Source organism: Mixophyes fleayi, chromosome 4, assembly GCF_038048845.1.
Source record: "Mixophyes fleayi isolate aMixFle1 chromosome 4, aMixFle1.hap1, whole genome shotgun sequence".
Classification (NCBI taxonomy): Eukaryota; Metazoa; Chordata; class Amphibia; order Anura; family Limnodynastidae; genus Mixophyes; species Mixophyes fleayi.
The window spans coordinates 41933391-42077569 of NC_134405.1; the positions used below are offsets into that span (position 1 = coordinate 41933391).

General features: G+C 42.3%; 2 protein-coding genes across 5 annotated transcripts; one reads left to right on the plus strand and one right to left on the minus strand.

Annotated features, from left to right (window-relative positions):
- Positions 1–2140: 2140 nt before the first annotated feature.
- Positions 2141–114082, plus strand: LOC142151294 (potassium channel subfamily T member 2-like). 4 transcript variants are annotated; one of them, XM_075206793.1, is made up of 29 exons: positions 2141–2908; positions 48175–48254; positions 52192–52294; positions 53019–53066; positions 53708–53756; positions 54841–54900; positions 57876–57950; positions 62128–62211; positions 66592–66686; positions 77804–77984; positions 80341–80505; positions 83303–83439; positions 85273–85336; positions 85669–85777; positions 89371–89479; positions 91844–91993; positions 93621–93856; positions 94374–94590; positions 94974–95079; positions 96154–96326; positions 96640–96711; positions 98440–98574; positions 101885–101996; positions 102110–102211; positions 103194–103277; positions 106641–106769; positions 107446–107755; positions 110714–110798; positions 112155–114082. In XM_075206793.1, the coding sequence occupies exons 1-29, from the start codon at positions 2823–2825 to the stop codon at positions 112264–112266; spliced, it is 3468 nt and encodes a 1155-aa protein (XP_075062894.1). In that variant the 5' UTR covers positions 2141–2822; the 3' UTR covers positions 112267–114082. The 4 variants fall into 4 exon arrangements, with proteins under 4 accessions (XP_075062894.1, XP_075062897.1, XP_075062898.1 ...); XM_075206794.1 differs by lacking the exon at positions 2141–2908 and adding an exon at positions 26349–26745; XM_075206796.1 differs by lacking the exon at positions 103194–103277.
- Positions 36058–43578, minus strand: LOC142149556 (uncharacterized). Its single transcript, XM_075204885.1, has 2 exons — positions 43309–43578; positions 36058–38669 (listed from the first exon to the last, which is right to left on the minus strand). The coding sequence occupies exon 2, from the start codon at positions 37432–37434 to the stop codon at positions 36058–36060; it is 1377 nt and encodes a 458-aa protein (XP_075060986.1). The 5' UTR covers positions 37435–38669; positions 43309–43578.
- Positions 114083–144179: the final 30097 nt, after the last annotated feature.

The following is a 144179-nucleotide window of genomic DNA, read 5'->3' on the forward strand; positions in this document are numbered from 1 at the left end:
TATCTGCTGCCACAGCATTTAGTGTAATAGTCTAATTAACTCATAGCAACCAGTTGTCTCCTAAAGTATCTATCCACTGAAATCCATGTCACTGAAGCACAGTGCCTAAACTGAAAGTGGGATATATTTATTCTGTGACCTATGTGTTGTATTGGTTTATGTTTGATTATTGTTGAACCAAGATTCCTAGCATGTTATTTATTGTGTGACATGTTGAATAACACTGCATGTTGATAGTATTGTGGTATTACTTTCCCTACACTACCGCTACTTATCTGCTGATGTGGTAAAGCCTTATGCCACAAGCAAAGAGATTAAACCCAAGAGTTTATGCAGTTTTAGCCCTGTGTTCCTTGTTTTATTCCAACAGACTTTCTCTAGCAAATTTACAAACCCAAATAATGACATTTCCATACAAAACATATCCCAATATAACACGACAAGTGCATTTCAAATTATACATTGGTGCCTGCACCTCTGATTGAAATACATTTCTACAATAAATTATTTCTACATGATCCAGCCACAAATAAGTTATTTATAAATAAGTTACTTATAAGTGATCCAGTCACAGTATTCTAGTCACTTTTTCAGCAGTGCAGTTTTTATTTTATTTAAAGTCCTGCATACTTAGTTTAAAACTTCATGTATTGTACAGAGCACCTTTTTGGGTCACTAATTTATATCTACAGCTCCATTCATGGAGTATTGCTTAGAAACACTGCACGCAATTACTGGAAGATGCTGTTTGTCACATTGCAGAAAGAGGGCGCTACAGAATTATAAGAAAACAGATCATATACGTAATTTTTGCTGCAGAATTCATGGAAATAATATTTATCATAGTTATCATGTTATACATATCTCATTGTTATCTCACTATTATGCCTGTCTTGAGAGGGCCAGGGAAAATTTGTATGCATGAAACGACTTTTTCATATAATTCACTCGATGTGAAACGTGATTTGCCAGCATCTACCTGTTGCTCACTTATCTAGTAAATTCCAGATCCTTTCCCTGTACCTCTCTCTTCTGCTTTTACTCACATTCATTTTGTGATACCCAGTAATCCACCTCTCTACCCCCATTTGTCAACCACCCCCTCCCCTGTGCTGAACTCTATGGTGTGACTTCTCAGTCACCCCATCCTCTCTCTCCCCCCTCCTTACTGTTCTCTGTCACCAGGTATCTCTATCTATCAGCAGTAACTTGTATTTAGAGTCTCTCTCTGTCTCAGCAGTCATTCAAATGTAGTATCTCTGTCTCCCTCTCTCCCTATTTCTCTTAGCAGTCACTTGTATTTATAGTCTGTCTCTGCAGTCACTTATATTTAGCTCTGTCTCAGCACTCACTTGTATTTAATCTTTCCCTCTCTGTAGTCACCTGTATTTAATCTCTCTCTCTCTCTCTCTCTCTCTCTCTCTCTCTCTCTCAGTAGTCACTTGTATTTGATCTTTCCCTCTCTGTAGTCACTTGTACTTAGGCTCTCTCAGCAATCACTTGTATGTAGTCTCTCTCTCTCCCTCTGTCTCTCTCTCAGCCCCTTTCTCTCTCTCCATCTGTCTCTCTCTCTCTCTCCCCCCCTCTCTCTCTCTCCCTCTCCCAGCAATCACTTGCACTTGTATTTAGTCTCTCTCTCTCTCTCTCTGCAGTCAGTTGTATTTAATCTTTCCCTCTCGGTAGTCAATTGTGTGTAGTCTCTCTCTTTCTCTCTCTCCTTCTCGCTCGTCACTCGTATTTAATCTTTCCCTTTCTGACAGTCACTTATATTAAGTCTCTCTCCTCAGTTATTGAGGTACAATCAGCTATTGTATAGCAGTAGTCTGTGCCCCTCTTAGCTACATGAACCTTGAAGCTCCCTCTTTTTCTCTCTTTAGAATACTAACCTGTCTGATCCTCACTTTCTTCTCTCTTCCTCCTCTTATACTCTCCCAGAATAACAATTTATATCTGTACTTTCACACTTCCCCTTCCCACTATAGCCCCCTCGCCCTACCTTTTTCTTCTACACCCCCCCCCATTCTCATTCTTTTCCACCCAACCCCCCCCTCCCTGTTGCTCTCTCTTCCCTCCCTCCCTCCCCTCTTCATAGTCTTTTCCACTCAACTGTCTGTGAATAAAAACATTTCACTCTCTGCTCCACCTCCTACCCCCGCTCTGATTGAGAATTTATAGCACAGAGCTGTGCATTATATAGATATAGAGATATCACCCATATTCATTGCAGGGATGAAGAATATATTCCTGCCCTCCTGCAAATCCTCTATAGCCATCTAATCTACCACCTGTTTCTGGATGTCCACAAACCTCCCATTATTCCGAATGCAGAAGAATTGTGCTCTTCCATTATAGACTCTATACTGTAAGGATTTAACACTTTGATGTTCAGAAGAGAATACATGTAACGAGTTTGAAAGTAGAGATGAGATGTAGATCTGATTTACACTTGAGATTTCATCCACATCCCTGGACGAGCTTCGTGTGAAAGGGGTTCTCCTAACCTGGGGCATTCAGGATGAATTGGTACCAAGCTAAAATTCAATTATCCCAGCCTCTCCGAAATCTCAAATCTCATGTGGTCTCCTAGAGAGAGTATTGTTATTCATCCTTCTCCATCACTTAACATTGTATTGGCAGTGATTGCCCAGGATGCTAGCAATGCGAGGAATAGAGGAACACAGAAAGAAGGTGATAGGTGTTATGCTAACTAAGAACACACCTTAAAAAAAAAATTGACATGCTCAGCTGAACGACATAGATCCCAGAACAGGTTTTGGCAACTGAAGTTCCCTTGAGGCGAGTGGCTCTGGGCAGGTGACACCATGGAATTGGAGAAAGACGTTCAGCCTCTACCTCCGCGCTACAGGTTCCGCGACCTTCTGATGGGTGACTGGCAGCTGGAAGACAGGTAATGCCAACGCACATGGGGGACAGGGGGGGGGGAGTCAGGAAATGAAAGAGTTAAAGTGACAACATGGGTGAAACGTGTTTCAAATAGATGGTCAAAAGTATTCATAAACCTAGGATCCCATTATAAGGATTATAAGTATAATGTAATAGAGAGGAGATGTATAATGCACAAATATTACTGGGATCTGCCCCAGAGGTGTCTGTACTGTGTATAATGTAATAGAGAGGAGCTGTATAATACACAGATATTACTGGGATCTCCCCCAGAGGTGTCTGTACTGTGTATAATGTAATAGAGAGGAGCTGTGTAATACGCAGATATTACTGGGATCTCCCCTAGAGGTGTCTGTACTGTGTATAATGTAATAGAGAGGAGCTGTATAATACACAGATATTACTGGGATCTCCCCCCAGAGGTGTCTGTACTGTGTATAATGTAATAGAGAGGAGCTGTATAATACACAGATATTACTGGGATCTCCCCCAGAGGTGTCTGTACTGTGTATAATGTAATAGAGAGGAGCTGAGTAATACACAGATATTAGTGGGATCTCCCCCCAGAGGTGTCTGTACTGTGTATAATGTAATAGAGAGGAGCTGTATAATACACAGATATTACTGGGATCTCCCCCAGAGGTGTCTGTACTGTGTATAATGTAATAGAGAGGAGCTGTATAATACACAGATATTACTGGGATCTCCCCCCAGAGGTGTCTGTACTGTGTATAATGTAATAGAGAGGAGCTGTGTAATACACAGATATTACTGGGATCTCCCCCCAGAGGTGTCTGTACTGTGTATAATGTAATAGAGAGGAGCTGAGTAATACACAGATATTACTGGGATCTCCCCCCAGAGGTGTCTGTACTGTGTATAATGTAATAGAGAGGAGCTGTATAATACACAGATATTAGTGGGATCTTCCCCCAGAGGTGTCTGTACTGTGTATAATGTAATAGAGAGGAGCTGTATAATACACAGATATTACTGGGATCTCCCCCAGAGGTGTCTGTACTGTGTATAATGTAATAGAGAGGAGCTGTATAATACACAGATATTACTGGGATCTCCCCCCAGAGGTGTCTGTACTGTGTATAATGTAATAGAGAGGAGCTGTGTAATACACAGATATTACTGGGATCTCCCCCCAGAGGTGTCTGTACTGTGTATAATGTAATAGAGAGGAGCTGAGTAATACACAGATATTACTGGGATCTCCCCCCAGAGGTGTCTGTACTGTGTATAATGTAATAGAGAGGAGATGTATAATACACAGATATTACTGGGATCTCCCCCAGAGGTGTCTGTACTGTGTATAATGTAATAGAGAGGAGCTGTATAATACACATATATTACTGGGATCTCCCCCAGAGGTGTCTGTACTGTGTATAATGTAATAGAGAGGAGATGTATAATACACAGATATTACTGGGATCTCCCCCCAGAGGTGTCTGTACTGTGTATAATGTAATAGAGAGGAGCTGTATAATACACAGATATTACTGGGATCTCCTCCAGAGGTGTCTGTACTGTGTATAATGTAATAGAGAGGATCTGAGTAATACACAGATATTACTGGGATCTCCCCCAGAGGTGTCTGTACTGTGTATAATGTAATAGAGAGGAGCTGTATAATACACAGATATTACTGGGATCTCCCCCCAGAGGTGTCTGTACTGTGTATAATGTAATAGAGAGGAGCTGTATAATACACAGATATTACTGGGATCTCCCCCCAGAGGTGTCTGTACTGTGTATAATGTAATAGAGAGGAGCTGTATAATACACAGATATTACTGGGATCTCCCCCAAAGGTGTCTGTACTGTGTATAATGTAATAGAGAGGAGCTGTATAATACACAGATATTACTGGGATCTCCTCCAGAGGTGTCTGTACTGTGTATAATGTAATAGAGAGGAGCTGTATAATACACAGATATTACTGGGATCTCCCCCAGAGGTGTCTGTACTGTGTATAATGTAATAGAGAGGATCTGAGTAATACACAGATATTACTGGGATCTCCCCCAGAGGTGTCTGTACTGTGTATAATGTAATAGAGAGGAGCTGTATAATACACAGATATTACTGGGATCTCCCCCCAGAGGTGTCTGTACTGTGTATAATGTAATAGAGAGGAGCTGTATAATACACAGATATTACTGGGATCTCCCCCCAGAGGTGTCTGTACTGTGTATAATGTAATAGAGAGGAGCTGTATAATACACAGATATTACTGGGATCTCCCCTCCAGAGGTGTCTGTACTGTGTATAATGTAATAGAGAGGAGCTGTATAATAGATATTACTGGGATCTCCTCTCCAGAGGTGTCTGTACTGTGTATAATGTAATAGAGAGGAGCTGTATAATACACAGATATTACTGGGATCTCCCCTAGAGGTGTCTGTACTGTGTATAATGTAATAGAGAGGAGATATATAATACACGGATATTACTGGGATTTCCCCTAGAGGTGTCTGTACTGTGTATAATGTAATAGAGAGGAGCTGTATAATACACAGATATTACTGGGATCTTCCCCCAGAGGTGTCTGTACTGTGTCTAATGTAATAGAGAGGAGCTGTATAATACACAGATATTACTGGGATCTCCCCCCAGAGGTGTCTGTACTGTGTATAATGTAATAGAGAGGAGCTGTATAATACAAACCATCCCATCCTACATCGAGAATATAATCCCTTATGATTACCATATCTATGTTAGTTGGAGAAGGAATCATATATTCCTTATAATATCCGGACACACAGTTCTGTCATCTACAAATATATCCGGAGATTGGGAAGAGATTAATAGAGGATGCTGCCCATTATCTGCCAGTGCTTAATCCATTGATCTTAAATCAAAGCCTTAGGAAACAAACCTGTTACAATAAAGCTCCTTAACACATTTAATTTAATGACTCCATTCAGCTACCACTGGGATACAATCATTCATGTTTGACCATGTTTCTATAATGAAGATGAGTTACCTCAGTTTACACAGTTCATTCTGTTCTGTGTGCTCTGCGCAGAGTCAGGTGTACAACTAGCAATACACCTTCCTGTTGTAGATTGTTGCTGTCAACTCAACTGAAACATTTTTTTTTTCTGGTGGAAAATGACAAGTTATATATACCTTCCACAAAACCAGGGTTCCCAGCCCTGATCCAAAAATATAACTTGTCGATCTGTCTTTGCAGTACTATGTACCACACTTTGACTGCCTTAAATACAGCCTGTCCTGTGAATATCTGGACTGTTGCAAGGTTTTAAATTATCTACTATATAAATGCCTAGTGGCGTGTGTGAAAAAAAAAAAATCAAGCTGCAGCGCCACCTGCTGGGCAGAGTTATACACTGACCTAGATATTTCTTGAAGGAGAAGTGACAGTTGGGAGTGGTTGGTGGTTGCCGGGGGTGACAGTGGGGAGTTTTTAACACCTTAAGTAGCTTGATGAAGGATGTGGCGAAGAAGATGAAGGATGAGGTGATGGAGAAAAATGATGAGGTGGTGACATGTGGACAAAACCACGTTAAAAAAGGGCGCTGCGTCGGGAAGTAACGCTCTTCCCCTGAGGAGGCCTGGGCTAGGCCCAAATGCATGACAAGAACCTTTTTAACACCTTAAGTAGCTTGATTTGACTAGCATGCATGAGTATCATACACGGGTTAACTTGTAAAATAAATATGGGCATATCTAGACGTTTTTATTCCACATATATAGGCAATAGTTTTTCACTTCCTGCGGTTTACTGAATTTCCCTGTACTGATCTGCATGTGCCCTCTGTTATAATAAATAATAGGAAGAAGCTTTAACCAATCACATACATCCCTTTGGTTATTATAAGAGCTGCCACAACCTGACCACTAGAGGGAGCGTCAGATAGCTGGAGCCACGTTAGTTCCATCTCAGAATGGAAGATTATTATAGGGTACCTGTAAGGCAGGGATCAGGGAACTTTTTTAGTTTTTACCCCCAAATATATTTTGATATGCCGACGTTACCACCTTGATTTGAAAGGAAGGAAATCATATATTATTAATTATTGGAATTCAAAATTTTATTGAATCTATTCAAAATTTCTTTGAAAGCTTCAACTTCAAATCTTCAGGTTTTGGAGAAATGATGTTGCTTCATTTTTGATACGAGAGCATCAATATTGGGGCATTTTCATGTCAGAGCAATTTGGATACAGGCTTCAGCGTCCAATCGATTTCTCTGCTTTGTTTTTATGTTCGTTAGAGGGTAAATGTATCAAGGTCCGATTTTTTTTCTGCGTTTCAAAATTGCGGGTGATAATCCGCGATTTTAGTCCCAAAGTTGCCAGATGTATTAAACTGCGATTTTTACTCTGACCTTAAAAATCGCTAATCATCTTTGGCGTTTTGCTGCAATGTCAAACACTCCCATCTTTAGCTAACTCTCCTTTGTTTCCTCCGTGTTTAGTAAACACATCATTGTTACACTGCCCTGCCTGTACAGCCTGAGGGCCGGCATCTGTCAAATGTGTAAACATAGATAAAAGTTTTAAGAAAAAAGAAAAAGCGTGTGGTCCCCCCGCCCGAGCACTATTAACCCTAGTGCTGCCAGCCTACTGCTGGTTACGTGAAAATCGGGGAACAAATTTGCGTGGAGTCCCCCCGATTTTCACTTAACCAGCATCAGGCCAGCCAGGGTGGGTGGCACTATAGCAGGGGGACTCGCGGTAGGGGTCCCCCTGCCATAAAGACAACCAACCCCAGGTTGTTCAGCGCCTGGCTGGATTCCCTAGGGAGTGGGGTCCGCCGAAACAAAATGACCGGGCCCCCCCTTTAGGGACACCCTGCCCAGTGCTGAAAGCACTAGGGCTCTTCCTACACCCCTGGGCGGTGGGTGTAGGATAATAACGGCGAAAGTGATGTAAAAAAATTAACGGACGCCGTTTTGTTTTGTGGAACTACAAGTCCCAGCCAGCCTGGGCTGCCATAAACAGTGTGGGCATGCTGATACTTGTATAACTACAAGTTCCAGCATACCCGTGGCAGCCGGGGCATGCTGGCACTTGGAGAACCACAAGTGCCAACATGCCCTGACACCCAGGGCTGGCTGAGACCTGTAGTACCACAAAAAACATGTTACAAAAACCACCACACACTTTTTTACAACCACACAATTTTAATAAAAATAATAAAACCCCAATAAAAACAATACACACCCTCATTAATACCACAGATATTTATAAAAAATAAGAAAACCCCAAAATACTCAACAAAATGAATTCTTCTTCTTTCGTCAGCAGCTTTTAATCCAAAAATGCTTGAAACCCAAGTCCAAAAGTATTTGTAATTCCAAAGTCCTGCTTGTAAATGTCTTCTGTGTGGATTTCCCATGGTGTCGTGGGAAATCCCTCATACTATAAATAGAACTTGCGCGAGAGCTAAGTTCATTGCGTATCGGAGCTTCTACAGTGTAAAAACTGTTTCGCAGCTTCATACATTTGAGACTTGTATAGCCAGAGTGGCAAACAGTCGGGAGTTAGATCCCTATCGATTTTGGAAATAGCGATTTTGACAGAAACATAACTCTGGCAGTTTTACATGAAATCTCAGCTTCATACATCTGTGAGTTTCAACTCTCCCGAGAAAATCGCTGGATTTGCAAAAATCGCACCTTGATACATTTACCCCCTGGAAGGTTTTCACACTTATAACATGGTTGCTAGTGTCAGGGGAGAGATTACTTCCTCCCCCCCTGTCAACGAGCTGCGAGGGAGACGAGAGCTCAACCTCCTCTCCATCCCTGGTGTCTGCAATTCTAGGGCAGGAGATTTATCTCGTGCCAGTTACTTACAGCAGCGCCAATACAATAAATATATACACCGATTCATTTAAATATATACTTTCACACTCCGGGTGCTGTGGCGCCAGATCTTACTCTCCCGGCGCTGCAGAGCACAGTTAAAACCAAGTTTTCATTTGTTAAATAAATTTAAACATTTTAAATAATCATTTTACACATTCTGCGCCTAGTGGCGGTATATTTAACACTTCTGGCGCCGGGTATTAATCCTCCCGGCGTCAGAGCCCATTTAAAGATGGCCGCCTCACTGGACACGGCCACAACTTGTATCTGGTTAGACTCCTCCTGGACATACATATCCCAGATATACCAGCAGTCATCGTGTTTCCTAATATTTTCTGTGGACTGTCGTAGTATTTTATTTTCAGTGCTAATCTGATTGTTTGTTTTATTTTTTAAGAATTCCATTAATAATAGCACATATTATAACATAAGGATGACCGGGCACGATCATAAAAATAAATGTGGATAACCTCCTACCTGATGGCAGACCTACCGCCTAAATTGCCCCCATAGGCCCATCCTTGCAACTCTCCCGGAATGTCCGGGAGGCTCCCGAAATTCGGGTCGGTCTCACGGATTCCTGGGAGAGCTGGCAAGTCTTCCGCATCCCGCTTCTGGCTTCCAAACATGACGCAATTTGCGGTGAATCACGCCATTTTGGCCCCGCCCCGCAACAGACTGACATTTCCGTCGCAGGGGGCGGGGCCAAAATGATGCGTTTGGCAGAGCCCTGCCCCCTCCGCACTCCAGTCATGTCCCTCTCTCGGAAATAACTTTGCCAAAGTAGGCATGTATGCATAGGCTTAGTGTCTGAAATATACGTGAGCTGAATCAGTGTCCTCTTTTTCCTAAGCTCTGAGTCTAGTCAATGCTGTAGAGGCTCTTAAGCCTGAACTTACTGTGCCCCACAGGCTTATAAGCCTGGGTTAGACGTGCGCACAGTAACAATGAGCAGGCCTGAAAATAAGCTTGAGGAGCCAAAGCATTGTGCCCCCTAACTGCCGCACAGGCCTAGTGCCCGAAAATATGCCCATGGGTCTTGTGCCTAAATGTGAATGAAATAGAGTCCAGGCCTGAGAGATGGTTGTCCAAAGGCCTTACCTGTCTCGGCAACTTTTGTTGGCAGCAGCGGGAACCGTGAAAGCTCAGTGCCTTCCCTCTGCTGCTCCTCCTATGGATGGTCTCCAGAAGCCTTCTTGATCCTGATGTTACCTGGTGGCCTGTCGCTGTCTTCTACCTTCAACTGCGGCTCTTCTGACTTTCTCCATCATCTTCTTGCTTGATCTGGGACCCGCTGCTTCTTCGCAACTCCTCCTGCTTGAGCTCGACGTCTTGTCTCCAGAGCTCCTCTTGGTTTTCTTGCCATCAGAAAGGGCATAAGACAAAGATGAAGCGAGCACCGATTGGCTCACTGCAGTGCCCAAATTCAAATGGCCGGAGGTGAGCCCTAATTGTCTGGGTGGTAAGAGTTGAAAGAGTTCTACTGTAGATTTAAGTTAGAGAGATGTGGGAGCTCTGAGAAAGAGAGTTTGGGAGAGGAGTGTTGAGACAAAACATCTGCAGTTCCACATTTTGAGATGCAGAGAGGAGATTCGAGTGTTACAGCCCAGCATGTGCCAACTTACGAGATAAGGAAAGTGCATCTGATTTAATTACCTAGTTTGATCTATGTGTGAGCCGGATGTTTGCGAATGTGGATGTTGTTGAAGCACTCAGAAGGCAGTAAGTGTGGAAAACAGCAATGTTCTTTTATTCTTCCGTAATGCAATGTATGAGTCTTAATTCTAGGGCAGAACAAGACTACCTTTACATTCAATGTACACAGATTATATACCTAAAAATCCACCCCTCCTAACAGACGTCACTAATCATATCACATACTTTGAAATAATACACTACAGTTTGTAAAGAAATCAATTATAAATGCTTTTGACAGCTATTTCATCAAACAGAAAACCTATATGCTTAGGTCAAGGGGCATATGTGACCTTTACATTCCTAAGACTCATGCCTACCTAAAACAGCTGGTATCTATTCGAACATCCTGTATATAATGAGGCCCTCTATTCATTCTAAGACAGATAGAAAGAATTTAACCCTTGCACAGAATGAAAGAAATACAGACAGTTCAACTATTCTATCTAAACACATATAATACATTAATAATATTTTATCCAACTTATATATTTGTACCATAATTTATTCTATTACAGATGTACAGTATGAGTAAACCTGTGTACCACTATTCATAAGGTTAACTGGCTAAGAGACATTAGTGTGAGAACATGAGAAAAACATAAATCAGTTAACCAAAACTCACAGAGCAGGAAGAGATTATACTACAGATGAGCAGTTCGGATTCGTTAAAATCCGACAGATCCGAATTTTGGGGTATCGAGACGAACAGAGCCATGACTCGGTTTCTCCCACCAAATTCAGATCTGAAAACAAGGCACAACATCATTACGGGGAAAATGTTGGATTTTGTGAGTTTTGGATGGAGATATTCTATATATAGCCCTTTCTCCTGTTCTCGGCTGTCACTTTAGAATTGATGTGGGTAGGACGCTTGCTGCAATTGTCTGCTGACAAAGTGGGTTGTACAGGGTTGGAGAAGGTGAAAGAGGCAATCAATGTGTACTGGACTAGCTGTGATTTTACTGCAGTTTATTTACAGATCACAGTCTGCTGGAATCATGTGCTGATAATGTGGGTGGGAGAGAGTGAAGAGTAGACAAACATAGTGCTATTTGACTCTGAGCAGTACACCCCCCAAAAAAAACAAAAAACTAATTATGTCTTGCTTTTAAAATCCAAGTGTTTCAATCTAAAGGCTATTGTGGGAGGGCCAGTATCACTTACATCTGTTCTGGCCAATAAACAAGGTGCTCTCTGACCCTGAGCAGCACACCCTAAAGAAACAAAGATGTTTTTTTAAAAAAAGGACAATAGCTAACTGTCCATACACCACCCACAGTGGCAAGAAAAAGCTCAGACCATTCCCACTTTTTGCTAGTAGTGGTCCTGCTGCTGTTAGAATGCCCATTGTAGAAGAAAGTGTCCAACATGTTTATGCATCTTCTGTAACTTTCCACCTTCTCACTCTGAGTGTAGGTTTGTCACTTCCAAAACAGCCCCATCAGTGCATGAAAAGAACGCTGAGGTCGAAGAATAAATTGGGCATCGCCGAATCCCAAGGAGGGTCTATGGTTGTCCATGAGCGCTATTTGTCAGTTTGACGTTTCAGATTCTGACACTAATTATAGAGCAGCCTCCTTCCAAAATTTTACAACCATTTGGAAATATGAGAATGAGTAGTAGTAATAATGATGCTTTAGACATAGAAATTGAGGATGCTGCTTTGGAAGTTGCTATTGTGCAACAGGATGAGGGGGAATAATTGTGGATATGACAATGATGAATGTGTTGTAATTGAACAAGATGATGAGGATGGTCCTGATTCATTAAGGATCTTAACTTAAGAAACTTCTTATTTAAGTCTCCTGGACAAAACCATGTTACAATGCAAGGGGTGCAAATTAGTATTCTGTTTTGCACATAAGTTAAATACTGACTGTTTTTTCATGTAGCACACAAATACTTGATAGCTTATTTGTACACTGAAATTAATGCTGATATTTGTGTGCTACGTGAAAAAAACAGTCAGTATTTAAACTTATGTGCAAAACAAAATACTAATTTGCACCCCTTGCATTGTAACTAGGGATGTGCACCGGCGACTTTTGGTGTCTCGTGTTTTGTGTTCTGGATACGGATTTTCGCGATGTTTTGGGTTCGGATTTGTTTCGCAAAACACCTGCCGAAAGGTTTTGGTTCGGATTTAAGGTTTTGGATTCGGATTTTTTTTGAAAAAAGCATAAAAAGTTCAAAAATCAAGTTTTTGGGCTTATTTTCACTCCTACGCTATTATTAACCTCAATAACATTCAATAACAAGCATTTCCACTAATTTACAGTGTATTCTGAACACCTCACAATATAGTTATTAGTCCAAAACGTTGCAACGAGGTATCTTTCTGGACTGCGTAGTGGAGTGGTCCCCACAATATAAATTAAAAACCCTGAACTTGTATGATTCGCACCAATAAATGTATCTGGACTGCGTAGAGGAGTGGGTCACCACAATATATATAATAAGAAAACCATCAACTGGTATGAATCGCACCGAATAATGTACCTGGACTGCGTAGAGGAGTGGGTCACCACAATATAAATTAAAAACCCTGAACTTGTATGATTCGCACCAATAAATGTATCTGGACTGCGTAGAGGAGTGGGTCACCACAATATATATAATAAGAAAACCATCAACTGGTATGAATCGCACCGAATAATGTACCTGGACTGCGTAGAGGAGTGGTCTGGTCACCACAATATAATTAATAAAAACCCCCCCACGGCTCTGAATTTCCCCCCAAAAAATTCTGGACTGTGTATTGCAGTACCAATGGGCTTATAGTGCAGGATTGGTTTGGCAATTTTTGTTGTAATTAAAAAAAAATTTAATTCGTTTTTTATATTTTTTTTTATTAACTTTTTTAAAATTTTTTAAACACTTGGGAATATTGGGGAAATAACTATGCCCTTAGAAGCACAGAGCACGGGACACAGGACCACTGGACTGAACAGGACACAGCACACAGGACCCAGCAGCACCACTGAACTCAAAATTGACAGAGCACAGCACACAGCACCACTGGACTGATACTGCAGAACACAGCACAGCACAGAACAGCACAGCACAGCACAGCACAGAACTAAACAGCACAGCACTGCACAGCACAGCACAGCACAGCACAGCACGAGATCTACCAGAACAGAGGACCACCTAACACACCCTCCCTCTACCCTGATCAATGCCCGAGTGAAGATGGCGGCGACTAGCGGGGAATTTATAGGTTCCGAGTATCGCGAGATCCGACAGCGGGATTATGACTCCGAGCCTCGGTTTCAATTTTTCATTTGGCGCCAATACCCGGATCTGTCTCGGATCCGACTCGGATCGGCAACGTTCGGGTGGGCTCGGATTTAGGAAATCCGAGTGCGCTCATCTCTAATTGTAACATGGTTTTGTCCAGGAGACTTAAATAAGAAGTTTCCTATGTTAAGATCCTTAATGAATCAGGCCCCATATCTTGAAATTGGACCACTACATTTTGGCAGCCAGTCTTAATCCTATGTTTAAGTCATATAGAATGTCTTTTTTTTCAACTGAAACAAGTGGTCAGGCTTAAAAGAAATGCCCAAATATTTTGACACCTCTACCATGTCTCAGTCTGATACATCTTGTATTAGTAGGAGGATTACTTTAATGATAAAATAAAAATTAGCATCTCAGACAATTCCTTTGATTTTTTGGAGAAAAAAACTGCTGCTATCCCTTTCCATGATACACATGCTCTATAACATTGAGAATAAAATGCTATGATTTTCTCAAACCATTTCACTTGATATATCTTCTTTTATGAAACAACCATCCTATCAGCCATTGCTCTGCCTGCATGCTTTAAAGGTGTCTTTTACTTTATTAAACCACCATTCTATCTGCCACTGCTGTGCCACTATGTTCCATAGGCATCATATGTTTTTGTTAAACTGCCATGTATTTGTGCCGCTGCTCTATCACTGAATAGTAGCCAGACAGATCGCGGCAACCTTTGGCCAATACTGGTGAAAATATTGACAGTTGTGAAGAGTTCATTAGAGAGTAGACAGTAAATGATTGTTAGTCGCATACAGCAACAACAGCTCAAAATTACATGACTTTAAGGGGCGTATCAATTGTTAGTGAGATCTCCGGAAAACGAGCGCTCGAAAAATATTAGCGTTAATACGGTAATTACTCGCTGAATTTCATCTCGCAGCTCCCTGAGCTGCGAGATGAAATTCAGTGAGTAAACTATCGAATTAGCGGTATTTACGCGCATATTACCGTATTAATGGTAATATTTTTCGAGCGCTTGTTTTTCCGGGGATCTCGCTAACAATTGAATACCCCCCTCACTCTTTTTGACCATTTTTTATGAAATCCAGATCCTAAACCAAACTGAAGGAGGGTTTTTTTTGTGTTTTTTTGCCAAACCCAAAACCAAACACAAAGCATGGGAGCCTGCGCACATCTCTAGATTATACCATTAAACTACAGGTGTATGTAAGTTCTTGTGGCAAGTGAGTCTAGTGGCACTGTTAACACTGAGGTAATCGTGGATGATAAAGGATGATTGTCCGCTGGAAGTGAGCGTCATTCATTGAATAATGTGGAAATCAGTGACCGGTCTTACCAATACCATGTAAAGTGTGGCAATCTACGCTGGAGAGATAAAGGGCCTGATTCAGTGTCAGAACTAGCATTGGTGCAGAGGGCCCCGTGCCCACGGGGAACAGTGCACTAGTTCCACCTCTGCCTGATTAAGGAACGTAAACACTGATAAATTCATTTTGGCTCAGTGTGTTCATATAGAGATTGTGTAAACTGATTTTGCAAGTAAATGCGTACTGTATGCACAATTAGAATATGACCTCGCACCAATTATCTCCATCAGCTTTTCATGCACCAGTTCAGTTATCTGTACTACACCAATCTAATTTATATAATACATGCGTGCGCGGAGACTCTTATCTGCAGACATTGACCCATGCACCCTGGGATGAGCGAGACTAAGCTACAGCCGGGCTTTTGCCCTAAAGGTATCACTAGACCAGTATCATGGAGGACACGCTACTGCCACATATCCATGCAAACAGGAGTTACACATGTTTAACTAGAACAGTATGAGCGGCTGAGGATCTGTAGACACTGCTTCCTAATCCCGGGAGGTCGGCAGAAACAGAGAGCTGTTACATACCCAGAGATCTGGGGGCTGTGCTGCATCCCCACTACACTAAATGAAGGTCTGCATTGTAATTTCACTTCCGATTTGCGGTCTGTATTGTACAGATGTCTATAGAGTGCTCTCTGTTATGTATTGAGTTCCCTTTAAAACTCTCTGTATTGCATAGTGATCGTTAAGTCTTCTGTATTGTATAAGTTTTAACTCGGATGCTCTCTGCCTTATATAGCGGCCACTAAGGTGTTCTCTGTATTGGATATTGGGCACTAGAATGCTATTCACATTGTATATTGGTCATTGGAATGCTCTCTGTATTGTACATCATTATTATGGTTGTTGATTTGTAATGTGCCACAGTGCTCCACAGCACCGCTCAGTGGAGAAAACAGAGTATATGGAAAACAGGGACATAGTTGAGGTATCAGGTGTGGCTCAATGCGGGGATTAGAACAGTACTGAGGGTGTCCCTGTGCGAGTAATAGCTGGGAGTAGGGCGCTCTCTAGTAAAGAGGGAAGATATGGTTTGGATCATTAATATGCTCTCTGCAGTGGATAGTGATCACTAGAATGCGCTCCGTTATATATAGACGTCACTACAATTTATACTGTAGAGACTTCTATAGAATGCTTTTTTCTTTGTATCTTCATTAACAGACTTCTTTTCATATTTTATATTGGTCACTAGAATGTTCTCTGTATTGCATATAGGTGCTTAGAGTCTCTTTATATTATATAAGTCTCATAAAATATGTATCACTAGAAGGTTCTCTATACTGCATATAGGTCATTCAAATCAGGGCCCGATTAAGATCATGGAGCCCTAGGCAAGTACACATACAAGATGGATTAGAGTAATCTGGGTCCCTCAGTGTCCATTGGGCCCTAGATGGGAGCCCAGCGTGCCTAATAGATGGTCCCACTCTAACTATAATGCTCTCTATATTGCATATGGATCTCTAGAATATGCTCTGTACTGAATACTGTCAGATGTGGCTGTATTGTGTTTCTATTACAGCACTTTTCTCATATTAAATTGAGTTCTATAACTACAGTATGCTCACATTACAAAAACCACTCCTTCATATATATTATTTCCACGTCTCCATGATCTTCATCATCCAAGGTTGACATCTCTGCCCTTCTAGAGCTCCATTTACCATACCCCACTGGCTTATGGTGTTGTGGACATTGTTAGGAGAGAAGTGAGTGCAGAGCTGATAATTAGAGATGGAAAGATGGTAAATATCAGTCCCTCTAACTTATCAAGAAAGTGGCACTCTACATAGCTCTTATATGTCAGCTTGGTCAGAATGACAGTGATACCCACAGAGTTCCATTACTGGAGAAGCCAGGTTAAGCAATGGGGGGGAGTAATGTAGATTTAGAGGGCAAGACTATCAATCCTTCCCTTTGGCTGGAAGCTGAGACAGATGTTTACCTCACGGATAGGCCACAGTGTCCTTCACAGGGGTGTGATGCCCAGACAACCACCCACACTGACGTTATGCAAGGCAGCATCTACACTTTATTTATTCATGTTAGCTAGTGGTCTCAGTAATGTCACTTCCATTCCACGTTGTAGCACTAGATGAGGTAGTACCCAACCTTTCAGTCACAGGTCCACTGCTTCCTTTCTGTATAAACACTGCTTCCCAATACACTGGTCCTTACTCCTGTGCAACAAACAGGGGCCCTTGGGAGACTAAAAAAGAACTATAGCGTACACAGATAACAGTAGACAAACTCACCCAATGATAGTCACCAGAATTACTGGAGATTGTGATGGCCAACTGGAGCTAGACCTGGAGAAGGAAGAATTACGAGGGGAAGGAATTATGTCTATGGGCACACTCAGCTCAGAAATAACATTTAAAAGTATTAATTTGCTGAAAGAACATCGGATGCTGGGAGAAAGATATAAGGAGATGTTGTAGATTTAGGTATAAAAAAAATGGATGAACAGTGCATTATATTGAACATTGAAGCACAGACAGAGCAATAAATCAACTACATTCCAGGTTGAAGTAAACGTCCCTGTCACAGGGGAGGTCGTGATGTCACAAGTTCCTAGTGAATTGATTGGTTGCATCCTGATTAATATGGTTCAGCCCACAAAATGTCTGCCTCCACTTTCTGTATACTACATGTAAACTTTAAGATTTTGACGACAAAGACCAGATACTGAACTGAGCCATGCTGAGTGATGGCGTACACCAGTGAACATGCTTTCCCCGGACCCTCTTCAGGTGTCAGTGAACACAGCCTCCTGGCCACCTGTCTGTATCCCTGTCATAATCTCTTATCAAAGTACACAATGGAAATCAATATTAACGGCTGCTGTCGGCGAGCTGATTAATACAGGACCAAGGAAAGCAGCCAAGAGGGTTTCCATGGAAATGTTGGAGTTTAGAATCCCAGAGAGGCCCCGACTTCGCCGTCGTTCTGTGTTATACTACCAGACTGAGTGACACAGCCTGGAAAATACTGAGGTATGTGCTGCTTGGAGCCTAATCAATCTGCAGCCGCCGACACCAGGGTCGCTTGAGACCACGGCATCTCATGAGGAGATGGCCCATTAGAGACTGTGGATGGTACAGCGCATAAAGTAATAAACCAGACTTTCTTATGCTTGTATTTGTTGCTAAGGAAGCGATCAGCATTGGATTAATTAATGTGCTTTTGAGCTAGTTAGACTCATCTGCTTAGAGCTGGGAAGTCAGTAGGGCTTATTTACTAGAACTGCATATAGGTGCAAATTTTGCATTGAACCACAGCAACTAATCAACTGTTCACTAGTGTATATGGTACACTCGTAAAAAAAACAAAAAAAAACACAAAATAAAGTCAGAACTGTAGGATAGAAATGTTTTTCTCTTATATTGGAAATTGAAAACACTTTTACAGTGTTGCAGTCACTGAAATCCAAGATCAAACATGAGCTAAATACAGCATTAAAGACCTCCTGTGGCATGGGATGAGATTGGATGGTACAGGAAAAAACCTCTCACAAATTGATTCCTTAGAGGCTCCGACAACACAATCACTCGGCAGGCTGGAAAGTATATCACCCTCGGAGTCCTCCACAAGCAGAACACTAAAGGGTATATTTACTAAACTGCGGGTTTGAAAAAGTGGAGATGTTGCCTATAGCAACCAATCAGATTCTAGCTGTTATTTTGTAGAATGCAATAAATAAAAGCTAGAATCTGATTGGCTGCTATAGGCAACATCTCCACTTTTTCAAACCCGCAGTTTAGTCAATATACCCCTAAGAGCTTGTTGACAGACTGTAGCAGAAACCACCTAGAGTAGGAGTAGAGATCAGGACAGAGCTGGGATTGATACTAGGCTCTCGTCTAGGGCCAAGTAGGCACTGAGGGGCCCAGATTACTCTAATCTATTTTTATTCATGATTTGTTTTTTTCAAAAACAGGAAAGGGGAGATTGGCCCCAAGACTGTATCTTGCATAGGGTCCCAAGAGGTCTTAATGAGGACCTGGAGCTATGAATAGCTACTAATATAGATCCTTCATGCTCAATGACATACCAGTGTGTCACCAATACATAAAATATACAAGTCAAGTGCAAGCAGTAATTTCATATCCTGATCAACACTAAATAATCACTATTGTTTCTACAAATTGTTAGAAAAGTGATCATTATTAATTGCATAAATATTCATAAAAGACATTGCTAGCACTTTAGTTAAATCATAATTAATAATAAAAGATCAACTATAATAAAAATACTGACATGTCAAATTACTATATAAATGAATATACTGTGATCTTCCTAAAAAGTATATACAGAAACGTGTAGGAAATGCTGTACTTAAGAGATTCACCACTCACATTTTGTATTTTTTCTGTCTTACCCGGCTTTATAGTGTAGCTCAGGGTTTCCCAAACCCAGTCCTCAGGGCTCCCCAACAGTGCAGGTTTTCTGGATCACATGTGACACAATTAGGACCACCTGTGGATCTGTTACAATGTGTCAGTCAGTAATGAATACACCTGTGCTCCAGCAAGGAGATATGGAAAACCTGCACTGTTGGGAAGCCCTGAGGACTGGATTTGGGAAACCCTGGTGTAGCTTATAGTAGTAGGAGACACTACGAATCTAATAACCAAGGTCCGGTATCACCACTGAACTCTCTACACTGCTGCACATCCTGAGAGTAAGCTGTAAATAGAGGCTCCAGCTTTACAGCACTTCTCTGAGACCTGTAGCTCATTATAATGTCAATTAGCCATACTTGCCAACTCTCCCGTAATGTCCGGGAGACTCCCGCATTTCGCGTGAGTCTCACGGACTCCCGCGAGAGTGTGGCAATCTCCCGGATCTGCCCACTTGCTAGTGAAGTGGGCAGAATTAGGTCCCAAACGCCGCGATTCCCGGTGAATTGCCAAAATGAAGCGATTTTCGGGGACCCGCCCCCTGCACGCCCACCTTCCCCCGCAGGCTCCCGGATCATATTTGCCATAAATTGGAAAGTATGCAATTAGCACATTATAAGCTATATAATAATGTGCCATAGTAGTAGAGCACATTATAATCTGTTTATAACAGATTATAACATGTAGGAGAGTGTAGGTAAACTGTATCTTTGGAACTCTTAAAAACTATGACATGTATGCTTGAATTATTTGAACCGGTTCAAAATTCAATAGAATTTGGCCAGTTTCAGCTCTTTAAACTTATTTGTGATACAAATGTGATTTTTGGGCCAATTTGCAACTAAAACCATTAAAAGGTTCACCGGTTTAGAATAGATGGCTACTTTGTGTAGTATTTTTAACTTTTACTTTAAATTCTAGCAGCAAACACGACTGTGATTTAGACGTTCGCATGGGAAACCATTAAAAATACTATACGATGTAGCCATTTAAACTTTAATAAGCTCAAACATGTTTGACCCAGCTCAAATTTAGCGCAAATCATCATCATCACCATTTATTTATATATCGTCACTAATTCTGCAGCGCTGTACAGAGAACTTACTCACATCAGTCCCTGCCCCATTTGGGCTTACAATCTAAATTCCATAACACACACACAGACACACACACACACACACACACACACACACACACATTTGTTAGCAGCCAATTAACCTACCAGTATGTTTATATCTAATCAAGATCAATCAGATGGGGATTGAGAATGGCGTAAAATCCGGTTAGCCAATGACTGATCCGCTGAGGCGGGCATTCATTGGATGACCGGACTGACTGCGCCTAATAGGATCTAGTCACCTGGCTCTGTCTAATAGGGCTATACATTGGGTGACATACAAATGTTTTAGTTTATCTAAAGCTGGGTAATTATCACAAATTTAGTGGCGTTTTGATGAACCACTTCTCTAAAATCTCTAAGTGTAAGCATAGAAACTTACAGCGATATATGGGAGCAGTGCACAGCTTGCAGTGGTAGCTGCACAACTCCAAAAATCACAATATTGGGACAAAATAACCCTGAACCTGCCCCACCCAAACTCTGCCCACAAATATGGAAATTTGTATAAAACCACACCCACTCTAGTTTAAGCCACCCCCTGGTTTGCAGCCCCCGAATCGGGATGTCCCACCAAAATCGGGAGAGTTGGAAGGAATGGTAGATATCAGTATCAGACCAAAGTTATGAGGAAAGTATATCTATGGTCGCTTACTAATTTTGACTACCATAGAAAAGGGTGAGAAATGAAAAATAAAATTTTCTACTGGTGAACCCCTTCAACATTTTGTTAAATATTAGGACTATTGTTAATATATCAGCTGCTAAAAACTGAATGCATGACTAGGTTTCATCTAACCCATGAGGAAAATAATAAAAATAAAAAAAGACAAGGCTGCGTGACATTGGACTATAAACAGCCATAGCATATCATATTACACAATACAATTAACATACATAATACATAACAGTGACGTTTATGAGACATGATGGTACTTGAGGCTGAACGCTAAAATAAATCAACTATGATTAGAGATGCTCAGGCTCGCTTCTTTGAGAACCGAACACGCCCAAATTTAGGGGATCCGAGTACCGAGCCAGCTCGGTACTGTCGCACGCCCTCGTCATTGAAAATGAGGCAAAACTTTATTGTAAAGTCGTCAGATCTCGGATATCGTGAGTTTTGAATTCCTTTTAAAGTTCCAACATCAGGGAAGGTAGGAGGAAGGGCGGACCCCCATTTATCTTTTCTGCCACTGCTGTGTGCCAACGTGTCCTAGATGTGCTAGGAACTGTCGTGTGTTTGTGTCATTGCTCTGTCGCTTACCATCCAGCCAGGTCGCTGCAGTCTTTGTTTGAAAGTGTATGAAAATAATAATGTGACCTGTGAAGTGGTCTAAATTGACTGTAAATGACTTGAAATTAGTGTTATTGAGGTTAATAATAATGTAAGACCAAAAAAGAGCAAAATTATGTGATTTTAGTATATTTTAGTTTTTTTTCTAAAAAAATCCAAAACCAAAACACACAAGGGTGGTTTTGCCAAAACCAAAACACAAAGCTAATCCAGATCCAAAACCAGTTCATGGGGGTCAGTGAGCATCTCTACTTATGATTAACAAATACAGTAAGCAGAATAGAAAACATAATAAGAAGAATATGCAGCCCAAGGGGAAACACTGGGATCCCAATGTACCACTATTAGGAGCTAAAAAAATTAGGCAATAGTTTTCACATTTAATACATAGACATATCTCCCCACCAGCCTCAATACTAAAGTAGTAGCATCCCCCAAACAGCCCCAATATCAAGTTAATACCACTGAAATTTCCCCCAAAGAGCCCTGACATTAATTTATTAGCTCCCACATTTAATAGAGATCCCACATCACTTCAATAGCTCCTACAATATATGAATATCATCGCCAGCCCACATTACATTAATATCCCACAAAAAACACTTATCTGCTCTCCAGTTGGGATGGTGGATCTATTGAAGGAGTCCTTCCCCCCACCAGCTCCCTTCAGTCTTGGAAGTGAGTAGAGGGAGAGAAAGGGTAGATGCATACTTCCAAATGGACCCCAAAAGGGGCAGGGCTTAACAGGAAAGTGGTGGTAATTTACACAAATATGCCCAATTGTGGGAAGAGTTTGGGCAGAATTGTTAGGGCTTATTCTTTCTTGTTTTCGGGATTCTAAATGTTAGGGGGTATGGGTAGAGGTGAGGAGAAAAGAGAGCGGAGGAGGACGAGAGAGGGAAAGGGATAAGAGGAAGTGAAAGAAGATCGAGAAGAAAGAGACAGATGAGGATCCACAGCACAGATAATAAGGTGGTTGGTCCAGGTAGGGACCAGCCACCAGAAGCACATTGATGTCAGTGAAAAAAACCAACCAGTAAACAAAATTACTCAGGCGCAACCCTATATTCCGCCACCTGGTGGCACTGTGATGATCTGAGTGAGGAGTGGCTCACAGCTGCTCTGGCTGTCATTGTTAATACTCACTGTAATGCTCAGAGCGGTCCTTAGTCACTTCTCACATCTGCCTGCAGCTCTGCGCCCTAGGCGATGTCAAATGCTGCACTGCCGTACTCATGGCCATCTCAGATTCACATTTACTATTACAGAATATGGTCAGGCCCTGGAGAAACGGTGAAGAGGTAGCTTAGCTCTTCTTTGTTTCTCCTGCAGTGTACTCGCTCCCCCCTCTTGTTATATTTTGGGTATTCCAATATGATAATTATTCCAGCCTTTAAGTTTCTCTTTTCTAAAAAAAAAAGAAAAAGAATGTGCAGAAAAGTTATGCGTATGTGCAAACGTTTCGCTGCGCACGCGCACTTAAAGTCAAGAAAGGAGAGGAGAATGTTTTGCCGAGACAGCCACATTTAGCTGGCGCTGTCATGGCAAGATAACTATTATAAATTGAAGCTAAATTTAATTTATATTGCTGTTATAAGTGGTGATAAAAAATCTGAGTTACCGCTGGAATCAGGAGAGGAGGGAGTACTTTAATACAAAGGCCCGATAAGATCTGTACATATACAGGCACATGGTTAAAACATATTATACTTCACTTCATACAGGGTAAACAGTATTGGGGTATCTGAATGAGGCAGGCTTAACCTTTATTTAAACGTGCCAGAACCCACCTCTCTGGGGATCTGGGGAACATAAAGGGGTAAATTATACCCTGGCAAAAATCCATCATTTGTGCAAAATTAGGCGCATTAATGGTGGGCAAAGTTAACCGATCAGTTTGTCACATCTGGGTCCAGGACTTGCTGGAATCTGGATACACTTGCTGGATCTTGGACATACAGGACTCTAGACCAGGGTCATTGGACCCTGCATCATCTCAGGTACTGAAATGTTCTCACCAGGAGTGGGTCCAGGTATTCTATTCTCTCCAGCTGTCCCCACTCCACTCATGCTGCTCTCCCTTTGCAGGGCTCCCCCATTTCTCATCCTCTCCCTGCAGCTTGGGTTGGGTTTCCTGTTCTCACCTATGTACCAAGGAGGAATGTAATGTAATTCAAGCAACCCGGAGACATCCAGCAGCGCCCCAGAAACCCGGCCTAGCTTCCTTCCCCTTCACACAAGTCTCCCAGTCCTGGTAAGGTAAGGGTTACATTAATATTGCGTTTAATTCAATAAAGAGCTCCCCAAGCCCCTTGTTTACATCATTAGAATGTAAAATCGTCTCTCTTTGTATGTGATCCATCATAATCCAATGGGAAATTAATCTGTCTTTGTAATGTAATGGGACATTCTTATTTGTATTCCAAGGGGACAAAAACAAGCAAAAGCCAATTCAGCTGGCTGCCTGCTATGAGCTCCCGCCGCAGAATGACAAATACTGGTGGCGGGTAATGGAATCTTTTGGCAAAAGAAAACTTGTCACGTACTATGATCCGTTTGTTTGAGCCAAATCTGTGGCTGATTTTACCTCACACATGACTGGTGTATCTGGTCATTCAGCCATGAGGATGACAAGGTTCCCTGTGCATTGTGGGACGATTTTCATAATGCATACTGCAGGATTTGGTTGGCCAAAGGTCAGCATGAGTGGTATCATCAGCCAACTCCTATCAGATTGTGCTAAGGCAGAGCGTTTATTGGTTGTCATTCGGGAGCCTCACATTCTTTTGATGACCAATTTTGCCCAAAACCACCAAGCCTGCCCACTGGATAGTAATCTTTCTGACAAGCTTATCTTGGCAGCTTGTGTTAACCTTTTTACCTACACACCCATCCCGAAGTGGGCTAAAAATAATACAGTTACTTTTAACAGAGCCCGATCTTGTTTAGATATTCTATAATTATTTGTTAGCGTTTCACCCTTATCTGTTTTATTATAATATTGTCCAGATTGTTTTTATATGCTATTTTTTTGGTTTGTTTTAGTTTTGACACACATCATATCTTTGTATTTTTTTAATATAATAAATATTATTATGTTTTTATTTATTTGACTGTGTGAGACTATCCCTTGATTAATCCTGCAGGACTCCAACATTTATAGATATTTGTAGCGCTACGTTTTTGAATTATCTTGGCAGCTTGTGTTAACCTTTTTACCTACATCACGAATTGGGCTAAAAATAATACAGTTACTTTTTAACAGAGCCCGATTTTGGAGCAGAGGTTTACATGGCCTCTCGATACCAGTGTCATAACTGTTTCCAACCAACAGATACAGAATCATATACCATTTAATCATTCAATGACTAAGCAGGGCATTTAACTGTGCATTTGGGTAATTTTCTGTACCCGTTGGTTGCCTACACACACTGAAGGTGGACATATTGTTGTCTTATAATTATTTTCAGATTCCATTTCACTAGGAGCTAGGGACATTAGTGAGGCATGAGGTACTTTGTGAAGCCTTAATGATGTCACTGATTGCTAGCCAATGAACAGGCTGCATTCTCATGATTACGGTTAAGCCCACATAATGACTTTCTACGCCATGTGTAGGCAACAGGTGCCCTTTAAAAGTTAACGGAAACAAGGCTTCCGCTCGGATGATTTTGCTACTGTTCAATACAGATAATAACTATGTATGTGTGTGTGTGTGTCGACCAGAATTGACTCTGCGTTGTGTGGTCTTTTGGCTTCTATTAAATTCTGTATTTGTTTAATATCGCAGAATCCACAAAAGAGACTTTATCTGAGTGTCAAGCATCTGTGCTCTATTTGCTTAAACATCTTATCTAAGATGAACGGCAAACTGTGTTTGGGGAAACAGCTTTGTATAGAAACATGTTGAATTTATTTATCATACATTTATTCTATTTGGACAGTGGAGATTACTGGAAAACACAGTTTTAAGCCAATACAAAAAAAATAAATGTAATATTTTGTTCCTCGGATCAAACCCATTAACCTGTTATTTGCATCATTCTGCTTATCAGCATGACTGATCTACTAAATATAACATTTTCTTTGGGTTACTTTGATTCCCATCAGAACAGCCATTTCTCACTGTCATTGTATATGCATGTACTTTTCAGGCTGGTTGACCTTTTTTTTTTTTTGCAAGGAGTTCAAATGTTATACAACTTGTTGACTATACAGATCGGCGCACAAAGCCTCCTAATGTCTCCTAACGTGATTTTCCATTGTCACTATATTTAATTTAGAAAAGTAGCAGGGCAGGCCTCCCGCGCACCAGCAGGCCCTTGTCACCATAGCAACCCTCTCCAGCCTAAGTGTCCCTGCTACGCTCTCAGTCATCCTAACGAGGTGGCATCGTTAGGAGGAAAAAAATAAATAAGGGGGATTTAAACCTATTACACGATGTGGGAGGGAATAAAACAGCAGCCAATTTGCTAACGAGCTGCTAATTTTTTTTTCTCTTTCTGTTTTTGGCCTACTTGTTTGGGATTTTTGTTTTTTGCTTTCGAAAGGCTTTTAAGATAGTACTCTTCTCTTATTTCTTAGATACAGTTTCAGACTGAAAGGCATTTATTAGAAAGCTTCAGCAACAATTGCTTGTCCAGCTGCACTGGACAAAACAAGCATTCGCGGCTGCTGCTGTAACTTAGACCAGAGTATGCTGCATGTGATGGTAGAGAAGTGTTTGAGATATAGGGTATAGCACTGACTCAATGGAGCGGTAGATAGGGTTTAAATGGCCGACCTAAAGTTTTTTGGCAGATACAATGGAGCAGGAGGCACAGTGGATTCTGGGTAAGTGACCTATAACTTTATCTTGTACTTTATGTATCCGCGTAGGTGTTGCTAAGTTCTTGAAAGACCAGAGTCCAAGGGGTATATTTACTAAACTGCGGGTTTGAGATAGTGGAGATGTTGCCTATAGCAACCAATCAGATTCTAGCTGTCATTTTGTAGAATGTACTAAATAAATGATAACTAGAATCTGATTGGTTGCTATAGGCAACATCTACACTTTCTCAAACCCACAGTTTAGTAAATATACCCCCAAGCCTCGTAAAGAAAGCTCACCACATTCATAGCCACTAGGAGAGGAACAAACATACACAAAGGGTTGTACTATGTACCCTCTTTCTACTATTCTCCATTCAGTGCTGATAGGTACAAATTGGGGAGACAAATTTGGGCTGCTGCCTCGTATATTCAAAAGGCCAGTAATACATTTAAATGAGATTTACTCAAACACATTATAATGAATAGTGATTGCAATAAAGACATAGACAATAAAATACAAACTTATCTGCCCTGTTTAAAGCTCCCTACATAAAGAACTGCTGGACCTACTGCAGGACAGGTTCCCTCCATATCTCTCATCACCAGTGATAACACTTGTCTCTTTCTAAGAAGCCCAGCTTTACTGCTCACTGATTGGTCAAATAACACCATGTAACCTGTACATGGGCTTCTGGGAGTTGTAGTTGTTCTTCCGATATAACATTATAAACAGAGACTACAGTTTGCAGACAGTCAGAACCACGGGCTGATGGATACAAAATCTGGCATGATGCGATCAGGTGACCGTGATGTTCTTCCTGGCTTTCAGGACCAAGGAGTGCAGGCAATTTCAAGTCCATCCAAAAAACGACTCAGATTTGTAAAATTAAAATTTGTCAGATTAACCTTAATCCAAACTGCTCAGAACTAATATATATTTAAATTATTTTAATAATAAGTACAGTCAAACCTTACGCCTCCCTATCACTATTTTGATTTACAGCAATGCCCAGTGCCTGATTGTGTAGAGAGCACATTATGTCACCCCAGGGCACCCACACATCAGAAGGTCCCAAAGAATTTTCCACACTGCCGCCCACTTCCTCCATCTGGTGTGGCAACGTGGCATGCAATGTATTTAGAGAGCCTTTAAAGCAGTGCTCTCACTCTTTTTCTGTAGACCTGTCCCCAAACACCTGTTAAAGGATAAAAAGTGCTGGAGCCCTTCAACTGTATGTACGTAGCACTTGGAGGGAATGTAAGTGTGGAGAGCAGAACATGTGGGAGACCGAGTGCGTCAGCGCAGCTCCAGTGAGATCACTCACTGTCACCAGCTGGCAGGTCATGGAGGTTGTCTCTGTCTTTTACCTCCAAATATTTGGAAAAGCAAAAACAGGACATATTAGGCCCTTGGCAGGATCCATCAAATTCAGTCCCCAATCATTGTGATGATTTGGTAGTATATCCAATAACTGATTGTTAATTTCTGTTGAATTCATGTATGACCATGTGAATATTTTATGTAACCTTGTAATGTAATCTCAATGGGTGCTTTGCAAGTGTCATTAATCTTTTGAAATAGCCAGATCAGGGAGGAGTTTGAAGCCCAAAGTTGTAAACCATCTAGCCTGAGCAGAAGGAGCAAAACTCAAGGCCCTGTGAACATTCCTATATCAGGACTTCACTAGCTCCCTTTGAAAAGCCCTGTGACAATTGGCAGATCAATCTGTCCTTTGACAGCTAAACTCCAGCTGTGGGGTGAGGGCTACGTGGAAAAAGGGTTTAAAATCTTCTGCTTTAGACATCAGAGTGTGCATTTTCATGAGGGGTCTATCAAGACTGAAATGTCCTATACTTCTCAATTGTGTTCCCTCACACATCAAGTCTACCTAGTAAGTAGTTCTCTGATTTTATTTCCTATTTTATTTTCTGAAACACTTTTGTGCAACATATTGTATGTCTTTGTTATTAATTTTTTTAACTAAGCCTTGGAAACATTTTTCAGATTAAATAAATTTAATCTAGTGTATTCTCCGTGCTTCTTTGTGAATTTACGAAGCCCGGGGAGGATCATGCTACATATGTATGTGATTTAAGTGTGAAACATTAATAAGTGGTTCTGGTGAACATAAGGACACCATAATAAAACCTTTGTGGTCGCAGATTAGTAGAATTCATTGCTAAGTGACTAAAGTGACGCCAGTCACGGCCAGCTGTTCTGATTGCTGTATCTGGGACAGGCTGGGCTGTTGTGACATCATCATAAACACCAGGACATACCTGCAAATTCACACCCTTTTTCAATAGGCCATGTCCCTGTCCGATCTCAGGAACCATGACAGTCCCACCACAATCAGGACTACTGAGTCGTGTTAGGTGGCTATGAAATACCGACAGCTATTATGGATTGTGAGAGGTTTTAAGGGGTTATCCACCTTGGATATCCCCTATTCCCAAACAGTCCATGCCTCCATGATAGCACCAAGGTGGGAGTCCCTCTACTGGGACCTTTACTATAAAAGACATCATTCATGTGTCTCCTTAATGATCTGCCTTGATGTGACTGCAAGAACATTCAGTGATTTCTATGTCGGAAGGTGTTCAAGTCGCATTCCTGCAGCCACTGGGAAAATTTATTCCGGAGCCTGCCCAACTCTGCTTTTCACACTAGTTGCAGTATAAACCATTAATCAGTTTAGAAAACCAGAAAATTTGAATATGCACAATGCTCCAGCTCTTTGCTTTGACCTAGACTCCACTCGTGTGAACAGCAGATGAGTGCAGAGGCAGGGATCAATGATCCCAACACCTGCACAATCTTTTCAGCAGTTTATTCACGTTGCATTCTATCTGGAACATGGTGAGAGCAAGTTCTGGCAATATACTCTTCTGAATGAGGCATTAGAATGCGTAGGTGATTCTTGCGTGACATCCGGCTGTTCCACAGTTTAAAATGCCTATAAAGTCTAAAACCTGAGCAATTACCATTTTTTGGATACAAGAAGGTTGCAAATGGCTAATAAGCCATGGCAACCAATCAGCAATTAGCTTTGATCGGTCTAGAGTACATTATATGATATAAGCACACATCTGATTGGTTGCTGTTTATTAGTAGTTAATGTCATTTGTTCTTTGTTCAACTCTGAGCACCTCATACACTCGACTTGTAATTTAGGTCATCTGCATTTTCTTCTCCCGTTTCTATGCAACATTTGTCTGTGTAATGATTGTTATGTTTGCCACTTCTCTTATATTTCTATGTTGTTCCTGCACGCTTCCTTGGACAGCCAGTTTTCTGTCATCCATTTGTAAACATTTTGTTTCCATTTCTCCATCTCTCAATATCATACTTTTTTATATATATATACTTACATTTTATTTTCACCCTCACTCTCCATCTCCCTGGTGCATGTAATCTCTCTCTTCTCCCTTGCTCTTTCTTTGGGCTGGTAAACTGTGTTTTCGTTTTCCTGTCAAGCATGAAATCACATCCTAACCTGCCGGAAAGAACAGATTGTAGAATTAATTTTCAGAAGGGAATTTTTATGAGCTCTGCACTCTGTCTGGCCTACACTCGAGCACATCGCATCTTTCTCAGGCTAATTAGCCAGGTATTCCGGCTTTACCCACCTTCCAGCTGGAGGTAATTGTGATGGGGGCACTCATGCGTGGAATAGCCGACTGCTGCTTTTGAGAGCTAAATGCTTCAAGTGGAACTAAACCCGAAAACTGACAATTATATGAAAGTCAATGGAAGTGACATGTTATTCGTTTACTGTCCGTACTGGTTCCAGAAATGGTCGATACACAGTTTGATTTGGTTCTGGGACAACAGATTTTCTCAACAAATGCGTTCGATATGCATGTTCTGACACCAATGTAAAAACCGGACTTTGGAATGAGGGTTGGAGCAGGGTAGACTTCACCCACATCTGCCTGGCAAATCATCAATATTGTATGATTTGTAATAGTAATGTCACTAGTGTGATAATGCACTGTATCAAAATGTCTGTATATTGTATCAGCTGATATATTTACTTACAATTGGAGAGTTCTGATGTAACTACTTTTGTGTTATCTTTAGTAAGACGTGTTCGATAAGTACAGATTCAAGTGTTAACGAAAACAGCCTCAAAAACACCTTCAAAGGGCTTTCCTGGCATTTGCAATCAAAGTTGAAAAAGCCAGAGACCTGCAGGCAGAGACCTGAGATCCTGTTCCCTGTCACCCTCCTTTGGAAACCCGTTTCATCTCTGACACCCTCCTCTCTCCTCTGGAAACTATTTGATCTATTGAAATCCTGATCCCTAACACCATCCCCTCTCCTCTGGCACCCTATACCATCATCATCATCATCATCACCATTTATTTATATAGCACCACTAATTCCGCAGCGCTGTACAGAGAACTCATTCACATCAGTCCCTGCCCCATTGGAGCTTACAGTCTAAATTCCCTAACATATATACACACACAGACAAACACAGACACAGACTAGGGTCAATTTGTTACCAGCCAATTAACCTACTAGTATGTTTTTGGAGTGTGGGAGGAAACCGGAGCACCCAGAGGAAACCCATGCAAACACAGGGAGAACATACAAACTCCACACAAATAAGGCCATGGTCGGGAATTGAACTCATGACCCCAGTGCTGTGAGGCAGAAGTGCTAACCACTGAGCCACCGTGCTGCCCAAAGCCAAAGATTTTGTCCCCTGACAACCTCGCCTCTCCCCATGCATGCTATCCTGTGATCCTATTCCTTGATACCTTCCTCTCTCCCAGGCCACCCTATCCAGGGGCAAGCTGGGCTAGGGGGCATCATAGTGGGCTACCTTGGGCTGGGTCACGGGGCCACCTGCATTTGTTTTTCCTTTAAAATATTCCTAATAGACTGCTGAGTCAAGTGTTGCTCCCTGGGCTAAAATCTGCCTGACCCTATCCCATTCCTTAGGTCATCTCTCCTGGCACCCTCCACTCTCCACTGCCAACCTATGCCAACCTCTGAGATCATGTCCCTAACACCCTCCCCTCCCCTCTCTCCTGTTTAAATTAAAAACAAGCCTTTGACTTTACACAGTCACAACATATCACTAGGGGAAAACAGTTGTAAAAAGGAAATCTGTATACCATTGTTACTGCATGTCTGTCATAAATACAATATAAATTATTTGTATTATTGGCAGTACTGCCTAATTATATTTCATAAAATGTAGAGAAAAACATTGACAGATCTGCAAGCAGGATTAAGGTTTAATTCACAAAAGGGTCCAGCTGAATGTGCCATCATTTATGTCAGCTAGTGACCTTTTCAGGGCAGCATGAATTAGATTTTAGGGGAAATTTTTACAGTTATCTGCACAGTCTTGAAGTTATTTGGATATCAAAACATCTATGCACGGCGGCTTAGTGGTTAGCACTTCTGCCTTACAGCGCTGGGGTCATGAGTTTAATTCCCGACCATGGCCTTATATGTGTGGAGTTGGTATGTTCTCCCTGTGTTTGCGTGGGTTTCCTCCGGGTGCTTTCTTCCCACACTCCAAAAACATACTGGTAGGTTAATTGGCTGCTAACAAATTGACCCTAGTCTGTGTGTATGTGTGTAAGGGAATTTAAACTGTAAGCCCCAATGGGGCAAGGACTGATGTGAGTGAGTTCTCTGTACAGCGCTGCGGAATCAGTGGCGCTATATAAATAAATGGTGATGATGATTTATGTTTGCACAGGAGACTATTCAGGAATATCATTATTGTACTGTTCTATGGAAATGTCTATTCCGCATTGTAATGGCAACGTCAGATGTTGTTTAAAGCAACAATATAATCAGGCAGTGTTTCAGTAGAGGAATTCGTTTTGTGTGATGGGAATATGTTTTTGCATTCCCATTCATGATGCTGTAACTGAGAATATTCTCGCTTTATAACATTGCTGTTTCTTGGTCAGTGGTTCTAAAATTCCCATTTGACTTGGCCCTTAAGTAAACCCAGTCACCGTAGGGCTTCAGCAAAACGGCGCCTGCGGAAGACTGTTAAAGATATTCATTGAATGTACTATATTGCAAACCAATGTTCTTTACTGTTACTGAAAAAAATTGTCTTTAAGAGGCTGTGAGTTTAATCTATCAGCTTGTGAGGTGGGGTATAACCCCAAGGGTGTATCAATCTATGAAATTCTATTCAACGCAATCCAATGTCATTAAATTCTATTCCAGTTAATTATTTTCTATGTCATCTGCTAGTTGATATTCTAGCTAATACTGTTCTACTACAGTGAACAGTAATTAGTTTGGTTTGGGTGTCCACTTGTGACTGTCAGAGAGGTTGGTCTGTATGGACAGATAATCCGAATATTGAGAGGGTCGTATAGTTAGTAACGTGACTGATAAGTTGCTCTTTTAAGAGTTTGGGTCTAATTGACTGATTGTCTGATCGATATCGTAACAAATTAATTTATTCAAGATTACACTGTAAATTGCATTCTCTGTATTTAAAACTGTTTAATATTCTACCACCGGATGCATTTAAATCTTAACTTCCCATTATCATTTCACTTTAATAAACACGCCACATAGTTTTTATTAATATGCTGTGCTGTGTTATCCCTGAGAGGTCTGCGTGGTTTCAAGGGGGTCTTCCAAGTTGTCCTACGGTAGGACGAGCTACCCCCATCCCCACAGAGGGCTGGGGGTAGCTCGTCCAGAAGACCTGGGTGGTGGCACTGTGCCATCAAGAAAGAGAGAGATTAAGGCACGCAGAGCACCCCTTAAACATCCCTATCAGGGCTAGGGACATTTACAATGAGAAATAGACTTTCACAAAAATATGTCAGTGAGCAGTAATAATCACCTTCTCATTGGTCATCTGTTTAAACATAGCTGTTTTGGCATTCAAGGCACTTCAAGACCATACAGTTAACCCTCTCCTAAAACATAACAAAATATCTGTAATTTTGAATCCAGTTTAACTTCATTCATAGGTGCAGTGTTCCCTCGGCGGTGGTCATGACATAAGCCATACACATTTATGTAAACACAATGACTGTGTCAAATAATGAAGACAGATTGGGGCTGACTGTTAGCATATACTCTGCTCTATGCTTTGCATTGGATAAATCAGCAGATGGCACCTGGTTTCTGCCAGCGAGGCCTAAAATAAAGCCCATTGTAATGTATTTCGGGCTTGCCTGGCAGCGGAGGGGTTAACCTGCACAATACTGTGTGCAGCTGTGTGACATTAGCTGCGAGGCTCCACTGCCTGTGCTCAGGTTGTTCTTGTGATAAGGGCTGTCTCTCCAGAACAGCGCTTGCTGCGCCATAACATCAGAGCAGCTGGCCTGTTATGTAATTGAGACTGGGAACAGGTAGATTCCCGCTGAGGCCAATGGCCAGCGGCCATAAGCAATGTGTTCTGGTGTCAGAGGTCACGCCTGAGGCCATTGTAAAAGTCCAGGTGATAGCACTAATTAGATGTGCTTCTTAGGACGTGCTGGCTGGCACAAGAGTTACCGTCTCTGTACAGTTTTACCTTCATACTCTTCAACATGTCACACACAGAGAAAACTGCAAAAATCAAGCAGGACATGTATCCCTTATTGTTAAACTGTCCAATATGTGTGTATATATATATATATATATATATATATATATATATATATATCATCATTACTATTTATTTATATAGCGCCACTGATTCCGCAGCGCTGTACAGAGACCTCATTCACATCAGTCCCTGCCCTATGTGTATATATATATATAAAGGGCTCACTGTGTATGTCACCATAATCCTCACAACACACCTTGACAATTCTAAACATTTGCATGCAAATAAACACACGGAGACTTGGATAAGTTATTAAAATATTGCGATAACTTTTATTATGAGTTTTAATTTTAACTAAACCTATGGTGGCAGAGAAAGGGCACTGCGAAACAGCTCTCAAGCTGGTAACACTATAACACAAATGGACTGGCACAAACCGCCGTACGTCCACAACCACATGGGAACAAATCCCGTCATCACTAGCGCTGAGTTGGCGTCAGAGTGACTGCCCCTTTAAACTCACGCTGCCCTCCCTCACCGAGCCGGACAGGGACCCTCTTCACCGAAGGACCAAAAAAGGAGTTACTGGTGCCACCTAGGGGACAGTGACCTACGACCAACTACCTGTGCGCCCACAAATCAGCCGCTGAACGCAGTGCCTTCCTACCCCGCTGCGCCCTACAGACGCCGCAGCCCGCCACCAACTAAACGAAACACACCGAAACTCCCCCGCAAATCCTATCTACAAAGAAACCCATACCCTCCTCCGTTAGATGAACGCCGTGCCGTCTAAACAATTGAGGTGACTCCACCCCCAAGCCCGGGTGATCTATAATTTTACCTCCCAGGGACCGTAAAGCATGAGAAAAGAAAAAAAAGAAAAACTGTGAAGGCAAAATTATGATTAGCGTAACAACATCAAACGTCAACACTGTCAATCCTGACATAAGATTTATAAGCCGTGGATTTCCTATGGCTTTTATGGTCTCGGTAGAGGAACCAGCCAAGGCAGCGGATGTGGCCGCCCCAATCCTAGACGAGTGCGTCCCGTACATGGAACTATCCAGATTAAGGGCCTGCAGGGTCCGTTTCAAAATAGCCGCAAATTGATATTTCGTCAGTGGCATACCGTTATAGTGACATAAAAACAAGCAGGCCTGAGGTCTCACACTCATCAACTGTGACACTAATTTAACCGGGCAGATATTACTATTTGACTGCTGATTTAACTGCACCCATGATCCCCTACCACTCTGATTGGTCTTAGATTTAATTATTTTACAGGCCACAACCCCCTTGCACAGGCTAACGTGTTCTGCCCTCAAGCCGGACTCCTGATGTCCCCTGGCCCTAGCTACCAGTTCAGACACGTGAAATGCTCCGAAAAACGCAATGGAGAACGCGGTGCTAAACAATAGTTTCTCGTATTCATCAGCTGTGACTGGATCCAGTTTCCCTATCAATACGTCCAGAATTTTGATGGTGATTGGTAAACGTGCATCAATGTGCGAAGGCCGTACCCTAGCCCACCCCTTTAGGGCCTTGCTGATCATAAAACCCTTGGTAACATCCGGGTAACCTTGCAGCCTAGCCATGAATGATATCCCCGCCAGGGTAGATGCCATGGAGGCTCTAGATTCCCCATTGGAGTACCTTTCCCACATAAAGGCTAACATAGCGTCACGCTGACCTGCCTCAGACTGATCTTTTTGCCTGCTGTACAGTGACCACCGCGTCCATGCTGACTGATATGTCCTCAGGGTGGAGGGGGCTACCTCTTGTTCCACTAGCACTCTTATACCGGTGCGATGATCTGCCAAACACAAGAGGGACACGGGATACCAACACTGTCCGCCTGGGGAGCCAGACTGCGGAACTTACTCCATTGAAAGCATGACAACGCATCGGCTAACCCATTCTGCACCCCAGGAACATGTCTAGCCCTAAACGAAATGTCATGCTGCAGACAGCGCAAAACGAAGTGACGCAGCAGGGATATGGCATGGTGTGCCGAGGCACTCTGTTTATTAATCGACTGGACCACTCCCAAATTGTTGCACCAAAATACTATGTGTTTCCCACGCAATGCGGGCGCCCACAGTTCGATTGCTACCACAATAGGGAACAACTCCAAGACCAACAAGTTCTTGGTAATCCCCAGCCTATGCCACTCCTCCGGCCAGCTGTCCGGGCACCAGTGCCCGTCTAGATAGGCCCCAAAGCCGCATGCTCCGGAAGCATCCGTGAAAAGGTTTATACTTGAGTTCGTTACTGTTGGTGTCGGCCAGATTTGACTGCCGTTGAATTCCCTGAGAAAGACAAGCCATATTTGCAAATCCTCCCTGATCACCTTTGATAGTCGCACGGCCGCATGCGGCCGGCTTCTACCCGCGGTGGCTCTCTGGAGTTTTCTGCAGAAGACCCTCCCCATGGCAATCAGCCGGCAAGCAAAGTTAAACCTCCCTAGTAGGGACTGAACTTGCCTTAATGTACTAGAACTGGATCCTAACACCTCCACAATGGACTCGTGCATCTTTGACACCTTATCAACTGGAAGCCTACATATACCTGCTGCCGTGTCGATCTCAATTCCAAGGAATGAGAGACACGTGGCCGGGCCCTCCGTCTTATCCGCGGCAATGGGAATGCCTAGCACCCTGAACAAAGCTTCAGTGGAGAACAGAATATCTCGACAACCCGTGGAATCAGGTGGCCCGATAACCAAAAAGTCATCTAGATAATGAGCGATCCACCGACACCCCGTTCCCGCCTGAATGCACCAATGCAAGAAGCCGCTAAACTTCTCGAATAGCGCACAGGATATCGAACAACCCATAGGAAGACAGCGATCGATATAGTATCCACCACGATGCCGAAAACCCATGTATTGAAACGACTCCGGGTGAAGGGGCAATAACCTGAAAGCATACTCAATGTAAATTTTCGCTAACAGGGAACCCCTACCACACTCCTGCACCAATGCAAGTGCCGATTCAAATGACTGATAACTAACCGAGCTCAGAGTGGCGTCTATCGCATCGTTGACGGATTGGCCAGCGGGGTATGACAAATACTGGATCAGTCTGAATTTCCCCGCTGCCTTCTTGGGCACAACCCCTACCGGGGACAAAATCAGGTTGGGAATGGGCGGAAGCCGGAATGGGCCAATCATACGGCCCAAAGAAACCTCCTTTCCTATCTTCTCGTCCAGCACCCTCGGGAGAGCGAGGGCGGACTTCAAATTAACTGGAGCAGCCGTTGAGATGCTGCCCTGAACTGGGAGTCTAAATCCTAAATGAAAACCATCATGGAGGAGGGAGGCGGTGTCCCTATCATCGAACCAAGCTAACCATTTGTCCAGTTCCGCCAAATTAATTGGCGATGGGCCCTTGACCCGGCATAATTGGGTTTGCTCCTCGTCTCCTGCCCCCACTTCCTCGGGCCCTGGCACATTCGGCGGCTGGATGCTGTCCTCCGCATGACGTGCAACAGTGTTTAAATCTACATGACGCTCCGCGCTGGCAGGAGCCTGCGTTGAAATCAAAACATCTTCCTTTAGTGGGGAGGGTCGTTTGCGCCCTCCCCGGCCCTTGAAACCTCCTGCCCATGCTACCCTCGGCCCCTTGGTGGCTCGGTCTCATGCGTTCCAACCATGTGTCGACATCCTTAGACCCCAGCAGGAGCTTCTCGCGCCCGCTCATGCGCTTACGGAAGAGCTCGTCGTAAACCCTCCAGATTAACGGACCGTCCTTCACTGCCATCCCGCTAATCAGGTGCATGTACCTCCACACCTCATCGTGCTCGCCGGGCCTAGTTTCTAGGTAAATGGTAGCAAAGATAGAGAAGGCATTCGACCATCTAGGGAACGACCGGAACCTGTCCTCGCCCATACCTGACTTTTTGCATGCCGCAGCCAGCGCCTTCTTGTCCTCCCCGTCAATGCGAACATGTCCACATACTTCCCGCGCTTAATTCTATCCCGAACACTAGGCCGGATACCATGGGTTATTTCCAGCGTTTCGACCTGCCCTAAATCACTCCAGGCAACCGTCTGTTCTACGCCCCCTGACTGAGGCGTCTGCTTGTTGCGCTTGCCTAGTAACTGTGTTTCCAATAACCTAATAAGTTTTCTAGGTCTATCATCAGAATCCGAAGAATCACTGCTAATAGAGAGCACCGGTAACCCCAACAGTTGTACTTTATGTGTGGTACCAGAAATTGACTCAACCTGGGGAGCAGGATTCCCGGCACCCGAAGACGCCTCTCCATCCTTAGCCGACCCGGCCTGACCACCCGCCGAGCTCGGAATAGACTCCTCAGGGATCCCTGTCGACCTCTGTTCTCTGTACTCGGACCCAGTAAGACCTCCACCAGCAGCACTCGACTCCTGATTCGTAACCACAGATTCTGAAACGCAAAAGGGAGCAGTAAGCTGAGACCTGGGCAAGTAGTCCAAGCGACGCTGCACCGATCCCATGAATGGGCCGCCATAATCATGGCTTGCTGATGCTTGTTCCCCCGGGCTATGGAAACCTCCTGATGCTGCGCGACGCTGGGAGGGGATATAATCAAAACACGCCCGGGAAGATTCCTCGGGAAAACCGCTTGTCCTGTACAGGTGGAGCGGCGGGGGGACAATTGAGACATATTACCCCCGCTGGAATGGTTGTAATCAAAAACTAAATTATCGCTGATGCAGGCATGTCTGTGGCTGAAGAGGGACCCAGAGCGCCAGCTGACACCTCCCCCCCCCCCCCCCCCCCGCTGCTGCCGACTGAGAGGGACTCAGCGGCATGGGATGGCGGCCTGGGTCTGCGCATGTGCTACCCAGATGCTGCCGCCGGCCGGGTCGAGCGACCCTGCCGCCCGCTGGACTGACCGGAGGTGCCGGTGGTGGCAAGGAGAGGAGCGTGAGCCCGCCTCACGGACTCACGCTGGGAGAGAGCAGAGGGCCCCGGGATGTCCGCAGTGAGCGGGGTAGGAGGGTTGGAGGAATCAAAATGGCGCCCGGAGCTCCGAGGGGAGGGAGACCTAAAACGAGCTGGCCGGGTGGTGGAGCGTCTAGGACGTGGCATAGTGTCTAACGGTAAGTGGACAGGGAAGGAACAATGGAAGAGACTGGCTGTGGGGAACGGAGTAGGGGGGAGACCAAAGGAGAGAAGGGGGAGAGGGAGAGAGGATGGAGGGAGGGGGAGAGGGAAAAGGAGGAGAAGGAGCTGAAAGGATGAGAGAAAAATAAAATAAATGAACAACAGCAGGCAGGGAAAGGAATAAGAAAAACACAAGAAAACAAAAGATAATACAGGAAATTAGGACAAAAAAAAAAAGAAAACAGGTGCTTATCCGCTCTCTCTGATGCCTTCTTTCCTGCAGGATCTCGTGCTGTGGAATGAGGCAGCCCAGGAAGTGCAGCCTCCTATATAAATCAAGGTCCCTCCCCCAGAATCTCCCATTGGTCGGGCCCAACCCAATGTTAACCCCGTCAGGTTAGTGTTCCGCTTATTACAAACCCTGTCACCCTTTAAGTGCGTTCGTCCTATGAAGCCTCACTTGTCATTAGGAGTGTGCATCGGGCACTTTTAGTGTTTTGTGTTCTGGGTTTTGGGTTCTGATTAGCTTGAGGTTTTGGGTTCTGATTTGTTTTGCCAAATCACCTGATGAAAGGTTTTGGTTCTGATTTAAGGTTTTGGGTTCTGATTTATTTTTAAAAAAGCATAAAAAGCGCTAAAATCCAGTTTTTTGTTTTTTTTTACACTCCTACGCTATTATTGACCTCAATAACATTCAATAACAATCATTTCCAGTCTATTCTGAACACCTCACACCTCACAATATTGTTTTTAGTCCAAAACGTTGCACCGAGGTAGCTTTCTGGACTGCGTAGTGGAGTGGTCCCGGTACCCAATTTGGTACCGGGGCCACAATACCTCCTCCAACTGGTCTCAATTCCACTGCACATATGGCTGCTCCTACATCCTCTGCAGCATATAGAGGGTGTAGTTCGAGCGCGTCACTACCTCTTGTTTTCGACGATGACAGGTCATTTTCATAAAATTTTGATTTGGCAGCAACAGTCAACGTATTTTAATATCTGATATGCATCTATCTGGACTGCGCAGTGGAGTGGCCCCGGTACCCAATTTGGTAGCGGGGCCACAATACCTCTTATTTTCTGGTACAGCAGCAACAGTGAACGTAGTTTGACTTTTAAATAGCAGTACCTAGTATTTTTGGTTCAGCAGCAACAGAGAACGTAGTTTGACTTTTAAATAGCAGTACCTAGTATTTTCTGGTACAGCAGCAACAGTGAACGTAGTTTGACTTTTAAATAGCAGTACCTATTATTTTTTGGTACAGCAGCAACAGAGAACGTAGTTTGACTTTTAAATAGCAGTACCTAGTATTTTTGGTACAGCAGCAACAGAGAACGTAGTTTGACTTTTAAATAGCAGTACCTAGTATTTTTGGTTACAGCTGCAACAGAGAACGTAGTTTGACTTTTAAATAGCGGTACCTAGTTTTTTTTGGTACAGCAGCAACAGTGAACGTAGTTTGACTTTGAAATAGCAGTACCTAGTATTTTTTGGTACAGCAGCAACAGAGAACGTAGTTTGACTTTTAAATAGCAGTACCTAGTATTTCTGGTTACAGCAGCAACAGAGAACGTAGTTTGACTTTTAAATAGCGGTACCTAGTATTTTTTGGTACAGCAGCAACAGTGAACGTAGTTTGAATTTTAATTAGCAGTACCTATTATTTTTTGGTACAGCAGCAACAGTGAACGTAGTTTGACTTTTAAATAGCAGTACCTAGTATTTTTTAACAAATTTTTTTATATTTTTTTTAAATTATTTTTGTATAATTTTTTTATAATTTTATTATATTTTTTTAAAATTATTTTTGTATAGGTTTTTTATAATTTTTTTTTTTATAACTTTTGAACAATTTTGAAATAACAATGCCCTTAGCAGAACAGAGCACAGGACACAGGCAGCACCACTGGACTCAGCAGGACAGAGCACAGGACACAGCACCACTGGACTCAGCAGGACAGAGCACTGGACAAAGCACAAAGAACCACTAAACTGATCAGGAGCTCCCTAACTACAACCTCCCTCACGAGTGATCACAGCCAGAATGAAGATGGCACCCGCAAGGTGCGTATTTATGACATCCGAGTCTCGCGAGATCCGACGCGAGACTTGGATGTCATAGCCTCGGTTTGGCTCCGTTTGGCGCCCGGAAGTTCCCGAACAGTGCTCGGATCCCGTCGGATCCACACTGTTCGGGTGGGCTTGGATTTGCGGAATCCGAGCCCGCTCATCCTTAATATATATATATATATATATATATATATATATATATATATATATATATATATATGTGTGTGTGTATATAATATACATACACGCACTATATTAGTGTGTGCACATTTTTTGTGTGATCTTAAATTTACAATGTAATTATCTTCTTTCTGTTTAAATTCTGTAAGAGAAAACAGCCAAAATGCTGCCCGGTTAATACCTAAGTTGAGCAGTGCTCTAGAGGTGTTTGGCGTGTGCACTCTTGCATGTTTTTTTTTTATTTCATTGTTTGCATAATATTTATATAGCACATTGCTTTGTTTTTAAAAACAGTACCCTCGTTTGCAGGATATTCCCTGATATTGTAGTTTTGTCAGCTGTGATGGTTTATATAAAGGATGCTCATTGTAATAAATGGATTTTAAACAAAGACACAAACAAATTCATGTGCTGCAGCTTCAACTATGTAGGAAACATGCAACGTGTAGAACCTAATTGCAGCGTAACCATGCAGCATGTGTAATTCATATGTGTCCTGGTTTACATGGCTCATCTGGTAACCCTACCCAACCCTGTTATCAAGTCCTAGTTTACACAATCTCCAACTTGATCGCATCCCCTAAGTACATATTGCTCCCAAACGTCCTACTTTTACTATTTAATTATTTACTATTGCAGTTACCTGTGCTGAATTAATTGAGTATGAGGGGTTTTTAGCAATTAATTAAAAGCAGGCAATTGCAAAAGTGAATTAAATGAGAGGAGCAGGGGATTTTGTGTTGGATAAATTAAGTCTGGTTCTGAATTAAGTGTATCCCATTTTAGCTACAGTTGGGTGACTCCAGCACCTATGTTTTAAACACAATGGGCTTGATTCATCAAGGGACGTAAACTGCAATTTTGTGCGTACAAACAGCAGAATCACTCTGCGCATGCACAGAACACAGCCACATTCAGTTCAACTTCCGATCGCAAAAGACACTTACTACAGCTTATCATTTGAGGAAGGGAACAGGGCAGGGACTGGGCGTTTGGCCATAGTCGTTGTATAGTAAGGGGCTGCCTATCTCGAACGCACACAGCAGTGTCTGATTCAAGATCTGAGCATTACACAGGTACGTGTTTTTCAACCGTATCTCTTGCTCCAGCTACAAGTCTAGTCTAAGTTGTGGTTACTAGTGATGACAGCTGAGTATGTATGCTAGGACATGAGTTTGCATTTGCAAGCAGGAATGTATTTTATGTAAGTAGACATTCATAACATCCTAATACATGTATTTCAAGGGGAAAAAAACCAAAGCAAAACCTGATTTATATATATAGATATTTCGTCATTAATGCCTATATTTTTAACAGGTGACATTAGTTGAATAGTTTTCTTTTTTTTATTCTGTTCGTTCTTCTGTGATTTTTTTATTCCACATATGTATTGGAAGGGTACATGAGGGTAGAAGGTAACTGTAGGTGGCATGTGAAAGGGTTTATTTTTTAGGAATTCGAAAAATGAGGTCCTAATTTACCTGATGGAAAAATGAAGATATATACTACAGTTAACAACTACACTATGTCATCTATTTTAAACTTGGGTTGTGGTTTCCAACAGACATATGCAGATTGTCTTTGTTTTGTGGTACCATGGACTTAATTAGAATGGACCTTTTTACAAATTTGCGCCATTTGATCATCTAGTATCTGGAACATCAGAGGACATTAACAAAGACAAATAAATGTGAGTTTCTTACCATACATGCAACAGAATCGAGAGGAGCTTGCAGAGGAATGAAGTTGAGTTGGTAAAGGCAAATCCCTCACCGGCGTCGGCATATGCCTTGGCATTCTGTCAGTAAGCCACTATAAAGTTTTTTGTTTTTTTGGAATTACCCAAATATTGAGAAAGGAATGTTCCAGGAGTAATCTCAGAGGCATCGACTTCCACAATGAATGATTGTTAAGTATCTGGATAACATAACGCTGTTGCAGAGATAAAAAAAGTTGTTAGCCTCTTTCTTGGGTTAAACAGTGATAGACTCAACTAAAGAAGAAACATTTCTGATAAAGCATCTACAATAATTGGCAGAACCAAGGAACCTCTGGATAGATATTCAGTAGTCAAGTTATGCCTAGAAATGTTCAAAACTATTCCGTGGGACATTTCCCTTGTTCCGCATTAGGGCTTGGAATTTCACAAGTTTCTCCAGACGAGTATGGACTTATTTGTTCCATGTGGAATTCCACCCACATTTTGTCCCACTCCAGGATTCCCCTATCATTTTTTAATCCACCCGGACGTGACCCTTATTGTACCCCAAACACACCAAAGAGCAGACTGAATTGACACATTGTCCTAACTCTATTTGTAGACGGTAAATTTCATGAAATTAAGAATTTATAAATACAATGTGAAGCAAAAGTAAAAATTCAAAGATTGCATCTCCGGAACTTCGTTTCTTTGGAAAATGGCCAATTCCACCTCCAAATTCAGTGTGTGTGAAATTCTGTTGCTGATCCCTAGTTCTACCCAATTTACCGATTCAAATTTAAATATGAAATTATAAATGTTAAAGATTCAAATGGAATCCCCAACAGTCTCAAAAATATTTCTTTGCAGGGAACAGGAAAACATTACTATATCATTCTGATACCACCATAAAAGTCTGTTTGGAATGAGTAGATCTTTATAGTGTCTATGCCTGGCGTTTTCATCCCATTGCCTGTCCAGAGTTAAGTTCTAAGCCAGTGATAGCTAACCTGTGGCACTCCAGGTGTTGTGAAACTACAAATCCCAGCATGCTCTGCCAGCTATCAGCTAGTTATCTACTGGCAAAGCATCCTGGGGCTTGTAGTTTCACAACACCTGGAGTGTCACAGGTTAGCCATCACTGTTCTAAGCTGCCCCAGATGTTTCAGCTTTATGTAAGGTCTTTGCTCTTCTCGACTGGTTAAATATATTAGAAATGAGAGAATTAGGTATTTGTTTATTTAGCCCTCTATAGTCTATAGAGGGATGAAGACCACCATCTTTTTTAATGTCAAAGAAAAATCTGTACCAGTGAGAGATGCAGAAGACTGAATAAATCCTCTCTTGTGATTGCTTTCACTATATTTTTTCATAGCGTTACATTTTTGCTCAGTGCATAAATTTGTCTAGCTGTATAGTTTCCTTGCAAGCGTTGTACAAAAAGCTTCTTCACAATTAGCATAGCATGATAATGACTCTTCAACAGTAACAATGCCTGTACAAATTGGCAGAATCACACCATTTTCAAAACTATACTGGCTCCATTGTTTGCTTCCACATGTTTGTGTAACCACAGCAGCCCTGGGGGTATATTTACTAAAACGTCAGTTTGGACAAAGTGGAGATGTTGCCTATAGCAACCAATCAGATTCTAGCTGTCATTTTGTAGAATGCACTAAATAAATGAAAGCTAGAATCTGATTGGTCGCTATAGGCAACATCCCCACTTTTTCAAACCCTCAGTTTAGTAAATATACCCCCTGGTGTGACATGACAACAAGTAGAATAGATTAAGAAAAAAATATAATATTATTTTTCAACATATAAACTTTCTACCGTCAAACAAATATTTATGAGCCATGAGTGAAATGAATTCATCTTCAAGGGTCTATTGTCTAGGCTAAGACATTAAACTGTGTATTAGCTGATACAAACAGCAGGCCTAAGGCCTCCGTAAGAGAAATGTCCAGGAAAATCCCTGGAGAACATCAATCTAAACAAGCCATAACACCAGCAGAAAATGAATCCCAATGTAACTCTACAGTAATATAAACTCTATCAAGATTAGGAGAAGATATCTTGTTGTCTAGATAAGTTATTCCTTATTCATCTAGACCCAGCTTCTTTGCACAAGCTAAGAGCGGATGTCCAAAGGTCCAAATTCCAGCCCTGAAGCCTTTGTTCAGTAGACAACCTTTCAGAACCAGTAAAAGGGGTCAGGCATGTGCAATTAAAGGTCACACCCTCTTCCACTCTAGGCTTGTAAAGAGGCATTGTATGTATCATTGTGTGCAAAGTACCCCAACTGTTACCGTTTATATTTTATTGCACCATACATGACTTTGTTATTGTCTACACTTTAATGTGGCCAGGTGGATTCTGGGTATTTTTCAAGAGTTTCCTTGTCACATGTCCTACAGAGGGGTTGAAATACCCCATCCCACCAGAAGACAGGAAGTCTTGATCAGCTGGCAGCCAGTTTCTGGCTATCTTCCGTGGGATTAAAGACCTGTCTCAAAGATCGAAAGTCCAGCTCAGCAGTGACATCCATATCTAGGTCATCATATATAATCGGCCAAAAGTATTAAGAAAGACATTGAGTGATAAAGCTGGATTCTAAGAACCCAGACTAAACGTCCATGCTGGTGGGTCTTCAGTCTGGAAATTACTATTCCCATCTGTTCTTCTGTGCTTGAAGACTGTAGCTAGCTTTAAGTACAGTTTATAACAGCAGGTGGGCAACAGGTGACCTACGGCCCGCTGAGTCTTCTTCTGCGACCTGATGAGCCTTCTCCTGCTGCCCTCCTGCTACTTCATGTTGCACCTCACTGGTTTACAACTATCTCTGAAAGTTTCAAAGTGCTTTTGTACTCCAGAAAATCTGTGAGGCAAGTGCAACTATGGCTTTGGGCTGGTAACAGGACGCCAGCCAAATGACTGGCACTCTCTTGGGCTGGTCAAGAGTTACTGTACTAGTTTTAGACAGGGTTCATAATCCGAGCCAGGCTAGATTATTAGTTTGGTTATCAGCATTTATATATATATAGCGCCAATCATATTATGCAGCACTGTGCAGAGAATATGTAATCATTAACATAAGTTCCTGCCCCATCGAAGCTTACAATCTAAATTCCCAGACAGCACACACAGATTAGGGTTCATTTTGTCTGAAGTAAGTTTCAATTATCCAGTGTATTTTTGGACTGTGGGTAGAAAAACGTGCAAACACGGGGGGAACATACAAACTCCACGCAGATAGGGCTCTGGTTGGAATGAAGCTCATGCCCCCGGCTTTATAAGGCAGCTGTACTGACCACTGTGCCACAGTCTGGTTCCATAATATATCGTTATTAGATCTAATGTCTAATAATGTTCCCAATCGGTCAGGAGTAACAGTCCAACTTCTCATGGTTTTCCCCTTTAGTAAACACATTGCCCATAGAATCCAAAGCACAGAGTGATGAGTGTGATAAAGAGTGAACATTCCGAAGCGCACGCTTATTAGAAATATCTACACATTACAATGCACAATATTACACTAAAGGGCCTATTTATCAATTTGCTGCAATAAGGATGATTTTTTTTATTTGGGTTTTCAGTTCCACTAGTTAAAAAAAAAGGTTAAAATTAGATTAAAAAATATTAACAAAAAGATAAATTTAAAAATCTTTAAACTTGCTTGATTGAAAGATTTTCATCTGTTATCAACATTTTGAGATGCCGGTAACAGGAAACTATTGTGGCAGTGCAAGTTCCACAGCAATACTGGCTAATTAGGCTTCACCGTGCAAAGGCAGCACTGGTGATCTTCAGGGCCGTAGCTAGGGCTGTGCGACAGGGGCGACCGCCCAGGGCGCAACGCTGAAGGGGGGCGCAATTTAGGATTATTTTAGGTTAATTTAGTTAAAATTGAGGGCTAGGGGGGCGACATTTGTCTTCTTCGCCCTGGGCACTAGAATTCTAAGTTACGGCTCTGGTGATCTTGCTCTTTGATAAAGCTATCCATAAATCCTGATATCCATATTAGACATCATTTATTTTTTTAAAAAATGTATCCACACCCATACATCCACTCAAGATACATGTCTAGCGACAGTATTGGCTTGGGGGGGGGGGGGGGGATAGAAATTGAAGGTGGAACCCTAGGGCGGTTTTGCTGCCCATCCCTGTTTTTTCCACTTTAGTGCCAATGAACTCCAACCTCTGCCATGTTTCTGTTACATCCCCACAACTCTTAGGTTGTAAGCTGGATTGGGCAGGGCGATCTTTAGCTTCTGTTTCATGTCATTGATTGTAATTTATTTGTGTTAATATGTTGGCGCTTTATAAGTAAATGCTGATCTTAAGGAAAATAATAATCTGTCTAAAAGGAATAAATGTATTATATCAGGCTGGCATACAATGGGCCTGATTCTTTAAGGAAAGTAAGACAAACAAATGAGTAAGTTTTCTCCTGGACAAACCATGTTACAATGCAAGGGGTGCAAATTAGTTTATTATTTTGCACATAAGTAAAATACTGGCTGCTTTTTCATGTAGCACACAAATACTTGATAGCTTTATATTTACACTGAAATTTAAAGTTGATCTAGCACATGCCCTACCCCAACTATAAATCTTCCATCACATTTTAAATTTACATCCCCCTCCAATGCAACATGGTTTTGACCAGGTGCAAAGTTAATCTTTTTTTTTTTTTTTTGCTTTACTTTCCTTAATGACTCAGGCCCAATATGAGTAGATAAGCATTAAGTGCTGGAGTCGGGTCTGCGAGTGCCGTCTGTTATGTCACATGTTGTAGGCTGTAATCTTGTACATTTCCTTGCACAATTTTCTTATCTCCTTGTTTATTTGTTTCATCTATTTTCAGGGTTCAAGTAGAATTTTATGTGAATGAAAACTCCTTCAAGGAACGCATGAAACTTTTTTTTATAAAAAATCAGAGGTCAAGTAAGTATCTACATTTTGAACTATTGCTCCTCCCACTACAGAGTGACATTATGGACGTAACTAGGCACAACATTAAGCTTTAACCCCTAGTCCTGTAGACGTAACTAGATGAATAAGAGACACACATTTAATTGGGTGGAAGTTGGCTAGTATATTAATTATAATAAGGATCAAGTTGAAACATAAGCAAATCTTTAATACGAGTCAATAACCTCATCCCACACCGGCCACTGGAGACCAGTGGGCATGTAAGAATCTCACCCCAAGGTCAGCAGCTGCTCACTGCTATCTTCCCAAGACACACATTAAACTTGAGCCCTTAGCTTACAAGGATGGTGCTGATGTAATTAGGAGAGGACAGATATGCATTAGCAAATAGAATTTTTAACAATAAATGTAGTATAATCACAAACCGGGAAGGAGGGTGGGAAACATAGTAACATAGGGCCTAATTCATGAAGGATCTTAACTTAAGAAACTTCTTATTTAAGTCTCATGGACAAAACCATGTTACAATGCAAGGGGTGCAAATTAGTATTCTGTTTTGCACATAAGTTAAATACTCATGTAGCACATAAATACTTGATAGCTTATTTTTACACTCAAATTTAAAGTTAATATTTGTGTGCTACATTAAAAAACAGTCAGTATTTAACTAATGTGCAAAACTAATACTAATACTAATTTGCACCCCTTGCATTGTAACATGGTTTTGTCCAGGAGACTTAAATAAGAAGTTTCTTAAGTTAATGAATCAGGCCCATAGTCACATAGCTGATGAAGTTGAAAAAAGACATCAGTCCATCAAGTTCAACCTATTTTGGATCTCTGGCGATCCCTCTCTTATATTTGAAATTTATCCAGATGAAACAACTGCCAATCTGTTTAAATCAGGTTAAACCTCTCCTGACCCAATGTTGCAGTCCTATTTCTCCCTGGATCCGCTACTATACTTCATTTTAATTAATGGTCATAACCCCGGATACCATTTTCCGCTCAAATTTTGTCTAACCCTTTCTTAAACATATCAATTGATTTTTTTGTAATCGGCCAATACATTAATTGAATCTGCCATCACAACCTTCCCTGGCAGTGAATTCCAAATCTTGACTGCTGTTACTGTAAAGACCCCCTTCCTTCATTGGTTGTGAATCTTCCTCTCCTCTAACCTTAGGGAATGACCGCACATCCTGTGTACAGTCCTTGGGGTATAAAGTTCCCATGAAAGTTCTCTGTAGTGACTTTTAATGTCTTTGTACATAGTAATCATATCCCCTCGTAGACGCCTCTTTTCTAAAGTAAACATGTGTAAACTGGCTAACCTTTCCTCAGAACTTAGTGACTCCATACCCTTATGATTTTTGTCACTCTTATCTGAACCATTTCTAGTTCCAAAATGTCTTTTTTATAGAGTGATGCCCAGAACTGTACTCATATTTAAGATGAGGTTTTACCAACGGTTTATATAGTGACAAAATGACATTGTCTTCCCTTGCATCTATGCCCCTTGTTATTCATGCCAATACTGTATTGGCCCTTGCAACTGCTGAGCACTAATGCTAAGTATACGTCTACGAGAACTTCCAAATCCATTTCCATTATAGGTTCCCCTACATTTGTCCCGTTTAATTTATAGATTGCGTGCTTGTTTTTGACCCCTAAATGCATAACCTTATAATTACATTTTTGTTAAACTTCATCTTCCATTTGGCCACCCAATTGTCCAGTTTATTCAAGTTCCTCTTTAGAGAAACTACGTCTTGCTCTGATTTTATTACTACACAAAGTTTGGTGTCATCTGCAAAAAATGGAAACTTTGCTCTCTAAACCATCACCAAGATCATTAATGAATATATTAAAAAGGAGTGGCCCCAGCACGGAACCTTGAGGTACTCCACTTAAAACTTTTAAAAAATTAGAAAATGTTCAATTTCTCACAACTCTGTTCCCTATTCTCCAACCAGTTTTTGACCCAAGTACAAATGTTGTTACCCAGTACCCTGATTTTGTAAACCAACCTCTTGTGTGGCACTGTATCAAATGCCCTTGCAAAATCTAAGAAGACCACATCTACTGTGCTCTGGTCTAAGTTCCCACTAACTTCCTCGTAGAAACTTATTAGATTAGTTTGACATGACATATCCTTCACAAATCCATACTGATTCCCACTAATAATCTTATTACGCACCAAGTAATCCTGAATACCATCTCTTAATATACTTTCCAGTAGTTTTCCCACTATTGATGTCAGGCTTACAGGTCTAGAATTCCCGGTTTGTGATCTCATTCCCTTTTTCAAACAGCGGCACCACATCTGCTATTCACCAATCCCTTGTTACTGGCCCTGATGAAATTGAATCTATGAAAATTAAGAAAAGCGCTTAAGCTACATCTGGACCTGGAGCTCTATTTATCTTAATTTTATTCAGTTGCCTTTGGACTTCTTTCATAGTCAGCCAAGTTTTAATTAATGGTACGGTTACATTTCCATTTGTATGTATTATTCCCACCATTTGTTCCTCTCTAGTAAATGCTGAAGAAAAGAAAGTATTAATACCCCTGTTTTTTCACATTTATCAATTCACCCATCTCACTTCTAGGGGTCCTGTATTGTCTTTTTTAATCCTTTTGCCATTTATATACTTAAAAAACCTTTTAGGGTTTATCTTACTTTCGTTTGCAACTTATTTTTCAATTTCTAATTTCTAGTTTACCCAATCTAGTAGGTAGATCAGCTTAGTAACTTGTAGTACTAGATATATCAGCTCAGTATCCTGTAGTAATAGATATATCAGCTCAGTAACCTGTAGTATTAGGTAGATCAGCTCGGTAACCTGGACTAAAATGTTAGATCAGCTCAGTAACCTGTACTAATAGGTAGGTTAGCTCAGTAACCTGTACTAATAGGTAGATCAGCTTAGTAAACTGTACTAATAGGTAGATCATCTCAGTAACTTGTACTAATAGGTAGATCAGCTCAGTAACCTGTACTAATAGGTAGATCAGCTCAGTAACCTGTACTAATAGATAGATCAGCTCAGTAACTAACCTGTACTAATAGGTAGATCAGCTTAGTAACCTGTACTAATAGGTAGATCAGCTCAGTAACTTGTACTAATAGATAGATCAGCTCAGTAACCTGTACTAATAGATAGATCAGCTCAGTAACCTGTACTAATAGGTAGATCAGCTCAGTAACCTGTACTAATAGATAGATCAGCTCAGTAACCTGTACTAATAGGTAGATCAGCTCACTAACCTGTACTAATAGATGGATTAGCTGAGTAACCTGTACTAATAGATGGATCAGCTGAGTAACCTGTACTAATAGATGGATCAGCTCAGTAACCTGTACTAATAGATGGATCAGCTCAGTAACCTGTACTAATAGATGGATCAGCTCAGTAACCTGTACTAATAGATAGATAAGCTCAGTAACCTGTACTAATAGATGGATCAGCTGAGTAACCTGTACTAATAGGTAGATCAGCTCACTAACCTGTACTAATAGATGGATCAGCTCAGTAACCTGTACTAATAGGTGGATCAGCTCAGTAACCTGTACTAATAGATGGATCAGCTGAGTAACTTGTACTAATAGGTGGATCAGCTCAGTAACTTGTACTAATAGGTAAAAACACCTGACTAATAATGTAAAATGTCAGCTGGCCAGAAGGACCCCCTCCCCGGATCAGCCAGAGGGGTCTATATGTACAATCCTTTCATCTCAGGTGACTGTCAGAATACAACCTCAAAGTCAGAGTATGGACCTCTTGAAAGGCGTACGTCTCTCTTCCTGGCCCCATAGGATTCTGGGCCAGTCACATGATTTGCTATGGCTAAGGGTTTTGCTCTTGGAAGACGACGTGAATTATCTTTCTGTTTTAAACTGTACAACTGTTTTTTTATTTGCTTGACTTGTTCTTGTGTATTTCAGGTTTGAGGGTCAGATTATTTACCTTCTCACTGAAGCTGCTGAGTTGTCTCCTGTACATTATACGAGTGTTACTAGATGATCCAAGAGAAGGCAAAGGAAACTGGTGAGTGTAATTTTCCCGCTACTACCCAAACACCAGTGTCTTGCTTTCTTTTTCACTTCCAAAGTGATATTTATCGTCTACACAAAGTGAAGGCAGCCATTTTGTTATCTGGACCAATATATTGTCAGGGACCAATTCTAACCCAGGAGGCGAGACAGCTTGGCAGCTTGTTAGGAACATTTTAAAGGAAAAAAAATCCAAGTAACCCAGTGACCCACCCCAATGTTGCCCCCTATGGGTGTACCACCAAAAAATACCTCCCTGCCCCTGTGGATGGTCCATTTAGCTGAAGAGGCCGCTTGTGCAAGGTCTGATTCATAGGCCAGTAAGTTGAAAGCTGCTGCCTTTTGTCAGGGGTGTAACCATGATTGCTACGGATGGCCCATTTCCTGCAGTGCAGGCCTCTGGCAACACCTGCCCAGACGTGGGCCCCCTGTCTGCAGAGCAGGGGGCCCAGGAGGCAGCAGCCTTGTGGGCACCTACCCACATTTTGCTATGGGGGCCAGCAATGGACTGTTCTGCCTTTGCCTCTGGTCTTTCACTATCCTATTATTGACATCTTCTTACAACCAACTGAGTCCTCCTACCCTTTACCTCTCACCCCCTGTAATGTGGTGAAATCAGTCCATAAACTCCTGCAGCTTTGACTTTCACCTATTTTTAAAACAATGCATTATCCCATATCTGTTCTCAATGTTCATCTGACCCATATTTCTTGTTACAGCTGGGAGTGCCCTAAACAGAACTACTCTTCACAACACAAGTTTGATTGGTAAGAATGCTGACACAGTGACACAAACACATGATTCCCAGTAGACCCAGTTTTTTGGCAGGACAGCCCCGATTTACAGAAAAGGTGTGACCTATGGTGATGGAGGCAGGGTTTCGCCAAAAAGCATAATAGGGAGTGTTTTCAAATATTTTCCAGGTTGCTCTATGATCCCACATTTAAATGGGGTGCACACACTCAGGTTGTGTAACATACTGCCTCGGCTGACTTTGAAGGACTGCTATCACCATTATGACATGTTTGATAATGATGTACTTTTTAACATTTTCAATGTTAATTTTATATAACTATAAACTTATAAAGAATTCCATCTAACTTGCAGAAAAAGTAGATTGTTCGTGTGTTGTTGGTAAATATTAAAAGATAGGGACATTTGGAAGGACAAATCTGGAAAATCAAACTGTCCCTGGAAATCAGGGACAGTTGTCAATTATGAAGAATAGGGAGAATCGTTCAGTGATTCGCGGGCATGACTTTGGTGATGCTATTTTTTTTTTTTAATTGTTCGGTGGTCTGCAGACAGGAGTACTTTAAAGCATGTTGTGTTTATCTCTCTCTGCACAGTGCCACATGTACACAAAGAGTAATGTATTTCATCTATTAGTCACTTACTTTTCTTCCAGGACACCTATAATTTGGGTGAACAGACCTCTTCCTTTGTGGGGACTACAGGTAAGCTCAGCCAAGGATGATGATGTCAACTTTGGCTTTCTCCATAACTATACTTGCTATAACATATGACCAACACATGACTATTTTCTTTTTCTCATCTACCATCATCATCATCATCTTCACCATTTATTTATATAGCGCCACTGATTCCGCAGCGCTGTACAGAGAACCCACTCACATCAGTCCCTGCCCCATTGGAGCTTACAGTCTAAATTCCCTAACATGCACGCACACAGACAGACAGAGAGACTAGGGTCAATTTTGATAGCAGCCAATTAAACTAGTATGTTTTTGGAGTGTGGGAGGAAACCGGAGCACCCAGAGGAAACCCACGCAAACACGGGGAGAACATACAAACTCCACACAGATAAGGCCATGGTCTGGAATTGAACTCATGACTCCAGCTCTGTGAGGCAGAAGTGCTAATCACTTAGCCACCGTGCTACCATTCATTTGTGCTCTCACAGTGTCCCATGTGCCCCTCTCTCATAAATCAGACTATGTTAATAATAATAATAATAATAATTATTATTATAATAATAATTTTATGTAGCATACATATTTTATACTTTGACGGGTAGCTCTATTCAAATGGTTTTGCCTATTTAAAATCATCATGCAGGTACTACAACTTAATTGCATAACTATGACATAAGATACTTGAAATAAGACTTACTTGCCTGAAATCTTGCGTTGAAAACCTCTGCAACACACTGTTGCTGCCACTTGACAGATGGTTTTGAAAGACTTTTCTTAGCAACACTTATAACCATCAAAACAAACTGTGGAATGCATTGATTATTTCCATGGTTACAGATGTTTATAAGGATGGTCACGTGCAACCTGTGAAATGGTGGCAAAAAGTATGTTTCTCAGATTTCAACAGGTGATTTCAAGCAGAAGATCTAAATAAGCTTTCCTTCCCTGGGCAGTACCATCTCTAATTACATATTTATATTTAGTCCTAATATAGTCTTTTCCACTCTTTCATCTTGTGGTGTTAGGTATTACACGGTCTAAGTAATTAAACAATGCTGTATAATATGTAAAAATGTAATCTATGGTTTCCACTCTTTTCTATCAGGTTCTAGTTGCATTAATTAGCTTTTTGGAAACAATGCTTCTTACCTACCTGGGGTACAAGGTAAGTTTTATTCCTCCAAATCATACAGCACTTTCTGAATGCTCTGACAAGGTAGCTCCATGCATTTTTAATCAATATTCCCATATTGTTTTACTGATAGTATGATAATTTGCAAATTATTAATATTTCTTCTGCCTTCTCTTGGGAAAATAAGCATATATTAAAGCGGTTTCTGGCCTGATAATAATCTTCTTCACTACAGTACAATATTGTTTCCAGCCACAACATCTGTTGTTAAACTGGAAAGTAGTTAACTTTTAGGGGAGCATCTCACCAGTGTTCCATGCTCACACATAGGGAGTTCAATTGTCCAGATATCCTATATTAATAAATGATTCTTTGTCACTGTTCTATGATCTGCAAAGTTCAGAGCGTTGAAATCTATTTATTACTATTTGCCAGCATATGGATTTGTTAAGCGATGCGTGTAGAACTTGACATGCAAGAGTAGTAATGCGTTTTATGGGGCAGGTAAGCTGATTACATGTAGTTTTTTTTAAAACATAAGATAGCGGAAAACATGGATAATAATGATTTGCAAAACATAGTATTATCAATTAGGGGATAAGATTATTTTTGATGTCCTGGGGCTTCGTGTAATTTCATTAAGACAATGTAGATAAAACTCTGTCTGTCATGTTCTCTTTCTAATGGAATGGCTCTCAGTACAGTTGTTTTTCACATTGAGCAACAGGTAATTTCCAGTTTTTAGTGTTCAATCTATTTTTATTACTAGTGATCTGCAATAAATAACATATCAGTGGAGCCTGGTAGCCAACGTGCCCATACTAGTTACTGCTGGTATTGTTTAGTACTTTCAAGTCTTTAATGGCTCCTTAAGTGACTCTAACCTGCTACAACAGCTTGTACACTCTTTGCATAAAGTGGACATGTCACAAGCTGGTATGATGCTATATTTTCCTTTACTACATAATACCTTGTGCACTCCTGAACCTCATTCTAATTGGCAGAAAGTGTATTATTCAGATCACTGTTTATGCTCTTTGCTCTCCTGGATTTAGTATTCAGGGTGCTGTTTATTCATTTTGCTCTCCTGGATATACAGTCATGATTTAAAGTTTTGAGAATGACACAAATATTGTTTTTCACAAAGTCTTCTTCCTCAGTTTTTATGATGGCAATTTAAATATACTCTAGCATGTCATGAAGATTGATCAGATGAATTGCAATTAATTTCAAAGTCCCTCTTTGCCATGACAATGAATTTTATCCCAAAAACAACATTTCCACTGCATTTCAGCCCTGTCACAAAAGGACCAGCTGACATCCGGTCAGTGATTATCTTGTTAACCCAGGTGAGAGTGTTAACGAAGACAAGGCTGGGGATCACCCTGTCATGCTGATTGAATTAGAATAACAGACTGAAAACTTTATAAGGAGGCTGGTGCTTGAAATCATTGTTCTTCCTCTGTTAATCATGGTTATCTGCAAGGAAACACATGCAGTCATCATTGCTTTGCACAAAAAGGGTTCCACAGGCAAGGATATTGCTACTAGTAAGATTGCACCTAAATCAATCATTTCTCCGATCATCAAGAACTTTAAAGAGAGACGTTCAATAGTTGTGAAGAAGGCTTCAGGGTGGCCAAGAATGGCCAGCAAGTGCCAAGACCGTCTCCTAAAGTTGATTCAGCTGCGGGATTGGGACACCACCAATGCAGAGCTTGCTCAGGAATGTCAGCAGGTAGGTGTGAGTGCATCTGCACATACAGTTAGATGAAGATTTTTGGTGGATGGCCTGGTATCAAGAAGGCCAACAAAGAAGCCACTTCTCTCCAGAAAAAACAACAGGGACAGAGTGATATTCTGCAAAAGGTACAGGGATTGAACTGCTGAGGACTGGGGTAAAATCATTTTCTCTGATGAATCCCTTTTCAAATTGTTTGGGACATATGGAAAATGCTTGTCCGGATAAGGTGAGCGCTACCATCAGTCCCGTGTCATGCCAACACTAAAGCATCCTAGGATCATTCATGTGTAGGGTTGCTTCTCAGCCAAGGGAGTGAGATCACTCACAATTTTGCCTAAGAACACAGCCATGAATAAAGAATAGAAACAAAACATCCTCCAAGAGCAACTTCTCCCAACCATCCAAGAACAGTTTGGTGATGAACAATGCCTTTTCCAGCATGATGGAGCACCTTGCCATAAGGCAAAAGTGATAACTAAGTGGCTTGGGGATCAAAACATCGAAATTTTGGGTCCATGGCCAGGAAACTCCCCAGACCTTAATCCCATTGAGAACTTGTGGTCAATCCTCAAGAGGAGAGTGGACAAACAAATACCCACAAATTCTGACAAACTCCAAGCATTGATTAGGCAAGAATGAGCGGCCATCAGTCAGTATGTGGCCCAGAAGTTGATTAACAGCATGCCAGGGCGAGTTGCAGAGGTCTTCAAAAAGAAGGGTAAACACCGCAAATATTGACTCTTTGTATAAACTTAATGTATTTGTCAATAAAAGCCTTTTGACACTTATGAAATGCTTCTAATTTTATCTCAGTATACCATAGCAACATCTGACAAAAAGGTCTAAAAACACTGAAGCAGCAAACTTTGTGAAATCCAATATTTGTGTCATTATGTAGCATTCAGAGTGCTGTTTATGCTCTATGCTCCCCTGGGTATAGCATTTAGAGTTCTGTTTATGCTCTATGCTCTCCTGAGCTTCAGCAGTACATTGTGTTATCTGAGTACATTTGGTTTGTCTTCATTGCTTTTACAGCCTGTAGGGGGCAACTATGAAAACTGGTAACACATAGCAACCAAACAGATTCTAATCATTTTTAAAGTTTGATTCACAAAATCAAAGAAAATGCTAACTTAGTTTATAGTATCTCTTTCCTTTGTGCCAGTTTTCACACATGTCCCCCAAATGATTAACCCTTGCAAACAGACTGCAAATTAATCACATACAGCTTTATGAATTAATCAGTTGCTGATATTTATTTTAGGGGAACATTTGGGAGCAGCTCCTCAGATTCCCTTTCATTCTGGAAATGTTCAACACTCTGCCGTTCTTTGTCACTGTGAGTATGTATCACCCCCTCCTCTCACCCGTTCATTGCCCTTTCCATTCCCTCCTTTCATCTCTCCTACTCTATGAGGTCTATGTACAGAACTAGTGACCCATACAGCAACCATGACAGGAGCTCCTACATACCTCTTATTAATCTGCTGATGAGGACCCTCTGTGCACTTTCCCTGGAAATCATTCATGCAAAAAACAAAAAGGTTGTTGTGTAGGAATGTGTGCACTTTTTATTTATAGAGCTTCTAATACTCAGTGCATCTTCTCTGAGGGATAAGACTTTGACATACTTTATAACCATCACTTGGCTCTCTTGATGTTGGTAAACTACAACTCCCAGAATGCTTTGGCACTCTGAATTTAACAGCAGCGTGGCAACTGTCCTAACTAATTATCCTCAAACTTCCTTCTTTTTTCCTATGTTTTCTCTCTTCTCTTCATTATCACACATTATATTCCCCCTTACTTATTATTAGAGATGCTCAGGCTCGGTTTTCTGAAAAGTGAGCCCACCCAAACTTAGGGGATCTGAGTAGACTCGTGAGCTGGCTCGTTACTTTCGCGCGTCCTCGGTTCTGAATTGAGGCAAAACGTCATCGTTGCGTTGTCGGATCTCGCGGGTTTTGGATTTCAGATGTACCTCCTTCCCCAGGAGATCCAGCGCTATTGCTCACACAGAAACAGGGATAGCAGTGTTCTTGTCACTCTCCAGTGCCACTGCTCACACAGAAACAGGAGGGGTAGCAGTGTTCTTGTCACTCTCCTGTCTCCAGTGCCATTGCTTAGTGCCACTGCTCACACAGAAACAGGGATAGCAGTGTTCTTGTCACTCTCCTGTCTCCAGTGCCATTGCTTAGTGCCACTGCTCACACAGAAACAGGGATAGCAGTGTTCTTGTCACTCTCCTGTCTCCAGTGACATTGCTTAGTGACATTGCTCACACAGAAACAGGGATAGCAGTGTTCTTGTCACTCTCCTGTCTCCAGTGACATTGCTTAGTGCCATTGCTCACACAGAAACAGGGGTAACAGTGTTCTTGTCTCTCTCCAGTCTCCAGTGCCATTGCTCAGTGCCATTGCTCATACAGAAACAGGAGGGGTAGCAGTGTTCTTGTCACTTGCCAAAAATTGACTAGAAATTATTGGAAATTAATGTTATTGTTGTTAATAATAATGTAGGGATAAAAAAGAGCCAAATTATGGGATTTTAGCAAACAAAAATAGGGATTTTAGAAAAAAATCGGGATCCAAAACCAAAAACCAAAACACGTGAGGGCGGTTTTGCCAAAACCAAAACACGAAGTTAATCCAAAACCAGAACCAAAACACAGGGGTCATTGAACATCTCTACTTATTATTACTATCAGGCCTTCCTTTGTAGAGCTGTGAGACAGACAAGATAATTGCTCTGGGCTCCAAACTACAAAGCCTCTGCTGACAAAGGATAACACAGATCTCTTATTTAAAAAATGGCAATATATATATATATATATATATATATATATATATATATATATATATATATATATATATATATATATACCAGAGGGAAGGTCAAGTGGAGGGCAGTATTGCATCAAAAATCGCATCATTTCGGCCCTGCCACCTACGACAAAAATGTGTGATTCACTGCAAAACATCATTGAGGCCCCCATCCCACACACTTCACTAAGTAGTGGGCTGGATCTGGGAGAGAGGCCTGCTCTCCTGGGATCCTGGAGAACTATCCAGAATACGGGAGTCTCCTGGACATTCTGGCTAGAGTAGTCAACATGCTCCAGCGACAATTGAAGGAAAGCTGGGACAGTGCAAGGGATGTATCTGATTAGATCTTATAATACGCCTTAGAGTCTCTTCCCCTCTTTAAAACATAAAAGTTGGAAAGTAAAGGGTTAATTATACAGTAGTGGCACCCATTGTACTGATTCTTATTCCTTTTCTGTTTGTCTTTTTCCATTTCCCCTTCTCTGCCTGTTCTTGGCCTCTCTTCCCCCTCTTTCTTTATTCTTAAACAGCAGCTGTCAGATAATGTATTCACCCCCATTCTCTTGCTGCCCACTGTGGGTGTATGGAGTGACGCCGAGATTGGGCACAGCTGCCACTTACGTCCCACAAATGTCACTTTTCAGTCACGCTGATGAGTACATGACCTGCCCTCTCACAGTGCTCTACTTCAGCCAGGTGCTATGTAATAGGACAAACGCTGCGATTAGGGCTTGGTAGGTGAATTAACATGAAACATGCTAAGGAAATGGGAGCACTATGCTAAGCTTCCTATTGCCGATACGTCTAACCCTTATCTGCTCTAATGTGGCTCCTTAGCTATATCTATATAATACATCATCTTTAGAAGAAAATAGTTGATAGTTATTTTGTGTGGATAACATTTGCACAAAAATTCCCAATTGACTTTTAAAGTGAGAAAAACTCTGATTAAAAAGGTGGTACATGTACTGCCGCAATCCTTCTGCTATCACCATCTCAATTCAATTAAAACATGTTTTATTATTTAAATAAACATAGTAACATAGTTGATGAGGGTGAAAAAAGACACCAGTCCATCAAGTTCAAACTATTATGGATCTCCAGCGATCCTGCACTTATATTTGAAATTGATTCAGATTAAGCAACCACCAATCTGTTTCAATTGTGAAAATCCCCCCAGACCCAATACTGCAGTCCTATTTCTCCCTGGATCCACTACTATCCTTCATTTTAATTAGCGGTCGTATTCCTGGATACACTTTTCCGCTAAAAATTTGTCTAACCCTTTCTTAAACATATCTATTAAATCTGCCATCACAACCTTCCCTGGCAATGAATTCCATATCTTGACTGCCCTTACTGTAAAGAACCCCTTCCTTTGCTGGTTGTGAAATTTCCTCTCCTCTAACCTTAGGGGATGACCGCGTGTCCTGTGTATAGTCCTTGGGGTAAAAAGTTCCCATGAAAGTTCTCTGTATTGACCCTGTACATAGTAATCATATCTCCCCTTAGACGCCTCTTTTCTAAAGTAAACATGCCTAAACTGGCTAAACTTTCCTCATAACTTAATGACTCCATACCCTTTATCAATTTTGTTGCCCTTCTCTGAACCCTTTCTAGTTCCAAAATATCTTTCTTTATAGAGTGGTGCCATTGTTTTAAAAAAATGTTTTCTAGATTTAAACATTTTTTTTCCTGCAACAACTGGAACTGAAAGCCCAATGTCCAGGCTTTCAGTTGCGGATGCTTGAGCCAGCTAGATAGGTCACTATGCGCATATCCCTAGAGAATGGCTCAGCTAAGCCGTATAATTTAAGATAATGTCAGCATTGGGAGAGCACTATTAGCATAATGTGCCTACGACAAAGAATGTTTGTGTACTTGTGATCTCACTAGCACTGATCCACCAGAATAAATGGTTCTGCTATAGAGCACTGCAGAAAGGAAGACAGTAAGTAGACTGATGAGTTAAACCACAGAGGAATAGTGATGGTCACACATGGACGGACCCTGCCTCTTGGCTCCAACACTGAACTATGGGGTCAATGACCAAACTGGACGGTATCTGACTGTTTCTTGACCACTATTACCAACATGCCCAATAATAATCTAATAGATTTCTACTGGATTATTATCGACCATCTGGGTAATTTTAGGACCACACACACTGCAATATTGGGGCAATTGCTCAATATCACTAACAATACTGCAGAGTGTGTACTGTAACCAGATAAATAAATGTCCCCAGGAAGAAAACAATCAGGGACACCAAATATGAAAAATAATTTGAAACATGTTGTTAATGATAGGCTGTGGGTCACTAATGGTTAGGTTCACTTTGAGGACACCGAGTCAGATATGCTTTTAATGCTGAAAGTGAGTCATATCCTGTAAGTGGTTGTGGTCTGTTTCCAGTACGTATGACCAGACAGGCAGATGCAGAGGGTGGATTAAGTGTCTCTTTCCTCTAATAAACTCATACATCTCAAATCTGGAAATGGTTTATGAGCCCTCAGGTTGAGTGACTTGTGTTCCTCTAGTGCACATGCTTACAATTTAGAGACAGAGTAGGTGCTCTTAAAGGCACTCTGCAGCAGTACCCAATTCCATTTATACTTCCTCTCCCGCTAATCCTTTATCATTTCCTAACTTTCTTCTTCCTGTCTGTCATCTCTCCGATTTCTATTTCAGGTATTCTGGCCTCCCTTGAGAAATCTTTACATCCCTGTCTTCCTTAATTGCTGGCTGGCGAAGCATGCACTGGAGAATATGATTGTAAGTTTTCTCCTGATTAAATCGTTAATCTAACCTTTTGTCTACAGTTAAAAGGTCCTCCAGGCTTTCCAACCATTAGACACTAGGCACTGAGTATGCATAACCGCCAATGGTCCCTAATTCCCAGTGGCAGTTCCAGGTGTCCTGCATTATGGTTGCGGCACCCGACAGTCCAAATCTGCAGTCCAACAAGGAGGTTCCATCTACTTTGTAAGTTATACAGGCAGAGATGGCTTGAGGATTAACTGCATCGAGGACTGGGAATCAGTAACATGTTGGGACAGATAGAACTAAGGTCCTGTAGTAGACATTGCTTTAATTGACTTGATCTCTTCAATATACATCACCATGCACTTCATAAACATGTTGGGGCTAAATAAAAAAAAAAAAAAAGGTAACTTTGCACCTTGCCAAATCCATTTTGCATTAGAGGGGGAGGTAAATTTAAAATGCGATGGTATATTTATAGTTGGAGTAGGGCATGTCCTACATGAACTTTAAATTTCAGGGTAAAAATAAAGCTATCAAGTATTTGTGCGCTACATTAAAAAACAGCCAGTATTTATCTTATGTGCAAAATAATAAACTGATTTGCACCCCTTGTATTGTAACATGGTTTGTCCAGGAGAAAACTTATTCCTTTTTTTGCCTTACTTTCCTTAATGAATCAGGCCCATCATCTCCAACATTTTTTTATAACTGAAAGAAAAACTTAATTTTGTTTGCTTTGTTCTGTTCCTTTTTTGTTTTATTTCTTTGGACACTATCTAAAAAGACACTCAACATTCTACACACAATTAGGTTTTATTTTTAACTTGACATTCTGCAAATAAAATCCAATATATCTGCTTTTATTATTACTAGTGAGATATGCCATGCTGCATTCTCGGCTGGTAAAATTACATTGTGACCCCAGAAGGTTATTTACTAATATTGCGATCTGCGTCATCAGGACCCACCTCCACTGCATGAGGACACGATTCCCGTTATTGCGCAGCCATGGGTGGGGCCTGTTGATATGAATTGTATCATCGTGACTGCTGCCCCTTGAACCTCCTGTCTGGGATCTGCTGGAAGGGAGGTCTTAAAGGAAAGCAAATATGAGTTAACATGGACTCTTTTATGGTCTTGTCACATATGATATAAGGACATAAAGAGATGCATAGTTACCGCCTGATAATACATTCGACTTGCCACCCTTATTAATTTAGATGTTTCAATTTTTCTCCCAATCTACTGCTCATTTGCAATAACTTAGATTTCAGGTCTAGTTCATCCATTGTGTGCACTCCCCACCCTTTCCTGATCACTGATGTACCCTGTCCTGCAAAGGGAAAGCTATTCTCAGTCATACACAATGCCATATCACAGCCGAAAACGTCACTTGGCAGGATACCAGAGCATATGTTGCCAAAAAACTACGGCAAAACCAGATGATGATCTTGTAGAAATTGAAAAGATCAATATTCTGTTCATATATCTGGTCGGAAGATGATCGCCGATGAGCGATTCGTTCCGAGAGGACAAATATCATTCCATTTGGCTACCTACGTGTGTTGCCAAATTGGACATTAACGCCTTTGCCCAACTTTGACCCCTTTGGTTTATCTCGCATTATTGAAGAACAGACCCACCCATCATCCAGTACAAAAATATAGACCAAGAGCCCACCAATTTGTGTTTTGTGATGCCACAAGAGCACTTGTAGGACCCTTGCCCTGCAGCCCTTATTCCTAAACGAACCCTCATGTATTTAAAAATAAGTATTGCTTGTGTACGGTGCCCATTTAATGGTATGTTTGAAACTGCTTTTGACAGAGAGACAGAAATGTCTACAAAGTAAATGTATATTCTGCTGAATTAATGAAATTTGGAATGTCATATGACATATGTGCTCAACATGCCATAGCATTGGGGGGTAATAGCACCGTGGCTAAAACGCAATCTTCCTGAGCAAAAAGGAGCCACCAATGAGAGGTACAGAAACATTGTTTGTTCTGTCCGCAACATATGTACAAAACAACGAGCAGCTGCAGCGAAATCCTTTGACGCACAGCTGTGAAAATCTCCTTACTCACCTCGCTGCTGCTTCTGTCTCTGAAACTAATCCAGCCTCAGGGAGAAAGCGCTCATACGTACCATGTGTCGTGCTGCTAATGAATGCAAAGCACTCCGTGTTACCATGTTTAATTGCTCCGTAGCTTCACTTGATCTATTCTTACCGTCTATTTTTACCATAGTATAGAGTATTGTGTGAATCACAACTGCAAATGCATGCTTTGACAGGGATCAGTGTGGCTTGGCCCGTAGCTGTGGAGATGAACTCTATTGGGATAGGAACCTACTGGATTGTCAAATCAGAACGATAAAGCAGAAGCTGCAGGAGGGCATTTACCAACCAATAAATTAAAGTTGTTCAAACGTGGACATCAATTTAAATGGACCAACAAAGCTGTAGGCTTTGAGGAGCCTGGTCCTCTATTCTGCTGTGTCTCAGAGTTGTGTAATGAGCGTTGGGTTTTAGGAGGACAATCAGTGAGCGGTTCAGAGAGAAGTGTGTACCCTCTGCCCAGTACTATGACTAGGCTGGACAACGTGAAATGCAAGCAGTCAGTGATGGGCACACGCGTGTGCTGGATATGGGCACGGATGCCATGTATACCATGGTTGGGCAAACACCTTCAGACAATAAAGTTTTGCTCTGCGCCCCCACAAATTGTAAGCTCTGTGTGTATTTGTTACAGTGCTCATTATGCTTTGCTTACTCTGTACAGCTCTATGGGAGACATTGGCCCATTATAAATCTATCATAACAGCGGCAATTAAAAGGCATGAGATCCTGACGCTTTGTAGCTTTCTCCCACGTCTGACGGATGCTTTGTTGAAAAGTTTTTTTCCCTTGGTAAAGCTAAACAACTATTCCATTTTCTGTGGTTTATGTTTAATTTTACATCTGCTGAACAAGCAGCATGACCCTCCCACTCATGGAGTTAATAATGCCGATATATTGAGTTTTCTCTGTGGAATAAAATATTAACAGTTTAACAACAGTTTATGCAGCAATGTAAACTGAAGCCTGTTTGTAAATAAGGCATATCTGCCCTCATGTGAACGCTTATTATAGGCAAACTGTCATACTCTTAGTGGGAAAAATCGGAAACGCAGTGCAGAGGGATGGGATTTTGCACTGGTACGTCTGGATGGTCTCAATGGTACTGTCAGTGTCGGATCAAGGTGCCTGCCTGCTCCGTTCTTGGGAAATGACTCCGCAAACTTGATGTGCGCCTGAGTGCGCAGAGAGTTGGAAAAATATGATGATGTGCACTGTGCAAAAATATAAAAGTCACATTGAAGTCCAACATCCTACCAGATTAGTACCACCCGTTTTCATCATATTTGCTGACTTTTAAAAGATCAGGTGGCAAGTGCAGGAGCATGGTGACGTAATAGCAACTGAGCCATATTTGCCTAATGTTTGGGAGACTCACAAACTTCTAGAAAGTGAGTAGGGGGCGGGATGTCATGATTCATAGCAAATCACGTCAAAATGGGGCAGCACTGTGGCTTAGTGGTTAGCACTTCTGCCTTACAGCACTTGGGTCATGAGTTAAATTCCCAACCATGGCCTTATCTGTGTGGAGTTTGTATGTTCTCCCCGTGTTTGCGTGGGTTTCCTCCGGGTGCTCCGGTTTCCTCCCACACTCCAAAAACATACTAGTAGGTTAATTGGTTGCAAACAAATTGACCCTAGTCTGTGTGTGTGTGTGTTAGGGAATTTAGACTGTAAGCCCCAATGGGGCAGGGACTGATGTGAGTGAGTTCTCTGTAAGCGCTGCGGAATTAGTGGCGCTATATAAATAAATGATGATGATCTGGCCCAAGCCCCGCTGCGATTTGTGGCATTATACAGCAGTGGCCGGTGCTGCGATGACGCAATCCGTGTAGCCATGCCCCGCTCACTCCTGGAGGGGGGGATTCAAAATTCCGACAAGTATACTCTGATCTAGTGCAAAATTCCAAGTACTTTTATGAAGTTAAAAGGTCCGTGAGCCCCTCCAAACAGCAAAATATGTCCTATACTGTACTCCCCTTTATCTAATTTCAGTGAGCTCTCTGCAAAAGGAAAGCTTGTTTCTACTCTGCCCTGCAAACATAAGCCTACTTCGTGCTCCATGCTCACCCCAACTCCTTCCATCGATGGTGCAAATTCAGCACTGCATGACACACATTGTATAATATAAATTACCTCCTTAGGCAGCATAATGACCAGGCATACCCCATTTTTACCCTTCGCCTAGACAGACACAGAGAGTGAAAATGTCAGATAACGGTTCAGCTTCTTTCCATCAGTCGTTTATGTATCTTTTGTTTCTCTATTAGAATGACTTGCATCGAGCTATCCAGAGGACCCACTCTGCCATGTTCAATCAAGTTTTTATCCTCATTTGCACACTTGTTTGTCTCATGTTCACCTGGTAAGTTAGAGTCATGTGACTATAGCATGTCTGTGGCCAATCAGGACCTAAAAGAGATGACAGATGTTTGTGCACCTGCGAATGGGGCTATTTTTGTCTTCAGAGAGTTATTTGTCGGCCACCGTTTAAATATTTCTAAAACTATACAGCACCCTCTATAGGATAGAAATAGTACTGCACCATTTGTTTTAACCAGGAATCTTCCAATTTATGTATGTATGTATGTATATATGTATAAGTATATTTATATGGTGCACTAAATGTACTTAGCTGATGTATTTGGGAATACAAGCACTTTAAACATAATAAAACAATAGGAAAGTAGTTTACCATCTATGTCATAGATACAGTATTTAATGTTTCTCTTAAAGTAGAAGTACGCTATCTGCATCTCTCCAACTACTGGGGAAACACAACTTGAATTATTGCTTTTTGCGTGATAATTTGTCCACTAGGGGGCAGTGTTCTATTGTATTCTATGAATTTTTAATTTGGCTTTATCTGAAAAAGTGGCCTAGTCACTATATAAATAAATGTTAATAATAAAATAGCAGCTCCCTGTCTTGCTTTTAGATACATGTGTGCAGTGAGCTCTGTAGAGAAACACTTAGGCCCATTTGTTTTATGGAACATTTAAAGAAAAATAAAATTCTGAAATGATTTGATAATGAAACTAATAAAGGGAAGATGTCATACAACATGATATCATTATATAAGAGATCAGATGTATCATTGTTAATGTCAGTGCTCTACACTGGGGATATTTATTAATCGTGATAATTGAGCTGGAGGTGCCATTAGTCTCAGTTAACAAATGTTTGCAGGTTGTGGAGCACTGATGATATCATATGTACCCACTGGCTAGCGGTAATGTAACTGACAAAGCTTCGGCTAAAGTGATATATTGTTAATTAATGTTGTGAACTTTTTTACTGTCACAATTCTCCTCACTTTTTCTTATGTAATTCATTCTCTATATCTTTTTCTCACACTTCTTTTCTCACTCATTTCTTCTGCTGTCTCAATTTCTGTACTCTCACCCCCCCTGTTCTCTCATCCTCTCTACTCTAACCCCCCCGCCATGTTATCTCATCCTCTCTACTCTAACCCCCCCCGCCCTGTTCTCTCATCCTCTCTACTCTCATCCATCTCTTATGCTGTGTTATCCTCTGTACTCTCATCCATCACCTCTGTTCTCTCTTTCTCTCTACTGTCACCCATCTCCTCTTCTGTCTCATCCTCTCTACTCTCACCCATCACCTCTGCTGTCTCATCCTCTCTACTCTCACCCATCTCCTCTGTTGTCTCATCCTCTCTACTCTCACCCTCCCCACTGTTCTCTCATCCTCTCTACTCTCACCCCCCCCCTGTTCTCTCATCCTCTCTACTCTCACCCATCTCCTCTGCTGTCTCATCCTCTGTACTCTCACCCATCACATCTGTTCTCTCTTCCTCTCTACTCTCACCCATCACCTCTGTTCTCTCTTTCTCTCTACTGTCACCCATCTCCTCTTCTGTCTCATCCTCTCTATTCTCACCCATCACCTCTGCTGTCTCATCCTCTGTACTCTCACCCATCACCTCTGTTCTCTCTCCCTCTCTACCTCACCCATCTCTTATGCTGTGTTATCCTCTGTACTCTCACCCATCACCTCTGTTGTCTCATCCTCTCTACTCTCACCCCCCCCTGTTCTCTCATCCTCTCTACTCTCACCCATCTCCTCTGCTGTCTCATCCTCTCTACTCTCACCCATCACCTCTGTTCTCTCTTCCTCTCTACTCTCACCCATCTCCTCTGCTGTCTCATCCTCTGTACTCTCACCCATCACCTCTGTTCTCTCTTCCTCTGTACTCTCACCCATCTCCTCTGCTGTCTCATCCTCTCTACTCTCACCCATCTCCTCTGCTGTCTCATCCTCTCTACTCTCACCCATCACCTCTGTTCTCTCTTCCTCTCTACCTCACCCATCTCCTCTGCTGTCTCATCCTCTCTACTCTCACCCATCTCCTCTGCTGTCTCATCCTCTGTCCTCTCACCCATCTCCTCTGTTCTCTCTTCCTCTCTACTCTCACCCATCTCCTCTGCTGTCTCATCCTCTCTACCTCACCCATCACCTCTGTTCTCTCTTCCTCTCTACCTCAACCATCTCCTCTGCTGTCTCATCCTCTCTACTCTCACCCATCTCCTCTGCTGTCTCATCCTCTCTACTCTCACCCATCTTCCCTGCTGTCTCATCCTCTCTACTCTGACCCATCTCCTCTGTTCTCTCATCCTCTCTACTCTCACCCATCTCCTCTGCTGTCTCATCCTCTCTACCTCACCCATCACCTCTGTTCTCTCTTCCTCTCTACTCTCACCCATCTCCTCTGCTGTCTCATCCTCTCTACTCTCACCCATCACCTCTGTTCTCTCTTCCTCTCTACCTCACCCATCTCTTATGCTGTGTTATCCTCTGTACTCTCACCCATCTCCTCTGCTGTCTCATCCTCTCTACTCACACTCACCCCCATGATCTCTCATCCTCTGTACTCTCACCCATCACCTCTGTTCTCTCTTCCTCTCTACTGTCACCCATCTCCTCTGTTGTCTCATCCTCTCTACTCTCACCCTCCCCACTGTTCTCTCATCCTTTCTACTCTCACCCCCCCCCCCTGTTCTCTCATCCTCTCTACTCTCACCCATCTCCTCTGCTGTCTCATCCTCTCTACTCTCACCCATCACCTCTGTTCTCTCTTCCTCTCTACTCTCACCCATCTCCTCTGCTGTCTCATCCTCTCTACTCTCACCCATCACCTCTGTTCTCTCTTCCTCTCTACCTCACCCATCTCCTCTGCTGTCTCATCCTCTCTACTCTCACCCATCTCCTCTGCTGTCTCATCCTCTGTCCTCTCACCCATCTCCTCTGTTCTCTCTTCCTCTCTACTCTCACCCATCTCCTCTGCTATCTCATCCTCTCTACCTCACCCATCACCTCTGTTCTCTCTTCCTCTCTACCTCAACCATCTCCTCTGCTGTCTCATCCTCTCTACTCTCACCCATCTTCCCTGCTGTCTCATCCTCTCTACTCTGACCCATCTCCTCTGTTCTCTCATCCTCTCTACTCTGACCCATCTCCTCTGTTCTCTCATCCTCTCTACTCTCACCCATCTCCTCTGCTGTCTCATCCTCTCTACCTCACCCATCACCTCTGTTCTCTCTTCCTCTCTACTCTCGCCCATCTCCTCTGCTGTCTCATCCTCTCTACTCTCACCCATCTTCCCTGCTGTCTCATCCTCTGTACTCTCACCCATCACCTCTGTTCTCTCTTCCTCTCTACCTCACCCATCTCTTATGCTGTGTTATCCTCTGTACTCTCACCCATCTCCTCTGCTGTCTCATCCTCTCTACTCACATTCACCCCCATGATCTCTCATCCTCTGTACTCTCACCCATCTTCTATGCTGTGTTATCCTCTGTACTCTCACCCATCTCCTCTGTTCTCTCATCCTCTGTACTCTCACCCATCTCCTCTGCTGTCTCATCCTCTGTCCTCTCACCCATCTCCTCTGTTCTCTCTTCCTCTCTACTCTCACCCATCTCCTCTGCTGTCTCATCCTCTCTACCTCACCCATCACCTCTGTTCTCTCTTCCTCTCTACCTCAACCATCTCCTCTGCTGTCTCATCCTCTCTACTCTCACCCATCTCCTCTGCTGTCTCATCCTCTCTACTCTCACCCATCTTCCCTGCTGTCTCATCCTCTCTACTCTGACCCATCTCCTCTGTTCTCTCATCCTCTCTACTCTCACCCATCTCCTCTGCTGTCTCATCCTCTCTACCTCACCCATCACCTCTGTTCTCTCTTCCTCTCTACTCTCGCCCATCTCCTCTGCTGTCTCATCCTCTCTACTCTCACCCATCTTCCCTGCTGTCTCATCCTCTGTACTCTCACCCATCACCTCTGTTCTCTCTTCCTCTCTACCTCACCCATCTCTTATGCTGTGTTATCCTCTGTACTCTCACCCATCTCCTCTGCTGTCTCATCCTCTCTACTCTCACCCCCCCCCTGTTCTCTCATCCTCTCTACTCTCACCCATCTCCTCTGCTGTCTCATCCTCTCTACTCACACTCACCCCCATGATCTCTCATCCTCTGTACTCTCACCCATCTTCTATGCTGTGTTATCCTCTGTACTCTCACCCATCTCCTCTGTTCTCTCATCCTCTGTACTCTCACCCATCTCCTCTGCTGTCTCATCCTCTGTCCTCTCACCCATCTCCTCTGTTCTCTCTTCCTCTCTACTCTCACCCATCTCCTCTGCTGTCTCATCCTCTCTACCTCACCCATCACCTCTGTTCTCTCTTCCTCTCTACCTCAACCATCTCCTCTGCTGTCTCATCCTCTCTACTCTCACCCATCTCCTCTGCTGTCTCATCCTCTCTACTCTCACCCATCTTCCCTGCTGTCTCATCCTCTCTACTCTGACCCATCTCCTCTGTTCTCTCATCCTCTCTACTCTCACCCATCTCCTCTGCTGTCTCATCCTCTCTACCTCACCCATCACCTCTGTTCTCTCTTCCTCTCTACTCTCGCCCATCTCCTCTGCTGTCTCATCCTCTCTACTCTCACCCATCTTCCCTGCTGTCTCATCCTCTGTACTCTCACCCATCACCTCTGTTCTCTCTTCCTCTCTACCTCACCCATCTCTTATGCTGTGTTATCCTCTGTACTCTCACCCATCTCCTCTGCTGTCTCATCCTCTCTACTCTCACCCCCCCCCCCTGTTCTCTCATCCTCTCTACTCTCACCCATCTCCTCTGCTGTCTCATCCTCTCTACTCACACTCACCCCCATGATCTCTCATCCTCTGTACTCTCACCCATCTTCTATGCTGTGTTATCCTCTGTACTCTCACCCATCTCCTCTGTTCTCTCATCCTCTGTACTCTCACCCATCTCCTCTGCTGTCTCATCCTCTGTCCTCTCACCCATCTCCTCTGTTCTCTCTTCCTCTCTACTCTCACCCATCTCCTCTGCTGTCTCATCCTCTCTACCTCACCCATCACCTCTGTTCTCTCTTCCTCTCTACCTCAACCATCTCCTCTGCTGTCTCATCCTCTCTACTCTCACCCATCTCCTCTGCTGTCTCATCCTCTCTACTCTCACCCATCTTCCCTGCTGTCTCATCCTCTCTACTCTGACCTATCTCCTCTGTTCTCTCATCCTCTCTACTCTCACCCATCTCCTCTGCTGTCTCATCCTCTCTACCTCACCCATCACCTCTGTTCTCTCTTCCTCTCTACTCTCGCCCATCTCCTCTGCTGTCTCATCCTCTCTACTCTCACCCATCTTCCCTGCTGTCTCATCCTCTGTACTCTCACCCATCACCTCTGTTCTCTCTTCCTCTCTACCTCACCCATCTCTTATGCTGTGTTATCCTCTGTACTCTCACCCATCTCCTCTGCTGTCTCATCCTCTCTACTCACACTCACCCCCATGATCTCTCATCCTCTGTACTCTCACCCATCTTCTATGCTGTGTTATCCTCTGTCCTCTCACCCATCTCCTCTGCTGTTTCATCCTCTGTCCTCTCACCCATCTCCTCTGTTCTCTCATCCACTGTACTCTCACCCATCTCCTCTGTTCTCTCATCCTCTGTACTCTCACCCATCTCCTCTGTTGTCTCATCCTCTCTACTCTCACCCTCCCCACTGTTCTCTCATCCTCTCTACTCTCACCCCCCCCTGTTCTCTCATCCTCTCTACTCTCACCCATCTCCTCTGCTGTCTCATCCTCTGTACTCTCACCCATCACATCTGTTCTCTCTTCCTCTCTACTCTCACCCATCACCTCTGTTCTCTCTTTCTCTCTACTGTCACCCATCTCCTCTTCTGTCTCATCCTCTCTATTCTCACCCATCACCTCTGCTGTCTCATCCTCTGTACTCTCACCCATCACCTCTGTTCTCTCTCCCTCTCTACCTCACCCATCTCTTATGCTGTGTTATCCTCTGTACTCTCACCCATCACCTCTGTTGTCTCATCCTCTCTACTCTCACCCCCCCCTGTTCTCTCATCCTCTCTACTCTCACCCATCTCCTCTGCTGTCTCATCCTCTCTACTCTCACCCATCACCTCTGTTCTCTCTTCCTCTCTACTCTCACCCATCTCCTCTGCTGTCTCATCCTCTGTACTCTCACCCATCACCTCTGTTCTCTCTTCCTCTGTACTCTCACCCATCTCCTCTGCTGTCTCATCCTCTCTACTCTCACCCATCTCCTCTGCTGTCTCATCCTCTCTACTCTCACCCATCACCTCTGTTCTCTCTTCCTCTCTACCTCACCCATCTCCTCTGCTGTCTCATCCTCTCTACTCTCACCCATCTCCTCTGCTGTCTCATCCTCTGTCCTCTCACCCATCTCCTCTGTTCTCTCTTCCTCTCTACTCTCACCCATCTCCTCTGCTGTCTCATCCTCTCTACCTCACCCATCACCTCTGTTCTCTCTTCCTCTCTACCTCAACCATCTCCTCTGCTGTCTCATCCTCTCTACTCTCACCCATCTCCTCTGCTGTCTCATCCTCTCTACTCTCACCCATCTTCCCTGCTGTCTCATCCTCTCTACTCTGACCCATCTCCTCTGTTCTCTCATCCTCTCTACTCTCACCCATCTCCTCTGCTGTCTCATCCTCTCTACCTCACCCATCACCTCTGTTCTCTCTTCCTCTCTACTCTCACCCATCTCCTCTGCTGTCTCATCCTCTCTACTCTCACCCATCACCTCTGTTCTCTCTTCCTCTCTACCTCACCCATCTCTTATGCTGTGTTATCCTCTGTACTCTCACCCATCTCCTCTGCTGTCTCATCCTCTCTACTCACACTCACCCCCATGATCTCTCATCCTCTGTACTCTCACCCATCACCTCTGTTCTCTCTTCCTCTCTACTGTCACCCATCTCCTCTGTTGTCTCATCCTCTCTACTCTCACCCTCCCCACTGTTCTCTCATCCTTTCTACTCTCACCCCCCCCCCCCTGTTCTCTCATCCTCTCTACTCTCACCCATCTCCTCTGCTGTCTCATCCTCTCTACTCTCACCCATCACCTCTGTTCTCTCTTCCTCTCTACTCTCACCCATCTCCTCTGCTGTCTCATCCTCTCTACTCTCACCCATCACCTCTGTTCTCTCTTCCTCTCTACCTCACCCATCTCCTCTGCTGTCTCATCCTCTCTACTCTCACCCATCTCCTCTGCTGTCTCATCCTCTGTCCTCTCACCCATCTCCTCTGTTCTCTCTTCCTCTCTACTCTCACCCATCTCCTCTGCTGTCTCATCCTCTCTACCTCACCCATCACCTCTGTTCTCTCTTCCTCTCTACCTCAACCATCTCCTCTGCTGTCTCATCCTCTCTACTCTCACCCATCTCCTCTGCTGTCTCATCCTCTCTACTCTCACCCATCTTCCCTGCTGTCTCATCCTCTCTACTCTGACCCATCTCCTCTGTTCTCTCATCCTCTCTACTCTCACCCATCTCCTCTGCTGTCTCATCCTCTCTACCTCACCCATCACCTCTGTTCTCTCTTCCTCTCTACTCTCGCCCATCTCCTCTGCTGTCTCATCCTCTCTACTCTCACCCATCTTCCCTGCTGTCTCATCCTCTGTACTCTCACCCATCACCTCTGTTCTCTCTTCCTCTCTACCTCACCCATCTCTTATGCTGTGTTATCCTCTGTACTCTCACCCATCTCCTCTGCTGTCTCATCCTCTCTACTCACACTCACCCCCATGATCTCTCATCCTCTGTACTCTCACCCATCTTCTATGCTGTGTTATCCTCTGTACTCTCACCCATCTCCTCTGTTCTCTCATCCTCTGTACTCTCACCCATCTCCTCTGCTGTCTCATCCTCTGTCCTCTCACCCATCTCCTCTGTTCTCTCTTCCTCTCTACTCTCACCCATCTCCTCTGCTGTCTCATCCTCTCTACCTCACCCATCACCTCTGTTCTCTCTTCCTCTCTACCTCAACCATCTCCTCTGCTGTCTCATCCTCTCTACTCTCACCCATCTCCTCTGCTGTCTCATCCTCTCTACTCTCACCCATCTTCCCTGCTGTCTCATCCTCTCTACTCTGACCCATCTCCTCTGTTCTCTCATCCTCTCTACTCTCACCCATCTCCTCTGCTGTCTCATCCTCTCTACCTCACCCATCACCTCTGTTCTCTCTTCCTCTCTACTCTCGCCCATCTCCTCTGCTGTCTCATCCTCTCTACTCTCACCCATCTTCCCTGCTGTCTCATCCTCTGTACTCTCACCCATCACCTCTGTTCTCTCTTCCTCTCTACCTCACCCATCTCTTATGCTGTGTTATCCTCTGTACTCTCACCCATCTCCTCTGCTGTCTCATCCTCTCTACTCTCACCCCCCCCCTGTTCTCTCATCCTCTCTACTCTCACCCATCTCCTCTGCTGTCTCATCCTCTCTACTCACACTCACCCCCATGATCTCTCATCCTCTGTACTCTCACCCATCTTCTATGCTGTGTTATCCTCTGTACTCTCACCCATCTCCTCTGTTCTCTCATCCTCTGTACTCTCACCCATCTCCTCTGCTGTCTCATCCTCTGTCCTCTCACCCATCTCCTCTGTTCTCTCTTCCTCTCTACTCTCACCCATCTCCTCTGCTGTCTCATCCTCTCTACCTCACCCATCACCTCTGTTCTCTCTTCCTCTCTACCTCAACCATCTCCTCTGCTGTCTCATCCTCTCTACTCTCACCCATCTCCTCTGCTGTCTCATCCTCTCTACTCTCACCCACCTTCCCTGCTGTCTCATCCTCTCTACTCTGACCTATCTCCTCTGTTCTCTCATCCTCTCTACTCTCACCCATCTCCTCTGCTGTCTCATCCTCTCTACCTCACCCATCACCTCTGTTCTCTCTTCCTCTCTACTCTCACCCATCTCCTCTGCTGTCTCATCCTCTCTACTCTCACCCATCTCCTCTGCTGTCTCATCCTCTCTACTCACACTCACCCCCATGATCTCTCATCCTCTGTACTCTCACCCATCTTCTATGCTGTGTTATCCTCTGTACTCTCACCCATCACCTCTGTTCTCTCTTCCTCTCTACTCTCACCCATCTCTTATGCTGTGTTATCCTCTGTCCTCTCACCCATCTCCTCTGCTGTTTCATCCTCTGTCCTCTCACCCATCTCCTCTGTTCTCTCATCCACTGTACTCTCACCCATCTCCTCTGTTCTCTCATCCACTGTACTCTCACCCATCTCCTCTGTTCTCTCATCCTCTATACTCTCACCCATCTCTTCTGTTCTCTCATCCTCTGTCCTCTCACCCATCTCCTCTGTTCTCTCATCCACTGTACTCTCACCCATCTATTCTGTTCTCTCATCCTCTGTCCTCTCACCCATCTCCTCTGTTCTCTCATCCTCTGTCCTCTCACCCATCTCCTCCGTTGTCTCATCCTCTGTCCTCTCACCCATCTCCTCTGCTGTCTCATCCTCTATACTCTCACCCATCTCCTCTGTTCTCTCATCCTCTGTCCTCTCACCCATCTCCTCTGTTCTCTCATCCTCTGTACTCTCACCCATCTCCTCTGTTCTCTCATCCACTGTACTCTCACCCATCTCCTCTGTTCTCTCATCCTCTGTCCTCTCACCCATCTCCTCTGTTCTCTCATCCACTGTACTCTCACCCATCTCCTCTGTTCTCTCATCCTCTGTCCTCTCACCCATCTCCTCTGTTCTCTCATCCTCTGTCCTCTCACCCATCTCCTCTGTTCTCTCATCCTCTGTACTCTCACCCATCTCCTCTGTTCTCTCATCCACTGTACTCTCACCCATCTCCTCCGTTGTCTCATCCTCTGTCCTCTCACCCATCTCCTCTGTTCTCTCATCCTCTGTACTCTCACCCATCTCCTCTGTTCTCTCATCCACTGTACTCTCACCCATCTCCTCTGTTCTCTCATCCTCTGTCCTCTCACCCATCTCCTCTGTTCTCTCATCCACTGTACTCTCACCCATCTCCTCTGTTCTCTCATCCTCTGTCCTCTCACCCATCTCCTCTGTTCTCTCATCCTCTGTACTCTCACCCATCTCCTCTGTTCTCTCATCCTCTATACTCTCACCCATCTCCTCTGTTCTCTCATCCACTGTACTCTCACCCATCTCCTCTGTTCTCTCATCCTCTGTCCTCTCACCCATCTCCTCTGTTCTCTCATCCTCTGTACTCTCACCCATCTCCTCTGTTCTCTCATCCTCTGTCCTCTCACCCATCTCCTCTGTTCTCTCATCCACTGTACTCTCACCCATCTCCTCTGTTCTCTCATCCTCTGTACTCTCACCCATCTCCTCTGTTCTCTCATCCTCTGTCCTCTCACCCATCTCCTCTGTTCTCTCATCCACTGTACTCTCACCCATCTATTCTGTTCTCTCATCCTCTATACTCTCACCCATCTCCTCTGTTCTCTCATCCACTGTACTCTCACCCATCTCCTCCGTTGTCTCATCCTCTGTCCTCTCACCCATCTCCTCTGTTCTCTCATCCTCTGTACTCTCACCCATCTCCTCTGTTCTCTCATCCACTGTACTCTCACCCATCTCCTCTGTTCTCTCATCCTCTGTCCTCTCACCCATCTCCTCTGTTCTCTCATCCACTGTACTCTCACCCATCTCCTCTGTTCTCTCATCCTCTGTCCTCTCACCCATCTCCTCTGTTCTCTCATCCTCTGTACTCTCACCCATCTCCTCTGTTCTCTCATCCTCTATACTCTCACCCATCTCCTCTGTTCTCTCATCCACTGTACTCTCACCCATCTCCTCTGTTCTCTCATCCTCTGTCCTCTCACCCATCTCCTCTGTTCTCTCATCCTCTGTACTCTCACCCATCTCCTCTGTTCTCTCATCCTCTGTCCTCTCACCCATCTCCTCTGTTCTCTCATCCACTGTACTCTCACCCATCTCCTCTGTTCTCTCATCCTCTGTACTCTCACCCATCTCCTCTGTTCTCTCATCCTCTGTCCTCTCACCCATCTCCTCTGTTCTCTCATCCACTGTACTCTCACCCATCTCTTCTGCTGCCTCTTTTTATCTGTCACCATGGCTCTAAGCACTTCTGTTATTTTCTCCATAGTATCTGTGGTATTCAGCATCTGGAGAGAGCTGGCAATAATCTCACTCTCTTTGACTCGTTATATTTCTGCATTGTCACATTCTCCACGGTGGGGTTTGGGGACGTGACGCCCAAGATTTGGCCGTCACAGCTTCTGGTGGTCATCATGATCTGCGTTGCTCTCATAGTGCTGCCTATACAGGTGACAGAGCGTTCTGAATTATCTATACTGTACTCTTAGTGTCTGTCTGAAGCGTTCCCTCTCCCCCATACTCCTCTTGTCTTTATCTCTCCCTCCTACCGCCTCTGTCTTCTGCAGCTCTCTGTGGAAAACAAACCAAGCTTCAGAGAGATGGGTTGATTAGCCAATGATGACAGTTGTCATGAGATGACAGATGTGGGTGCCTTGGAAGAGTGACAGGGAGCAGGATCAGCACTTTCAGACAGTTAACCCCATCACTGTTACAAAAAGCCTGTAATTACTGTCATGAGCTCTGCACGGATAAATCAGACTACTTAACTATGTCACTGCCACTAGGTCACTTTGCACCACCGATTCTTTAAATAATAGAATATATGCATTTTTAAAGTCATTTAGTTTGTCATCTTAAGGCGAGTGCTGATACAAATATTAGGACAGGCTTGCAGAAAAATTAAATTATAAGATTCATCCCATTTACACTGGAAGTCTATGGGATTATAATGCAGAGAGGAAAGACATTACAGGTAATTCCATAATCCATTTTCACAGCTGATGCCCTAATGTCTTGGTTTTTTTAAAAAAAATCTGTGTCCAATTTTAAAGTCTTCTGGTCACCTAAACACAGTGGAGATAATTTATTAAGTGCACTCAAAGTGCAACACATTTTGTACTGGCGCATCTTGAGCTCATCACACTTACCCTCTGCTCGCAGTAGATGTCTTTGCGTACTTAGGGGCACATTTATCAATATTCATATAAAGTGAAAAGTAGTTTTCAATCCTTATGGCAATGATAAGGATTGAACTACTTCTCACATTTATGTACAGCCCTGCACAGAAACAGCAGTTCCGAAAAACTGCTGTTTCAGTGATAAAAAAAATCATACTTACCCCCCTCTTCGGAAGTGCTGTCTTCGGGTCTTCTCTTCTCTTCATTCTTCAATTGCGCATGTCCAGTTCCAAGAACTGGACATGCGCACACAGATCCCCTCTCTGTCTCTGCAACGATAGTTGCAGAGAGAGAGCGTTGAGTGACAGGGAGGGATCATGTGATCCCTCCACACATGCGCTGTCCAGCTCTGCTCTCCAAAGCAGAGCTGACAGCATTAGATTTCCTCAATTCGGATGATGCTGGCTCACATTAACATGACAAGTTCCCGAAAAAACATTTTTTTCGGGACTTGTTAGATTGCGGCCAGGAGCAGTCACCATTCTGTTGAATGGTGACTGCTCCCAAAAACGAAGAGGAATGCAAAGCAGCAGATATCCATGATATCTGCTGCGATGCCCCCTTAATAAATTTGCGGAGGGCACTGTGGGACCTTAATGACCCGTTAAAAGCACTATCGTACTTTATTAAATATGCCCCTTAGAGTGTGTCTAGGTATACGGAGAGGTGGACAGATATGATTAGCGAAAAATTCAATCATTTCTCTCTGCAAAATCTCCAAATGATTTCTCTCTCTTTTATTTGCCCTGCTCTGCCAAGCTAGACACACTGGTGCGACTAGTTGGTTATTCCCCTTCGGCTGGTGCAAATATCTGCTCCTCCGCTAAATGCCGCCATGTTGTTCGCAAACCTATGTGCTTGGACTGAAATCTAGGCAGCACACTTGTGCACATTGAGGCACACAATACTACCAAAGAGAAGTTTGCTTTATGCTTCGCTCGTTTTGCACAATGTAAATTAACTCCAGAACAGGATTCCATTTTGAAAACTGAACCAATGCACCTGAGAAAGCGGTTTATCACGTTATTGGCAATCAATGATATTATTTAGGCTTTCAGTATCTCTGGAATGTCACTAGCCCCTGGTAAAGAGATAAGCTGCATTCTCATCGATGTTTGCATAGCATACACAATGGCTGTGTGCACTTTAATTTTGATAATTTGCACCATTTCGCTTCTTTATACCAGATGCAGTTGTCAGTTTCTAATACTGTATGCTTGGCCAACAGTACAGTACCACTCCTCTTGTTCCCAATGGTGTATAACAATCTGTATGTTCTTATTATCTATTTATGACAAACCACCTAGTCCCTAGAGCCTAGTATGTTTATAGCAGTTTACACATTTCTTAATACCTATGCTTCATGTAATGCATCATGTTTGCTTGCTGTCGTTTGGTTATGATGAGGAGGGTAGTGTCCTATGTCTGCATGGGGCGGACTGTTGATGCCTTCAATCAATCCACCTCCCCAACAGCAAAGTCAACGGTTTAACATTTCTGCAATGCGTTCCATGTCTGCTTTTCAAGTGGTTTATGATCAGAAACTCTTGCGGCCGCCTAAAGCGGTTAAATGTTGTTAGAGTATAGGGACCGATGTCCTAAACATGGCCTGTGGATATTTTTTAAGTGTGAGCAGCTGGTGTTCCTCTGGATGGAGAGGCAGAAGTCCGGTGGGAATTACAGCCGCTACCGTGCGCAGACAGAGAGACACGTGGTCCTGTGTGTCAGTTTCCTGAAAATAGATCTTCTCATGGATTTCCTAAACGAATTCTACGCACATCCTCGGCTCCAGGTGAGAAACCTGCTCTTATGTTACTGGACACTGCTGTAAAGCCGAGGACAGTTTTCCTGCTGTCCGAGAAGTGGCACCATCCTCATCCCCTACTCAAACTACCATCATCATTTGATTAAGAGTTTTCTATGCTTTAAAAGACACATATTGTCATTTATAAGCGTTATTAGATCTGCAAAAACGATAAGTTTACAAAAAAGGTAGTTTAGGCTTTTGCATGAAGAAAATTGATAGTTATTTTCAAAATATTCTGCCTGCCCAGGTTGCCTCATTATAGTCACAGCCCTGGGAGTAAAGCCCTGGGTCTTGTTGAGTGGGAGAAAGAGCAATGGAGGAGTTTAACACCAGTAAATTGATTATTCAACTACAAATAGTCACTGACGTTGTGCCACTGCTCCAAACAGCAGGCACAAAGGGAAGTTGTTATGGAAATCATTGGAATTAATAGGTTCCTCCCCATATCTGTATGTGGGCACTGAAAAATGCTATAAAAAGCATGTATTATAATGCCAGTTGGTAACCGGCCTAATATTCAGAGCTTTAGATTTCATGGTAAATTACTCAAATCAGATCCCCCTTTTTCTATGTTTTCACCAATTTTTTACAGTCAGCATAATCCCTGGTTCATGACAACCCTGTTCCATGTTTGGGTCCATAGATTGGAAGATACATTAAGTGAGTTAGGGACTTAGGGCCTCATTCATTAAGGATCTTAACTTAAGAAACGTCTCATTTCAGTCTCCTGGACAAAACCATGTTACAATGCATGGGGTGCAAATTAGTATTCTGTTTTGCACATAAGTTAAATACTGACTGTTTTTTTGTGTAGCACACAAATATCAACTTTATATTTCAGTGTACAAATAAGCTATCAAGTATTTGTGTGCTACATGAAAAAACAGTCAGTATTTAACTTATGTGCAAAACAGAATACTAATTTGCACCCCTTGCATTGTAACATGGTTTTGTCCAGGAGACTGAAATAAGAAGTTTCTTATGTTAAGATCCTTAATGAATCAGGCCCAAGGTCCTTAATGAATCAGGCCCTTAATTACTAACAAAGTGCAGTATGCAGTATCCTAAAGACACCAGTCAGGTTTAGTCTATTGTTTTCCTTGGAAAACTTTACCTTTACATTTTTAAATAAATAACCTCTTAGTTTTCTGTTTGCTGTGGTTCATTTCCAAAATTTTAATAGGATCAGTCTTCATCTCCTGCTTGTCCCTGTGTCCCATGTTGTCACAAAAAAGGACTCACCAGATCCTAGATGACATGTGTATAACAAGGGGTTCATCACTACACTAAAGACCACTTGGTCTATCTAATAATAATTATATCCCTTCTTATAAGGCACGTTTACTGAAACAGCCACCACCAGGATTTGGTTTCGCTCTTAGCTTACTCTCCTCATTTAGAATACTATTAGAATACTATCACAATATAATCAAACTTTAAATCTCTCAGAGTTATCATTAATTTAAAAACTACCCTGTATTAAAGTCATGTAGTGATTGCGATAGCCAAGCTGTCTCACTGTGAGTCTGTTAAGAACACAAAGACAGAGACTTATTAAATTCGGTTTAATACGAGAAAATGCTCACAATGCTTAATGTACAAATTTAACACGATAGCATATAGTAAACTTACAATGTCTTCTTTGCGTTGGATGCGGATGTATGGATCATAACCCCAATTAGATTGGTCTCCAGGGAATGAACAATATTTGATAATATACAGTGACCTTATAAATCTGATCCTTCAGCTCAGTCCTCCTCCCTATGAAGTAACTAGGATAGCGCTGTGTGTATGCTAATATGGGGAGGAAATTCACATTTGGTTGTGCTCACAGTCTATTTAGAAATAACCAGAGCTTCTTATAACTTCTGTGTATTTTCTCTGACACATCACAAAGACACAACTTCCCATTCAATAAACAGCTCATAACTTCCCACACAATTGTATATGAAATATGACATTATTAGGTCCAACATTCAGGAAGATATATGATTATTAGAGTTTCCTTATGAGCGTAGCATTTAATTTTGACATATGCCTTAGGCGTAATCCCATTGATTATACACACATGCAGACATTGATGCCAGTATGAGTTATGAACATATTTTCTTTGATATGTTTCCCTTTCTTATATAAAAGTCTTCAGTGTTCACACTATGAATTTGTTTTTACAACATTCGTGGTGCCATATGTTATCTCCCAGGCTGATTTAATCTTGTACCAGAGACATCCAGTCTGGCTCATTATACACACAGCCTGTTGACACTTCCTTGCTAAGTGACAGGACCAACACCTTTAAATATAACATTCAGCCTAGATGAAGCAGGGCAAATGAGGGTGATTAGCATTAAATTAACCCCTTCTGTACTTGCCCACGGTGAGGTACAGCAATCCATCTTTTATAAATTAATCCCTGTTTATGTTATAAATATAACACCTGTTTTGAAGTGGGCTGGGATTGCCTTTCGACAATCAGATCATTTTAATGCTTACAGTGGCACATAGCCTTTTAGAAGATGAGTAAGAATATCTTGTGAGAGGCAATGAGCTGTCCGTGTATATGATTATGTTATTGAGAAGAGGGCTGCATGTGATAGCTGCAGTTATATAGTGGATGGAACAGGGTCCCCCAATAGCACATTGTAGTGATGTGAGTCTCTAATAAAACTGACATGGAATATTAGGTTGTCCAATGCACCTCTGAGACAATATTCATACTTACCAAAACCAATACCATATCAATTTATTCCATACTGTATGGTCAGACGCTTTCTCTTTGCAGGATCACTATGTTGTCCTACTGTGTCCTACTGAAATGGATCTGCCAGTGCGGAGGGTCTTACAAATTCCTCTGTGGTCCCAGCGTGTCATCTACCTGCAAGGCTCAGCCTTGAAAGATCAGGATCTCATGAGGGCCAAGTAAGTCATTTGAGTAAATGTCAGCAAGATACATTCAGTGGTCCAGAAATAACATTTAGGGCTAGATTTACTAAGCTGCGGGTTTGAAAAAGTGGGGATGTTGCCTATAGCAACCAATCAGATTCTAGCTGTCATTTTGTAGAAGGTACTAAATAAATGAAAGCTAAAATCTGATTGGTTGCTATAGGCAACATCCCCACTTTTTCAAACCCGCAGCTTAGTAAATCTAGCCCTTAATCTTATTGTAATTTCTGGATGAGAAAATGTCTACCGTTCTTATCTAATCATCTCTGCCAAAGATTAATCTCCATGGAAGATTCCTTGATATGTGCAGGCAACCTGTATTTTCGTAAAGAGAAAGTAAACTCACTACTATACAGGGGAAGGTGCAGTGCAGCCTAGAACTCCATAGTTCAAATTGATTGTCTGCTGGTCTCATAGGTATTAGAAATCATATGTAGGTATTGGTGGATTAAAACAACGGTCCACATCCCAGCAACCTTCACTCTAGGGGGTAAATGTATCAAGCTGAGAGCTTTCCAGCAGGTTTGAAAAGTGGAGATGTTGCCTTTAGCAACCAGTCAGATTCTAGCTATCATTTTGTAGAATGTACTAAATAAATGATAGCTAAAATCTGATTGGTTTTTCAAACCCGCCGAAAAACTCTCAGCTTGATACATTTACCCACGGATTGCGGAAAGTTCAATGTGGAGCGAGATGAAAAATACTGTCTCATTTTTACTTTTATGGCAAAGCTACGAGGGAGTAGTAAAACATTACCATCATATCTGAGTTTTTTTTACTTTTGTATGTTTACTTGTCCTTTCGTTTTTTTTTTATTGTTTTTTTAACTTTTGCCCCTGATTTTACTTTCAAAGTATTACATACCATGCCCATTTAGATTCTCACTATGTGATTATTGAAGAATATGTAATGTTGGTTAAATAATTACTGCATATCTAAATAAAATTCTTATAACTCTTCTTCCATAGTTTATGTTCCATAGGAAAATATATTTCATCTATAACTGCAACTGAATATTGGCAATATAGCCTTCAATTTAATTTGGCAGATTTTGCTCCTATTTCAATAGAATACATTTGTATTTTTAAATCATAAGTCCACCTTATTTACAAGAATGTCAAATCCAACCACAGCACAAGATAAGCTCTGGCCGCCGGTGCCAGCTTCAGACCTACTGCAAACGTCGTCCAATCCAGAAAGCAATAAGTAGACCCAGCAATCCTAATATGCACATGAAGAATGTATATTGCAATACCAGAAAACAGTCACTATTCAAACCCACTGGCCCATTTTCAAATGCATGCTGGGAGCGTTGCTTTTTGTTTTCCTGTTCATAATAGACATCTGGGTAATTCCAGTTAGATGGCAGTCTTTCAGTTACTGCATTCCCCACTGGGGTTTTAGAGCTTGTGTTGATATGGAATATCCACTGATGGAACAGACTGTTTCATCCTTGTTAAGGCTCCTCAGTGCAGAATAGGATGTTCTTGTCAGCCAGAGAAGCACCATATAGACTATAATGCTAAACATCCCAGCTAAAGCCCAGTGTTTCTCACCAGTATTACTAACCAATGTCCTGCTCAATCTACGCATTCTATGTCCTAATAACCTGTGTCACCTACACCATACCTGCCTTACTAACCGTATCTTCTTTTTTCTCTTCTAACCCCTCTCTCACCCTTCTCCCCACTCCACTTCTTTCTTCCTCTGTGCCTTATTTCTGAACTTCTCTCCTTGTCTCTGTCTCCCCTTGCCTATATCTCTGTTTCGGCTACCTGTTTTCCCTTTACCCTTGTTGTTCTTCTTTAGAATTGATGACGCAGAAGCCTGTTTTATTCTCAGCAACCGCTTCGAAACAGACCGCATCGCAGCTGTACGTCAAAGTGGGATTGGGAAGGAGGGTGGCGATTAATGTTGTTAATGTGGGGGTTCGGGGCTATTACTCATCAAATGACATAGAAGAATCTGAGTCTGGGACTTTGTTCCTCCCGGCACAGAGTAACGGAAATAAACAATGGTTGTGTTCATGTTATCACACTTACATGGGATACAGTGGTCAAGTCATCTGTTTCTGTGGGCTTATCTTGCTTCTGTAGCCACTAGGGGGTGCCATGAGCAATTTGTACCTTGATTTCAATAAGATAAGTCACTTAAACTAATACAACCAATGGGACCTGTCTAAATAAACTATTTTCTACTCACCAGGACCACCAGACCATCCTCCGTGCCTGGGCTGTGAAAGACTTTGCACCCAAATGCCCTCTTTATGTTCAGATACTTAAACCAGAAAACAAGTTTCATATCAAATTTGCAGGTAATGGAACAGTAAAGACGTTTATTAAATATCTGGCGTATTCCACAACTCTTAGGGCTAGATTTACTAAACGGCGGGTTTGAAAAAGTGGAGCTGTTGCCTATAGCAACCAATCAAATTCTCTCTGTCATTTATTTAGTACATTCTACAAAATGACAGCTAGAATCTGATTGGTTGCTATAGGCAACATCTCCACTTTTCAAACTCGCAGTTTAGTAAATCTAGCCCTTAGGGTTAAATGTATCAAGCTGAGAGTTTTTCATTGTAGGTTAAAAATCAGCGAAATATAACAAACAAGTGAGTAAGTGACAAAATGTGTCCTTTAAAATAACTGGATGCACCTAATAGTCTCTAATAATTGTTGACATGATATCACATAATCCAAACTAATAAAGGTGTTATCTTATTCTTCCTACATTGTTACCAATGCTTGATAAAGTTGTTGCAACAAAGTATCACTATTCTAAACATTCTCTATTATAACACCGCTATGGTAATGTTCCAGATAACTAGGTTGTTGGAAACGGACTGATCTGAGCCCAGCATTACTGGTTTTCTGAATATAAGTGGGATATTGTGGATCACCCTGATCTCGCGAACGGTTATTTTAAAGAACCTCAAAGGAGATGTCAGCGCTGATTATAATATCAAAATAACTGCTAAACTATCGGTATTTCTGAGTTACGCTAATAATCTTTCCAGTTTAGCAAGGGCTACGAGGTAGTTTTTTGCTTTGATAATCTTTTAGTTTCAAACGGACACAATTAAGGTGTATCCAGTGAAACTAGATGCTAAGCTCACGGCAAAACCTTTGTTTGTTGGGTTTGAAAAACCAATCAGATTCTAGCTATCATTTATTTAGTACATTCTACAAAATGAGAGCTAGAATCTGATTGGTTGCTATAGGTAACATCTTCTCTTTTCAAACCCGCCGGCAAACTCTCAGCTTGATACATTTACCCCTTAGAGTGCAATGGAAGAATTTTGTAGATAAACAGGACTAATGGAGAGATATTTCTATAAATAATATGTAGAACAAACACAGACATTTTGCCTCGGGTCACCTGAGTATTAAAGATGGATATGGATGTCTAGTTAGGGCAAACCTTTGTATCCGTGTGTCATTCTGTGGTTCTTCGAATCCATAGAACACGATGACATTAATAAGTATATATGCATCTCAATGGAAGTGGACTTATACTATAGTTTATTACATTTTATATCATAAATAGGTAGTGTGCCAAAAATGGAAACACATGGGTAAATTAGTGATACCAAGCATATTGAATGCAAGAGCCTCCAATCAGGCGTGGCTTAAATGTTACAAGCAATAACACTCCAGCTTCTTATTATTCAGTAATTAAAGTAATTACTGAAGTCTGCCTATTATATTAAAGCTTGAATTAGATTTTATATATATATATATATATATATATATATGTATATATATATATATATATATATATTATTATTATTATTAATTTTTATTTATAGGGCGCCACTAGGTGTCCGTAGCGCCTTACAGGGACAAACAAAATTAAAATACGAGGTGAGACAGCACAGAACAGTAAACAATAATCACAGTAACTCAGTGAGCTCAGGGCACAGCTAGAGAGGGGGTGGAGGGGAAAGTGGTAGGTCCGCCAACAGCGGCACCTAGGAAGGAGGGCACGGAAAAGAGGGAGACCCCAAGGGGGAAGAGGAGGGAGCGAGAGGGGACGGGGGAAGGGGGTCCTCGAGGAGGAAGGCTAGGTAGCTGGTGAGCAGAGTTAAAAGTGGTGGAGACAGGGGGAGAGAAGACCCTGCTCAAAGGAGCGTACAATCTAAGGGGTGGGGTAGACTGACAGAGAGACACGGGGGAGAGAAGGAGGAATGGAGGATAAGGATAAGGGAAGGGGAATGAAGGGGAAGAGTCAGAAGAAAAGGTAGGAAGTTAAGTGGGAGACTGGAAAGCTTTAAGAAAAAGGTGGGTTTTCAAAGCCCGTTTGAAATATATATATATATATATATATATATATATATATATATATATATATATATATATATATATATGATCTGTTTAAAGCTTAGAGGCAGGCTTCAGTACTTACTTTAGTAATGATTAATAAAATAGCGGATCCTATAACATTTTTGCTGTTTGAACTGATAAAAACAATCCTATCTCATCTAGCTAACTTTCGGTTTATATAGTACACAGTAACTGTAAAATATCGAGAAGTAAAAAATATAGTATACTTAAATAAAGAATATACAGCCTATATTTTTATATATAATTAGCTGAACGCCCAGTGTTATTGGGACTCACCGTTCAGCCGCAGGGCGGCAGAGACGACTTCCACTGTCTGGCTATGCCTGGGAAGAGCGGCTACGGCTGCGCATGCAGCTCCATTTCGCCAGTGATGGTCTGCACAGCTGTTGTGTGGTGCTGTACAATGGGTTTAGCATGTTTACATGCTTTTACCTGTTCTTCCGTGAAGGTGGCAGGTGGGGGGGGGGTTTAGCAATAGATTATATAATGTTCTATTACAGTACTGAACCCAGGGGCTGATTTATAAAAGTTCGAAAAGCTATTTTGCTTTAAAAAAGTGATGTTTTTGCCAGCAGAATGGCTTGGTTTTGCTCCGCTAAATATTAATAGGGATATCGCTGGCGATAACCCTATTGGGGGAACCTATTTATCAAGCACTATTGATAGATCATCATACAAATAGCACTCAGTGGGCGGAAGGGTCTCCCCAGGGATCATAATATCCATGTATTAATAGCATATTGCTGAGTTTAGTTGTGCAAAGAGCACGGGCAGTGGACTACTAAGTAGAGGAGAAAGGTGATATTGTGAGAGGATTCATCCTTCACCATGTTCTTAACAAGTGGACCAGCCTTAAATGCCTGTCTCCAACAGTGAAGGGTTCTGGTGGTTCTGTAATTTTACAGGGTGCATTTTCATGGCATGGTTTCGGTGCAGCCGTTCCCTTAGAAGGCAAGATCAGTGCTAATCACTACTTAATGAAACTGAGTGATCATCTTCACCTCATGTTGCAGTATTTCTTTCCTAAAGGGAGGTATCTGCCAGGATTGCAATCCACGAAAATGCAAAGGTCTGGTGAGCATGACACTAATGTTATCCGGACTGAACCCAACTGAACATTTCTGCGATATCCTGGAACGATGCTTGAGACAGTGTTTACCACAACATTCAAACATGTGTCAATTGCATCCCTAGTCCAGACATTGTAGAATCAGTGCCTTGGTGCACACAAGCCGCACTGAGCGCATGTGGTGGCCCAGTGCCCCATTAATTCATGGCTAATATGAGACACTTCAATTACTGCTGATATTGCGTACATTATCTATAAAACATCTGCACAAAATATACAGACATTAAGGTGTATCTATCGCCTATACACAGCCGGCACGACTGTTTTGTGGGATGAACAAATACTTATGAGATTGCAGCCAATCGGTTCTCTAGGAACCACAGATATTAGTCTTTTAGTGATGTCACTGATCACAAATGTCCTCTATAGAATACATGAAATGATCTCATTGATCCAGTTCCTGATTTCTCATTTTTTTTTTGTTTCCATCCATAGATCATGTGGTCTGTGAAGAAGAATTTAAGTATGCCATGTTGGCGCTCAACTGTGCTTGCCCAGCGACCTCCACCCTCATCACGTTACTGATACACACCTCTCGTGGGCAGTAAGTAATGTCCATCATTTACACCTATAACACATTGTACACATAAATCATTGTCTTTACAATCTTGTAATGATCTTCAAACACAGCTTCCAATTTATCTCTTTGTATGTATTGCAGTAATTCCTAGAAGAAAGTATCATTTTGTGTTCCCCCCCAAATCCATATCCATACTTAATAAAACCTTCCAGATATTCCAGAGATTTTCACACACTGAGATATAAAGCTTTAGACTTTTAATAGTTTTGCTTTTTATTAAAGTGTCTGGTTCTCTGGTCTGGGCTTCAGATAGTTAGCGCTGGAGTAAACGCTACAGTCAGTTTAGCAATTAAGCAATTGTGGTTCAGACGATTTCACCTTCTCTTTGTCTCTCATGTTGAAACAAGCTTTCATGTTGTTATTTTTTTAACATGTAATTAATAAACCATACTTGCCTACTCTGCCGGAATTTACGGGAGGCACCCAAAGTTCGGGGAGTCCTCCCGGACTCCCGGAAGAGTAGGCACAACTCCCGGATACTAAACAAATGTCGAAATTAACGGCATTGAATATCAGGGGAGGTGCTTAATCATGTCATTAAGCCCCGCTCCCCCTGTTCAATGCCGTGAAATTCGCCATTTTATAGTGGGGGAGATGCCAAAATGACGCATTTTTAAAGTCCCGCCCCCACACGCCCATCTCTTCCCCCCCAGCTCCTGGAAGCCAGCTTCAAAAGGTTGGCATGTATGTAATAAACTGATGGAACAAGTAGATAGTAAATATTTACAAAATGGATAATGTCTTGAGCTTAATTCTTCATCTATATGCAAAGCTTCATGAGCTAACACCATTTCCACCTCTGCACATACAGCAGAACTACCAATTACATGATGAACAAAACAGAAATATGCGTGTTTTTGTGTGTGTGTAGGGGGGTATGGAGGAGTGAAGGGGACAATGCAGGAAGCGTACCAGCATGAAGCAGGCCTATTATCAGGAGCATGGACAGAACAAACAGGGCCCGAGTTGCTGAAGGTGGAGGCTAGGTTTGTGCTAGACATAGGTGCGCAGGTGGATAGGATGGTGAAGGCAGGACCAACACGAGGAAATAGGGCCCTGTTCAAAAGAGCTTACAATCTAGAGATTTGCTTTCCCTTTCTTCAGGGCAGCAGCTATGGACCTTTTTTTCCGAAGACTTGCCCACTGGCAGAAGAGTCTTCTGTGGATTGTAACTAGAGATGCTCAGGCTCGGTTTTCTGAAAACCGAGCCCACCAGAACTTAAGGGATCCGAGTAGGCTCACAAGCCGGCTCGTTACTTTCGCGCGTCCTCGGATCTGAATCGAGGCAAAACGTCTTTGTTGCGTTGTCGGATATCGTGGGTTTTGGATTCCATAAGTACCTCCCTCCCCCGGAGATCCAGCACCATTGCTCACACAGAAACAGGGGTAGCAGTGTTCTTGTTGTCACTCTCCAGTCTCCAGTGACATTGCTCAGTGCCATTGTTCATACAGAAACAGGGGTAGCAGTGTTCTTGTCACTCTCCAGTCTCCAGTGCCTATGTTCATACAGAAACAAGGGTGGCAGTGTTCTTGTCACTCTCCAGTTTCCAGTGCCTATGTTCATACAGAAACAAGGGTGGCAGTGTTCTTGTCACTCTCCAGTCTCCAGTGCCATTGTTCATGCAGAAACAGAAGGGGTATCAGTGTTCTTGCCCTTGACTGGAAATGATTGGAAATTAATGTTATTGAGGTTAATAATAATGTAGGGATAAAGAAAGAGCCAAATTATGTGATTTTAGCAAAAACAAATCGTGATTTAAAAAAAACAAACAAAACCAAAACTCGCGAGGGCGGTTTTGCCAAAACCAAAATCAAAGCACGAAGTTAATCCAGATCCAAAACCAAAACACGGGAGTCAGTAACATGTTCTGTGTCTCCTCTTTTACAGAGGATGTGTTCCAGATCATGCATAGATCACATTTTATAAAGGAATTACTTGATGTCATTGAGGCTTATCTATCCACGTCCGCCCCCTTCAGGGTCTGATCAGCGTTCATCCTTAGGAAAGCTTCTGAGTGTTGTTGTTTATACACTGACCATGGTTCTGTGCTGTCCTCCTCTACCTGTCCCTGTACATTGATTACACTACCCTGTTGTCCCATAATGGTTTTTTGATCTCCTTGTTCCCACTCATGTAGTCTCCACTAGTTACTTTAGGTCTGGAGCAACATTAGCTTCTGCAGACTGTAGCTGGGGCACAATCCTGAGTCAATGGTAGAAGAAGCTGAGAAGGTTGTTACAGAGTGCGACCTCTTATGCTTAAACTTAGTGATCCAATCCTGTACAAGTCACAGGGGTAATGTCCTTTTTATGCTTTATCGTGTCCAGAGATAATCCCACGTCACCTGACCAGTGGCAGAGAAACTACAGCCGTTGCTCCGCGAATGAAATCTACCACATCCGACTAAGTGAGAGTAAATTCTTTGGAGAATATGAGGGGAAGAGCTTCACGTACTCCTCCTTCCATGCCCATAAGAAGTAAGTCACAATCTCTTGGACACATTTGTCTTCTGCATGGTTCAGTTTGACTTGATGTTGTACGGGCCTCTGTTGATGATGATGATGATGACGTGCTGCTGTGTCCTTCCCATGTAAACGTCTTTTGCACCTTCAGATGATCCTATTTTATTGTCAATTTAGAGCCATCATGCAAGTTCTGCTAACCATGCCACCTTTTCTTGTTAGCTTTTTTCTGTGCTTTTCAGACACAACTTTATATCACCAGGAAAAAAGCCGCTCTCTGGATATTATTGTATGCAATGCAGCAAGCGCAGCAGAGCTTTGTTATTATCTTTGGGCAATGACAATAAATAACTTAACCTGTTTGTATAAAGAAATGGCTGAAGATCACAGAAGGGGGGGTAGAAAGATAAGGCATTGTAATTAATAAAACAGGAGGATACATACAAGTCAATAGATTGAAGAATTGTGAAGGTGGACAACACAACAATATGCCAGTAGGATTTTTGATAGACGTATCTCGTAGGATGAAAGACTTATTGTTGTATTTCTGCTCAGTGGGATTATGTCATTGTAATTTAATTTTATTTAATAGCAAAAATATGATTTCATTGTTTATAATTATCCTTATCCTCTTTTTACTAAATGGTATTTGAAGTAATTCATAATCGTGTCTTCATTGTCTTTATTATGATGTATGATGGCTGAATTAAGCAGTGCTTTGTTCTTCCCGCAGTAATTATGGGATAGGGATCAGAATTACATTAATAAAAGGGGCAAATGGACATAGTTTTTTTTGCTGTTAAATTCTATGTTTCTATATTTTAAAATGTGTACATGAGACAAACTAGAGTCTTTGGTTGTTATGAATTAAACAGCTGTTCTTTTATTAACACAAAAGCCTGATGAGGGTAAGCACCCTGCCAGGTACCATAAAAGAATATGAGTGGGCCCTTGTACTTATAGGAAATGACTTCTATACTTAACATAGTTTCACAGTGTAATGACATCCACATTTTATTCTCCTGCTTGTGCTGCTTTTCTACATTCATATAAAATGCATTAATTCACCCGCAGGATTTTTTTTTTTTATTAGAACCTGATAGTTATCCTACATCTCTAATTTAATAGAACCGAAAAATTCAATGTGTGTGAAAATTAGTGACAAATAAAGTTTTATCAAGCACAATAGTTTACTCAGAGTGCTCTGCTAGTTGTTAGTCTAGCTATGACTGGCACAGCATGCTATCGGGCATCTGCCTTGTGTAAGTTGCCACTCTGTTGTGCCTTCCTGTGATGAGTGTTGGCATTTGTGCTATCGTTCATTATGGTGCTCAATGTGGTGGGCAGAATGCTGGCAGAGCCTGGCGGAATATTGGAAGCTTGTACATGCACATCGGGCAACCTATACATACAGCATCTCATACACTGCATAGAGTACTGTGTAGAATTAGCATGATTGCATATATGGAACTTGTAAACTAATATATACTGGAACTTGGATGTTTGTGATATTTATGTTTCAGCATTTCAGCACTTTATATGCTGTATCTGCATGTATACTATCCATGTGATGAACCTTATTATCTGGTGTTTAATTGCCTTTAATTTCCTTATCCTTGTGTGATCTTCACTTCATATTCAGGTATGGAGTTTGCTTAATTGGAGTTTGCCGGGAAGATAAGGGCAATATCCTGCTGAATCCTGGCCCCTCCCATATAATGTCTCCGACCGACACTTGCTTTTATATCAACATATCTAAGGAGGAAAACTCGGCCTTCAGTTTTAAAGAAAATGAAAACATGCAAGGATCCGGAGATCGGAGGTCCGCTTACCATGGCTTGACGAGACTGCCTGTCCACAGCATTATAGCCAGCATGGGTTAGTGTGTGGAGAGCTGTAAGAGTGCTGGACAGGAGACAATCTTATAAACATCCTTTTTATTTTCACATTATGCACATGTTGTGGAGTTTTTTTTACACACATTTAATGCCAAAAGACACACACACATTAAAGTATATCCATCCCCTATACACAGAGTGTAGCATACCTCAGTGGTATCACTAATTCCTAGAGAGAAGACAACAAAATGGCTGTCACCATTGTATGTACAGGATGGGTGCGCTAGCCAACAAAATGGCTGCCTCCAATGTGTGTAGAGGATGGGTGTGCCAGAAGATAAAATGACTGTCTCCTCTATGTGTAGAACGTGGGTGCACCAGCCAACAAAATGGCTGCCTCCAAGTGTTTGGGTCCTTTGGCATTAAATTTGCATAAAAAACACATCATGATCATATAGTAGAAATGGTAGGATGTTTATAGGATTGTCTTGTTTCCACTGCCTTGTGAAAAATGTCATAGAGTACCCTTTACACAGTGTCAATACTTTCTCTTTTAGGTACAGTTGCAATCGATCTCCAGGGGTCAAGAAGACCAGAGACTGCTGACAGCAACACGCTAAGTCCACCTTCTGACTCCTCCCATAGAAGGAAGCACAGCATTGATCCCGTGCCTGATCTCATTGATGGTGACACTAGCACAAACTTTGACCTTCTGAGCGACCAGTCCGAGGATGAGACCAGTCAGTCAGATGAAGAGCTGGGCTCATTTAATGAGTATGAAAATTGTAAAACGTGAACCAAGACATATGAAGACCACAACATTTGAATAGAACACAGTAGAGGCAGCCATTTTGTGCCACTTCATTAGGAACTAGTGCCTTTTGAAAGGCACTCTTGACCAATATTCTTGAGGCGCGGGTCTTCCAGTGAACGGATGGCTGCATCCTTATTCAACCAACAAAATAGCTGACTCCACTGTATGTAGCCAAAAGGTCCTCCTTTTAAAGAGGAAGAAGACTGAAATGGCATGGGCTAGGGCATCATATTCATGAAGTAGAAGATATGTAATATTTTTGGGGTTGAAGCAAAATATGTAAACATAGGAAATTAAAGAGATTCAACTGGTATTCATCATGTTATTCTCCTTTCTCCACCAGTTGGGTGAAGGGTTACCCTTCCAACACGCCGTACATTGGCAGCTCACCCACACTGTGTCATCTGCTCCAGCAAAAGAGCGCATACTGCTGCCTGCGACTTGATAAGGTATAGTGGCTGGCATGCTCCAAACAGTACAGTACTGCACTAAATTACATCCTGCACACCAGCTCTCCATGGGTGTGGTTCAAACACAATGGCTGTCATATTTATTTCCAGTGAAAGCCATATGAATGTTGGCAGAAGCAGTGGTAGTCAGCATATCGATGCTGACTATCCCGACAAGACTCACCCCAACGTGACTATTCCGAAGGAGCTTGCTCCTGACCCTGCCCGATGACGACTCCTCTTCACCCCGACAGCAGCCAATGACGATGAAGCAAGATGGTAGGTGCAGCTGATGATGTCATTGAGCATGCCAATGGGATTATCACAGTTGTTAAGGGGGTGAGGTAACTATGCACCCATGTACAATGTATTTTAGAAAGGATTATACATTGTACATAGGTGCATATTTACCTCACCACCTTAACAACTGCGATAACCCCATCGGCATGCTCAATGATGTCATCAGCTGCAGCCGCCTTCTTGCTTCATCGTCATTGGCTGCTGTAGGGGTGAAGAGGAGTCGTCACCGGGTAGGGTCGGGAACCAGCTCCTTCGGAATAGTCACGTCGGGGTGAGTCTTGTCGCTCTTCTCGGCATCGATATGCCGTACCACACCCGGCAGAAGGCAATTATTGTGTTCTGTATCTTGAATACTAAGTGAAAATCTATATTCTACAAAAAAACTTATGTATAATTTTTCTGGTATTCTACATTTTATTTATAAATCCTCCTTGAGGATGAATTGTTAATATAGTAGTTTTTATGACAAGATGGCCATATGTTGAAGCCACCATATTGTTTTTGTTTCACTAACTAATAATCTTATATAACTCTTACCAAACTTGAGTCAAAACTGGTCGGATTCATTGTCAGATGCATTATTGTTCTAAATGGCCATTTTTAAGCACTGTCAATTGTCAAAATCTGGTCAAACTGGAAAATGTGATCATTCTCACAATGTATTTCAGTAAATGTTTAATTTTAGTTCCTATGAGATCTTCTCAACTTTTATTTACATCTGCACACATAATGAACTTGCATGACTTTCTCTTTATCTCTTTCGCACCTACCAAGAGCTGCCACCATTTCCCATATGAGGACGCACGGGCGTATGGCTTCAGGAACGCACTGGTGATCGTGTCAGCGGAGCGAGCGGGAAACGGGCTGTATAACTTCATAGTTCCTCTCAGAGCCTACTACAGAGCCAAGAAAGAGCTGAGTCCCATCATCCTTCTCCTGGAGAACCCGTGAGGATCAAAAGATAACGTGTATAGGGATATATAATAAAGAAGATTGTAGGGATGGGCTTATTATGAACTGCAATGATGAGTGGCACCATGTTCTTCTCTATTACAGGACCCGTGAAGTTCTAGAATGTTCTATTTAGAGGTGTGGTTAATTGATGAGGCGGGGCTTAGGGTGCCAATGGCTGTGTGCCTACAGGCTTCAATTATGCAAATGTGACTCTGAGCATTTATTAAACCTGTCTTAGTATATTAATGTGCATGTACCAGAGACTTGTGTTAGTGTCTATACAATCATTTAATGATTATCTTTCAGGCCGGATGCACAGTTCCTTGAGGCAATCTGCTGGTTCCCTCTTGTCTATTACATGGTGGGATCCATTGACAAGTGAGTAACAGACAGACTGCTGTGTGATTTAGTCCTATTCCATTGTATTATAATCCCACTGCTCCCTGAAAGAGGCCTGTGTGTATTTTGTCTTCCTTGAAGTCACTGAACATCTAAATGAGAAAACCAACCTACTCTGGCTGTATGACGTAGCTGGGTACAGACTCAGATTCCGTGTTACTAGATGTTCCTCTGGTGAACACCAAGCCTAAGTGGGCCCATATAACATATTTACCAGGCATATGTAAAAAAGAGCCATTATTGGCCTCTATAACATAATATGTAACATTATGGGCCTGAGTAATTAAAGAGAACAAAGCATAAAAAAGGAGTAACTTTGCACCTGTTCAAAACCATATTGCATTGAAGGGGGAGGTAAATTTAAAATGTGGGACAGATTTATAGTTGGGATAGGGCATGTCCTTGATCAACTTTAAATCTCAATGTAAAAATAAAGCTATCAATATTTGTGTGCTAAATGAAAAGCAGCCAGTATTTTCCTTATGTGCAAAATAATAAACTAATATGCACCCCTTGCATTGTAAGATGGTTTGTTCAGGAGAAATCTTACTCCTTAATTTTGCTTTGCTCTCCTTAATGACTCAGGCCCTATGAGTCCATATTGTTGATTATTGTGTTTGTGTGGTATAAGCTATGCATGCTATATGAACTATGTTCAGCTCTATGGTGGCCCTTATTACTAAATGTATTGTTGGGCCTTGTGTCCTCCAATCAATCAGTAGCCAGCTCATGCCTCAGGGATGTCACTGGTTCCTGACTACTTGGCAGATTGGTTTCCAATGCATAGTGGTTCAGCTGACAAAATGGCTGCCACCCACCTATGTAATATATCTAATTACTAGTATATTGATAGGCTGTATTCCAATGAATAGTGGTTCAGCCCACACAATTGCTGCGTTACACCCAAGTGATGTTACTAATGAACTAATAGGTGGAATTCCCATGAATAGTGGCTCAGACAGCAAAATGGCTGCCACACACAAATCGCATACATGACAGACCCACTTTAAAAGGCACGATATTAGATGTACCCATATAACGAGAAGACCTGATATGTTTGAGAGAAATATAGCTCTGCACATGGTGAAGTAGTCTCCAGGTGGTCCCAAAATCATCTATCATGACTGCAATTTGTATTTCAACACAGCTCACTGGGGAATTTATGTGCACATGTGGAGGTGGCATCAGTCATAAGCAAAGAGGTCTCCGACTAACCTTAAATAATGTAAACATCATCATCATCATTTATTTATATAGCGCCAGCAAATTCCGTAGCGCTTTACAATTGGGAACAAACATTGATAAGACAATACTGGGTAATACATACAGACAGAGAGGTAAGAGAACCCTGCTCGCAAGCTTACAATCTATAGGACAATGGGAGTTTGAAACACAAGGACGTGCTACATCATATTGCACAATGGACCAGCTCGAATACAAAGGTAAAAGTACTGAGTGGGCTGTGTGTGGCAATGTTGGTCAGAGGGTTGTTGTCTTGTGTTAGCTGTGTAGACGGTGGTAATAGAGGAGATTAAGATGGTGGTTGAGGAATATCATGAGCTTGTCTGAAGAGCTGGGTTTTCAGAGAACGCTTGAAGGTTATAAACAATATTATTTACTGGACTACAGGTTACTGAACTTAAGACAAACTGCAATCCTTTGATGCAGTGATATGTATAGTGTATTATTGTTATCATCTTTCTACAGCTTGGATGACATGCTGCGCTGTGGGGTGAGTTATGCTGCACATATGGTTGTTGTCGGGGAGGAGAACTCCATGATCGCAGAGGAAGACTATATGGCAGATGCACGGACCATTGTCAATGTGCAGACTCTTTTTAGGTACGACTGTCCATTTTTTTCTTGCTCAATGGGACTGGCTCTTTACCCATTCTAATTTGAAAAATGGTCTTTGACGAATTGTGCCTTGTACAATGGAAGACATAGTCTAAACATAGGTTAATGTTATTTCTTGCTATCAGCTATGAACAAACTTAGAGAGTTATATCTGTTTCTGCTTTGATTGCTCTCTCTCAATTTTCTGGTTCATGTTACCTGACAGCAACTCTCCTCCTACCAATGGTATCAGGAACAAAGACCCAGGGGCCTATTTATCAATCAAATTTCTCATTAAAATTCCCTGTAAACAGCAGTTGAACGCAAAAGCAGTCCCCATAGGTTTCTGTGAGGACTGCTATTTTGCGCAATTTAGCAAGGTCCGAAAATCAAAGTCTTTTGGAACTTGTACCTGATCTGCAGATGGTATTAGCCCAGAGGTTCCCAAACTTTTTCAGTTTGAAGCATTCTTCGGGGTCTCCATAATTTTTTACCAACACTCCTAATCCAAAATAATTACGAGCAGTCCAGTTTTATAAGTAGTTGGGTCAAAATAACATAATAAGTATTTAGGTCAGGACAAAAATACGTATTAAGTTGTTTGCAAAAATACACATAAATCCATGCGAAAAGAATATTTTTATATATTTATTTCAGTTACATTTCTGTCAAAGAACAATTTGCAGCTATCATTAAGAGGAATAAGACCAAATGAATAATAAAACAACAATATGTACAAAAATTATCACACTGTACCCCTTCATGCTCACACTGTACCCCTTCACCATTACACTCTGCCCCTTCATGCTCACACTGTGCCCCTTCACCATTACACTCTGCCCCTTCATGCTCACACTGTGCCCCTTCACCATTACATTGTGACTTCATGCTCACACTGTACCCCTTCACCATTACACTCTGCCCCTTCATGCTCACACTGTGCCCCTTCACCATTACACACTGCCCCTTCATGCTCACACTGTGCCCCTTCACTATTACACACTGCCCCTTCATGCTCACACTGTGCCCCTTCACTATTACACTCTGCCCCTTCATGCTCACACTGTACCCCTTCACCATTACACTCTGCCCCTTCATGCTCACACTGTGCCCCTTCACCATTACACTCTGCCCCTTCACCATTACACTGTGTCTTCATGCTCACACTGTGCCCCTTCACCATTACACTCTGCCCCTTCATGCTCACACTGTGCCCCTTCACCATTACACTCTGCCCCTTCATGCTCACACTGTACCCCTTCACCATTACACTGTGTCTTCATGCTCACACTGTGCCCCTTCACCATTACACTCTGCCCCTTCATGCTCACACTGTGCCCCTTCATGCTCACACTGTGCCCCTTCACCATTACACTGTGTCTTCATGCTCACACTGTGCCCCTTCACCATTACACTGTGTCTTCATGCTCACACTGTACCCTTTCACCATTACACTCTGCCCCTTCATGCTCACACTGTACCCCTTCACCATTACACTCTGCCCCTTCATGCTCACACTGTACCCCTTCACCATTACACTGTGTCTTCATGCTCACACTGTGCCCCTTCACCATTACACTCTGCCCCTTCATGCTCACACTGTGCCCCTTCATGCTCACACTGTGCCCCTTCACCATTACACTGTGTCTTCATGCTCACACTGTGCCCCTTCACCATTACACTGTGTCTTCATGCTCACACTGTACCCTTTCACCATTACACTCTGCCCCTTCATGCTCACACTGTACCCCTTCACCATTACACTGTGTCTTCATGCTCACACTGTGCCCCTTCACCATTACACTCTGCCCCTTCATGCTCACACTGTGCCCCTTCATGCTCACACTGTGCCCCTTCACCATTACACTGTGTCTTCATGCTCACACTGTGCCCCTTCACCATTACACTCTGCCCCTTCATGCTCACACTGTACCCCTTCACCATTACACTCTGCCCCTTCATGCTCACACTGTACCCCTTCACCATTACACTGTGTCTTCATGCTCACACTGTGCCCCTTCACCATTACACTCTGCCCCTTCATGCTCACACTGTGCCCCTTCATGCTCACACTGTGCCCCTTCACCATTACACTGTGTCTTCATGCTCACACTGTGCCCCTTCACCATTACACTGTGTCTTCATGCTCACACTGTACCCTTTCACCATTACACTCTGCCCCTTCATGCTCACACTGTACCCCTTCACCATTACACTGTGTCTTCATGCTCACACTGTGCCCCTTCACCATTACACTCTGCCCCTTCATGCTCACACTGTGCCCCTTCATGCTCACACTGTGCCCCTTCACCATTACACTGTGTCTTCATGCTCACACTGTGCCCCTTCACCATTACACTCTGCCCCTTCATGCTCACACTGTGCCCCTTCATGCTCACACTGTGCCCCTTCACCATTACATTGTGTCTTCATGCTCACACTGTACCCCTTCACCATTACACTCTGCCCCTTCATGCTCACACTGTACCCCTTCACCATTACACTCTGCCCCTTCATGCTCACACTGTGTGCCCCATCAACATTACATTCTCATGCTCACCCGACTTCACATTCACGCCCGTCAAGTGGACAAGGGAACAGATGACCCGCAGCGCACACGAGATCATGGGTCCCGCAAGCGCACACTTTAGGAACACTGCGTGACCATGGAATCGAGCATTGCGGTAGAGGGATCTTCGGATCCCTCATCACATCTTACCTGCTCTCCCCTCCAGGCAAAATATTCACCGGGACAGCCTTTTAACATGACTACTGTCTCAGCAGAACACTTTTAATAAATGCTCATTCCTTATCCTTATTTGCGATAAGGCATGAAAATTATTGCGGCAAAAAAGTGGTAGATAATAGATCTGCCCCTAAGTATGATAAGCTTTGCAAGAAGTTTTATTAACACTTTTAAAACAGCTTGGGAATGCCTAACAACAGGAATATTAACAATGTTAACAATAACTTTCTACAAATAAAAGGGAAAAGTAAAAAAAAAATATGTATCCTTTAAACAAATATTAGCCTGACCCTTATGCATATAAAATCAGTTGACTGTTATTTGATTGCAAAATGTAATTAGCTGATACATAACAATGACCTATATATCATTCTACCCATTTCTTCCAGTAACACTTACATTATTTATAAGTTTGCCTCCATCCTCTGTCTCTTTTAATTGCAGATAATCCCTATAATTACATGTGTCCTTTTGTGTTTATTAACCAGACTAATCCTTATTTGGTTTTCTAACAGTATGGTGTTGGTTTTATGGAAGGATAATAAAGAAACTCTCTCCCGTCTCTTCCAGATTGTTCCCTGGGCTAAATATTATTACAGAATTAACACATCCAGCCAACATGAGGTTCATGCAATTCAAGGCCAAGGATAAATTCTCAGTGGTGCTGTCTAAACTGGAGAAGGTACATGCTGTAAATCTCCCCTTAGATCTATGTGACTGTCTCTCTAATGTCTGTCATCTCCCTATCTCTTCTCCTGGTCCTAATCCCTCCCTCAAAGCTCTGTCCTCTCGCAGAGGGAACGTGAGCGGGGGTCTAACCTGGTCTTCATGTTCAGACTGCCCTTTGCTGCTGGGAAGGTCTTCAGTGTCAGCATGTTGGATACTCTTCTATACCAGGTACTAGATATACTGGCTGTAACCCTTACTATCTCATTATACAGCAACATATATAACCTCTTCGTATAACTCATCCTCCTTACTCTATATTATTCCTATAAGCACTTTATATAACTTCATATCATCTTTCTGTATAACTCCTTCTTTCACTCCATAACCTCTACTTATAAACTTATAACTTTCCCTATTACTCCGTATATCATCTCCCTATAACTCCTCCTATTACTCTATATAACCTCTCTCTATATCTCCTCCTATTACTCCATATAACCTCTCCCTATAACTCCTCCTATTACTCCATATATCCTCTCCCTATAACTCCTCCTATTACTCTATATAACCTCTCTCTATATCTCCTCCTATTACTCCATATAACCTCTCCCTATATCTCCTCCTATTACTTCATATAACCTCTCCCTGTATCTCCTTCTATTACTCCATATAACCTCTCCCTATAACTCCTCCTATTACTCCATATATCCTCTCCCTATAACTCCTCCTATTACTCCATATAACCTCTCCCTATATCTCCTCCTATTACTTCATATAACCTCTCCCTATAACTCCTCCTATTACTCCATATAACTTCTCCCTATATCTCCTCCTATTACTCCATATAACCTCTCCCTATATCACCTCCTATTACTCCATATATCCTCTCCCTATAACTCCTCCTATTACTCCATATATCCTCTCCCTATACCTCCTCCTATTACTCCATATAACCTCTCCCTATATCTCCTATTACTCCATATAACCTCTCCCTATATCTCCTATTACTCCATATAACCTCTCCCTATATCTCCTCCTATTACTCCATATAACCTCTCCCTATATCTCCTCCTATTACTCCATATAACCTCTCTCTATAACTCCTCCTATTACTCCATATAACCTTTCTCTGTATTACTCCAGTTAATTTTCCTGTAGCAGCGCCCTGTAACCCCTGCTCTTGCTCACTCTTTTCCCCTGTATGGCACAGTCCTTTGTTAAGGATTACATGATCTCCATCACCCGTCTCTTACTGGGTCTGGACTCAATGCCTGGCTCTGGATTCCTGTGTGCTGTAAGTTATCCCACCTTCTATCCTGCTAAGTTCCTACACAGTTTGCATGCACATCCTATGCTTAGCTCATGCCCTGTGAACGCCAGTCTAGGGCCTTAGTCCAGACAGAAGGGTGATATGACCGTTAAGTCAAGTAGCAGTTACTGTTATGTATATGTAGGGAATCTGGATTGGGTCAGGACAGCTATGATGGATTTTAGAATTGACCAGGGTGTAGCAGTGATGTCAGTTAGAGTATGTGAGCCTGTTTCTTTAAGAGCAAAGTGCATTGTGGGAAGAAGACACTAGTGTTGTTGCTAATATTAGCTCTTGTTTATTCTTTGAATAGTAAAGCATTCTTCCAGATATACTCTGCTCATACCTTCCAATATTATGGATTTGAAAATTCGGGTATGATAGGCCACACCCACAATCCTCCAAAATAGTGAAGCCTCACTTCCCAAATCAAGAAGTCCTACCTGTATTTTTTGTTGAAATCGGAACTGTCCCAGAAAACAAACAGGTCTGTTGATAACCGACTTCTAAACAAATACAATTCTTTAGAGTTTGATTTCAGGGAAGAATAAATCAGTCATAAAGAAGACAGTGAGTTAGAGATATCCCACCTATCCCCCCCTCCCCTCTTTACATATTTCATGGTGATATGTCATTGTGTCACAGCTGTGATCAGCAAACGTGCTATGCGCTATGGCTCGCTCTGATTCTTGCATCTTGGCTGGTTGCAAGGCTGCTGGGGCGCTTTTTCATATCTTCATCCTGACTGCTTTTGCCGTCATATGACCTTTTTATCCTATCCCTGCACGAGGGCTTGTTTCTGGTGTAGCCTTGTGATTGGCTACCAGTACTGTAAGTGGCAGGAAGGGCTTAGACTTCCTGCCGCTGATAGCGTTTGTTCCTGCATCCGTGAAACATGCTATGTAGCTGCTGTTTTCTACTACTGACCACCTGTTGCCTGACCTTTGCTTTCTCCCTGGATTTCCCTGTCTGTTGCCCGTCTTGACCTTGTTACTGGACATCTTCGCTCGCCACCGGCCCTGACCTTTGGCTTGTCTCTGCTTATTCCTGCTCGCTGCCTGCCTCGACCATTTGCATTCTATCTGGTTATTCTCTTGTGTGCTGTCGGATGTCCACTCCTGTTCGCCTGTTACTTCCAGTCCTTTTACCCCTTTTGTTACCTGACACTACAAAATAAATTCCTACTATTCAGATCTCTTGGGGACATCCAAGTACCTGTGAGAGTATCGCTCTATGCAGGAAAAGTGGCTTGTTATAGGTGAAGACTTCTTATTCATCTTCTTCTAGGAATTTATCTTGTGTCCAGCAGGAGACAAAAATTTCACAACCTTCCAGCTTGGCTTTACCTTAATTTGCTAATTTGAGGAGTTTTTGTTAAATCAGTTCCAGGATTTTATTTTTGCTACTCAAGATGAAGGTTAGGGGCTCAGTTTATATTCTATCCAGAGATGAGCGGGCTCGGATTATCGCAATCCGAGCCCACCCGAACAGTGCGGATCCGAGGGCGATCCGAGCACTATTCGGGTACTTCCGGCGGGGAGAAACAGTGAAAGCGAGGCTGAGACTCAAAATCCCGCCGTCGGATCTCGCGAGACTCGGATTGTATAAATTCCCCGCTTGCTGCCGCCATCTTCAGTCGGGCTAAGATCAGGGAAGAGGGAGATTGGGTTTTTGAGTGGTGCTGTGTCCTGGTGCTGTGTCCTGTCACTCTGTCCTGCTGAGTCCAGTGGTGCTTTGTCCTGTGCTCTGTCCTGCTGAGTCCAGTGGTGCTTTGTCCAGTGCTCTGTTCTGCTGAGTCCAGTGGTGCTGTGTCCTGTGCTCTGTCCTGCTGAATCCAGTGGTGCTTTGTCCAGTGCTCTGTTCTGCTGAGTCCAGTGGTGCTGTGTCCTGTGCTCTGTCCTGCTGAGTCCAGTGGTGCTGTGTCCTGTGCTCTGTCCTGCTGAGTCCAGTGGTGCTGTGTCCTGTGCTCTGTCCTGCTAAGTCCATTGTTATTAAAAAATTATGAAAAAATTATAAAAAAAGTATAAAAAAAATTCTACTTCAATATATGAATACGTTCACTGTTCCTGCATTTCAGAAATATTAGTATTGCAATATTAAACTACGTTCACTGTTCCTGCAGTCCAGAAATATTATTACTGCAATATTTAACTACGTTCACTGTTCCTGCAGTCCAGAAATATTAGTACTGCAATATATAAATACGTTCACTGTTCCTGCAGTACAGAAATATTAGTACTGCAATATTAAACTACGTTCACTGTTCCTGCAGTATAAAGGAATTTGTTCTGCTGTATAACTCCAGTCCAGTGGTACTGTCCTGTGCCGCATATAATTTTTAAAGCCTTTGCCGGGTGTGTGTGGTTTAGGGGTACGCTCTCTTGTGCTGCATATAATGGAGTACAAAAATTTGGAGGATAAAGTAGGGAAAGATCAAGAACCACTTCCTCCTAATGCTGAAGCTGCTGCCACTAGTCATGACATAGACGATGAAATGCCATCAACGTCGTCTGCCAAGGCCGATGCCCAATCTCCTAGTAGAGGGCATGTAAAATCCAAAAAGCCAAAGTTCACTAAAATTAGCAAAAAACAAAACCTTTTGGCCTAAAAACAATATTGTGAGGTGTGAGGTGTTCAGAATAGACTGTAAATGAGTGGAAATTAATGTTATTGAGGTTAATAATAGTGTAGGAGTGAAAAAACCCAAAAATATGGATTTTAGCACTTTTTAAAAAAAAAATCAGAACCCAAAACCCTAAATCAGAACCAAAACCTTGAGTGGGGTGTTTTGGCAAAACCAATCAGAACCCAAAACTCAAAACACGAAAAGTGGCTGGTGCACACCCGTAATTCTATCTAGGTCTCACCAGTTCAGCATATAGGACAAACTGTAGAAGCTCTGTGCAGCTGTCTCCTGAGTTATCTGTGGAGGTAGAGATATTTCTCATAGGGGAACTGGGGCCCTGGGCATATCATCCTCTGCTGGTCCCCTGAGCGATCACGACCAGGATTAGTGTTCAGGCTAGATTTAGATATTTAAATGAGATTCGTAATTAGATATAAGCAAGTAAGGACAAAAGTCATAATAAAGCTCTGAAAAAAATAACTTGCTTCCAGCTAAATAAACATGGATTATCCTGCATTGACCCGGCATGTCTACTAGGACAGTATGCTACTGAACCAGTGCAGGCCCCACACATAAAATGGTGATGTACAATATTGTGCCATCATACAGACTGTTCTAGGGAACACATCTATGTTTCATGTCATATGACTGTCTAGTGCTCATGTCATTGTGCTCTGCACTGGCAATCTACTGTATGTAACAGGATACATGTCTCTTCACAGCTGCGGGTGACAGAAGAGGACCTTTGGATCCGTTGCTATGGGCGTCTGTATCAGAAGTTGTGCTCTACTACTGGGGATATACCTATTGGTATCTTTCGCACTGAGACACACATGTTACCAGCTTCAGAGGTACACCCTGGCCCATATCTCTATATTTTGGCTTACCTCCCTCCTTTGTCTATGATTCCAAATCTTTCTGGTTTTCTTCTATGTTTGTAGTGTACATCTATTCCTCTTCACCTGGCACTTTTGCCTGGAAAATTTAGAAAAGGTGCAGAACTGAGATGTCAGGATTGTGGCATGGATGCAGGATTTCCTGTGTTTGTGTATTTTATTTTCACTCATTTGTTGGCTAAAAATGTAATGCATGCAGATCTATTATACAATGTAAACATTTTGTCTTCATTTGTGCATATTGTAAATTTATAATCCAGTAGATGTCGCTGCCTCACTCCTGAGAACCGATTGCGGGCGAGTTCCATATTGGTACAATGTCTCTGGAATAAAGAGACACCTGCTGTTTTGCTAGGGTTATGCAATATTACATTGCTGGACAGCCTTTTAATGTTCTCACTGTGTCAGGTCTTTGACTACAGCCTGTCATTTCACTAGGGACCAGTCCTTCATGAATATTTGTTCATGAGCTGTCTCCGTGATGTCAGTGTTTCCTGGTGAATGCACAGGTTGTATTCTCATACATATGTCAGCCCATAAAATGTCTGCCTCCAGTAGGTGACAGGTGAATGCTATAACTCACAGAAAGCAATTTCTGAGTCTCTCATTCTTGCACTAACTTTCCTCTCAGTCACAAGTCTCCATCAGCGTGGAGGACTATGAGGACACAAGGGAGGGCCGCTGGGGAGACACTATCCAAAGCCGTGGCCCCCACCGCAACTCAACATCCAGCGACCAGTCCGAGCATCCCCTACTGCGTAGGAAGAGCATGCAGTGGGCTAGGAGGTTGTCTCGTAAAGGAGCAAGGCAGCCTGGGAAATCTGCCTCTGAAAGAATCAGCCAACAGAGAATGAGCCTTTACCGACGTTCAGAGAGGCAGGAACTCAATGCTTTGGTGAAGACCAGGATGAAACATCTGGGCCTCTCCACGGCGGAGTATAGTATGTATTATTGTCAGTGGATGACTGATAAATACAGACAGGAGGGAGCTATGTGACATGGAGTCTGTCCCCCCGCCACAGGGTGACACAGACAGGAGAGCGTTATGTGACATGGAGTCTGTCCCCCACACCACAGGGTGACATAGACAGGAGGGAGCTATGTGACATGGAGTCTGTCCCTCCCACCACAGGGTGACACAGACAGGAGGGAGCTATGTGACATGGAGTCTGTCCCTCCCTCCACAGGGTGACACAGATAGGAGGGAGCTATGTGACTTGGAGCCTATCCCTCCCACCATAGGGTGACACAGACAGGAGGGGGCTATGTAACATGGAGTCTGTCCCTCCCACCACAGGGTGACACAGACAGGGGAGAGCTATGTGACATGGAGTCTGTCCCTCCCACCACAGGGTGACACAGACAGGAGGGAGCTATGTGACATGGAGTCTGTCCCTCCCACCACAGGGTGACACAGACAGGAGGGGGCTATGTGACATGGAGTCTGTCCCTCCCACCACAGGGTGACACAGACAGGAGGGAGCTATGTGACATGGGGTCTGTCCCTCCCACCACAGGGTGACACAGACAGGAGAGCGTTATGTGACATGGAGTCTGTCCCCCACACCACAGGGTGACATAGACAGGAGGGAGCTCTGTGACATGGAGTCTGTCCCTCCCACCACAGGGTGACACAGATAGGAGGGAGCTATGTGACATGGAGTCTGTCCCTCCCTCCACAGGGTGACACAGATAGGAGGGGGCTATGTAACATGGAGTCTGTCCCTCCCACCACAGGGTGACACAGACAGGGGAGAGCTATGTGACATGGAGTCTGTCCCTCCCACCACAGGGTGACACAGACAGGAGGGAGCTATGTGACATGGAGTCTGTCCCTCCCACCACAGGGTGACACAGACAGGAGGGGGCTATGTGACATGGAGTCTGTCCCTCCCACCACAGGGTGACACAGACAGGAGGGAGCTATGTGACATGGGGTCTGTCCCTCCCGCCACAGGGTGACACAGACAGGAGAGCGTTATGTGACATGGAGTCTGTCCCCCACACCACAGGGTGACATAGACAGGAGGGAGCTCTGTGACATGGAGTCTGTCCCTCCCACCACAGGGTGACACAGATAGGAGGGAGCTATGTGACATGGAGTCTGTCCCTCCCTCCACAGGGTGACACAGATAGGAGGGAGCTATGTGACATGGAGCCTATCCCTCCCACCACAGGGTGACACAGACAGGGGAGAGCTATGTGACATGAAGTCTGTCCCTCCCACCACAGGGTGACACAGACAGGAGGGAGTTATGTGACACGGAATCTATTTAGTAAGTGAGGTAAACAGTGATAGTCAGGGACGGATTAGGAGATGTAGAGTGCAGTATATATTGTAAGGATCCCTCTATCACTATCAGCACAAAGACTTCCACGTTGTCAGTGATATCGTACTGTTCAGCCCCAATACTCGTCCAATGGTGTTCGTTTATTATCGGACATGTAGAGCGATTAATAGAGTCAGCGTTCATTAATGCTAATACACACTAAATTAAATCTTGGATAAGTCAGTCTTAATTAAAAATAACAATTTGATAAAAGCTTGATAAAGGTAATACAATTAAAATCACAATTAAAAAAATACAATGTTCATCCTTGTCCCATGTATCTGGGATCTAATATTTAATTTCTTTGTTCTGAAATGACTCAAACCCAACATCTCATAAAATGATCTGCTTCTTTAACAACAGTCGATGGTTTCTTTTCTATGTTAGTTTTTAAAATTAGGTCCAGCATCAAGAGAGGAAATATCTTATAATAATTATTTTACTTTTTTGAGACACATAACTTTGTACTTTCATTCTACACATTTCTCTATTTCTGGGTTATGAATTTGCTTCCCACTCAGTACTTTCCCTAAATTATTCTGAAATTTCCTGGAGAGGCTGATTCAATAGACCTCAAGGATAATCTTTTTCCTCAAATGCCTCAAACAGACACAAATGTAGATTTATTAGTACAATACCTGTAAAGTCTCCTCAATTGACCTTGAGTGATATTATTTACTGAGGTGGTGGTGATTACTATTATAATGTAGGAAAAAGCTACAGCAAGGCTGGCGACTTGCCCTTGATGAACTGTTGGGCATTCGCTATATTTTGTGAACCTCTGTGATTTATATTCTTAAGAAGGAGGACTGTTGTATGGCTCCAAAATAATTAAGGATTGCAAGGGACACAGACTAATTGGAACAAGCTGTGTTACCCAGTTTTGATCTACAAAGCGCGTTAATTTAATAAACGCTGCATTTCTTTGTTTGACTCAAGACACTATCTACATATAGATTAAGAGCTTAGTACATGCAGGTATTATAATTATTAATAGCCGGATAATAAATGTGCATTGCTGTGCCTTGATCACTTGAGAACATTGTATTTTGTACCTGTGCTTTTATTTGTATTCATTTATTAAGCTTCTATTACAGTGTTATATTTAATTAACTGGCATCCATGATTTAATTTGGTGTGTAATAATAAGCACTGACTGTTCTAATTGTTTTACATTGCTACGGTATAAGAGACTTCCAGACTCTTGTAGTCAGCAGCCAATACACATCAATTAAATTAGTTGTAGTTGTAAAAATACAGCGTTATTAGGCTTTCTTTATGTGCTTAAATGGTTATTATTGGACATGTCCGTAAATCATGATGATGATGATTATAAGTGCGGTTGGCAGGTGATTGGCCTGTTGGGCACTTGGTCTCCAACCACATTTGCTGATCCCATTGTTATCTGTCTCCAGCTCCTGAGTGCAAACCGGACTGATCTTGCCCTATTAAATGTGTGCGGCCGAGCCATGTAATTACAGCGTGTATGGCCAGAGTAACTGTGATTGAGGGTGATACAATATGTTCAAATGGTAATGCCTGACCTGTGTATTTGTCTTCCTCCCATAGTGGACATTATGGACACAGATAATTCTTTGTCATATATCCTTATAAATCCTTCTCCGGACACCAAGCTGGAACTTAATGATGTAGTGTGAGTTACTTACACCCACTTGACTTTGCTTGATGTTTTTCTTCCAAATGTGGAATATTTACTTAATAAGTGTATATGTGCTGTATCCCATTGCAACCAGTCAGATGCCTTCATTGTTTAACTTGATCAATTAAAGCTAATTGCTGATTGGTTGCTATGAGTTACTTCTCTTTTTCTCTGTGTTAATAGATAACCCCAGGCATCTTATTATGTTTACTTATACAGAATTCATCTTTTGAGTATATTTAGTTCTTTGATTTTGACTCATCCCTCTCCTTCAAACCTCACATTTAGTCCCTCCTCTAATCCTGACACTTCCACCTTCTGAATACATCTGAGATCAGGCCATTTCTTACCAAGGAAGCCACCAAAACTCTTATTCACTCCCTTGTAATCCCAAGCTTTAATTACTGTAACCTATTTCTCTCTAGCCTACTCAACTCCAGCGTTGCCCCTCTTAAGGCTATCCTCAATGCTGCTGCCCATCTTATTTTACACTCCTTCTGCTCTATCTCTGCTGTCCCACTTTGCTTAGCGCTACATTGGCTCCCGTTGGCCTACAGAATTAAATTTAAACTCCTCACCTCAACTACAACCTCAATAAACCTAAAATTCTTAAAATTTTTTTAATTATACTTAGCTTTATGTTTTCTTTACATATTTTGTCACTTGTAGTCACTCTCGATGATTCTACGTTGATGGGAAATCAGCAGATAGCGTTTCTCTATCTCCAGACAAGAAGATTCTATATATGATTATGTTCTAGATTTTCCCATTGATCCTTTGTACTTCTTCCTCTTGCCTCCCCTTCTTACACTCAGCCAAGTCTCTCTGTTCTGACTTCATGTCTTACCCTTGTTAATATAGTAATGTAATGTAGTTCCTCAATATTTTATTGAGTCTTTAGAATAACAGTCCTTCTTTCTGCTAGAAGTGTCATGTTGACTCTTGTTAATGCCTTTTCTGTGATTTCAATGTCCAGCATTCTTTGTTTCGTTCTCTGTTTCCTCGACATGTACTTCCTTCTGTTCCTTCTGTTCCTTGCTATATTTACTAAACTGTGGGTTTGAAAAAGTGGAGATGTTTTCTATAGCAACCAATCAGATACTAGCTGTCTTTTTGTAGAATGTACTAAATAAATGACAGCGAGAATCTGATTGGTTGCTATAGGCAACATCTCTACTTTTTCATACCCGCAGTTTTGTAAATATACCCCTTAATGTCTTTTGTATTATTATGACCTGCTGAGAGACAAACAGCAAGAAAAAGTTGACAGTAAATGTGAGGAAGCAGTAGGCTCTAATTTATATTTATTAATATTATATTTAATAACGCTTCACATCATCTCCTTCACAGTTACCTCATTCGTCCAGATCCTCTCACCGTCGCTCCCAATAATGCCCGGAAACCGAGTGTCACACGATCTGAGTGTCCTGGGTATGACACCAAGGATAGCACCCATCTATGATGCCTAATTGCCTTGAGTGGTGAAGAGACCAAGATCTTGAATGAAAAGAAGACAATAAAATAACATGAAGGAGATATGTTTCTTCTGAGCAGAGAATCCCGTGTCCTTCTTGATTCCATTGGAACTTCTCGTCAGGTCATAGGAATGGCACACATGGCTTCTTGCTGCATACATCTGTGGCTTGCTTCAGCTCCTTCTATCCCATTCTTTGACTTCTACGGTATCCAGGGTGTTGTAAGCTCCGTGTTGACACCTCATCGACTTTTCTGGAGGACAATTAAAAAGAGATCTGATATGGCAGGTCTTTTATAATGATTATCCGGTCTCAGACATGCCAAGTAATTAATTCTGTGTGCTCAGGTCAAAAGTTGCCCAGCCAAAGGTTTTCTGTTTTTTTTTTCTTCCTTGTATGGAGCCTACTGGTAACTGGTTGGGCATATCTGAGGATTAATGTCTACTAGACGTAGCCAGAGAGCTAAATGGGTCTAATCTTTCTTCCCCCTATGTGCAATCAGTGAACTAAAACCTGTATGAACCTACATAACTTTATCCCAAAGTTCACACCCACATTCTTGGTGATCGTGTTTTCTCTTTATAGAGTCACGAACATGAAATTTACATGAATGGACATTTTTAGACATTAGTAATCCATGCTAGGAATGACCACTGCCTGTATAGGGGTGGTGGTTTCTAGGCAGTGTACAATTCTTGATTGTCTAGTGATAGATATAGTTTATGTTTCTAGAGGCCTAGCACTTTACATTTATAAAAGGACAAAAGTGGTGCTGCCTAATACCTTGTAATTTTGCACCAGTTTTCAGAAATGTCCTCCTTTGTGTTTAAAAGAAGCCCTCCCATCTCTGTTCATTGTTCTCAAGTTCAAACCTGGAAATACCAGGCTGTGTAATATGTCCACTATGTGTTCCAGATAAGACCAGCTCTAAACCCTGAGCCCTGCAGGTACTATGGTATGCCGCATACCATGTTGGACTTAAGCCTAAAATGAGCCATACCTATGTGTTGACCAGGATGTAATGTATGTCGGCCGTTACAGTTGTGAGCCACTGTAGGGTGCATTTTTTGTTCGTGAACAGGAAGAAAGACTGTGCATCTCATATTTCCCTATAGAATAATATACATATATTTTTGCACTTCTGCAATAATAAAATATTCTTATATTTTAATAGAGTTTATAGTATGGGGACGTTGGCATATACAGTATGGGAAGAGGTAATATGGTGCATATCATCAGCTGATAGACATCTGCTAGGAGTAGTAGCCACTTATTTATTATTTATCATCGTTCATTTATATAATACCACACGGCGTAGTACAGAGAATATTGTTGTGGAGATTTCTGACCAACACAGCCAAGTAACATACATGCACATTAAATTGTGTTGTGTCACATGATGCAGTGTAAGCACTCAGATGTCCTGGCTCGGGCTTTAGGTATTAAATGTGATTGTTTGTCAACGTTGAGGTTTTTTTTGGTGCCAATTGTAGATTTGTCTCTTTGTGCCTGTGTCCGTCTAAAGACGTCTAGGTGCCATTCTATCTGTACCCTGTGTCACCAGGTTGCCAAGTACTGTCTGAATGCCTGCTGTAGAGCTGTTACACTCTGTATGATGTACATCCCTAGAGGTGTCATAGCATATATCCCATGTACACATGTGAGATCTATAGAAACCATAATATAGACAGTCCTAGAAGTTGCTGGAATGCGATTTGTTTCATTTGCTTGAATGTAAAGGGATATACATCCCGGTCATTAACACTGTGACAAAGGACTTCAAAATAAAGACTGATAAATAGAGGCTCAACTGTTTCCTCTTTATTTATGCTGAAATTTCCATTTCTTTTAGTATTATGAGCACTTACCCACTGAGTCAGTGAGACGTAAAAATAAGAGTTTACAAAAGTTCCTTTTTCTTTTGGTGATAGTTAGCTGTAATGTACATGCAGGAGGGGGCTGCGCAAATTACACTATACTTCATGGCATTGGAAAGGCAGACAGCATATACAAAACACCACAAAGCATTTATCATCATCATCAACATTTATTTATATAGCACCAGCAAATTCCGTAGTGCTTTACAATTGGGAACAAACATTAATAAGACAATACTGGGTAATACATACAGACAGAGAGGTAAGAGAACCCTGCTCGCAAGCTTACAATCTATAGGACAATGGGAGTTTGAAACACAAGGACAAGCATTAAGTAAAAAGGTGAACCAACCAATGGCTTTAAATTAATGTCAGTGATACCCAACACATTGTTCAAGTAGTTAACATTTCCAATATAATGTTCTGGTAAATGGCACAACACTCGCTCCAATATATTGTTCTAGTAAATGGCACAAAACTCTCTCCCATATATTGTTAAAGCCAGTGACACAATACACTCACAAACATATTATACATCTCCTGAAAGGGAGTTAGGAGGAGGGCCGATAGACTTGAATAAAGAAATTAGTCTTAAGGGCACACTTGAAGCCATTGAGAGTTGAGTCTAACCTAATGGAGCATGGAAGGTCGTTCCACAGCGGGGAAGCAGCCAGGGTAAAGTCCTGGAGGTGGGAGTGGGAAGAGGGGATTAGTGAAGTAGTGAAGCGGCGGTCAGAGGCAGAGCGGAGGGGGCGGCTAGTGGAGGTAAAGAGGAGGTTGGAGATGGGGGGGGGGAGGAAGGATTGATCGAGAGCTTTGAATAAGAGTTGTGGCTTTCGTGGTGAGAAAGGGCGGTATCTTGGATATATTGCAGAGGTAGAAGTAGCAGGATTTGAGAGGGACAGAATGTGAGATTTGAAGGAGAGGGAGGGGTTGAGGATGACTCCAAGGCAACTGACTTGAGGGACAGAAAGTAGGGTTATGTTATTAACATAGAGAGGGAGTGTAACGATACTGGTGGTATTTTCTGAAACCCAATAGCCGAGTAGATATCCAGAGAGTAGTCAGACGTTTGCCGGGTTGGTACACAAGCGGGTAGTCAGACATTTGCCGGGTCGGTACACTAGCAGGTAGTCACAGATGCAAGGTAGAGTAGCAGGAGCTGAGCGAGCAGAATACTCAAGCATATGTCTGAACCAGGAAGTGCCATTTATAGGCCCTAACAGGAAACAGGATCCAAGATGGTTTCTCTTTAATTCCAAAGTGGCCATCTTGGATAAAGGCAAATCTAAGGGCAAGTTTGCAAATTCAGAGACCTCTAATGGCCGGAGGTGCAAATGTCAATGTAATTCCTTACAGGGAGGGAGGTGGGAGAATCCTGTAAGGGGGGTGATTAGTTCAGTCTTGGAAATATTATGCTTAAGAAAGTCCAAGATGAGATGACCAATAACCGTGAGACAGCAGGAGACACGAGACATAAGGGAAAGGGAGAGGTCAGGGAAATGTAAGACAGATTGGGTGTCATCAGCATAGAGGTGGTACTGGAGGCCAAAGAAGTGGATGAGATCACCAAGGTTGGAGGTGTAGCGAGAGAACAACAGGGGTTCAAGAATAGAACCTTGGGAAACTTCGACAGGTAAGGGAAGAGGAGTCTTGTATAGAGACTGAGAAGGAGCGGTTGGTGAGATAAGAGGAAAACCAGGAAAGAACAATGTCACAGAGGCTATAGTTTTGAGAGTTTGCAAAAGGAGGGAGTGGTCAGCGGTATCAAAGGCAGCAGAGAGATCAAGAAGGATAAAAAGGGAGAAATGACCTTTGTATTTAGTGAAGAGAAGGTCATTAGTGACCTTAGTGAGGGTCGTTCGGTGTGGTTGTGGAGGCAAAAACCAGTTTGGAGTGGGTCAAGGAGTGAGTGAGAAGAGAAAAGAGGTGAGATGTTTGTAGACAACCCGTTCAAGAAGTTTGGAGGAAAAAGGAAGGAGGGAGATAGGGCGGTAATTAGAGATAGAGGCAGGGTCAAGGGACTATATAACATTAGGTATAGGGGAAGATGCACTGAGGTGACTGTGAATGATCAGTGGGCACGGGGGAGCTGGGGAGCCAGTTAGAGAGTCAGGGTAAGCGGAGCAGCAAGTGTGGTTTGAAGGTGGGAATACGAGCAACAGTATAAGTGAAAGAAACAAGTCATAATAAAACTGCAGCTACAAGAATTAAGGTTGAGAAACAGAACAGCAGGGTGTGTGCAGACAGTGCACAATGCAGGTGCATAAGGTGGAGGATATCACAGCTCACAGAATGTTGAATGTTGTCCTCATATACATAGGCAAACCTGGGGCACTGTATAATTGAGGTGGGTGAACCCTGCCCCCGCTTCATACGGCTCTGCTTGAAAAGGGAGAGCTGTGTGCACCCAACAGTAGCGCATGCAGCATTACCCATGTATATTATATGGATTGGAAGAGTTGGAGAGTAGCCAAGCACTGTCTAATATTATAGCCACGCCCCCATGCATGCTGGTCACACCCACTGGTGGCGTGGTGTGGAAACCCCCCCTCTACAAATCCTACGTTTGCCCCTGATATAGCTGTGTTTCCAGTTAGAATGTTCCACTCCTGTTCAACTCTTGGGTAACTCTTACTATGCTATCTAAATTTATCAAAACACTTGTAACAAATCCACACTGGCTAAATACACAGACAATGTCTAACACAGCCTACCAAGGCTGACACAGCCTCTGACTGCTGGTTAAATAGGGTCAAAGAACCATGTGATCACTTTCTTGAATTACCCCCAATAATCACACACACTACAAAGATAGTAATACAATTCTAAATCAAACAAATAGTTTGAGGGTAAGCATACCATATATATCTAAAAGACAATACTGCACTTTGGATCCCGTAAAACATAGCTGGTGTAGCATCACTGTCAAATATTTACCCTATATCTAATAAGGTGATACAACAGGTACATGATACAACAAATAATTAATAATACAACAAATAGGTGATACAACAGGCAGGTGATACAACAGGCAGGTGATACAACAGGTACGGTTATGGCTAGTGTCCCAAACATGAACTCCAGGTCAGACAGTAGAGGTATTTGCCTATAGCAGCCACCTTTCCCGTAGAGCTGATGTTACTCAAAGGAACTCGGATGTCCCCAGGTCTTAACTTTAAGTAGTAGGAGGTTATGTTTGGAGACCATAGCGAGAGTGGTAGGGGGAGTACCAGGAGACAGGACTAACTTAGAATGGTCCAAGATACAAGCTGAGGTCTGAGAAAACTGGTAAACAGGTGAGATTCGATAATCAGGCAGAGATCAGGGCCACAAGCAAATAAGCAAAGTCCAGTATTCAGGCAGAGGTCTGGGCAACAGGCAAACAGGCAAAGTCCAATGTTCAGGCAAGGGTCACAAAAGGAGGCAGTCAAGGTTAGCAGAATGTGCACAAGAACATCCTGGAGCTGGTCAGCAAAGCGGAGAACTGCAGCTATAACCGGCAGGAAGGCTAAGCCCTCCCTGTCTTAAATAATGCTCTAAGCCAATAGGAAGACAGCCAGGGAGTGCCTAGAATTAGCCACAGATGGCGAATAATTAACAGCAGGTCGATGATGCAGATAAAGGATGTTAGGGCAGCACGGTGGCTTAGTGGTTAGCACTTCTGCCTCACAGCACTGGGGTCATGAGTTCAATTCCCGACCATGGCCATATCTGTGTGGAGTTTGTATGTTTTCCTTGTGTTTGCGTGGGTTTCCTCCGGGTGCTCCGGTTTCCTCCCACAGTCCAAAAACATACTAGTAGGTTAAATGGCTGCTATCAAATTGACCCTAGTCTGTCTCTCTCTGTCTGTCTGTCTGTGTGTGTGTGTGTTAGGGAATTTAGACTGTAATCTCCAATGGGGCAGGGACTGATGTGAATAAGTTCTCTGTACAGTGCTGCAGAATTAGTGGCGCTATATAAATAAATGGTGATAAAGCTGATAATGCAACATTCCCTCTGGTATCATGTACACAGTGAAACAATGTGCTAGAAGACACCTGATGAAAGAACTGAAGTGCAGACCTTGCTGTAGTACAGTGTCGGACCATCCTTCTATTACATTATGCTGCATCTTCAGCATACTGAGATATTGACATTTGAGAGCCACTACACCAATAGTTATTATATTGGACTAAATATTTTGCCATTGGTCTTAAGAGGTGGCAAAGGCAGGCACGGCAGCAGTATCCTCTATGGCCCAACACCAATGCATCCTACCTATATAAATTACAGAGATGAAAATTTAAACCATTCCTTGCCCTGCCTGGGATGTAAAGTGTTGCCCCCCCCCCCCCCCCCCACGGAGCTATTATTTTTCTCTTATTGTTCATTGGCTGATATCAAGATGATGGCCACTGCAGGAGATATGGGGGAAATATGGAGATATATTGGGAGACTGAAGCTGCTCCCAACATAAATGTCATGTTCCTTGTTCCTCCTGCTATTACCACACACTCTTCTTGATGTCGGTCCGCGATGGAGCATTAGCAATGATAGGAGGATGAGGGAGAAAATCACCCTGCTCCTCGAGGTATTCGCCTCACCTCATGGCAGGACCTCCCCTGATGGTAAATTATTCAGCCCTGTTTCAATCCATGTTGTCGAAGTCGTATAATTGGATGAACGAAAGTATATTGGTTAATATTGTTTTGCCGTGCGATTGCGATCCGTACGCCACACTACACGTGGCATGGTGCGATCGCACGGTAACATACGCACGCACACACTCGCATTACAACATTTAGTTATTTATATAATTCATATTCATATTGGTTCCGTTACACTGTAATTTATAAGCAGATAGTATTTGGTTTATTATTAGTCTATATATATAATGATTATAAGTACACTTCAGTGATATTCAAGGTTCAGGTTATAGGAAAGGTATCATGCCTAGTATCATATTAAAACCCTATTCATCAGCAGCTGTCCGGTTCCATCGCCGAAGAGATCGCATATTGCATACTCTAGTTATTGATGTTAGGGAATAAACCTTTGTATGATGCTGGCTATGAAATGCTAATTGTAACTGGAGCATTGGCGGGAAGAAAGGAGCTCATCCCCTGGAGAGACGACCCCCACCTTTGGATTCCTTAGATTGAATCAGCCTATGACCTGTTTAGCCTGGACCCATCTGATGTCTGGACCTATAGAAGCAAGCCACGTCATTTGCATTGTTTTCTGTAACACTGAATGTGTATGTATGATCATAGCTATGCACCCAGTCCTCAGTCTTCACTGACCGCAGTATTCTAACAGATATACTGTCCACTGGGTCCCGTGGGTGCGCAGCGAGCGCATGCGATAGCAGCGGTATGTATTTATCTTTTGGTATTGGCTGTACTGTACTGTATCATAATATAATAATGTATTGAATTGTTGACTATTTACATCTGCTAAAATAAATCACTTTGTGCGTTAGAAACACAATACAATCGCCTATGCAATGCTTATTTGAAAACGATAGAATTACTTTAATAATGTTTAAACACATTGGGCCTGGATCATTAAGGAAAAAAGAAAGTAAAGCAAAAAAATGTGTAACTTTGCACCTTGGCAAACCACGTTGCATTGAAGGGGGAGGTAAATTTAAAATGTGGGGACAGATTTATAGTTAGGATAGGGCAGGTCCTAGATCAACTTTAAATTTCAGTGTAAAAATAAAGCTATCAAGTAATTGTTTGCTACATGAAAAAACAGCCAGTATTTAACTTATGTGCAAAATAATAAACTAATTTGCACCCCTTGCAATGTAACATGGTTTTGTCCAGGAGAAAACTTACTAATTTTTTTGCCTTACTTTCCTTAACGAATCAGGGTCATTATGTTTATTATTATTATTATTATTATTATTATTATTATTATTATTATTTATTTATTTATTTATTTACAAAATAAAAATAATGATGGAGAAGAATACCTCCCTTATACCCTGTCATCTCTGGATCTATGTAAATGTGTCCTTTCCATATATCTTGGTCAGCTCGTTCCTGACATTCTTATATGGAACTTTCAAAACCAATGTGAGGCTTTGACATAGCAACAATGATAAAAGTGTTCACAAGCGATGTAACTTGAGTTGAAACTGTATCCACAGAAATGATCAGTTTATAAATGACAAGCGTCTTGTCTCTTCAACTGTGTGGCATTTCCTATAAAGCACGCTTTCTAACTTTTATGGTGCCCCTCCTGGGAGATATCAGAAGGGAGGTCAGCCAGCAAGTGTGGGAGGGAGAGTGGTGACGCCATCGCATCACCGTACTCCCGATCCTGCTCGTTATTAGCCACAGTGTGAGGTGGGGACAGGGAATATCGCCACAAATCGCGCCATTAAGCTCTGGACCTCCCGGCAAAGAACCTGCTCTTCCGGGACTCCCAGAAATTTGGGAGCCTCCTGAAAATTCCGGAAGAGTAGGCAAGTATGCTGTCCAGCTCCTAATAAGGTAAGAAGATTTATTAAACATATCTCCTTCTCCTATTTCACTTGAAAGTAGGAAAACCACCAACACTGTGATCCGTCAACCCACCTGCTGATCTGCTGAAGACCGTGTGGTTTACCAAAAAACTGGTATGTCTCTTCTTAGTGTAAGCCCTGGGGATACTGCAGTTGGACTTAAGCACCCAGGGGTTACTAATCACAATTGCATCACTAAGAAAAGAGATGAATATTGTCATTTACCAGTCCAGGAAGAGAAATTACATCTCCCACAAGTCTACTGTGAAAAGGAACTGAGCCTAACAGGTCTGTGGGTGGGGAGACTGAAAAACCCCAGAAGAGAGGGGGAAGAGAGATGGAAGAGCATCCTGAGAGAGGTAGCTGTGTGATAAGTCCAGAGAAGATGACCGTATGCAGAAGGGCACTGGATTGTTGGTCTGGGCTGAGAGAACAGACAGTCTGCAGGAGGAGGTTTGCATGCACCTCTGAAGAAGGATATTTTGCAAGTCAGCCATTTTGGAGATAATCAATTTCAGACCTGTGACACACACTGGTGCAGATAAGTAACTGGTTAATTTATCTATCTGTTATTATTCAAGTGGGGTTTGGACTATATTTGGCCACCAGGACTGAAGAGTCAGAGATAGATGGGTGGGCAGGTAAATGTGCTCCAAGTGTTTGTCTAATCAGCATTTGAGTTTATGCCACAAGGTGATCCCTTTGGTGTTACAATAAAGTTGTGTAACTACAAGACCCAGGATACAAATAAGAAAGGATACAAATTTTACAGTTGTTGCTACAGGAGGGTTTGCATACTGTGACTGCTGTACCTTACTGCAAGTGATTTAAAGACCTCTAAACGCTGCAAACTGGACACATGATGCTTCCATGCTATGCTACATCCATACAGAAGGGCCTCAGCGTGCAGTGCACTGCTCCATTTGTGTGGTGTGTTTGAATTAGAGATGGTCACTGACCCCCGTGTTTTGGTTTTGGATTCGGTTTTGGATCTGGATTACCGTCGTGTTTTGGTTTTGGTTTTGCAAAACCGCCATTGCGTGTTTTGGTTTTGGTTTTGGTTTTGTTTTGCTATTTTGTTGGAAAATCCATGTTTTTGTGCCTAAAATAACCCAATTTAGTGCTCCAACTGTTTTAGAGATAAGTAATCTAATTGTTGAGGTAATAAATCATCCAAAAAAACAGTTTAATTCTTTGTTGGTAGGCCTTCATTTATTCTACACACAAAACAGATTGTCTTCCTCTCCATCTATGCATATTGGCAATGCAGCCATCGTCTTTGGATGTATATTACACCCTACACTTATACTTAAATATGTAAAGAAATGGAAAAAGACAGTTTGCTTTCTGTCTCTATAGGCCCCCCTCCACTTTTTAAAAAAAAAAAAAAAAAATTCAGCCATTATAGACTGTACAATATTAATTGACATGGAGAAAGCCAGTTTGGTTTCTGTCTCTCTAGGCCCCCCTCCACTTGTATAAAATACTAATAAATTCAGCCGTTATAGACTGTACAATAAAAATTGAAATGGACAAAGGCAGTTTGGTATCTGTCTGCATCAGATCCTCTCTCCACTAGGAGTAAAATAGAAAACTATTCAGCCGTTATATAATCTAGAATATAAATAGAAATTGAGAAAGGCAATTTGGTATCTGTCTGCATCATAATCATCAACATCATCATTAGCGCCCTCGTCGCCTACACAAATCTCCCCCTCATCCTCTTCTAATTCCAAAGTGGCATCCTCAATTTGGGTATCACCGGCTACACTCGGGCTATTAAGGCACACATCAGCAGAATGCTCACGATTAGACATCCCACTGTTGGATGGACTCTCTACAGGGATTGTTGTCATTTGTGAATCAGAGCAAACATTCTCCTCTAATGCCTTACTGTTATCTTGCAGCTCGGCTTTGACGCGTAACAGTAGTTGTGCACCAATTGTAGGCTGGGTAACTTTTTGGGATCTGCCACTAATAGCCAAAGGTGAAGGCTTCATTCTCTCTTTGCCACTGCGTGTGTAGAATGGCATGCTTGCAATTTTTTTTTTATTGTCACTTAACTTTTGCTCAGTTACACTTCTTTTTCGCTTCAATACAGTAAAAAAAAATGTGTTTTTTGTTTTTTGCACTAATTTGGAAACACTCTGTTGTTTGACATCGCCTTGGCCAGATGACGTACTGGGAACACTAACATCAGAACTGGTGACAGTACCTGGTTGCTCATTCTGATAATATGTGGACTGCTTTGAATCCATTCTGAGCGCAAAGCACTGGGGAGTGCTAACAATTATTTGGTAGATACTGCTGACAGATATGACTTTTGACAGCCAGAAATATTAATGCACAAATAGGGAGGACACCCCAAAAGCACTGAGGAGTGCTACAAATTATTTAGTAGATACTGCTGACAGATATGACTTTTGACAGCCAGAAATATTAATGCACAATTAGGGAGGACACCCCAAAAGCACTGAGGAGTGCTACAAATTATTTAGTAGATACTGCTGACAGATATGACTTTTGACAGCCAGAAATATTAATGCACAATTAGGGAGGACACCCCAAAAGCACTGAGGAGTGCTAAAAATTATTTAGTAGATTCTGCTGACAGTTATGACTTTTGACAGCCAGAAATATTAATGCACAATTAGGGAGGACACCCCAAAAGCACTGAGGAGTGCTAGAAATTATTTAGTAGATTCTGCTGACAGTTATGACTTTTGACAGCCAGAAATATTAATGCACAATTAGGGAGGACACCCCAAAAGCACTGAGGAGTGCTAAAAATTATTTAGTAGATACTGCTGACAGAAATGACTTTTGACAGCCAGAAATATTAATGCACAATTAGGGAGGACACCCCAAAAGCACTGAGGAGTGCTACAAATTATTTAGTAGATACTGCTGACAGAAATGACTTTTGACAGCCAGAAATATTAATGCACAATTAGGGAGGACACCCCAAAAGCACTGAGGAGTGCTACAAATTATTTAGTAGATACTGCTGACAGATATGACTTTTGACAGCCAGAAATATTAATGCACAATTAGGGAGGACACCCCAAAAGCACTGAGGTGTGCTACAAATTATTTAGTAGATACTGCTGACAGATATGACTTTTGACAGCCAGAAATATTAATGCACAAATAGGGAGGACACCCCAAAAGCACTGAGGAGTGCTACAAATTATTTAGTAGATACTGCTGACAGATATGACTTTTGACAGCCAGAAATATTAATGCACAAATAGGGAGGACACCCCAAAAGCACTGAGGAGTGCTACAAATTATTTAGTTGATACTGCTGACAGATATGACTTTTGACAGCCAGAAATATTAATGCACAATTAGGGAGGACACCCCAAAAGCACTGAGGAGTGCTAAAAATTATTTAGTAGATTCTGCTGACAGTTATGACTTTTGACAGCCAGAAATATTAATGCACAATTAGGGAGGACACCCCAAAAGCACTGAGGAGTGCTAGAAATTATTTAGTAGATTCTGCTGACAGTTATGACTTTTGACAGCCATAAATATTAATGCACAATTAGGGAGGACACCCCAAAAGCACTGAGGAGTGCTAGAAATTATTTAGTAGATTCTGCTGACAGTTATGACTTTTGACAGCCAGAAATATTAATGCACAATTAGGGAGGACACCCCAAAAGCACTGAGGAGTGCTAAAAATTATTTAGTAGATACTGCTGACAGAAATGACTTTTGACAGCCAGAAATATTAATGCACAATTAGGGAGGACACCCCAAAAGCACTGAGGAGTGCTACAAATTATTTAGTAGATACTGCTGACAGAAATGACTTTTGACAGCCAGAAATATTAATGCACAATTAGGGAGGACACCCCAAAAGCACTAAGGAGTGCTACAAATTATTTAGTAGATACTGCTGACAGATATGACTTTTGACAGCCAGAAATATTAATGCACAATTAGGGAGGACACCCCAAAAGCACTGAGGTGTGCTACAAATTATTTAGTAGATACTGCTGACAGATATGACTTTTGACAGCCAGAAATATTAATGCACAAATAGGGAGGACATCCCAAAAGCACTGAGGAGTGCTACAAATTATTTAGTAGATTCTGCTGACAGTTATGACTTTTGACAGCCAGAAATATTAATGCACAATTAGGGAGGACACCCCAAAAGCACTGAGGAGTGCTAGAAATTATTTAGTAGATTCTGCTGACAGTTATGACTTTTGACAGCCAGAAATATTAATGCACAATTAGGGAGGACACCCCAAAAGCACTGAGGAGTGCTAGAAATTATTTAGTAGATTCTGCTGACAGTTATGACTTTTGACAGCCAGAAATATTAATGCACAATTAGGGAGGACACCCCAAAAGCACTGAGGAGTGCTAAAAATTATTTAGTAGATACTGCTGACAGAAATGACTTTTGACAGCCAGAAATATTAATGCACAATTAGGGAGGACACCCCAAAAGCACTGAGGAGTGCTACAAATTATTTAGTAGATACTGCTGACAGAAATGACTTTTGACAGCCAGAAATATTAATGCACAATTAGGGAGGACACCCCAAAAGCACTAAGGAGTGCTACAAATTATTTAGTAGATACTGCTGACAGATATGACTTTTGACAGCCAGAAATATTAATGCACAATTAGGGAGGACACCCCAAAAGCACTGAGGTGTGCTACAAATTATTTAGTAGATACTGCTGACAGATATGACTTTTGACAGCCAGAAATATTAATGCACAAATAGGGAGGACATCCCAAAAGCACTGAGGAGTGCTACAAATTATTTAGTAGTTACTGCTGACAGATATGACTTTTGACAGCCAGAAATATTAATGCACAAATAGGGAGGACACCCCAAAAGCACTGAGGAGTGCTACAAATTATTTTGTAGATACTGCTGACAGATATGACTTTTGACAGCCAGAAATATTAATGCACAATTAGGGAGGACACCCCAAAAGCACTGAGGAGTGCTACAAATTATTTAGTAGATACTGCTGACAGATATGACTTTTGACAGCCAGAAATATTAATGCACAATTAGGGAGGACACCCCAAAAGCACTGAGGAGTGCTAAAAATTATTTAGTAGATACTGCTGACAGATATGACTTTTGACAGCCAGAAATATTTATGCACAATTATGGGGGACACCCCAAAAGCGCTGGGGAGTGCCAAATATGAAGAAAAAATAATAAACCTCTATCCTCCTCTCTGCACTAGCGATTTTGGTTAGAGCAATTGCAAGAACAATATTGTATTCTCTGTCCCTGCTCTAATTAGCCTATGACTACACCCTGCTCTCTCCCTCTGTCAAATGGCGATGGATTGCTGTGGAGGCGTGTATTTATAAAGTTGAAGTATCGCGAGAACCGAGCCCCGAGATCCGACGACGTCACAATGATGTTCGGCCTCGATTTGGATTCGGAATGGGCGGGAGAGTACCGAGCTGCTCAGCTCGGTACTCGGATACCCAAAGTTCGGGTGGGTTCGGTTCTCGGAGAACCGGACCCGCCCATCTCTAGTTTGAATACTGTTGATGTGTGTGTTTGGCAGTACATTATAGAGCTATAAGTAAAAATATATGCATTCACCCCTTGAGATATTCCCAGTATCAGGTGCCAGTAAGGTTAGCAGCTGATATATTGTTCCCGTGTATAAGGTTGTGACAATTAATGTTTATGTTGTATGCTGTTTAATATTATTCATTTATTGTGAGTTATTGTGTTAACCTGGTGTTCATAGTAAGCAGGGCCCTCTTAAGACCATCTTGGGCCCCCGGGCACAGCAGTGCACCGGGGCCCCTATATATACAAAAAAAATAAAAATGATTATATATATGGGCCCGTCGGAGGAAGCAAAAAAAACAACAACCTGGAAAAAGAAAATAAGAAAATACTTATCGTGCTGTCAGCTGGCGATCCGGCTCCCTCCATGGTCTCCTCCTCCGTCGCGCTCCGCAATGGATGTCGGGCGGGCGTGATTACGTCATGCCCGACATGCATTTTTTTTTTTGGGCTTCCTCCGACGGGCCCCCCTGGGCTGCAGGGCCCCCGGGCACCTGCCCATTGTGCCCCTGATAGTAAGAAGTGGTGCTCCACTTTCATCCACACTGTCTTATTACTGTATTGTATTGTGCACACTATTATTTCAAATTATACCAAAGTATATTTTTCTATAAAACCACAAGACTGCATTTAGAGGTTCCAATTCAATGAATGTGCCTGGTTGGCTTTTGCAGCACACAGTTTGTCACAGAGTGTTAATACTGGGCAGGGGGTTTCCCGAATCTCCCCCTGGTGTATCTTTAAAACACCCCCCAGAAGAGATAGCAGCGATTCAGAGGTGATGTTCAGAGGTGAGAAGCATCTGCATCATTCACTATATATACACAACGCATAATACAGCATCCCCAGGGGCTACATTAGAAAAGGGCCTGCAGATTTTTTTACCATGGGCTTCATTTAGAGCTACGATCAAAGCCAATTTCATGTAGCAATGCTGGACAGTTTTATTTTTATCCAATGACTAAGCCGCCAGGCAAAATGTATGCAGGGTAGGACATCCGTTTTTGACGCCACAAACCCAGATGTAGGGAACGAAGAATGAGGCTAACTTGCCTAAATGTTGACCTTGGGCCTGATTCATTAAGGATCTTACAATGCAAGGGGTGCAAATGAGTTTTCTGTTATGCACATAAGTTAAATACTGACTGTTTTTTCATGTAGCACATAAATATCAACTTTACATTTCAGTGTACAAATAAGCTATCAAGTATTTGTGTGCTACATGAAAAAACAGTCAGTATTTAACTTATGTGCAAAACAGAACACTAATTTGCACCCCTTGCATTGTAACATGGTTTTGTCCAGGAGACTGAAATAAGAAACGTCTTAATTTAAGATCCTTAATGAATCAGGCCCCTGATGCTCTAACTAATAATGATATCTGATAATGTGCAAATAGAGGCAGCTAAGATAGTGACTAACCAATAACAATATTGACAATGCATGTGTAGTGAAGTGAAATATATTAGGCTGAAACTACAATACTTGTGGCATAAGATATGTGGAGATTGAAAACTAATATCAAAACTGGCAATAGAAATTATTCAGAGCCGCTTATGATTACCAATAGGTGGCGCTATTAGTTTAAAAAAATACAAAACCAAAACACACAAGGGCGGTTTTGCCAAAACCAAAACCAAAACACAAAGCTAATCCAGATCCAAAACCAAAACCACTTCACGGGTGTCAGTGAGCATCTCTAATTTCAATAGAAAGCTTAAGCATTTTTCAAGTACCAGTAGGTGGCAGTGTAAGCCTGTTTAATATAAATATAGTACAAGGAAGTCTCTATTCAAGATGAATAGGATGAGAAATAATAAAGTGACCAATCACTGCTTTCCCTGGTATAATTAGTGGCACATCATATAAATAAAGTTAACGTAAAAGTTGGGACAACTAACCAAAACATGAGATACTATGAATGGGAAGAATTATCAGACAATATAGCGATTCAATATTTTTCTCTCCGGTACAACTACATGAACACTATACACATACACTATAATGTTTAAATCAATAAAGTTGATGCAAAAGGTGGAATCAACCAACCAACCTTTGACATACCATTAAAGTAAATTAAAAATGTGATGCTTTCCTTGATTTGGAAATGTAATTTATTACAAATTTCAGCTAAACAATATACAACCCGCAATTGATCACAGTATAAAAAAATCAGTAACAACTTGACGTATTAAGCATAATTTCCTACCCTCCCGGAATGTCCGGGAGACTCCCGAATTTATTAGAGTACTCACGGACTCCCGGGAGAGCTGGGCAACCTTCCGCTTCCTGTCCACTTTGTTAGTGAAGTTGACGGGGATGGGGCTAATTGTGGCTTCCTGACACAAGGGACAAGGAAGCTTAACAGAGGGGCGGGGCCTAAAGACGCGATCCGCGTGGTCAGGCCCTAAGACCCGGCAGCTTTGGAGATCTCCAAAATTGGCAAGTATGGTGTTAAGTGTCCATAAATCAATCAGGTCTAAAAGTAATAGAGGGATGTTTACTTTTAAAGGAGAAACAGCACTTAATTCTGAAATTGTAGCATAGATGACTATACAGTATTCTCCCCTGAAAATGTTGCCAGCTGTGTGGCATTAACAAGTAGCCTGGAGGGAGCAGTGTAATACTTCACAATAATAATAATGAAAAATGTTAGAGATTTTTACCAACGCTTAGATTATTTATAAAGATTCTGGAGGTTATTGCCTGCTTGCTGGCACTTATATTTTGTTTTGAATGAATCAATAATAATAAAAATATTTGTTAAACAATTTGGGTTTATAATCTATATTTAATAGTAAAATCATAAATCAGAACATTCTTAATGCGTACTGCACATACATTGAATTTTTATGATCTATCTTCCTTGCATGCACTTGTCCTGTGCTGTCTATCGGCACTTATACAGGTAGTTTTTAATTCAAAGACCATGCCGTGACAGTCATCATTACTAATCAGCACGTACACTTGCCCTGGAGCAGGTGCAGATGATATGGCTAAAAAACACATCTTTAGAGAAACCCAGGCCTTGAAACGGCCACATCTGTGTTAGCACGCCCTTGACACTTACTGTACATTGCCTATGTTCATCCGCCCATTCCCTCCCACTTTCCAACCGTCAAATCATAGGCAGCCATAAGTGTCATTTGCGTTCAGACATGAATTTGGGAAATAGATCCTGGGGAGAACACTGCCTATAGGCCCATGTGGAATAAAATATTTTGGGCGGACAGGTAGACCGTGCATTAGAATTAAAAAAACACCCAAAATATATAAAGAAAAAAAGATGGAGGCATCCGCGCTTTCCTTTTGGCATATTCATCATCATCATCATCATCATCATCATCAACATTTATTTATATAGCGCCAGCAAATTCCGTAGCGCTTTACAATTGGGAACAAACATTGATAAAACAATACTGGGTAATAGATACAGACAGAGAGGTAAGAGAACCCTGCTCACAAGCTTACAATCTATAGGACAATGGGAGTTAGAAACACAAGGGCACGTGCTTCATTATCTTGCACAAATTATTTTAGTGCTGCCTAAATGGGAACAGTGTTAAGAAGAGGGTCCCTTTACCTCTTGTGGATTAAAAAATATATATATATATATATAGTTCCATGGCGCAGAGTGTGTAATAGGTGAAAAGATAAATACAATGTTTATTGCAAAATTCTTAATTTATATAAACACATCAATAAGAATAAAAGCGTACACCATGGTAGACAAAACTTGGTCCGGACCAAAATGCACAAATAAACAGATAAAACCCAAGTGCCGGCTAAATGGTACCTATAAGTACTTCATGACGATAAACAAAAGTTCATTTAAACTCTGTAGAGCTGAATGGTAAAACACGTTCATGTATCCAAAACTTTGAATCAACAATACATTAACTTAGACAGGATCATAAACCTGAAAAGATTCAAATACCATCGCAGATGACTCACCCCGGTTACTTCTTACTGTGCAGGTGGGAATGCTCCAACAGACTCTCCGATAGGGCAAAAGTTTCGTTTCTAGACAGGTGCAGGGACCGGAAGATACCCCTTCGGGTCTGGGAGGAAGCGGTGGCTGCCAAATCGATACGCAGCTAAAGACCGATGTCAAGTTGTTTCTTACCCCAACTTCCACAACCGACAGCGCTAGAGGGTGGCGCGCATGCGCGCACGTATTCAGATGTTAATAGTGGCACTTGTTGCAGAGCTAGCTCCGACAAAAAAGTTAATAACGGCCAGGATGCTTCTCTAAATGAAAACAATAACCAACGCGTTTCACCCGTATAGGGCTTCTTCAGGGATTATGGTGAATTTATTTATTTATCTTTTCACCTATAACACACTCTGCACCAGGGAACACAAAATATATAGATATTTTAGTAAGATGCATAATGGGAATCTGTATTTCATGACATTTTTGGGCATTCATAGGGTTAAACAAGGAGTTAGAGGGAATGATATTCTAATTTTATTAGGGAAATGGGAGCCACAATGGATATATAATGTTGATACTTTGATGTCATAGGTATTAATGTTAACTTAGATGTTATGGTGTTTTTAGAGAAGGTCTATAGTTTTATTGCATTGCTACACATTTCATTACATTCTAACTGTAACAACTGTGAATGATTTATGTATATATCACACTGGGTATATGGGGCTGAATACCCACCACATAATTTTTCAGAGTGCCATTAGTCGAGTTGAAAATATTAACTTTATCTCCTCGCAACCAGGGCTGTCTTCCCCATTGGGCATGCTGGGCAACTGCCCAATGGCCCCACATGCATAGGGGCACCATAGCCAGGGCTCTGAAGCATTTAAGAAAAGCAAGAAAGACTCCTCCATGCTGCGCTCGCACTGAATGTCAGGCATGATGTCATCAAGCAGGACAGTTTCAGTGAGGAGCGCACCGAGAGGAGCCACAACGCGATGGACAAGCAAGCGAGGAAGAAAGAAGACAGAAAAGAAGAAAAAAGAAGAGAAGGTGATAGAAAGATAAGTGAAGGGGGGCAAATAGGAGAAAAATGGAGGGCACAGGCATAGTATTTGATATAGGGGTGGGGGGGGCAGAAGAATGATGAAGATGGACAAACAGGAGTATAATTAAGGGCACAGTGTCTTATACTGGGGGAGACCAGAAGCATGACGAAGGGGGGCAAACAGGAGTATAATGGAGGGCACAGTGTGTGACATAGGGACAGACCAGAAGCAAGATGAAGGGGGGCAGATACTGAGTTTTTTTGCAGGTAACAAATAAATATAAATTTTATTTTATCGATAATTTACATTTTTATTTCTGTGAGTGGTTGAGTAGGTAGGGGCCCCAGTACACTGCTTTGCCCGGAGGCCCATAATGTTGTTAAGATGGCCCTGCTCACAACACATAGCATTGGTGTGCACCCGTGCATAATATCATCTGAGTGTGAGTGATATTTTATCTAATTATTCCCATTAAATAATTACACTCGATCTATGGAAGCCTTTCTGATCTTTATGACAGCGCACGTCACAACATTCATTGAATATTTATTGGTGATATCTATTTCATCTAACCTTATTTGAATAGCAAGAATTGGTACAACATTTGAATGATCACGATACACTAATTAAATTGACTTCAGAGCATAGTTTTAATAACATCATTTTTAAATCTACCATGGGGGTGGGCACCACAATTTATTGAAAAACTGATATGACTACCCTCAAAAAACAATTAAGTGTGTCCAGATTCTAGCTTTCTATCCTCTCACAGTCTTCCAAGCTGATGTATGGGAGAGAATGCACAATCCCTTTAAAGAAACAATGAAACAAATTAAATAGCGGTAAGGAGTGAAAATAGTTAAATCCACTTGAATTTTTCAAAAGAATAAGGCTATAGCAATGCGTTGGTCTTTAATTTAAACAGATTGTCTATAACAGTGATGGGCAAACTTTTTCAGGAGCGGGCCAAATAAAAAAGAAAAACTTTAGGCGGGCCAATATAATTTATTAAAAAACTCAGATATCTAAATATATGATACCAATTTTTTGAATGGGACGGGAGGGTGTTATATAGCACTGTTACCTCTATAAGTGCAGCGATCGTACAGACACACCACTTATTTCAGCAGGTTGTTGCAGATCCGTCTTTCTGGTGAGCCACTAACTGACAACACTGCAGCCAATCGAAATCCGCCTTAGTATATGGCCCAGCCCATCTCTTCTCACATGACTTTCAGCCATTAGGGGGCGGGCAGGTGTTTAAGTGATTGACATACGAAGTGTCCTTTTAGGAAGGAGGATGAAGTGTAATGGAGGAAATAGCTGGGAAGGCATAAAAATGAAGGTTCTGACACACAGGGTCGGCCCTAATAATTTTATGCATATTTTAATGACATTTTTTAAAATATTGGCGGGCCGGATAGAACCTCTAAGTGGGCCGGATCTGGCCTGCGGGCCTTAGTTTGCCCATCACTGGTCTATAAGAACTGGGGTTGAGTTTAATAAGTCAATATAGACCCAGTGGGTCTGAGTCATTAAGGAAAGCAAAGCATAAAAAAAGGAATAACTTTGCATCTGGGCATGTTGCTTTGAAGGGGGGGGGGGTAGATTTAAAATGTGGGGACAGATTTATAGTCAGGATAGACAATGTCCTAGATCAACTTTAAATTTCAGTGTAAAACTAAATCTATCCAGTCTTTCTGTGCTACATGAAAAACAGACAGTATTTAAATTATGTGCAAAATAATAAACTAATTTGCACCCCTTGCATTGTAACATGGTTTGTCCCAGAGAGAATGTACTCCTTTTTCTGCCTTACTTTCCTTAATGACTAATATCGATTGTCTTCATGCTCCAAAAATTTGAACTGGCTACAAAATAGGAAGAATGCAAAATTGAGCTGTTTTAAGTGCCATGGTTGTACCACATGCAATAGCATGACTACGGGAATATCATTTTACCCTCTTTTGTTAAAAATATATCCAATCAGACCCAATCTAACTTGTACAAATGATTATATAATTCTCCTTTCAAGCTGCCCACGTGGCTTTTTCTGTGTCGGGATGACTGACAGGACATTATGTGAGAGGATGGTGGGATATATATCTGTCATCAGATGTGCCCTATGAGATGGACATTCAAATATTCCATTAGCAAAGCATTTCCTAGTAAAGAAACAGACTATTCCTATTGTGACGGTAATAATCATTGATCATGAACCCAGATCAGAAAGAAATGGGCATAGGACAAATTTTTTAACTCAAACACAAAGCAGAGTGGATATTTAGATTGATTAAAATGCAAAGCATGTATTTTCCAACAGTCTCTACCCCCACAGTATTATATTCTTAAACAACTTACCATTGCTAAATAAACGACATTGACACCGTACAAAGGTGTGGAAGAAAGATCAACTTTTATTTTTAAACAGAAATTAGATTAATAAGTGTCGGAGAGAGCAGGGCAATCAGCTAATTTCTTGCAGTACCAATAAAGGTGGAAAGGTCAGACCATTGTACCACCAACTCAGGATGTACCTTATCTATTGGTTGGTGCTAACCTGTCATGAGGATGACTACACCCCATCTGGACTCGACAGTGGCGCTTCCTAAGCCCTAACGGCCAAGGGGTCTTCCACACAGGCTGACCAACAGTCTGAGGACTTCGGAGAGGGGTAGTGACCCTTGACCTAACTCCAAAACCGCACCACCTGCTAGTAAACTGTTGACTGCGATGCTCTCCCACCCCAAAACGCTGTATTTTGCTTACATGAGCCCAGCGAATTATGCTTACCCCTATAGTCTTACCACCTTACATTTCCGGGCGGGCGGGAGGCAACCGGATCCAAGAATCAGAGGACCCTCTGCTGGAGCAGCAGGGTTATATAGCTGCTGTCCCAGTAACACCTCCCCTGTTCCTCATTGGCTGCTGTGGTTGAAGACCTGCACTATAGGGTGAGTACGTCTGTCAATCACCTGCATGCTTTTAACTACATTCGTCCTATGCAGCCTCACTTTAACTAGTGTGGACCCAAATGGCCTTAATGAATTTCTTGATGTGGGGGAGGATTCTTTAATAGGATTTCACCAAAGAAACTGTGTACAACATTTTTGTTACCAATTTAGGAATTTGTTGCATTTTGACAAGTTATCTCTTATTTTCATACCATTTTATTATTATGCTATTGCTCTTTAATATATTTAACTTTCTAGATATAGCTAGCAGATATTCACACCATTGACAATTTATTTAAATATTACTACTCTTTAAATATTTCTATTTTCACTTTATTTGTTAGGATCTCTTACTTATATTTATACAGAGAAATTTACCGTAACACATAGGGCCTGTTGAATGCCCGTTGGGTGTAATTTATGTTAAAAAAACAGTCTTTAAAATAGTGCATTTACTCTGACTTTATGCTGAGGCATCTCAAGATGTGTCCAGCTCTGAGTAACATATATACCTCTGGCTTGAATCAGACATACATACACTCACTTCAGAAGTGAATCTATAATCAGCCAATAAGAAGCAACTAGCTAGTGCTGGCGATCTTCATCATTACCATGTATTTTCACCTGTACTCTAACAGGTGTGAAAGACACGTCCCGACAGGTGTATATACGTCTCTGTGTTGGTGAGCATGCCCTTACAGTACTCAGCCTACGTTAAGTGCCATTCATTTTTGAGATTTATTGATTACATATTACTGGGCTTGTTCACCTGCGGATGTTTTGGTTTATTCAGTCTGAGTAACCGTTTATGTACTGTATATTATAGGGTTGGGTTGATGATGTGTCTCCCCTGATCATGTTGATGATGTGTCTTCCCTGTTCCTCAATTGGTCGTGTTAATGATGTGTCTCCCCTGGTCCTCCCCTGGTCATGTTAATGATGTGTCTCCCCTGATCCTCTCCTGGTCATGTTGTTGACGTGTCTCCCCTGGTCGGGTTAATGATCTGTTGCTCCTGGTCATGTTAATGATGTGTCTCCCCTGGTCCTCACATGGTCGTGTTACTAATGTGTCTCCCCTGGTCCTCCCCTGGCCGTGTTAATGATGTGTCTCCCCTAGTCCTCCCCTGGTCATATTGATGACATGTTTCTCCTGGTCCTTCCTTGGTCATGTTAATAATGTTTCTCCCCTGGACATTTTGATGACATGTTTCTCCTGGTCCTCCCCTAGTAATGTTGATGACGTGTCTCCCCTGGTCGGGTTAATGATATGTTGCTCCTGATCCTCCCCTGGTCATGTTAATGATGTGTCTCCCCTGGTCCTCTCATGGTGTGTTACTAATGTGTCTCCCCTGGTCCTCCCCTGGCCGTGTTAATGCTGTGTCTCCCCTAGTCCTCCCCTGGTCGTATTGATGACATGTTTCTCCTGGTCCTTCCTTGGTCAAGTTAATAATGTTTCTCCCCTGGCCATTTTGATGACATGTTTCTCCTGGTCCTCCCCTAGTAATGTTGAGGACGTGTCTCCCCTGGTCGTGTTGATGACGTGTCTCTCCTGATCCTTCCTTGGTCATGTTAATAATGTATCTCCCCTGGTCATTTTGATGACATGTTTCTCCTGGTCCTCCCCTAGTCATGTTTATGACGTACCTCCCCTGTTCGTGTTAATGATGTATCACCCTGGTTCTACTCTATTGGCTAGCTATTCAGTCCTAGTCTCCTTAGCAGCACCCTCATTTGAAGGATGATCCTTGTTGTAAAATGTAGCATTTATAGCAGAGTGTCACGGTATCAGATATTAGAATAGACCTCAAATCCTGCTCAGGTGATGATTAACCTCCAAGAGGTGCGGAAAGAGAGGTATTCACCAGGGATGCCTGCAAGGGAATATAGGCTTGGCTGCTCTCTAACCGCAGGTCACAGTCCTCTAGAAGCACAGAGCAGGGTATGGCAACCAGGATACAAAGAAAACGAGAAGCTGAGCTGGAGCACCGGATGGTAAGTACACCGATAGATGGATATGAGGAACGAGGTAGGATGAGCAGCAGAGCACTGGACCGCTGAGATCCTAAAAGGTAATAGAGCATAGGTTCAGGATCGATAAAGATGTGCGGTGTTCTGTGGAATAGGCCACAATCTGGGTTGAAGAGTAGATGACACAGACTAGAAGATGAGGCGATGAGGATGAGCTGCAGGGTACAGGAGAGATGAAATCCCGTTGGGCAGTACAGACTTGAAGCAGGATCGATGATGATATGCAATGTTGTACAGAATAGCCACAGGTCTTGATCATGGAACAGGTAACGCGTGAACAACAGAGAAGTGATAGCTGCAGAGAAGCGCTGAGATCCTGATGGGCAGTATTGCCTGGAAGCAGAATCGATGAAGATGCGCAATGTTCTGCAGATAGCCACAGCTCTTGCTCATGGAGTGAGTAACACGGGAACAAACGATACAAGTAGAAGATGACAGGAGTCAGAGAGAACTGCGTCCTCACAGGAGGAGATACCTGAAGATCTGACAACAATAGATAGGAGGAACTGCCTTAAATAGTGAACTGACCTACAGTCAGCCAATGTGAATCCAGGAGATGTTTGAAAAGTGTCGGGCTAGCACATGCACAGCAACTGCCGGCCAAATGGCGACAGAAGAGGAACGCCGTGCGAGCCAAAAGGTAGTGGTAGTCAAGGGAAACCACAATATTGGTCATCCCGGACAGAATAGCAGATGAGATGTATGATACAGAGATTGCAGCTGGTGCAAAGTGACCTCCAGACTATGTCCCTATTCCTTTCTGTTGCACCCGCAACCTCTACTGTGCAAAAATCCTGATAACATCTACATTCTACCAGGACCATCTGCAAGCATACCCTTACTGGGGTAAGGTTTGTGCTTTTGTACTTTTGTAAATGAGCCTTAATGGAAATGAAAAAAATCAACTTTCACTCTGACGAACTGAACTCAAACACATGACTTATTTAAATGCAACCACTAGATGGAGATGAAGCATAATTGTTCTTTGAACACTATTAAAATAGACGAGCAATATTCCTTTGCCAAAAAGATAGATTGTTCATGGTTACTGGAGAGGAAATGTAGTGTACTGCTTAGAATATATTGGATAGACTTTTAGTCTTTAGCAATTTTAAAATATACCAGGTTGCTTAGTGTACTGTATGTACTTTCAAGTGAAATATTAATCGTAGACACCAAGAAATTAGTGAATAATTAAAATATGGAAATGATGGGAGTTCTAATTAAAGAACTCTGAGCTCCCAACAATTTAAGCCTCCCAACTAGTTGAAACATGGTTTTGAAAGTGAACAGGTGTGAGAATGAAGAGTGTATTGAGCCATAGTTGGTTGGACAAGCTGTATCTAGCCCTTGCTTGTCCAATCAGACCATCCCCGATTCCCACTGCCCTGCATTCAGTCACCCTAAATTTCAAAATTCTCCAGGCTGATACACACAGAGGGGGATTTCTTGAAATGAGTATTTGCTGAGGTACAATTGCCATACATGGTCAGATCCTGCTGCTTATTCTAAGAGCTGACTAATTGGATTTAGACCATGTTTGGCCAAATGTGTGTAACCAAACTGTACGGATCAGGCTAGGCACTGTGGGACACAATTAGTGAGGTTAACTACTGACTTCACACACATAGAAGGCTGAGCTATTGTTCAACCTAATCAGCATCTGATTGCTCCTGATTAGATGACGATTGGAACTTGCAATTTATGTCCAAATGAACAAATAGCTGTCTGAATCGCTGCCTGCATGGGCAGCTAATAGTATTTACTCACGGCGGACTACTGTACATGCAAAATCCCTTTATTTTGCGTTCACTGGGAGGTTTCTGAAAACAAAATAATCTTAGAACTGTATTCTGATACTGTTACTCTATACTTGCTGACATATATATTGAGGTCTTCATCTGCGTTTGAACTTCAAAACCTGCATGTTTCTATATTGTCCAATATGTGTGTTTGTTATCACCTTGCAGTGATGAAAATGTGGGGTGGTAGGGTGAAATGTCTAGTTATCATTGTTAATTTATAGCAAAGCTGAAGAACTGTGCAGCATTGAGCGATGAGACCTATATGTATGATGTGATATGATAATTAGGTGTGATTGCTATTAAAGTTTCCCTGGCATTGAGGACAGGTGACCTAGCTATTGTATCTGTGTCACTCTCTCAATAGATTATTATAAGCAAAAACTGAATCAATCCTGTATTTTATTACCTGCTAGTGGTGGATAAGGTTACTATGGGCCCTGGGTAGTACCTAATACATGTGTAACACCTCCCCTTCCATCAAACATTCTCTCCAGCAAACGTAGTGTTTGAACTGTGCCAAATAAGATAAAGCCCCCTTAAATTCCACAAATTCTCTGCTATTGATCTGTACGGTCACCCAGCCCGATTTTGCAGACATTTAGTTTGTGGAGCCCCCGTCTTCTTGCCCTTTATGCATTCAGACCAGTATTATTGGTTGTAAAATAAGATGGAAAATCAGAAACAGACCACTAGGGGTAAATGTATCAAGCTGAGAGTTTTCCGGCGGGTTTGAAAAACCAATCAGATTCTAGCTATCATTTATTTACTACATTCTACAAAATGATAGCTAGAATCTGATTGGTTGCTATAGGCAACATCTCCACTTTTCAAACCCGCGGGAAAACTCTCAGCTTGATACATTTACCCCCTAATCACATTGTGTAATGAAGTCAGGGTTGCACGCATGATGTACAGAAGATGACAGCTTTATGGCTGACACAGTCCGATCTGTGTACCTGCAGTATTCTCTGATTGTTTTGCAGAGGTGAAACTGGGAATTTTTGCTCCCTGGGAATGGGGTTTCATAATTATGCCCTCATATTTAAAGGGCCAGGGAAAACTGTGTGACTTGACAGCATTTAGGCCACACCTACTTGTCACCATGCCCCTTGCCCACCCTGTTCCACCTAAGGTATACAAACATAAAATGTATTAGAGAAGTGGTATGGTGCAGTATGCGGTGTGACTTATAGTTCCACAATAGCTGGGGAGCCACAGGTTGTATAACCCTATAAAGACATCTTAAGTAGTAACAGAGTCACTGTTCTATAGGCACCTAGATAAAATGCCCTGATTGGTTTTATATACTGGTGTATACGATGGAAAGATATTGACTTACTTCTTGTATATCAGCATTATATCAAGAGGGGAAGGATCCTTTCCTCTAATGAACTATCTGTGGAAATATTGTGCAATACCTGTGACTTTCTCCATCCAGCCAGGTGTGTGTAATTAACAAGTGTTGACTTAACCCAAAGTCATGGTCTGAGCGTTCTTTTATGTCATAAATCCTGAACTGTATTGTTACTATCGACGTGGACCTCACACAGCTGTTACTTTTGCACCTAAGCTGCTGCCAACAAATACTTATTTCACAGTTTCCCTATTAGTAGAGCTTTCTTTACACATTAACATTAATTGTCTTACCAACCGTTAACTTACCTAATGAATAAAGACACTTGACACTTGTTTGGCAAATGAAAGGTCACAAGTTTTATTGAAAATAAATTAAAGTAACGGCAAACAAAAAGCACGAGCAATCAGCTTGCAACCATTCCAAAAGCCAGAATTATGGCAACCTAAATGTATTCAGACACTTCTGCAAGACAGAGTCCCACTTTCCCCTGTTTGGCTCAATAGCTGGGGCTTAGCAGAAAAGGTGGTGCCCCATAACTCTCTGTGGGGGAGTGTTACTAGCAATAATCCTCCCTGTTAAGGAATAGTGCCCCACCGCCACCCAACTATGTCTTTTATGCCCGCTGATAGGCATGTTTTAATGCCAAAGCTAGGTTCCGGATGAAGAAAACGAAGCCCGCAACCCACTGCGACCTCTCGAAGCCCAACAAGAACCTGAAAAATTTGTTACACAAAAAAAACCCTCATCCGAAAAGGTGCACTCCAGCCAACCTGTACAATTGAGGAAACTTAAACCTAATGTCTGGATAGGCCATCATCGCACCACCTTTTTACATCAGAACTTCCCAATGGCCAACTTCACCATAGTACAGACCTTATCATGGCGAACCGGATTAATAATGCCTCTCAATGTCCTCCTGGGAATAATATCTGACCAAATTATACGGATCCTAGGACAGCGCGACAGAATCACATCATTATCAAGCTTGATGAGTACCAACCTCTTCAATTTACCCAGTTAATTGCTGTCCAAATGAACCACCAGTACCTTGCGGCACCCAAAATTGGCTTCATTAAGAGACAGGGTACTTAACAATGAAGACCAACATGGTCCCCTAAAACCTAGCCAAACAACCCCACTAGTCACAGGGAAAACGAGTGTGCAGCAGGACCACTCTTACTGGCCCAATGCACAAAAGAATGTCCTACCATACACACCTTTATGAAGTTCCACCAACAACCTGAAACATGGAGGGAGGAGACATATAAATACAGCAACCCAAATATGGGCCAATATATGCCTGGGTAATTTAATTCCCATGTAGGGTGTACCGGGGTGCCAAGTTGGCACATAACGTTGCTGTGACGAGACCCAGGCACTACAGTGGAAATATCGAGTCAACCTGGTCTGTCAGTCAGGAGGCCAATTGGCGTCATCAGCCCACCCAGTTATTAAATGTCACCAGTAGCGGGATCCAGCATTGTTTTGACAACCAAAGAGGCAGGGGGAGGCAGCCCACAGGAAGTATGGAACATCACAAAGTGGTGGAAGGGGCTAAGAATGGGAGGGTTTGAACTCTAAGATCAGGAGGTGGGATTTTGATTATTGACTGACAATTATTCCAGCACGTCCCAAACCAGACTTGATGGCAGGGAAATAGCAGGTGGGCTACTGCTGAGGTCATATTCTACCTCCACCCCTGTTACTACCTAGATCAGGACCTGGGGGGTTAGCACAGAGAGGGTGCAGGTACCGGGGGATTTTGGGGAGAGACAAAAAGGGAGACCCTGAGGGGAGGGAGGTTGTTGTTGCTGGGGAATTTGGAAAGAAAGGACTTGGGCTAATCTTGAGTACTCATAATCTATCACTGCCAGAGAGGATCATTTAAACAGGGACCTGCTCTGCCAGATTGGGTGCAGAACCTCTAGGACTGTTTGTCATCACTCCTCTGGCAGATACTCGCATATTCTGGAGAATTGGTGAGCTTACATTGGTAGGGAGACTGATACCCAGAGTCCAGGGGTGGATTGGGAACTTAAAGTGGCCCTGGAAAAAATTATTGAAGTGGCCTCATGTCGGCGGGACCAAAATAACTGTAGGTGAGGCCAACACAAAAGTAGGCGGGATTTAGAAATACAGGACTTTGGTTGTAGTAACATTTAGGAAAACCTAGATGTGATGACTTTACACACAGTGGGTCATCTCTAAAGCCATGCAGGGCAAATGTATAGTATACTATAGGCAGCCCCCTCTTAGTATAGTATAGGTAGCCCCCCAATAGTATAGTATAGGTAGCCCCCCTTAGTATAGTATAGTATAGGTAACCCACCTTAGTATAGTATAGGTAGCTCCCCTTAGTATAGTATAGGCAGCCACCCCTTAGCATAGTATAGGTAGTCCCCCTTAGTATAGTATGGGACCCCCCCTTAGTATAGTATAGTATACTAAGCCCCCCTCACTTACCTTCAGTTGCTCTGAGCAGCGTCTCTTCTCACATCAGGCAGACAGGAAGTGAAGTCAGACTTCCTGTCTGCCGAACAGCACTGTGGGAGCCTAGCAATTGGCTGCCTGTTGCTGCCCACTGAACACCAAAATTTTAGATTGCTTTCCTGTACGTGCCTCCCCCCGTCGCATCCAAACGCGCCCCCCGGGAAAATCTGAGGTGGCCTCGTTAGGCCATCGGCCTACCGGGAAACTTCCCTGTAAGGTCTATGGCCAATCCGCCCCTGCCAGAGTCCCACCAAGCTGGTGGAGAATTGTCCAAGCAGCTGAGATCAGCAAGACAAACAGACCCATCTACCAGATCAGAACCCCTGGGCCACTGGATTGTTCAATTGTGGACTGTGTTGCCAGGAATCTGTGCCCGCTGGGACTCTGACCTGAGAGGTAACCTGCTGGGGACTTTATTAGGGTTTTTGCTGACACTGGTGAACTTACTGACACTTGATTTTATTTGGTGGGGAATACGTTTCTCTTTGGGGGGCATTGTTGCATTTAATCTGTGTGTACACATTTGATAACTTAAGAGGTTATTATCTCTTTATTGCCTTCTTACCTGTGTGATCCATGAACCTAGTGGGCTGTGTATCTAGAGAACTACTGTTTTACCCCCAGTGTCCTCATAGTTTCTTTCAGGCCTATCAATCAGCTGACAACACAAACAAGCTAAACATTACCCCATTATTCTCACAGCATGCTAAACCTATGTAACTGGTACTAAAGAGAAAGACAGCACACAAGTAAAATCTCCCACCTTCTCACTCCAGGTACTCACCGGATCCTGAAGGATGACTATGGAACATATGGTACTCACCACTCTGTATAAGCTCCACCCAGCCGACTTGTACTGGAGGAAGGAAGGACTGAAGTGTACCAGCTATTAACCAGGAGAGAGACACAACAGTCACTTCCGCAGTCAACTGCTGAATTTACTCTGGCCACAGGACATGGACTACCGTGTTCTCCACAGAAAACTTTCTATGGGAAAATGTTACTCACCATGCAAGGGCCACCAGAACTCAGACAAGTTCTCACCTCAGCACCACTGTAGCCGCCCGGCTTACAGTGACTTCATTCGATTCCTAAGTAACAAAAGAGAACATCCCTCACAGACAACTAAGGCTACATTTACCCTCAAGTAAAGTGTGCCACCCACGGTATGACATACTCTAACAGCACGTGTGAAGATCCTCCGCAGCGATAAACTAGCCTAAACCTGAGTATGGTGCACTACTCTATTAACTGCTATCTGGCAACAATCATAATCCCCAACACACAGGCAAGGTACCAAACACACTGTGACAGAGTGAAACCCTCCTGCTATTAATGTGACCTGACTGATTGGAACATGTCCTAGTTAACGGAACTTAACTGTGAAAGCTAATCCTCCACCTGACTATGAGATGCTCACACTTCTCCAGTGACCAATCGACAAATCCAGCCAAGGAAGGGCCACAAAGGTAACAGACACTGTAGAATGAGAAGACCCCACCTAGAACCGCCAGTGGCCGCTGCCGGATCTCAGAATGAGTACGCTGCACTGCCAACTGGGAGCCCACCAGGCCATTATTAGGTCTCAGGGGCTTAACACAGGCCTAATCGAATATATAGACAAAGGAGACACTAACACTACCTTGACACAGTGACCTAACAATGGGCAATAAATTAACAGCTCTCTGCTCACTGGAATTTACTTCAACAACAAAATGACAATTATAGGAGAGTATACAAGGTGACTGACTACAGAGACCTAGTACCTGACTTTAACTGGAGGGCACAGGCAAATCCCGACCTCAAAGTGTCTTACAGGCCTAAGCCTGATTACTACAAAATGAGTCTAACAGGCCTAATGCCTGACTAATTTGTTACCACAGGTCTAATGCCTGACTATCTGGTGCACCAACCAAGCGCCATGCTCTCATGCTGAGGAGCTGAATATGCTGCCCCCACTTCCCGCCTGTCAAGGTTAGAAGTAGCTGGTTGGCTATGGTCTGGCGACACTGATTCTGTTGAGTCAGACTGCTGACATCAAAATGGGGGCAGTCTAACTTTGAACAGATTCAGTGTATTGACATGGTAAAAATAGTGACATTGTTACTGTCGACAGTCACATTTTCTACATTTAAATGGCAATACAGCCAGCGGACTAGCACTCCCCAACCAGACCCTAGTGCTGCCAGTGGACCAGCCGGCACCCCAATTTTACTAGTACCAGCACAAGGCTTTATTGGTACTATATCAAGCGAACTCATGGCCTGCCATTATGGCATCCAACCCCAGACTGGTCAGCTAGGGGCTGAATTCCCAAGGGAGATGGGCTCT

Coding starts and splice junctions, on each gene's coding strand:
- LOC142151294 (XM_075206793.1), top strand. CDS start 2,823: ATGGAATTGGAGAAAGACGTTCAGCCTCTACCTCCGCGCTACAGGTTC. Junction 80,506..83,302: donor ACGCACATCCTCGGCTCCAG/GTGAGAAACCTG, acceptor TTCTCTTTGCAG/GATCACTATGTTGTCCTACT. Junction 96,712..98,439: donor ATGGTGGGATCCATTGACAA/GTGAGTAACAGA, acceptor ATCTTTCTACAG/CTTGGATGACATGCTGCGCT.
- LOC142149556 (XM_075204885.1), bottom strand. CDS start 37,434: ATGATTGGCCCATTCCGGCTTCCGCCCATTCCCAACCTGATTTTGTCC.